This window comes from Neofelis nebulosa, chromosome 2 (genome assembly GCF_028018385.1).
Source record: "Neofelis nebulosa isolate mNeoNeb1 chromosome 2, mNeoNeb1.pri, whole genome shotgun sequence".
Taxonomy (NCBI): Eukaryota; Metazoa; Chordata; class Mammalia; order Carnivora; family Felidae; genus Neofelis; species Neofelis nebulosa.
Window position 1 is genome coordinate 11,046,599 of NC_080783.1, and position 118,949 is coordinate 11,165,547.

Sequence of the window (118,949 nt, forward strand, 5' to 3'; positions counted from 1 at the left end):
CAGGGACACCTGGGTTGCTCAGTAACTTAAGCGTCCGACTTCAGCTCAGGTCATGATCTTGCGGTCTATGAGTTCGAGCCCCAAGTCGGGCTCTGGGCCGACAGCTCGGAGCCTGGAGCCTACTTGGGATTCTGTGTCTCCCTCTCTCTCTGCCCCTCCCCCACTCATTTTCTGTCTCTCTCGCTCTCTCAAAAATAAATAAACGTTAAAAACTGTTTCAAAAAAGTTGCTAAGACAGTAGATCTTAAAAGTTCTCATCACAAGAGACACATACATCATACATATAGATGGATAATTCACTCACAACTGCTTCCAAAACCTTTATTCAACAGATTTTATAAGAGCTTTCAAAGGAGAATCTGAGACACACTGTGAAATCACTCTGATTTCCTTTATCACTATCATGATGCTACTAAAAATAAAAACAAAGATGCAATCACCAGTGACATTGGCCACACATTGTGGTCTCTCCTACCATTTCCATCAAATACTATGAAGACGTGATGTAAGTTTATTAGTTTTAACGGTCATATCTGCGAAGCTAAGGACAGCATGTAGTTGCCTTGCGGAAGAAGAGAAGATGTGAAACGTGAAAATAGCTTGCTTGACAACTGTGAAGCTCTACCTTCACCTCCATCGCTAGCAAATCCGCTCACCAACCGGCTCTCTTCCGTCAACGCCATATCCTACACGTATTATCCTTGCTACCTAACGAAACAAATTGCACAAAGTTATTTTTCCCTTATTTTATTCACTAACTCTCTCTTTTTACAAATTAACATCTTCTGGGTCACTGACAATTATCAATACACTCAATGTGTCCAGTCGTGGAGCCTTTGAGCAGCTCGGGCATTTGGGGAGCGAAAAAAAATTTTTTTAAATGATTCCTGTCAGTCACAAATTGGGCAAGTCTGTGTCCTACTCACAGGAGCGAAATTCACAGCATCTCGGAATTGGCCAAAATGAGAATGGAGCCACCCCAGGCATCCCCTCTGCTTATCCTCTCTGCCCTCCCCTCAAACGATGCCATCAAATGGAAAAACAGTGAACTTGAACACCCAGATGTGTTTCTCTTTCCTGTACCTGTAATGATTATGTTGCCTTTATAGTTGAAAGCACACGAAAAGATCTCATCAGTGTGCCCCTCAAGAACCTGGAGGCACTGACCAGTCTGAGCATCCCAGATTCTCGCTGTCTTATCAGTGCTGCCCGTTAGAAGACGATTCCCTTGGGGGTTGAAAGAAATCTACAAGACAGAAAGGAAAAAGGATCACAGGTTTGTGTAATGTGATTCTCGACATATTTTTCACCAGCAAAAAGAGGACATTACTGAGCACCTGTCATCTTCCTAGCCTGGCATTTATTCTTACATAGAATAGTTCCTTCCTGATGGGAAAAAATATTGCGGGGATTAATACATGATTATTGTTAACACATAATAATGCTTCTAGACAGAAGAAATTAACTGGCTACACCCCCCCCCACCACCACCACACACAACAATTCTAAGGATAAAGACCAAAGCTCTCTTCTAATTTGAGTATTCCCCACCTAGCCTCTTTCCAAAGTCTTTCCAGGCAAACCAAGAGAGCCCTGGTGTGGATGAGGACACAAGTCAGGCTCCTTCAAATCCAACCCCCCATGTCATCCCCATAACCCAACTCACTGTAAGCAAAAGCATACAGATCCTCCTTCAACCTGGCCACAGAATGAGTGAATGTCGTGCCTACAGGCAGGGACTTTCATTCTACTGCCACTCAAAGCAAAGCACATTGCATAAACCTGTGCTTAGTGCCTCCTATGTGCCAAGTGTTGTCAAACGTATCTGAGCAGCTGTCAAAGGAAATGGTCAGTTCACTATTCCTTTGGGCACCATGCTTCTAAGCCTCTCTAAATCATCATAACACAATGATTTGGGTCACATCCTCCAGGGCTAAAAATTTGATGAGGGAAAGGCTCAAGGCCATGGCTTTTTTTTTTTTTTTTGTCCTTATGTCCCCAGTACAATGCCTAGCACAGTGGAAGCTATCAAAAAGCATTTGCTGAGGGGCTCCTGGGTGGCTCAGTTGGTTAAGCATTGGACTCTTGATTACGACTCAGGTCATGATCTCACTGTTTGTAAGTTTGAGCCCACATGGAGCTACATGCTGACCATGTGGAGCCTACTTGGGATTCTCTCTCTCTCTCTCTCTGTTCCTCCCCCGTTTGTGCTCTCTCTCTTTCTCTCTCTTTTAAAATATATAAGCCTAAAATGCAATAATACAGAGTTTGAGAACTCTTCATATTCACACATACACAAAAACATGTGCACTTGTTGAGTAGGACACATCATGCATGTCAAGTTATTAGACCAGCCACTCAGAAACACAGTCTGGGCTCTCTTCCCAGGCTGTCTCCCACATCCACACTTCCCTCTCTCCCTTCCTGCCCATCCCTCCCAGCCTATGGAGAAGATGTGCTCTGCGTGGCCTTAGAGACCAACCCTGAAAGACAGGAGCTCCTGAGCTCCGGGCCACCAGCAGCAGGTATGGGGGGAAGGGGGGCGTGGGTTGATGGGGAGCACCACAGGGACAGTTCCAGGGTCTAGGGGCAGCCTTCCAGGACCTGAAGCCATCAAAATGATACTTTGAAAGGAAGGAGCAAATCTGATCTCAGGTACAAGACCAAAGAACTGGGCTGAACTGGGTGACAGTGGAGGGTCCCCATGTCCAGATCTTTCCAAAATTGTCACAGGACATGGCTAAACTTCAGGTCACTGATTGGAAGTCTCTGCTCTGTGAATCACGTATGGGTGAAGCTTATACAAAATCCTAAGCTACAGCTCTGAAGTTTCAAAACAGGTCATTTTAAACTCTACTAAGTATTGGGGCACCTGGGTGGCCCAGTCAGTTAAGCATCTGACTTTGGCTCAGGTCATGATCTCGCAGTCTATGGGTTCGAGCCCCGCGTCGGGCTCTCTGCTGACAGCTCAGAGCCTGGAGCCTGCTTCGGATTCTGTGTCTCCCTCTCTCTCTGCCCCTCCCCACCTCACACTCTGTCTCTCTCGCTCAAAAATAAATAAACATTTAAAAAAAATTTAAACTGTGAAGTATTAAATATTTCCCAGACACACTTTCTCAATTGCATTGAATTCACAGCACACTTGATACCTGCTGAACAGCATGTTATTGTGCATAATATACACTTGCGTGTCAGCCAAGACTGAGAAAAGTACTTCACAAGTTTCTTAAATGGCTTTAATAAGTATCATCCGCTAACTCGATCCTTTGCTGACGGCTGAGAAAAAATGCTGTCTTAAACTGTCTTAAAGATTTTAGGAATCATTTATTACGCGGAGTTTGAGGTCACACTTAAAAATATCGTTTTTATGATTTCTAGAAAGAGTAGGATAATTGGGCAAACCCTAGTGCCAACAGACCACTATGCATTCGATTCTTTTTAACTAAAGAAACTGCTCCAGACGAGAATGCAACTCACCTTTGAAATTTCACCTTCGTGGCCTTCCAATCTGGCAATGCATTTCCTTGTGGCTGCACTGAAAACCCTTGCCGTTCCTTTTTGAAAGAGTGGAGATACATATGAATTCATGTGTAATACAGAACTTTGAACCATGTGCTTCGAATTATGTAAATATCTATCCTTCTGACATACAGGCTCTATGTGTTTGTCTCCCTTCCTGCGGCGAGGGCCACCACCTGAAACTGTCCGTGCAAGCTGGTGCCACCGCGGGAGAAGAGGGGGAAGAGGGTGCGTCTATAGCCCTGAGCTTACTAGAAGAAACAATGGGTTCCAAGGTCCAAAAGGTGGGGAAGGAATCCAAAAAGAAGATCTTAAAGAGAAAGGGGAGAATCAAAACAAGTTTTGAGAAGTTGGGGATGAAATAAGCCACCAGACCAGCACCACACACCAAAAAGCGTGTAAGGGCACAGACGGTTCAGGAGGCCTTCTTGAAAAGGAACAACAGCCACTACTTGCTGGGCAAAGAATAGGCATTAGGGATACCTTTCTACAGAAAGAGCTAGTAGAATGGTTTGTTCCCAGATGTTCTCCTGTGCCCAGAAGTGCCAAGCTCCCAGTAGACACCTATTAAGTAGATACAGGATAGGTGGGTGGATGGATGGATAGATGGGTGGGTGAATGGATGGGTGGGTGGAAGGAAGGAAGGAAGGAAGGAAGGAAGGAAGGAAGGGGGAAGGAGGAGGGAGAGGTATATACATTTCTTTAGAATTAAGGAGTGGAGGAGTTAAACAAGTGTAGAAGGAGAAAAACAGCAGTAGTAAAATTATCAGAAAAAAGTTAAAATTTATCTAGCCAGGTGAAGGCTGCTCTCTTATTGCAATTATAACTTTACACAGAGGCACAATTAGTGCAATTAAAACATTAGATAGAGGCAAAATTAGCAAAGATAACGAATTTTGGTTACTTAATTTTCATTCAGAGAAGAACAAAATATCTTAGTAAATTTTGTACTTGCCCTTCTGACAATGTCAACTTCAGGAAGGAGTAGATGAAAAGTGCTATTGTACAATCAATATGACTAAAAATATAAAACTTGCTACTTGGACATTCCAAAAACCTTCAAGCGACCAACGTGTTTTAAGAACGTGTTAATACAACAAAAGTGAATATTCTACATAGAGTCATTCTCGAAATTTCTCAGAAGCATTTTAAACCCAGGCAAGACAGAAATAATATAGTCTGAAACTATGATTTTAAAAAGACAGAAATATGAATAGGACACCAAGAAATAATTCAGTCTTGAGAACGATTCCAATGAGGAAGAAAAAGGTGATATATATACACACAGATGTAGCTGCACAGGTAACTAACCCAGTTGAATGGATCCAATTTTAAGAAGGGGGTGTGGGGCAGGAACCAGAGATTAGGTAAACAAGATTTCCTAAGCATCAAGACTTCTTAGAAGGTACACAATGGGAAGAGGCTCACAACACACGCCAAAAGAGAAGAAGAAGATTTTTTTTTTGAAGCAACGTCTTGTTGAACAGGGAAAGAATGGGATCACTGCTAGGGGGGCTTAACAGATGGTAGAGAAAACAAAAGGAGAAGAATTGAACGCGCAGTTCATTCTTACCCATCCCTCAGCATCCTGATCTCCAGACCCGGCTAGTTTCTGCCCCCCTAGTGCTGACAAAGTCCTAACATGCTTCCTAGTCTGCCGTTCTCTATAATTTAACATTCTTTATAATCTAACATTCTCTATACCCTCACATTCTATGTAAAACATATGTATGGTATTCTTCCTTGTCTCCCCCTCGCCAGCACAGCTCCATGAGGGAAGGGATTCCTCTGTCTTCTGCTCATTGATCTAGCCCATGCTCCTAAAACGATTCCTGGCACAAAGTAGGTACCCTCTCTACTTGTGTCGAATGGATTTTTTTGTATAAGTGAGAATGGTATTTAAAATGAAAAGGGTAGATTAATTACAGTTAAGGGATGATTTTTAAAAAGCCAAGCTCTGTGATAAGATGAAAAAGTAAGTGGTTACTTTGAAAAAGTAGAACTCTCAAATTCAGGGTGTTTATAATTCCAGAGCATAGAAAGAACTTTATGTATGATCAAAGGATCACCTTTGAAAAGTCCTAGTGAGTAAGAGAATAAGCATGCAAATGTAATTTTTAAAAAGGAGACACAGGTGGAATAAAGACTGTGTAATTAAAATGAATCACTGGCAAAACTCTACAAGTCATTGTAACACAAAAGATACGCGACTGCTTAACAGTATGTTAGCCACAAGGAGCAAATGCAGGAAAACTAAGAACAAATCACGCCCCCCCCCCAAAAGCCTTCCATCTTTGCTAGAATTCCTGAAATGGCTGTTAAGAAGTTTACATGGACATGATGTAGAGTCCCCTGGAGTCACGAAGGAATTGGACACGATAAAACATCATATGTGAATATCAAAGAGATGCCTTAGACACAGTGGAGGCTTATGCGTGTTGACATGGTGATGACAAAATCATAGCACAGCATGATACGCATTCATGGGAGCATGACACAGACATAGTGACCTATGTGGCCATCACAGAGACGAGGCAGACATAGTATAGCATGATGTATGCTTGTCCAAAGAGATTAAAACACACAGCGTAGCAACATACGGGGTCATCAACAGGTGGCAAGATATATTGGAGCATCATACATGGTGGTCATCATGGACATGACACATACTGTGACACTTAGCATCACACTTAGCTGTCTAGGAGATGATGCAAAATAGCATAGCGCTCCCCATGGTTATCAAGGAGATGATATAAACACAGTATAGGATATCCAGCATATACCCTTACGAGGTTGTCAAAGACCTGAAGAATGGCAGAGCATTATGTATGTATTGAAACATTCTGGAGTAATCGCACACCATGACACATGCTTAAGATATGATCCAGAGTGTGGCATCTCATGTTTTTGTCAAGGATATGATGCAGACGTCAAGAAGCGTCATTCACCGTCTTCAGGGAGTTTATCCCTGGTATAGCATCATCCATGGCTCTCGGGAGGTGGGGAAGTCACAATGTAGCATCGTATACAGTAGGTTAAAAGATGATACAGACAGAGTGTAGCATGATTATCAAAGACACGATGCAGACATGTCATACTGTGGGATTTGCAAGAAGAGAAGTCTTCAGGCAGAAGACACAAGCATGCTGTATGTCATACATGCTGTTATTGGGCCAAACTGCGGTCCCCACAAAACTCATATGTTGAATTTCCAACCCACCGTGCCTCAGAAGTTGACTTACTTGGAGATTGGGTCTTTTTATTTTATTTCTGTTTAATTTTTAAATGCTTATTTATTTTTAAGAGAGAGACAGACAAAGTACGAGCCGGGGAGGGAGAGAGAGAGAGGAACACACAGAATCCGAAGCAGGCTCCAGGCTCTGAACTGTCAACACAGAGCCTGACTCGGGGCTCAAACCCACCAACCGCAAGATCGTGACCTTAGCCAAAGTCGGACGTTGAACCAACTGAGACACCCAGGTGCCCCGAGATTGGGTCTTTAAAGAAGAGATGAGATTAACATGAGGTCCTTAGAGTGTGCCCTAACCCAATATAGCCGGTGCCCTTATAAGAAAAAGAGATTAGGACACAGACACAGTGAAGACCATGTGAAGACACAGGGAGAAAACAGCCATCTGCAGGCCTCAGAAGAAACCAACGCTGCCAGCACCTTGATCTTGAACCTGTAGCTTCCAGAATTGTGAGAAGAGAAATGTCTGTCTTTTAAGCCACTCAGTCTGTTGTACTCTGTTATGGCAGCCCTGGCAAACGAATACAGTTATCAAAGAGGTAATACAGTTACAGGATGCCATCGCGTGGGCTGGCCACAGACAGTGCAGGGTCGTGCGCGGTGGGCAAGATGACACAGATATCTCACAGCACCATACGTGATTGTCAGGAGATTCCTTATAATAGAGCACCATGCATGACTGTTAAGAAATATGCAAACAGAGTCTATAGCTTCATTCGCTGGCCAAGACATGATGAGACACAGCATGGCTTCGTACGTGGTCGTCAAGGAGAGGACCAGAAATGGTGTAGCATCACCCTGGCTGTCAGGGAAGTGATGCAAATACAGCATGGTGTCGTACATTATCAGGGAGAGGACACACAGTGCAGTGTCGTATGTGGTCATCAGAGGGACGATATAGGCACAACTTGTGTCATATGTGGATATAATAGGCTCGCCACAGACATATTGTAATGTCATAGGTGTTGATCAGGAATACAAGACACATAAATTTCAACATCACAAATAATAGACAGAAAAGTAACACAGAAATAACGCATCACCATATCCTGTTTTCCAAACGACACAGACATAGTGTGGCATCATACATGATCATCACGGACATAATACAGAAATAGTTTAGTCGCATGTTGCAGGGTTGTTAAAGGGGTGATGTAGTAATCGTAGAGCATGACACATACTTGTACAGGGGGTTTCACATAATGTAGCATGGTTTTCTAGGATATGGTGCATATATCATGTAGCATCATGCACGGTCATCAAGGAATCTCTCCTAGTATAGACATTATACATGATTATCAAGAAAATGATATAGCTTTATATGTTGCTAGGAAGAACATGAGACATAGTAGAACATCATACATGTGTTTTAGGAGATAACACAGAAACAGCACAACACCTTACTTGATTGTCAGGGAGATGATGTAATTATCAGGGTATGACACACAGTGTAGCATTATATCTGGTTGCCAGGGAGATGATGCAATCAGAGTGTACCATCATTAAGGGAGGACACAGAGTAACGTTATACGAGCCTACCATTGAGATGACAGGCACTAGGGCATCACACGTAGCACTCAAGATGACACAAAAGGTATAGCCTGAGGAGCAGATTTCAAAAACACAATCCAGACATGATGTGGAATCATGTCGTTTTGTAAATGAGGTGAAGCAGACATAGCGGACCTTGAAGACGTGTTTGCCGAGGTGATGAGGTAGAAATATTACAGCGTCGCACATAAATTTCTAGGAAGTGGTGAAGATATGGCAGAGGATCATACATGGTTATAAGTGATTAGATGAAGGTATAGTGTAGTATGATACAAGATTTTAAAGAGAATGACAAGGACTGTAAATTAAAACATAGCAGTCGGGTATATGATACAGACACAAGATAGCATCATACGTGGTCATTAGAGGGATAATGTGGACTTATGTGGCTCCCTTCATGGTCATCAGGTGGATGATATGGACACAGTGTAGCATCACATTTGGTCTCCAGGGAGATGACAGTTCAGCATCATACTTGGCTACCAAGGTGAGGTCTCTCATGGAACAGCATTGCATACGGTTACCCAGGAGATTAGGTAGACTTTGGATAGCACCGCACCAGCTTGCCAAGGAGATGAGGCAGATAAGAGTGCAGCGTCCAGTGTGGTCTTTAAATGATAACAAAGTCACGGTGTAACTTAAAACGTAATCCTCAGGTCTACGGTGCGGACACAATGTAGCATCGTAGGTGGCTATTAAAAGAATTATGCACACGTGGTGCAGCTGCATACGTGGTCATCAGCTGGATAACACAGGTGTGGGGTAGCATGACCTGCAGTCTTCAGGAAGATGACACAGTGTAGCATCATACTTTATTATCAGAGTGATGACTCAAAGAAGAGCATCACACATGGTTGTGTGATGTCATGAGATGACACAGACTTAGTATAGCATCACGTATGCTGGCCAAGGAGATGGTGCAGATGTGTCATCGCATGCAGCTGTCAAGGATGTGATGTGGACATAATGACAGGGTTGCCAGCAAATGATGCGGAAGTCGTGGAGTCTCTTACATGCTTGTCAAGAATACATAGTTATGAGGGTGACCTGTTGTTTAGTATAATAAATTACCACCCAAGACAGAGTGTATTCGTAATGTTGTAATACCGATGCTTGTCAATGAGGGGGGACAGATGTCACATAGCATGATATGCAGCTTTCAGTGACATGTCAAAGACATGGTGTAACATCATATTTATTTGTCAGCAAGGTGAGTTCATGGTAACCATACATGGTTATCAAGGAGAGGATACCTCCTAGGCAGCAATCAAGGAGATGATGGAGTGAAATGGAATATCGTGCATGGTTTTTAAGAAAATGTGAGTATGGTGTGTTATCATTTATGGCTATCAGGAAGGGATGATGGTATAATGTAGGGTCTTACTTGGTGACCCAGGGCTGGAGTAGACATACCCTGTAACTTGTGTCCTGGAGGGATGAGATGGACATAATAATATGCACGGTCAACAGGAAGATGACAGAGATGTATTGTAGCATCATATGTGGTCTTCAATGAGTTGAGGCACGCACAGTTTACCACCAGTCCACGGTTACCAATAAGATGATGCAGATATAGTGTAGACTCATCAATGGTAAGGGAGAAGATGACGTATAGCACAGCATCATGTGTGTTCATCACAAAAGTGCGCTATACGTAATGGAGCAGCACGTGTGGATACAGGAGATAATACAGACTTATTATAGCTCTGTGGACGGTGGTCAAGTTGATGAGGTCAACACAGTGTAGCATAATGCAGAATTAGGGAGATGATCCAGGATATACCACCATCCACAGTCATCAAGGAGGTGTGAAGACCGAGTATAACACCAGACGTGGTTGCCAAGGAGGTGACGCAGATATCATGACATGGTTACCAAGAATACCATACGGACATAGATACCAACATCACAGAGATGAGGCACATGTGGTTTGTACCACAGCTGGTCATCAGGTAGATGACCTATAGTGTAGAATTATACATGTTTCTCAAACAAAGCATAAATCCCCCCCATAAATTAAATGTATGAACCGATGACCTACCATCGGCTGAAGCAGTAGCAATAAGTTTTCCAGTGTAATCAAAACAGCTGTCTAGTATTTCATCATCATGGCCTGTTAAGGTTGCCACATATTTTCCATTTGCAGCGTCCCACAGCTACAAGTAAAAAAAAAAAAAGAGAGACGACTATGATAACTTCCTGTCTGAAGTGCAAAAACAGCAAGTAGTAGTCTTGATGACATGCGTACGGCTGGCTAAATAACTGGGCCAAGATCATGTGTATCATTTTCACATGTTCTGTTAATTCTACCTGGATTCATGACAAGAGACCACAGCCAACCAACTAACAAGGCACACTTTGGACCAGGAGAAGATCAGAGACAGACATTTAGGATGGGTAGTACAAATCTGCCACGATAGTAGGAAAAATCTCAAAGTGCCTGCTCCGCTGACTGGAAAGGAAGTGTCCTCTTTTCATAAGAAGGTCATCAAATGATAAGGAGCTTGATCTAAAACTGTAACGCCAGCACATGAAAAGTACACTAAGGTTATAATACATTGGATGTGTAATCAAATAATAATTCCAGAGCATAAGCTCTTAGCAAAAGAAAGTTAAAGGCAGGGAGACGTGGTGCTGAGCCTCATTGAGACTGCCTCTAATCAAAGTTCAACAAATGAACAGAGAGAATAAAGAAAAATAACATGCCTTTTATTTCTTTTAAAGATCTTGTAATAATTAACATTGTTTGATCTGATTCAATTAACATTGTTTTACTACATAGTTTCTTTAAACTTGGGAGATCAGAAACAACATTTAAAAATGCCAACTATCCTCTCTGTCTCAAAAATAAATAAAACATTAAAAAAATTTTTTTTTAAAGGGGGCGCCTGGGTGGCTCAGTCAGTTAAGTGTCTGACTTCAGCTCAGGTCATGATCTTGCGGTTTGTGAGTTCAAGCCTCGCGTCGGGCTCTGTGCTGACAGCTCACAGCCTGGAGCCTGCTTCGGATTCTGTGTCTCCCTCTCTCTCTGCCCCTCCCTGCTCCTGCTCTGTCTCTCTCTGTCTCAAAAATAAATAAAACATTTTAAAAAAATTTTAATGCCAACTATCATTTATAAATTAATATCTTAATTTTACAGTACCTTTGAGATTTGTTAATGTTGCAGGGAGTGTCTGACACAGTAAAAAGCAGGCACACAAGAACTGTAAAGCAAAGGTGTTTCTTGAGCTCACCATGCAGGTTTTGTCCATAGAGCCGGTTAATATCAGAGAGCAATCCCAGTTGAATAAAGCACTGCTAATCTCAGCACAATGCCCAACTAGGGTATACACCTTCCTGCAGAATGGAAAGGATGCATGCTGGTGAACGATGCCACACGTCAGGATATGTGCCCAAATAATGATGTCTAGCCCCCTGTGGGTGTAAGAACCTAAACTTTGGTTTTTACAAAATAACACCTTTGATGACCAAACAATGATGGCTTTACTATAGCTCAAAAAGAGTCAACTAGGCTACTCATTTCATTTCAGCAGAAATATACCAAAACTTTAAGCACTCAAAGATGGCAACATTACTTAAGACAAGACCTCAGAAAGCCATGGGTAAAAAATAATAAAGATCGTCTGAAATTCTGGAAGCGGGATGAGCGGACCCCCTGGTAGTTCAGAAACTTCCCCTCGAGTGTCTGAAGGGCCCCTCCTTCTCTCTCATTTCTTGTTGTATCCATCTGGATTGCTACCCCTGATAATTAGCCCCCTTATCAAGATGCAGACAGGTCCAAGGTAGAGCTTTATAGAACAAATAGTCTAATTTAGTTAACGTCTTAGCAACTAGAACCAAAAATAATTAGGAAGGAAATTGAAGTTCGTGGACTAAATTAAGTAGGGGAAATTAGCCATGATTTTATTTACTCCTGATACCCATGCCTACCGTAATGACAAGCCACTGAAATTTGATTACACAGTATACAGAATAAGTAACAGCCATACACCCAGGCTACTGTTAACATTCTCCTTGTACGTTGCTGTGTGGCATTATTTGCTCAGAATTCTAAGAAAATACACATGTTTTATGGATCGGAAATACCATTAAATAATGAATTAATTTATTTGCGGTGTGTCCTATTCCTATAGAATCCAAAGCACACTTAATAGATATAAGATTAAACTAATGAACGGCAAAGATTGTCTTCTTAACCCTCTGATTTAGGTGTTAAAAATTTTTTTAATGTTTTCTTATTTTATTTTTGAGAGACAGAGAGCATGAGCAGGGGTAGGGCAGAGAGGGAGACAGAATCCGAAGCAGGCTCCAGGCTCTGACAGCTCAGAGCCTGATGTGGGGCTCGAACCACGAACCATGAGATCGTGACCTGAGCCGAAGTTGTACGCTTAACCGACGGAGCCACCCAGGCGCCCCACAGGTTTTAATATTCCTAAAGACACAGAATACCTTCCAGTTTCAGCTTCCCACACTGCAACTGTATGATCAAAAGACCCTGTGATGATTCTGTTTCCCGAGGTGTTAAAGGACAAAGAGATGATTTCAGCCGAATGTCCCTAGAAAGAGAGTGGATACCGTCATGCACACCTGTGGAAAAACACTCCCTACAAATGCACAATATCCTAGTTGATAAGAAAATGCTAGAAAAGACAAAACTCTATAGGGGGAAAAAAGATTAGTGGTTGACTGGGGGTGGCAATAGGGAGAGATTGCAAATGGGCACAGGTTTCTTTCCGGGGAAATGTCTGAAAACTACAGTTTAGGGAAAGTGGCACTTGACTAAATTTTTCTCAAAGTTGACTTACACACTTAAATCAAGTCAATTTTACATAGTACGGCTGTTTGTTTGTTTTTTTTAATTTTTGTTTCTGTTTGAATAGACAGGGCGAGAGCATGATTTGGGAAATCAGAGGGCTTTTTTCACATTGTCTTAAAAACACTTTTAGAAGAGCTGTATGCAGGGAGCCTGCGTGGCTCAGTGGGTTAGGCATCTGACTCTTGATCTCAGCTCAGGTCATGATCTCACAGTTTGTGAAATCGAGCCCCGCGTTGGGCTCTGCACTGACAGTGTGGAGCCTGCTCGGGATTCTCTGTCTCCCTCCCTCTCTACCTCTCCTTCAAGCTCTCTTGCACACACACACACACACACTCTCTCTCTCTCTCTCTCTCTCTCTCTCCCTCTCTCTCTCTCTCAAAAAATAAACTTAAAATGATTATAAAAAAAGGGCTGTGTGCTTTATGGGTTAACAATAGGCAAGTTTGTGAAATAAAGTTAATAACTTAAAAAAAAGGATATTCTTGGGGCACCGGGGTGGCTCCGTCGGTTAAGTGTCTGACTTCAGCTCAGGTCGTGATCTCGCAGTTCACGAGTCTGAGCCCCACATCAGGTTCTGTGCTGACAGCTCGGAGCCTGGAGCCTGCTTGGGATTCTGTGTCTCCCTCTCTCTCTACCCCTCCCCCACTCCTTCTCTCTCTCTCTATCTCTCAGAAATAAACATTGAAAAAAAATTAAAGGATAGGTTAATAAATATCTGGCCTTTGGCCTGAGTTTCACCTGGTCCCTGTCTACGGTTGATGCATCAGACGTCCTGAGACAATCCGAAGAAGCCCTTCTCTGCGGCAGATTCTACTCTGCAGTGTCTCCCTTGTTTCTCTAATTATTGTAGCAAATTAACATATATTACTTTTTTAAGTAGCGGAAAGGTTCACTTACAAATCAAATTTCTGGTTGATCCCGAATGGCAAAAAACTAAATGTGGCTGAACATTGCAATTCCGAACACACGAAACGAATGTGTTCTCTGGCAGCAGGCAGGTGTAGGTGTGCAGGGACAGATGCGTCCTTCGAGGACTGTCAGGCATGTGTCTGAAAGTGGAGGTAATGCAGAGGCAGCCGCCCTCGGACAGGATGAGAACGAAGAGCGAAAGAGGATGCTTACGCTAATTAAGGCTGGCACTCTGAATCCCTCGGCGTTAGTTAAAAAGGGTGCTTTTTCTCTCTCCGGGCCATTTTGTCACTTTCTTGGAAAAAGCTCTCCTAGGAGAGGGGTCTTGTGTTTAATGTCCGTCTATAATTTGGAAGGATAAGACTTGGGTTTTCCAGCTAGCAGTTCCCACTGATCGGCACAGAGAATCACCCTATTTTTGTACGGGGGTGTGGGCTGCGGTGGGGAGAAGCAGAGACGGCAGGCAAGTGCTGGACGCCTGGTGGCAGTGGACAGAGGCCCCTGTGGGGACAGGCAGCACCGGGGCTATGGGCGGTGCCCTGTGGCCTTGCTCCTCTTTCCACTGGCCCCTTGTCATTTCAGACTTTGTAACACAGAAGGCTTCTAAGACTGGGGGGGGTGGGGAGTGGTGGAGGACGGAGCGAGCAGTCATCCGTTTAAGGAATCTTCTGGCAAGTTCTCCACTTCCACCCCTTCCAGAAAGTGCCAGCCTCCTCCTACTTGGCTTTAAGCCAGGAAGACGGCGGTGGCTTTAAGTCACAGTTGGTATGGTTTACAGACTAAAGCCAGTCACAGGAAAGAGCCCGCGTGGCTTCCCCAGCTCTCCCATCAAAGCCTTTTGGAAGAGCCAGCAAACCAACCGGGACACTCTTTTCACTGCAGAGTCTGAAAGCCCAAGAGGTCAGTTTGCAATAAACACAAAAATAGAAACAAACTCAAATGATAGGCCGGTGCTAAAGGGCGGCGAATGAAAATGCAAGGCTCCGGAGGCTGTCGGCATTTTGAACGTACCGTCAGAGTGAGCACTTCCTCTCCGTTCTGAATGTCCCACAGTTTGGCTGTTGTGTCCATGCTGCCAGTGGCCACGAGGGTGCTTTGAGGATTGAATGACAAACACACCTGAATTACAGGAAGTGGAAGAGATTTGAGAGAGAGAAGAGTTTTACGCCTTCAATTTTGCACAGAAAAGCTTCGGGAAGCAACCACCTTGGATTCAGCCTAATTCTTTGTAAACCACGCAGTGAAACATCAGATCCGGGTGGCCTGCCTTGTGCCGGTTCAATCCCGAAGCACTCTCCTCTTGGGAAGAAGCTTCCTGCTCTCCCACGGCACCCGGCTCAGGATTTCAGGGGCACTGGCGCCCCTCCCCGCTTCCAGACCACAGAACACGAACAAAAGCAAACCCATCTCCTTCGAGATGAGATTCGTGTTTTCTGGCTTCCGGCTTCCTGGGTGTTAACTTCACAGTCCTTTCAATCCTCCCCCTCACTCACCAAGGACTTTGGCTACTGGATTTTAGTCTCAAGTCCAAGTCCTACGCGGCCTTCCTGTGAGGCACCAGTCCAGTACCCCAGACCCGTGACCCTGCACTCCCTTTCATAATCACTCCCATGGCCACACCCTGGACTTTGACATCACTTCCTCTAGAAAATTCACTACCAATACATCAATCCCGAGTTACAATTTCTCAGGACTTCCGTTTCCTTCCTCACCAAGCCATCCCCAGGACATTTTCCATCTCATTCAGACCCCTGCCTTTTCCCGGGCCCTCATCCCCCACTCAGCTGACACCCTGAGAACATGGCTCCTGCCAGTATCCTCAATACCTTCACTCCCTGTCTTTCCACTGCACCATCCGTAAGACTCCCACCAACTGTAGCAACTGCCATTGCGCTCACTCACTTGCCCTCCGTCACCACTCAGCTTCAGAAAACTGCACAGCAGGTTATGGCGTTGCTGGTTCGTGCCTTCTGTCCTCAGCTGTGTGCTCAGCACCCTTCCCGACGTGAACGTGCCTCTGCCTCAGTACGTTGTCCCTTTCCCCACTCTTGTCCCCGGTCTGTTTCACCCCTCCTCCACAGATAGCCTGGCCTCCTACTATTTCCCTGAGAAAACTCATCTATGGGGAGGGGGGGACTTCCTCACCTGGGCCTCTCCTCTCTTCTTTCCGTCTCAGGTGCAGAGGGATCCCTTCGCCCTTCTGAGACACCCTCTTGCCCACATACCTAGGAGCCACGTGCCCACTGATTTTTCCCTCCTTCTGGACTAGATCCCTCCTAGTGGCCTAGAAATATGCTTGAGCTTTTCCCACATAAAAACAAACCCTCCCTTGACTCTATGTGCCGACTACTTTTTCCCTTTCACCACCAAATCCCTGACTGCCCATCCCCCACTCTTCAACTCTGCTGGAACCACTTTGGTTAAAGGGCCGATCCAATGGCTGTCAGTCATCCCACTTAACCTCCTTGACATCTGCAGTGTTGACCCCTTTGTTCTCCATATTTTCTTCCCTCTTGGCAGCCATGACCCTGCTCTGCTTTTCTTCTTTTGCTTCCTATCTGTTTTTTGTATCTTTTGGAGGGTTCTTCTCTTCCCCATCTGCTCAAGATGCCATCACACTTCTCCCCATACTGACCCTTTTCCTTTCAGAAATTTCACTTCCTCAGTGGAAGTGCTGCCACCCTAATACCACTGACTCACCCACATATCCGTGTCTCCTGCCCAGACTTTGCCACTCAATTCAGGCCCAAGGGGCCCCCGATGGACACCACGCGGGCAGCTTGGACCAATCAGTCTAAGACACGTGAGTCCTATGAACACAGAGCTGCTTTTCCTTCTATGTAGAGAATTGGTGAACGGTACTGCCATTGTCTGAAATCAGGGAATCTCTCTAGAGGCCCTTTTTTCCTTCAGGTCTCACGTCTACTTGCTGACCCAGTCCTACTCCTCCACCACCTACGCCTCTGTCATTTCTGCTTGGAAACAAGATGCCCGACCGGCCCCTACTTCCCATCACGCTGCACGTTGCCAAAAGAATGATCTTCCCAAAGACTCAAAGTGACCACGCGATCCCCCAGCTTAAGAGTCCCAACAGCACAGCACCATCCACAGGATGAAGCCCTAATTCCTTAGTATAGCATAGGAATCAAAACTACGGGCCACTTCGATCATGCTCACCATGCGATGTGGCTCTGAATGGGTTGCAGGTGCCAAGATAAGGTGCCTGGAATCCAGGCAGCTGGGCAGCACAAGGGGTCCTCAGCCAGCACCCCTGCCCATGGGCAGAAGGCAGCTCCCCTCCATGCGTTGCATGGCCACGTTGGCATATTCTGTGTATATCACCCCAGGGCGAGGCTGGGAGGTGCTGCTCTGGCCACACAGAGTCACCCGAGTTCAAAAGCACCCACCACCGTTGCACACGTCCTCTGGGCGTGCTGCTTCCTCGTCCTGAGTACACGTGCAAAGTCTCTCCTCAGCACCCCCCTACTGGGTGCTCCCCTCTGTGACCACACTAAACTCCCCACGAACTTCTAGCACACCCACAAAGCATCCTTGAACTTATTTATTGGTGCCTCTACTCCCTCTACTAAAGTACAAAATCCCTGCAGGACAAGATCTATGTGTGATTCTATTTGGCATGCCAAACACGTAGGCCAGGGCTCGACACGCAGCCAATATTTAGTAAATATTTATTGGATTAATGTTGTTGACTATGAAAAAAATCAATGTTTTCCTAGGAACCATATATTAAAAAAAAAACTTTTTCAAAGTTCCAAGGGAGTGTGAGAATGAGGATTATGTCTTTTTTATAACTTTGGGTAAATTACGTACTCTATGCCTCAGCATCTTGGACTGTAAAAGGGGGAAATATCTAGCCCTTAGGGTTGTTATAAGATGCAACTAAGCTAATATATGTGAAGGGCTTAGGACAGCGCTTTGTGCGCACTGAGTGCAATTAACGAGTCGGTTATAGTTTTTCGCTGCATTATCCCCCAGTGTCTAGCAAAGTATTAAACATAGCATGAGCCCTTATTGGATGAGCACACCATGAGTTTGAAGGATAAATATAAATAAATTTTGCTCCTAAAATAAGCAGCTTGTTTATTTTTAAAAGCTATCATTTGTTCCATAGGGTGCCAATTATCTCACTAATTGTTATAAGCTGTAACACAGAATTGGCCAAGGTCAAGGCCTCCCAATAGTGAAAGCTATTTAGAGTATCAAACTATTTATGCAAATTTGAATTCTAACGATATCTGGGAAACAATCAGCCTAAATATTTCCCGTGATACATATATATATATATATATATATATATATATATATTTCCCGTGATATATATATATATATTTATATATATATACACATATATATATATATGTGTGTGTGTGTGTGTGTATATATATATATATATATATATATATATGGTACTTTAAAAGCTATGTTAAGAATTTTATCAACCCCCATCAAGTCAATCCTTCAAAAGCAAGTCAATGAAAAAGAAGAAGTCAGGTTGGATATTGCACTTAAATGTTTATCATATCTAATTGGTCAATGCAGGATGCAGGTTATTGAACGACGTCTTTAATATATAAACACTCGAATAGCTTGTAATTTACATAAATGTCACCATATGAAATAAATGTAAACTAAAAATACTGTATAGAATTATAAAATTAATCATGAAGGTAGAGCCACCACTTTTATATAACGGACTCCTAAAAAGAAATAGCAATGATGTGTTGACATAGGTCCATCAATTGTAACAAAGGTACCATTTTGGTGGGGGATGTTCATAACGGGACATGCTTGGTTTTGGGGGGACGGGAGGGAATATATGGGAAATCTCTGTACCTTCCACTGAGTCTTGTTGTAAATATAAAACTCCTGTAAAAAATAAAGTCTATTAGAAAAGAGAGAAAGAGAAAAGTGAAGAAGAAGAAGAAGAAGAAGAAGAAGAAGAAGAAGAAGAACAAGAACATAAAAAATATAACAGAATAAATATACTCACTATTTCTGCTGTATGACCTCTAAAGGTATGGTAACACTTTCCCGTTTCTACACTCCATAGCTTACAAGTCTTATCAAAGGATCCAGTGGCAATTTTGTCACTAAAATTTCAAACAAACGTAGATTTTGAAAACAAATTCAAACACACTATATGAGACACTGAATTAAGACAAGACGTTAATACGTAGGTCTGTATCTACTCAGAAATTTACTTCGTTTTTACAACAACAAACAATCTTACGTTTGTTTCCGTGGATAACAATTTTGAGGTCTAATTTTTCAATAATATAAGATTATGCATTTAACTTAAAATGTTTTACATTGAAAGTATAAATTTATGTTTGGGATTACAATCAGTTTTTAAACTAGCACAATGAATATGGTAAATTTTTTAGTTTAGAAAACTCCCACCAAATGGAAATTAAAAATGTATGAGTTGCAGGAAACGGAAAAATTCTATTAGATCTACTGACAAGGATAACATTGAATTTAAAAGAAGAAAAATGAAAAGGTATAAATCCAATGAACCACATGGCTAGATGAGTTTTTGAGAATTTAGTGTCTCCTTGGGAAAATAACGCTGCTAATATTCCAATTGTCAGCTCTTTGGTGAAGGAAGACGGTTTTCGGAGGAAATATGGTGAGACCTCAGTCCCTTTCAAACAAGAGGCTTTCCATGTACACCGCAGAGCAGGGTTACTATCGACACCAGATAGATAAGAGTAGGTTGGCCCGCTTAACCTTTGACCATGGAACTAAACCTTTTCCTTTACCATTGACCCCTGTCTTTTATAGCAACTCATTAAAATGCTTCACCCAACGGGGTCACCGGTTATACTGCAAGCTCATTGTTCAAGACCCTCATTGGCTCTTAAGACCCAAATATATATATCTTAAAGCAAATTCTATGTGCTTGGCACAGTCATAGGATTAACATTTTATCCAAACTAACATTAATGCCCTGTATCTCTCCTTCGCTCTCAGGCCACCCACATAAGTATTTCTGTGGTCTCTGATACTAAAGGAGTCAGGTCCTTTCTGTCCATGCTCCATGCTCCAAGGACAGACTGTTCTGGAGAATACCCACCCACCCAACTCGAGCTTCCTAACACTCAAGGCTGGTTGTCAACCCAAAGTCTGCACTAACTCTCTCCCCATCTGGTCTGAGCGTTTCTCATCAGCTGCTGATGTCCAACTTCTGCTCAGATATGCTGAGAGCACTGTGTGCTCTTTGTCAGCTCCTTCCCTCCACTTTCCAGCCCTCCTCCCCCTCAGACATATTGTCTCAAGTTGCTGCTGTTTCTCTCTCAGTTCCTGTTGGATCACACACTGCTCTCTACACCCATTCACCACTACATTATAAAAGATAACACTGATTTCATAGTTTTGAGAATTACTTTATAGAATCAAAGCTTACTTCTGACCCAATGTATAAAACATGTAAGGACTAACCTGGTTCTTCTATCTCTATCTCTGTCTTTCTGTCTCTCTGTCTCTCTGTCTCTGTCTCTGTCTCTCTCTCTCACACACACACACATACATACACACACATACACACACACACACACACACACACACACACACACACCGTCTCATTCTTTGGTGGCGATCTTGAATCTTGAACTCACTCTGCTGAAACCCCAGTGCCCCAAAGTGCTGTGAAAAAGGCTGCTTTAATCCGTACATAAATCATCAGACTATGTAATTGGACAAGCGAGTTTTTTGTCAGGGGGTCTTGGTAGAATCCAATAGAAAGGCCAAAAGATGAAGAGTTCCTCCCCTCTCTATCCCCCCAAAACTTTGTTCTAAGATAGATACGCAAAAATATCCTGTCTTGTAAGTATAATATTATAGGATATTATATTATATCATGCAGAACATACTGTTAAAGTCCTTTAAATAACACTGCAAGTAAAGTAGGAATTATAGTAGAGGTAAAGCATTATCATTTATAATGTCAATTAAATCTCTCTCCCACAGGTTGGTGCAATAAGGCATTATAAAAACTATCATTCTCTACAATGCAAAACTGCATACATCAAAGTTAGGTTTTGGGTAATGTAATTGGAATACTTAATCATTTTAATGTACCAATTGAGTTTGATTGTGCCATCACAATTGATATGATTTAAACTGTGTTACATCTTAGAAAGATATAATGACATTAGCAACCTACATATCAAGTTTTTAACATATATGGTATAAAATTTCTACTTTAAGTGCATCAGATTTTGATGGGATTCCCTTTATCACCCCTGCCACTACCCTAGACTGTTCTCATCATCCCATGAATGTATCTTTTTATCTGCCTCCTAACTAAATTCCTTGCCTCCTGTTTCATCCCAATCCAAACCCTCTGACCCCTTCTCTCTGCCAGAACAGCCCTCCCAAAATGGCACTTGCATTGCGTCCCTCCTCTGTACACAAAGCCTTCATGACAACTCAGTCATCCAGAACAGAGTTCAAACTACGCAGAACGCTCTGACCTCACCCACTTCTGATTCTCACCAGGAAACATCCACTAGAGAGCCAGGGGCACTGGGGGAGCCGGGCAAAGCCCCACCTAGGCCGTGGAGCTGCAGGGTGCCCTCCCCCAGGGTGCCCTCCCGCCTCCTTTATTTTCCACCTCCAAGCTTCTGCTGGAGCTGCACATCATCCTCACAACCTCCACCAAGAGAAATCCCACTGGCCTTTCTCTTCTAACTTTCAAGCCATTTACTGTTGTGTTCTAGTCATCATACCACTATCATAAAAGAGACATATTTACTGAGACAGCTTAGTGAATGGAAAAAGTCACAGTGGTCAGTCATGAAAAAAGACACACATTAAAAACTTTTACTCAAATACGCAAAGCAAAGGCTTTTTCTTTGGCTACCTGGAGCTCATTATCTGCCTTACAGAAATCATATCCAACCTCTACAAGTTCCAATTTGAGAATTTAGACACACTTGTAGGACCATCTGAGTACAAAGATAGTTCGAAATGTTTCCATGCATTTTCTAATGTTTGCACTGGCCTCACCTACAACTTCACTCACTAGCAATTTTTCAAAGATTTACCTTAGCTACGTTTTCACGAAAAAATAACAGCTTTCTTTTCACATGCATATTTCATTAGTTTAAGCACTATTTAATTCAATTCGATCATTAAAGTTGAAATCACAACAAACATAAGCAGATTTATGGACAAATACAAGTAACTCATGGTAGACTTAGACCTAACCGGTGGGAAGAAAAGCTGAGCACACCAGTGGATGGCCCCGTTTCTGCAAATATCCAGGGAGCCTTGGGTACCAGCAGTACGTCATGCAGAAGGAGAGCTAGAGAGAACATTGGTTCATCTGTTGAATCAGTTAACTAGAGGCTGGTTTAAAAATGCTATTATAGGGGCGCCTGGGTGGCTTGGTCGGTTAAGCGTCTGACTTCGGCTCAGGTCATGATCTCATGGTCCGTGAGTTCAAGCCCCGCGTCGGGCTCTGTGCTGACAGCTCAGAGCCTGGAGCCTGTTTCGGATTCTGTGTCTCCCTCTCTCTGACCCTCCCCCGTTCATGCTCTGTCTCTCTCTGTCTCAAAAATAAATAAACGTTAAAAAAATTTAAAAAAAAATGCTATTATATCTTGTGCTGTTATCTAGAATGCTACTGGATCCATTTTTTTTTTCAGCTAAGACTGTAAATTAACTTCTGAACAAGGTTAACCATGCTCTGGGGGTATGTCACATTCTCCAGAAGCCAGTGCTCTAAACATCAATAGGACATAAGTGCCTGTCAGAGAACTCCCAGGGCACGGGACTCAGCCCTGCTTGAACTTGGGACTTCAGCTCGCCTCTTAACTACCCCGTGATTTTGAGAAAGGTCCTTGAACTTTATACACTTTATGTGAGAAAAAGAAGACCTATCCCCAAACTCCTTTAAGCACCGAAAGGGGTATTTAAAAAGCTTTCAAAGCACACATCCAGGCACTTGGAAATTTTAGTTCTCTTTTTCTTTTCACCCCCCAAAAAACAGAGGAAGACATGAATAAATGGAGAGAAAATAAAGGATTTAATGGATTAATGAGGAAGAAGTGAATGACTGAATGTCTGTTTACCCATACGGATTGTTGAATGCTATGGCATAAACCACATTCCGGTGGCCCTCCAGGGTATGAAGCTCCTCTCCAGATGCAGTATCCCAAAGTTTACACGTCCGATCATAGCTTCCTGTAATAAAGCTAACACGTGGGAGACAAATAGATCACAAAGTGACAACAGCAGCGTGTTAATAAAGACCTCGTTTTTTTACCTACAAGATTATAGCCCCGTTTATCTTGCTCTTCTTTTTTTTAATCTTTCTTTATTTTTGAGAGAGAGAGCAACAGAGCATGAGCAGAGGAGGGGCAGAGGGAGAGGGAGACACAGAACCCGAAGCAGGCTCCAGGCTCTGAGCTGTCAGCACAGAGCCCAAGGCAGGGCTCGAACTCACAAACCGTGAGATCATGACCTGAGCTGAAGGCAGACGCTTAACCAAGACTGAGCCACCCAGGTGCCCCTATCTTGCTTTTTACAAAACGAAATCGTGTATGGAGAACCGTTAAATTGGGAACAATAGCTACATCCTTTTATTAGGAACTTTTTAAATTTTATCCCTAAACCAAAAAGGAGCCACTAAATCAAATAAAGAGTAATCCTGCCAATAATCATTATTATAAATAATTACAAATTAAATAATATTAATCAGCAACATTTTCTGAAATTCTAACATATCTCAATAAACAGTATCGTTCTTCCCATTGGTCAGCCCATAAAATCTTAGCATCATTTTTGGTTCCTCTAATCCCCTCACATACCACACATAATCTATTAGTAAATTCTGTGAGCCCAATCTCAAAATACACCCCTGGTGTGGCTACATTTCACCAGGCTCCATTGCCTCCGTCTCTTGCCTAAACCATGAAACCATCTTCTAATAGATCTTGGCTCACACATGGTCCTTACTCCTTATGAGTCTATCTTCCACACCGAAATTGGAGGTTTTTGTTTTTTTTAACTTCCCTCTGATGGCTTCCTAACAATCTAGAGGAAAATTCAAACTTCTGCTCATGGCCCACAAGACCAACAGCACTGGCTGTCTCTGGGACCTCAACTTGACCCCAAAGCACACCCTGAGCAGGCACATTCACCTCTTTGCTAGTCTTTCTTCTACCCATCTGGTTTACTGCCATCATCCCCAGGACCTGGAACATGACTGGCAAACTAGTAAGTGTCAGTGAATATTTACTGAAGATTAGCAATCCTCTTACATGACCATTCTTCTACAGGAATAATTTGTACGTTGGCCTCTCATATGTAGTTTTTTATTTTAGAGAGAAAGAGCACATGCAAGTTGGGGGCGGGGGGAGAGAGAGAGAGAGAGAGAGAGAGAGAGAGAGAGAATCTCAAGCAGGCTCCATGTTCAGCATGGAGCCCAATGAAGGGCTCGATCTCACGACCCTGAGATGACGAGCCAAAATCAAGAGTTGACCACACTGAAACAACTGAGTCACCTATGCACCCCTTGACCTCTAATATTTTAAAGTTAAAAATACTATCTTAGTTATTCCTTAAATATTCCATTAGGAAAGCTACTTCCCCAACACAGAAAAAAAAGTGCACAGAAGTAAAAAGCTGGTCTGCAATAAAAAAGAATGAAATCTGGCCATTTGTGACAACATGGATGGAACCAGAGTATATTATACTAAGTGAAAAAAAGTCGGTCAGAGAAAGACAAGTATCAGATGATTTCCCTCATATGTTGAATTTAGGAAACACAACAGATGAACATAAGGGAAGAGAAGGAACAGTAAGATAAAAACAGAGGGAAGTAAACCCTAAGAGACTCTTAAATACAGAGAACAAACTGAGAGTTGATGGAGGAAGGGAGGCGGGTAGGGTTAGGGGTAGGGTTAGGGTTCACTAAGTGAGTGATGGGCATTAAGCAGGGCACTTGTGATGAGCACTGGGTGTTATACAGAAGTGATGAATCATTGAGTTCTACTCTCGAAACCAATACTGCACTGTATGCTAACTTAAATTTAAATTAATTAATTAAAACAAATAAATTAAATCAAGAAATAAATTAATAAATAAAATTTAAAAAAACAGTCTGAGTGTCAAGTGGTAACAATAAAAGGTAAACGGATAAATGATAAATTCTGACAAGGAAACTCAACCAAACAAAAGGGTTGACAAGGCAGTGTACCTTTGATTCTTCTCCAGACACTTCCTCTTAGCTTTTCAGGGATGTAAACTGGCACAGTCGTGATGGGATATAGGATGGTGGGTCCCCCAAAAAATTAAAAATAAAACTACCGTATGATCCCACAATCTCACTTCTGGGTGTATATAAAAAAAATGAAATCAGGGGCGCCTGGGTGGCTCGGTCGGTTGAGCGTCCGACTTCGGCTCAGGTCACGATCTCGCGGTCCGTGAGTTCAAGCCCCGCGTCGGGCCCTGGGCTGACGGCTCGGAGCCTGGAGCCTGTTTCCGATTCTGTGTCTCCCTCTCTCTCTCTGCCCCTCCCCCGTTCATGCTCTGTCTCTCTCTGTCTCAAAAATAAAGAAACGTTAAAAAATTAAAAAAAAAAAGAAATCAGGGTCCCATAGAGGTATCCCATGTTCTTTGCAGCGCGGTTCACAATAGCCAAAACACTGAAACAACAAATTCCATCAGGGAATGAATGTCATACTCTTTAGCCATGAGAAAGAAAGAAACTCTGCCACTTGCAAAAACATGGACGAACTTGGAGGGCATTATGCTAAGTGAAAGAAGCCAGACACAGAAAAACAAGTATTGTCTGATCTCACGCACAGGTGGAATCTAAAAAAAAGTCAAATTCATAGAAGCAGACAGTAGAACAGTAGTCACCAAGGACCGGGGAGTGGGAGAAGTGGGGAGACATTGGTTAAAGAGCATAAATTTGGGGCGCCTGGGTGGCGCAGTCGGTTAAGCGTCCGACTTCAGCCAGGTCACGATCTCGCGGTCTGTGAGTTCGAGCCCCGCGTCAGGCTCTGGGCTGATGGCTCGGAGCCTGGAGCCTGTTTCCGATTCTGTGTCTCCCTCTCTCTCTGCCCCTCCCCCATTCATGCTCTGTCTCTCTCTGTCCCAAAAATAAATTAAAAAAAAAAAAAAAAAAAAAAAAAAAAAAAATAAATAAATAAAGAGCATAAATTTGCAGTTATGTAGGATGAATAAATCTAGAGATGTAATGCACAGGCATAATCACTATAGTTAATAATATTGGCCTGAGCTAGAACTGATCCATGAATTCAGCAAAGTCACAAGATATAAAATCAGTGCACAGAAATTAGTTGCATTTCTATACACCAATAATGAAGCAGCAGAAAGAGAAATCAAGGAATTGATCCCATTTACAATTGCACCAAAAACCATAAAATACCTAGGAATAAATCTAACCAAAGAGGTTAAAAGTCTATACACTTAAAACTATAGAAAGCTCATGAAAGAAATTGAACAAGATACCAAAACAAAAAAAAAGGAAAAATATTCCATGCTCAAGAATTAGAAGAACAAATATTGTTAAAATGTCGATACTATCCAAAGCAATCTACATATTCAATGCAATCCCTATCAAAATAACACCAACATTCTTCACAGGAACAAACAATCCTAAAATTTGTATGGAACCAGAAAAGATCCTGAATTTCCAAAGCAATCCTGAAAAAAGAAAAACAAAACTGGAGACATCATAATTCCGGACTTCAAGATGAATTACAGAGCTGTTATCATCAAGACAGTATGGTACCGGCACAAAAACTGACACACAGATTAATGGAACAGAATAGAGAACCCAGAAATGGACCCACAAACGAACGGCCAACTAATTTTTGACAAAGCAGGAAAGAATATCCAACGGAATAAAGACAGTCTCTTCAGCAAGTGGTGCTGGGAAAACTGGACAGCGACATGCAGAAGAATGAACCTGGACCACTTTCTTACACCATACACAAAAATAAACTCAAAATGGATTAAAGACCTCAACGTAAGCCAGGAAGCCATCAAAATCCTCGAAGAGAAAGCAGGCAAAACCTCTTTGATCTTGCCCGCAGCAACTTCTTACTCAACACCTCTCCGGAGGCAAGGGAAACAAAAGCAAAAAATGAGCTACTGGGACCTCATCAAAATAAAAAGCTTCTGCACAGCAAAGGAAACAATCAGCAAAACTAAAAGGCAACCAACAGAATGAGAGAAGATATTTGCAAATGACATCAGATAAAGGGTTAGTATTCAAAATCTATAAAGAACTTATCAAACTCAACCCCCAAAAAACAAGTAAGCCAGTGAAGAAATGGGCAAAAGACATGAATAGACACTTCACCAGAAAAGACATCCAGATAGTCAACCAACACATGAAAAAATGCTCAACATCACTCATCATCAGAGAAATAGAAATCAAAACCACCTCACACCTGTCAGAATGGCTAAATTTAACTCAGGCAATGACAGATGTTGAGGATGTGGAAAAAGAAGAATGCTGGTGGGAATACAAACTGGTGCAGCCACTCTGGAAAACAGTATGGAGGTTCCTCAAAAAATTAAAAATAGAATTACCCTATGACCCTGCAATTTCTCTGCTGAATATTTATCCAAAGGACACAGACGTGCTGTTTCAAAGGGGCACGTGCACCCCACTGTTCATAGGAGTGCATGGCCAAAGTATGGAAAGAGCCCAAATGTCCATCAACAGATGAGTGGATAAAGATGTGCCATATATATGTGTGTGTGTGTGTGTGTGTGTGTGTGTGTGTGTGTATATGTATACACACACACACACACACACACACACAATGGAATGTTACTTGGCAATCAAAAAGAATGAAATCTTGCCATGTGCAACAACATGGATGGAACTAGAGGGTATTATGCTCAGCAAAATTAGTAAGAGAAAGACAAATATCATATGACTTCACTCATATGTAGAATTTAAGATACAAAACAGATGAACATAAGAGAAGGGAAGCAAAAACAATATAAAAACAGGGAGGGGACAAAACACAAGAGACTCTTAAATATAGAGAACAAACTGAGGGTTGCTGGAGGGGTTGGGGGTGGGGGGATGGGCTAAATGGGCAAGGGGCATCAAGGAAGACACTTGTTGGGATTAGCACTGGGTGTTATACGTAGGGGATGAATCATTGTCTTCTACTCCTGAAATCATTATCGTACTATATGCTAACTAACTTGAATGTAAATTACAACATAAATAAATAAAAAATAAAATAAAATAATAATTCTGGCTTGAATACTGGAAATACACTAAAAGAATAGATTTCAAGTGCTTTCTTCACACACACAAAAAGTGGTAACTGTGAGGAGATAATATGTTAATTAGCTTGACTGCAACAATTATTTCACTATGTGTATGTACGTCAAATCATGTGGTACACCTTAAATATATATACAATTTTATTTAAAAAAATTTTATCCTTGGTTGTTGAAAATTAGAAATGAAGAATAGAAAGGGAAATATAGAGGGGCACCTGGGTGACTCAGTTGGTTGAGTGTCTGCCTCTTGATTTCAGCTCGGTAATGATCCCAGAGTCATGGGATCAAGCCCCGAACCCAGCTTTGTCCTGGCAGGGCAGAACCTGCTTGGGATTCTCTCTCCCTCTCTCTGCCCCTCTCCCCTGATCACTTGCTCTCTCTCTAGAATAGACAAGAAGGGAGGAGGGGAGGTAGGGAAGGAGGAAGGGAGGGAGGGAGGGAAAGAGGGAGAGAGGGAGGGAGGGAGAAGGAAGGAAGGAAGGAAAGAAGGAAGGATGGAAGGAAGGGATATATAGAAATAAATAGATGGAGCACAGAGGATTCTTATGGCAGAGAAACTGCTCTGTGTGATGCCTTAATGGTAGAGATCTGTCATTAAACATTTGTCAACCCATAGAATGAAAGAAAGCAAGAGCAACCCCTAATGTAAACTATGACGTTTGAGTGATAATGATGTGTTTGTCAATGTAGGCCCATCAAATGTAGGAAATGCACAATCCTTGGGGGAAGATGCCAGTGAAAGAAGCTGAGGGTGTGTGGGGGCCAGACGTATGTGGCAAATCTCTGTACCCTCTGCTCAATTTTGTTGTAAACCTAAAACCACTATAAATAATAAAGTCTAATAATTTTTTTAATATTTTTTATCTCAAAAAATTAATAAAGGAACTACCCTATGACCCAGCAATTGCACTACTAGGTATTTATTCAAAGGATACAAGAATGTTGATTCAAAGGGGCACATGCACCCCAACGTTTAGAGCAGCGCTATCAACAATAGCCAAATTATGGAAAGCACCCAAATGTCCACTGACTGATGAATGGATAAAGAAGATGTGGTTTATATGTACAATGGAATATTACAGATCGACAAGAATGCGATCTTGCCATTTGCGACAACGTGGATGGAACTAGAGTGTATTATGCTAAGTGAAAAAAGTCAGAGAAAGATAAGAGAAAGATACATATCGTATGATCTCACTCATATGTGGAATGTAAGAAACAAAACAGATGAACATAGGGGAAGGGAAGGAAAACCAAGAGAAAAACAGAAGGAGGCAAACCGTAAGAGACTCTCAAATACAGAGAAGAAACTGAGGGTGGCTGGAGGGGTGTTGGGGGAGATGGACTAAATGGGTGAGGGGGACTAAGGAGGATGCTTGTTGGGATGAGCACTGGGTGTTATATGTAAGTAATAAATCACTAACCTCTACTCCTAAAATCATTATTGCACTATATGTTAACTAACTTGGATTCAAATAAAATTAAAAATTAAAAATTAAATAAAATAAAAGCAACTTTTCGACTTTGAGTGCAAGAAAATAAATAAATAATTTTTTCATTTAAAATTTTAAAAATTTTAAGTTTTAAATAAATAACAGAAACTTACCAAGACCCCGATTTATTAAGTGCAACATTAGTCAATGGCAGTATATGTGCTCTGAGAACCTTCAATGAAAGAAAACAGCATTTGTTTTAAACTCAAAAAAAAAAGTGTAAATCATTAATTTTAATTTCAAACCAAGGAAGATATTCAAGTTTATCTTAATTATACATAATAAGTGGACAATATTCACTATCTGAGCAGACGAGAAAAAACTACATTGTATCTCCTACCATTAAGACCAATAAAACATTTGGTAGTTAACATAATTACAAAAAACAATATTGGATCTGTGTTTTCCATGAAATGGCTTTTAAGATAAATTACTGCTATTAAATAAGATACCAAATAGCATTAATTTATAATATTGTCTTTTAAATACTGCACATGATTTTGTCCATAGACATAAAAAGCATATAGAGGAAATACACTAAATACGTTTCAAATGCAGATTTTACAATTAATTAATACTTCTGGAATCCTAACGCTCCTCTAGAGTCAGGATGCCTCTTATTTCATTTATCTTTCAATTCCTACACTGTCAAGCACAGAGTGGATACCTTAATATTTATCAAATGAACATACATAAATTGGATAGTCTGTTTACAGATGGAGTGATTGGCTAGGCTGGGACAGTCCAAGTTACGTCTGCTGCGGGGGCATAATTATCAATAGTGTCTGCTTTCACTATCAAAAATGTTCCCATTGGAAGATAAATTACAAGGTCACTGTAGTTATAGAGCTGATATTTGAAGTTAAATAGTGCCACCTGCTGGAAAAATAAATATTACAAGAATAACTTCCTCCTCTTTCAATAGTACGTTAAAGGGATGACTACAAAAGATGTAATTTTTTTATGAGACAGAATATGCCACAAATATAGATAATAATAACATTTCCTTTTTAATCTTTTAATGTTTATTTCTTTTTGAGAGATAGAGACAGAGAAACAGCGAGCAAGGGAGGGGCAAAGAGAGCAGGAGACACAGAATCCAAAGCAGGCTCCAAGCCCTGAGCTGACAGCAAAAAGCCCGACGCGGGGCTCGAACTCATGAACTGTGAGATCATGACCTGAGCATAAATCGGATGCTCACCCGACTGAGCCACCCAGGCGCCCTGATAACAATGGCATTTCTTCAAAATTCATTTAAATCATAAAAAGAAAACCAGTGTGATATGAAGCAATATTAGAATAAACTATTAAATATTGTTAAATAATTAAGAAAAACTAAAAGCTATTCCTGAGTAATTGACTACATTTGTTATACTTTAAATTTAATCATTGAGAAAACTACAGAGAAAAATAGGCACACTTACATTGCATTAAAATTATTATATAAGCCGTATCAATAAATAATTTCCTGAAATATAGTTTAGTTCACATGGAAGCAGAAAATAGTAAGTATTGATATTCCATGAAACAGAACTTAATATTACTCCAACTGAAAAGAAACTTCAATTATTCAATAACTTGAAGCTACCTTAATGGTCATCCTTTAAAAGGAACATCGTAAAGAATAGCTAAACTTACTACAAATCTTTTTTTAACTTCTCTTGGGAAACACGTTTCAGTTTCATTCAGTCAGTAAATAAACACTTGCTGAGACTTAGTCTTAGCAAATATATATGAGACACCAAGGGAAAGAGAAAATATAATCTGCATTTTATCTCGGATTGATCGGATGTCAACCACTTCTTTGAAGTTCTTCTATTTGGTCATTTCAAAACATGCATTACCTTAAAAAGATAGAATTGGTGGTTGCTGTGCTGCCTGAGTTTGTCTTGTAATCTCCGTAGTAAAAGCTTTACTTGGTCTGATCGTGAAGCTGTGATTACCGGCTCCGCTTTCTGTATCTCCTCTACTAAGGCATTGACGTCAGTACTGGAATTCCCACACACAAAAGTTACTATTTTCTATACCAAAATTTGCACACACACACACGCAACCCATGAAGAATGACATTGCATTTATGAAGCACATTTATAAAATGTAAAAACACCATCAGCTTTACTAAGAGATTTCTTGGGGGGGGGGCGGGGAGGAATGCAAATCCATAAAGAAATCAAGTCTGCCTGAAAGTGGCTTGGGTTCTTCAGAATGATTCTTCATTAACTGTGACCTCCCCACGGAAAGGGGAGCAAGGATATTGATTTGCTTACCTAAGAAGGTCAAGTGCAGACTGAGCTCTTTCTCTTTACTTTTTCCCTGCTTCCTTTGTCTCTTTAATGAACATATACAGAATGTTCCCGATACGACTATACTTTGTGCCTTCCATATGCTTTCTTGTTTAATCCTACAACAATCCTCTAATATAACGCTTTTATCATAATTACTTTGGTGATGAAGAAACTGAGATTTGAAAAAGGTTAAGTTTGAAATACTTTTTTTAGGGAAACAGCAAGTAGCGAACCAAAAAATGAACATTCAAAGAATGATGATGATTATCATTAATAATTCTTACGGGCTACATGATTTTCTTAAAAAAGAACTGCTTGGGGATGTGCAGATTCGAGGTTTCCCTCCATATTCAAATAACCTGTAGCGATTCTGGTAAATTTTGCCAGCCCAGAATAATAATTGTTCAAGACAAAGCATCCATAAGCCACAAAGCATCCAAAATGGGGTCATTCTGTAAAACATGTCACGAACATGTCTCGAAGATGTACTGTCCAGTTCCCTCGCTTCAAGAAAGGACTCGGGGCCCCGCTGGGGGGCAGGTGTTTAGGTAGCTGACAGTCTCCAGCGGCCGCTCCTTCGGGATCCACCTCAGCATCGGAGCCCGAGGCATGCTCTTCCCCCGCCGCCCCGAGCCCAGGGCTGAGCCCAAGGTCAGCCTGGCCATTTCTGCCCCGCAAGCGACTCTCACCGATGAGCTTTACTCTGGAGCTCCCTCGTGGCCTTGGCAGAAAATGTTATCACCTCTGCATCATCGTGGCTGATGGCTCCTCGTGCTGAGCCTTGTTCCATCCCGTCTGTCACAGATGCCACTTCCCAATAAACCTCTCACCCACCTGCCTCCGTCTCAGCCTCTACTGCCCAGAAATGCAAACTCTGATAAGCAGGCCTTGGTCTTTGTAAATAAACATCTCCTGAGCTCCAGTCTTGTGTAAGGGACTGAGTTAGAAGACGATTCATCCCGCCTACATTTACTGAGTCCCTACTACGGTTGGGCCCTGGGAGTGTAAAAGATATCATCTCGGCTCTCAAGAAATACAATCTTTCAGAATAGGAGTGAATATTTAGAACAGGAATGAATCAGAGACAGTTTACAATGATGAGTTGGATGCATTTCCAGAGTCTGTTGTCAAAGGAGTTATACTTTCGTAAGAATTAGAAAGATAATAATGCCTCTTGCAAAGGTTTCCAACAAATGTTGTGAAGCAAAACAGATTTCCCAGCAAGGTCTAAATTAACCAGATATTTAATCTGTCCATCCCAACCCTGTGGAATTCTAATTCTGATACAGTAACCCGAGTGTGCCCCATGTCATGCAAATGTTTTTATATGCAGAATTCACTCAGATTCTTGAGCAGAACTAGAAATAAGATCCATCCTTTCTCTTTTTTACTTTGAGACATTTATTCACTACATAGGATGACTACGGCATCCCCAGGATCTACGCTTCTTTTTAATGTTGATTTTATTTATTTTGAGAATGGAGGAGGGGCAGAGAGAGAAGAAGAGAGAGAATCTCAAGCAGGCTCCCCACTGTCAGTGCAGAGCCTGATGCGGGGCTCGATCTCACCAACCCTAAGATCATGGCCTGAGTCGAAATCAAGAGTCGGACACTTAACCAACTGAGCCACCCAGGCGCCCCAAGGATCTACAGTTTTTTAAATACAAAATCTGTGTTTTTCTGAATCTCTACCTGCAAGATATTTTCTCATATAGACATTTATCTGTGCCACTCATGTTTTATACAAGTCGTTTCTCTAGTAAGCTAGACAATAAATTCGTTGAGGTAGGGATTAAGATTAATATCTTTAGAACCTCTTACAGAACCTAACCTAGAGCTTTGCAGGGAGGTGGTGCACAAAACATCGTTACAGACTAAATAAATGAACGTCTAACAAAGGAACTTTCAGCATGCTGGCGGAATCACACTTACCAGTGATATGTGCCAGTTACCAAAAGAACCGAAAATCGTGACTTGATCTGAGACTTTGTCTTCCCCGAAAAATAGATAGAGCAATGATTGTTGTAGATGACATTTGATGCCTTATCTTTGCCACCATTTCTTCTTTGATTAAAAAGCAAACAGTTGACCGCCTTCTCTGTGGGGTCACCTGGCGGTGGCAATGAACTCTACCTGGGCCGTCACCATCCGAGCCACGACCGGTCCTCACCACAGACTCCAGACCGCTCAAGTGGCCGTGGCCATGAGAGAGGTTTCAAACTGGAGAGCAGCTCGTCTACTATCTAACTGTGGTTCTGTGAGAGGTCCTCTTCGCTGCCCGTGTCTGTCCCCGCTCCACTAATCATGGCAAAGCAGGTCAGTCACAGTGGAAAGTCACTTATTTCGCTGGCCCACAACTCTGAAACACATATCGTGGCATTTTTGTTTCGCTTTACAATTTTCTTCCACTCAAAATATCTTCATCTTATCTGAGCCTGGGCTCCCACAGGATAATCACTGATCTGATCCTGTCTCTTGAAGTGGAGTTTTGCAGAGGATGATTTTTTTTTTCTTAGTTTTGCACAGGATTTCCTAAAGGGAATGAATTCTGGGCAATATGCCCTCACAAGAGGATTTCCTCTGGGCGCATAACAAGCTTTGGAGACAAAGATGGGGTCCTCCTACTTCTGCCCCATGACAATTAATGAGGGGAGCGGAATTCAGTCAGCCCCGTGAGATGTTTGTCTACCAGGGAAATAACAGGCTCAGTACTATTCTTAAAATTCCAATCACCAGCATTCCTCAAAAATGTTAAATGGCCATCAAGAAGAAGCGAAGTCTGAGAGTCTGTCACCACCACCACAAGCCTGAGGAGACTTGACAATGAAATGTAATGTGGGATCTTGGACGAGAAAAAGCTAATTACGCAAAAAACAAAACCACAACAACAACTACAACAACAACAACAACAAAACACAAGTAAAATTGAATAAGATATGGTCTTTCGTTAGTAATAATGTGTGAGTACCGGTTCATTAATTTTGACCAACGCACCACACAAATCTACGAAGTTAAGAGTCTGGGATGCGGGGCATGGGGCGTGGGGGAGCTCCTGTCTTCACAGCTTTCTAAAACTGCTCTAACCTAAAAGATTAAAAACAACAACAGGTGTATTTAGGAAGAAAAACAAAGGGCAGACGGACGATCCTTTTCCCACCTCGTCCTCACCCAGCAAGGCACTCCTGCAGGTCTCACTGAAGCAAGCAGGAAATAATACACCGCAGAACATGTGTTGAGCACTGCACGGTGAGTCCACGCAGCCCTTCCACACCCCGCCCTGCGCCAGCGTTTGTCAATAACAAATCTGGCTCGGAAACCCAGGCTGCACCACATGGCGGGTTTACCTGGGACTGAGGTTGAGCAAATCGATGCATTTGGTCTTCAGTTCTCCACTCGTTTCATATTCCAACATAATTCCTGTAAAAATAAACAAACGTGGTATAAGACACTGGGGATGACACGCCAATGTCAGAAGTTAGTCTACTTTGCCGTAACCTTTTTTTCATCTCTATTTTTTAAGTTTGTAAAATTTCTCGGCATCCGGGGCGCCTGGGTGGCTCAGTCGGTTCAGTGTCCGACTCTTGATTTCGGCTCAGGTCATGATCTCCCGGTTCATGGGTTCAAGCCCCATGTCGGGCTCTGTGCTGACAGCTCGGAGCCTGGAACCTGCTTCGGATTCGGTGTCTCCCTCTCTCTCTGCCCCTCCCCCACTCGGGCTCTGTCTGTCTGTCTGTCTGTCTCTCTCTCTCTCTCTCTCTCTCTCTCAAAAGTAAATAATTAAAAAATGAAAATTTCTCGGCATAAAACATAATGCAGTGATGTCTGATTTTAAAACACGGTTGCGTGAACTCGCTTTTCCCTAGTCCTTCCTCTAAATACAGCTACATACCCTTGAAAGTCTTCAACAGGCGATGGTAAAATAATCACAAGCTGGGTAGAAGGTGGACTGGCCAGAGGCCTCAGGACTTGAGGAATGACAGCATGGTGAGTCCCCTGGGTTTTCTTTTTGTCTCCCACGTGTCCCTCAACTGGAGAGGAGCTTGACCTGCTGCCCAGAACCACCAAAGAGCACAGCCAACAAAAACCGAGCCGCAGCAAAGATTGCTCTCTGTGGCCAGAGGACCAGGAGAAGGAAGTCAAACAAACAAACAAACTCATGGGGAGCCCTAAGCCCTGCTCCACAGCTGGGGCCCCTTAGGCAGTCTGATTCCCTCATTGGAAGCCCGGGGCCGCCCCAGTTCTCCTGCAAAGCTGGGCCCCAGCAGTGCTCTGATCTGCCTGCAGCAGCCCAGCGACAAAGCTCCAGGTGTCCTCGACCTCGGCTTCTCAGCTGGGGCCCCGGGGCACTATCTTATCTCTGCAACAGAGACAGAGAAGTCCCCGGACCACTCAGACCCCACTCCACAACCAAGCCATTGGTGGGCAGTCTCATCCACGTGCAAAGGGGGCGGCAGTGAAGTCCTGGGATATCCCAGACCCCATTCCACAACCAGCTGACAAAGCAAGTGTCTTCTTGCATTTTAACCAGCAGTGTAACCAGGTAAAGTCCTGTTCCCCGCCCCCAGAAGGTCACTCAGTGAGACCACGCATCCTGGGAAGTGGGAAGTACCTCCCACCCTGCAGGTGGCACCAGCTAGAACTGAGCAGGAGGGCCTTAGCAGCACCAGAAAAACAAAGCAGACCGGAAGAGCATTGCGAGGGCTCAAAACACTAAGCTGCCATTGGAACTAAAGCCCACAAAGTAGACCAGAACTTCTACACGAAATCTAAACGTGGTGACTGTCTGCCAAAGTAGATTCAGATAGGATCAAGAGTTTGCTAACATAAGAACCAAAATGTCCAGGATACAATAAACAGGAAAAGACCATCGACAAACCCCAATAGCCAGGATACCATAGGAAATCACCTCTCACACCAATAACCAGAGAAAGATAATCAATGAACACAGACATGGAGGTGAATCAGAGGCTGGAAATATCTGACAAGGATTTTAAAGGAGAGGTCAAAAATGCTGTAGCAACCATTTACAGATTCACTTGAAACAAATGAACAAAATTTTAAAAATCTCAGAAAAATAGAAGTATTTAAAACACACTAAATGGGTATTATGTAACTGGAAATTCAAAGGACAAAGTGAAAAATTTGTTGAATAAGTTCAATAGGAGAGTGGAGAGGACAAAAGATAGAATCAGTGAACTTGAAGACAGATCAACAGAATATATTCCATCTGAACAACACAGAGATTAGTTATTGGGGGTGGGGGGGACATGAACAGAACCTCTTAACCACTTTACTGTACTACCTCTATAAATGTGGGCCGGTGGATCTCAAAAGTTTTGGCCTTAGGACCACTTTACATTCTCCAAATTATTGAGGCCAAAGAAATTTTATTTCTGTAATATTTTCTGCACTAAAATTGAGAAAATTTAAATTCTGTATTAAACTGTTTTAAAATAGCAATAATAAAGTCATATCATGTTAATGTAAATAGCGTGTTTTACAGAAATAACCAAGAAAAGTAGCATCGCTTTACACTTTTCAAATCTCTTTAATATCTGGCTTAATTAAACACAGCTGGAGTCTCAGGGCGCCTGGGTGGCTCAGTCGGTTAAGCATCCGACTTCGGCTCAGGTCATGATCTCACAGTTTGTGAGTTCGAGCCCCACAGCAGGCTCTGTGTCGACAGCTCAGAGCCTGGAGCCTGCTTCAGATTCTATGTCTCCCTCTCTCTCTTTGTCCCTCCCCTGCTTGTGCTCTGTCTCTGTCTCTCAAAAATGAATAAACATTAAAAAAAATTTTTTAATAAAAAATAAATAAATAAAAACACAGCTGGAGTCTCATCTCTGCTTCTGCGTTCAAGTTGTTGCTACATGGTATTTCAGATGAAGTATATGGGAAAAAAATCTGGTCATATCCAGATATACAGTTGGAAAAGGGACAAATATTTTAACTGCATTTTCCGGTAATCATGGATAATCTTCTTTAATACTACATTAAAACTTAACAAGTGTTAATTCATAAAGAGTGGTTGCAATAGAGAATCTGAAACCACATCAATTAACTCTGCGTACGTTACGTTAAAATCCACTGGTCTATATCACATGTTCAAAGGATATTTTATTCATGTATGGTTTATATACCACGCACCAGACATCTGAAAAATATTAGTTTACTGAGTTATGCACATTTTCTAAATGTTGACGTATATAATCATACAATATCCCCCCCCCAAAATCACATTTGTTAATATCACTACCAATAACTATCATCAGAAAACTCGTTTAGTGTTGGTAAGCTACCCAGCTCATGGAGGTAGATACAAGTTTTCTGAAATTCTAATTTTTGCTTGAAAGCTCAAATTTTGTCACTGGCAAGAAATGCTGACAGTTTTGCTTGTAAGTTTCAGGCTCGCTTTGCCCCTTTTCAAGCAAAATGTCCTCCAAATGTCCGGGTCTGGAAGCGACATTTGCTTCTCAGTCCAAGTAAAAATGGTGCTCCGTGAAGAAAATGGCTAGTTCATCTCTCCGCTCAAAGGACCGCACGGTGTTTTCCTCAAAACCACTACGGAACACTACTGTGCAGAAGTGTTTAATGAGTACTTTCTATTTTACCACCCAGAATGCAAGTACTCCTATGTCAGTGTCTCACTACATTAGTGAGCTTTACTGTTTCATCAAGGACCTTCCTACGTGAAACTGAGGGGGTTTCTTCCTTGTGCCAGTGTGTGTCAGTGAGAAATACAATGACCACTCTGAGAGTTTGTGGCTACCCACCGCCTGATGTGTGGTAAGTTTCTAGCAGTTTCACCTCTCCTTGCTTTTGTACGAGTAGGGCAAATGTCAGTACAGCGAAAAAAGCAGATGGTATCTGACTGTTATTATGTAGAGGTTTGACCTCGAGGCCCCACTGAAAGGGTGCAAGAGACCCCAAGGGTCCTGTTACAATTTGAGAATCCCTGCTATCAGATATATTTGATATAAAAGATAGGATTTCTGAAGCATTTCAGATCAAGAGAAAATTGGAAATTCTATCAAAACACTGTATTTGCTTTCCAAAGCACTACACCATTGAAATGGAGTGTGGCAGGGTTGAAAAGGCATGTGCTTGGCATCAAAGAGGTCCAGGTTTGAGTTCCAGCTCGATTCCCTACTTACTTCATGATACTAGTAAAGTAATCCCTTTATATCCCACTTTTCTTATCTGTAGAGAATACCTTCAGTTTGCTGGTTGAAATTAAAGAATACGTACATAAAGCTCCTGGCGTATAGAAACTCATTAAGTAGTGCTTATTACCTAACGATTAATCAAATACTGCCTTGCGACATATCCGACATAGTCAGCTTGTATTACTCAAATTGCATCGATGCCTTCTCTCCCAGTGAGATTGTGACACCTTTGAGAAGGAAACTATTTGCTTCTACATACTCCCAGGAAGACCCTCCCTGGAATGAGTCGTGATGGTTTCCGCACAATAAGTGCATGATTTGGCCAGTTTCAAGTACAAACAACACTGTCAAATGGATTGACGTTACTTCCCCTCTGTGATTTCCATTTCTCCCTCCATGGTGCCTGCCTACTTCATTGTCTTTACCGTCTTTCTATCTTCTGTCCTGGCAACATCTGACTCATTAGACTATGGTCTCCTGGGTCTGCGTCTCTTCATCCCTACCGTCTACCATGAAATTTGATACACAGGAACTGTCCAAACAGTGCTTGTTGAATACGTGAACTAACGGACAGATGATTGGATGAGTGTCTCCAGACAGCTTAATGCAATTAACAGTCCCTGTCTTTATGACACATGGACTTTCAGAAATAATTGGCACGATGACCAAGTCCCTCCTTGAAATACGATCCTCAGTAGGCTTCTATGAAATCCTTCCATCTTTTTCTCCACTTTGTTATTTTCCATTTCTCCTTTACTGATCTCTTCTGCCTGACCTTGAACTACTGATTTAGGGTGCCAGTCTTTTTCTCTGTATAAATTCACCTATCCTCACAGCTTTAATTGCCATCAACACCAAAAATAACTCTCCCGTCTAGACCTCCTCTGAGTTCCAGACATGTTGATATCTCACCTGCACCTCTCACAAGTCCAGGATCTTTCCCTTCAATCCTGTTTCTTCTGGAGAGCTGTTCCTCAGTGTCAGACATGATCACTCACCCAACTGCACAGCTACAGTCTCAGGAGGAGCTCATTTTCACACAGTCGGCTTCATGGATTTGCCACAACTAAGCAGGCAAACCCGAGCAGCCGTTGTGTAATGAAGGGTAACATTTTGTAACCGAAAAATCATTCCAAATGCTTTTAATAACCGAACAACTACAACAACAACAAACTGCCCAGAACAGCAAGACCCAGCAGGCAAACAGCTGTACCGAACAGGCTGGTTTGGTTCAGTTTTATTTTGTTTTTTTTCCCCAAGAAGTGATTCTTTCATATCAAAGACCTGAAGCCAGACTCTAAGAAGCAAACTTAACAAATTAAAAAAAGAAAGGATCCAGTGGAGAGCCAACCACTGTAAATACTGTTGTTTCCTTAGTGTAAAAACAGGCTTCATGTTCCACACCAACTTTTTCAACAAAATATGGATGTCATAACACTGTCAAAATCTTTCTAAAATCCTATTTGTATGCCATATGTTCTGGAAAGGATTTAAGAGAGCTTAGAAAAATAGAATACAAGAAGCTAAGATTGGAAGTAAGTAAGAATTAGATACATTGACAAGGGAAGATTCAAGAAAAGGAAAGATCAAATTCGCAATTGCATTGAACACCTAAATATAAAATTAACAACAAATGTACAAGGCCTGGCTGTACTATTTTAAATTTTTTGTACCATTGAACATAAAAGAAAATTGTGATGAAATGGAGAGACACATTTCTAGATGAGAAAATGCAATATTATAAAGATGTTAAATTAATCTATGAATTAAAGTAATTATAATGATTTTATTTTTTGGAATTTGAAAATTTACCCCAAACTATAAAACAATAAAGTGTGGTTCTGACACAAAATCGGATCAATATAAGAGGATCATCTATATATGGGAATTTAAAAATGAAGTGAAGGTAATATTTTAAATTAATGGGGAAAGAATAAATTATTCAATAAATAATGGTGTAATAAGCAGTTGGATTTTGGAAAAATTGGTAAAATTGGATTTCTACAATATACAAAAACATATTCTAGGCAGATTAGAAATTTTAATATTAAAAACAAACTAGAAAATGATCAAAATACTAGAACATATTTACATCTTAGTGTATGTAATTGGCTTTTTAAGTATGATGTGAAACTCAACGCCTAAAAAAGAAAAACCGATGCATTTGTCTGAAGCCGAATTTGAAGCTTCTCGCAAGAGAAGATACCACAAAGTTAAAGACAAATGATAGCCAGCAAAAAAATTTCAACTCTAAATGCAAAACCTGAAGAACTTAATATATAGGAGCCTAAAAATATTTTTTTTAATGGCCAAAAGGCATGAATAGTCAATTTGCAAACAGAAAAAAGACAATGATCAATAAACAGACCAAACTAAAATGTACCCAACTCCATTAATAAGAAACACAAAATGCAACAACAGATATAATTTTTACTCATCAGATTAGCAATATTGCAAAGATTGACAATACTAACTAAATATTAGCAAGGTCAGGGACAGGTATTCTCACTTCCTGTGGGTAGACATATCAGGTGGCTCTCTTCCAGGGCCCGTCACACCTTCAGTGAGTTGAGCACGATCTCAGCTAACCTTTTATGTATTTTTCAGAATTTCGTTAAAAGTAAATACTACTTCTGTAATAAAAAAAAAAAAAGTCGGAGGAAAAGGAAAGAAAAAAGTAGGAGAAAAATTAGAACATGGAGAAAAAGGAAGAAAAATGACAGAGATTAACATTAGTAGAACATCAGGTCCTGAAGATCAAGATCCCTGAAAGGTTATTTGAAAAGTCAAATAAGATACAGAACTATAAAACCTACCAAACTGCTATCAATTTAATGCCTTCAGCTCGGCTCACGAACTCAAGGTTCGTGAGTTTGAGCCCCACGTTGGGATCTGCTCTGACAGTGCAGGACCTGCTTGGGCTTCTCTGTCGCCCTCTCTCTCTGCCCCTCCCCTGCTCATGTGCACTGTTGGGGGAAGAGAGGCACGCACTCTCTCTCTTTCTCAAAAGTAAATAAACATTAAAAAAAAAAAATTAGCACTTGACAGCCCACACAGCATAATCTATATCCTAAGGGAATGCACTTAAAAATTGCAGCAAATGCACAAAATTCTGTGTTTTTTATTCACAACTATCTTGTTTCTTATAAAATAAAAAAAAATGTTAGGTCTTTAAGTTGACCACTAAAAATTAGTTGGTTACTATACAAGCGGATCTAGAAAACAAAGGGCAACATCTGAAACCTGAGTATTGGACTATTTCACTGAGACAAAACACCAAGGTCAAATGCTCACCCCTCCCGTGACCACTGAGTTCCCGCACGAGCCAGAGGCTGGGTGGTGCGCAGTGAAGAGGTCAAGCAGAACACAGACAAAGATGCCCCAGGAGTATATGTGGTTCTTCAGTGACTGTTTCCCACAGTACCTTAGTCTTCTTGATCTGCCCCTGGTTGTGCATTTTCGTGTAATAGGCATGATTCCCAAAACATCGAAGAAGCTGCTACCCCCCAAATTCTGCAATGTTCTCAAAGGCTAAGCCTTAAAAGATGTGAGCATTCCTTACTCAGATCACATTCAACCAAGAGAGACTTTTAAAGTGCCCAGAACCTTATGAAGATAAAAAGCTTCTGCACAGCAAAGGAAACAACCAACAAAACTAAAAGGCAACCAACGGAATGGGAAAAGATATTTGCAAATGACATATCGGACAAAGGGCTAGTATCCAAAATCTATAAAGAGCTCACCAAACTCCACACCCGAAAAACAAATAACCCAGTGAAGAAATGGGCAGAAAACATGAATAGACGCTTCTCTAAAGAAGACATCCGGATGGCCAACAGACACATGAAAAGATGTTCAACGTCGCTCCTTATCAGGGAAATACAAATCAAAACCACACTCAGATATCACCTCACGCCAGTCAGAGTGGCCAAAATGAACAAATCAGGAGACTATAGATGCTGGCGAGGATGTGGAGAAACGGGAACCCTCTTGCACTGTTGGTGGGAATGCAAATTGGTGCAGCCGCTCTGGAAAGCAGTGTGGAGGTTCCTCAGAAAATTAAAAATAGACCTACCCTATGACCCAGCAATAGCACTGCTAGGAATTTACCCAAGGGATCCAGGAGTACTGATGCATAGGGGCACTTGTACCCCAATGTTTATAGCAGCACTCTCAACAATAGCCAAATTATGGAAAGAGCCTAAATGTCCATCAACTGATGAATGGATAAAGAAATTGTGGTTTATATACACAATGGAATACTACGTGGCAATGAGAAAAAATGAAATATGGCCTTTTGTAGCAACGTGGATGGAACTGGAGAGTGTGATGCTAAGTGAAATAAGCCATACAGAGAAAGACAGATACCATATGGTTTCACTCTTATGTGGATCCTGAGAAACGTAACAGAAACCCATGGGGGAGGGGAAGAAAAAAAAAAAAAAAGAGGTTAGAGTGGGAGAGAGCCAAAGCATAAGAGACTGTTAAAAACTGAGAACAAACTGAGGGTTGATGGGGGGTGGGAGGGAGGGGAGGGTGGGTGATGGGTATTGAGGAGGGCACCTTTTGGGATGAGCACTGGGTGTTGTATGGAAACCAATTTGACAATAAATTTCATATATTAAAAAAAAATAAAAAAATTTAAAAAATTTAAAAAAATAAAATAAAGTGCCCAGAATATTAACTAGTCTTTTTTTTTTTTTAACATCTTTTATTTATTTTTGAGAGGCAGAGAGAGAGAGTGCGAGCTGGGTAGAGTCAGAGAGAGAGAGGGAGACACAGAATCTGAAGCAGGCTCCAGGCTCTGAGCTGGCAGCACAGAGCCCCACGCGGGGCTTGAACCAACAAACCACAAGATCATGACCTGAGCCAAAGTTGGACGCTTAACCGACTGAGCCACCCAGGCACCCCTTAACTAGTTTCATTAATGTTTATTTAGTTCCTTCTCCTGACCCAAAACACCAGAGGCCTACACACAAGAAATAAAAGACAATGGCTGTGATGCCTGAGTCAGGTGAAAAGCACATATGGGACACCCACTCTTCACAAAGCAAAGAGCTTATGAATTAATGAATAAGATAAAAAGAGAATGCCCATGTTTGATTAGCCGTACTACTGCTATGGACTTTTAGGAGGGAGAGAGATCATTCCATGGATGCCAACAATGGAATGCTCCTGACCTATACGATACTCAAAAGAAAGTAGGAGGATGGAAATCGGGGGATTAAGCGATGAAACAAAACTGCAGAAGGGATAAAGGTAACATGGGAATGATTCAGCGGTGAGCGATTTTTTTTCCTACTTGATAATGTTATTCCAACACCCACCTGCTATTCAGAAGTACCTTGGAAACTTGCATATAATGTATGGCTCACCAAAGACTGGAATTCAGAAATTCAGTGTCTAACCTGCTAAGTGATATGACTTCATTGTAAGATAATCATTAAGGCAATAGTTGCCAGTGGGAGACCACAGCCTTCCTGGAATGTGGCATTGCTGGAACCTGGACTTTCAGAGCCGGAGCGAACCCTACAGATCATCTCTCTGACTTATTCACATTTCAGGAGCTCCAGGTTTTCTACTCAATACATATCATCCCATTAAACTCATTTACTCAACAACTATGTTGCATGTCTATTCATTCCCCAGTCTCTGTCTCCTCTAGGTGCTAGAGATACAGTTGTAAACAAAACAAGAGTCCCGTACCTCATGAAGCTTTTATTGTAGCAGGGGTGACTGAGGGAAATAAGTAAATTAAAATCATGGTATACTGAGCTGAGATCATGCTAAGGAAAAACAAAGCAGACGGGGAGGCTATGAAATATCTTGAGGAGAAGCGGGCAATTCTAGAAATTCTCGAAGGGAAGCTTCACTTTCACTTTTCTCACTGTACTTGCTTTTTTTTTTTTTTTTTTTTTTAATTTTTTTTTTCAACGTTTTTTATTTATTTTTGGGACAGAGAGAGACAGAGCATGAACAGGGGAGGGGCAGAGAGAGAGGGAGACACAGAATCGGAAACAGGCTCCAGGCTCTGAGCCATCAGCCCAGAGCCTGACGCGGGGCTCGAACTCACGGACCGCGAGATCGTGACCTGGCTGAAGTCGGACGCTTAACCGACTGCGCCACCCAGGCGCCCCTCACTGTACTTGCTTTTAAGGACAGAGCTATAAAAAAAAAAACAAAAAAACCCACAAACCATGAGAGTGTTGATGATGTAGATGTCCAGGGAAGATGATTCCAGGCCAAAAGAGGAGGAAGTGCAGGGACCCTGAGTGGGGGTCATGCCCAGCTCAGCCAAGGAACACTGGGAAGAGCAGCTTTGCTGGAGGGGAAGGAGGGTGGAGTCCAAGGCAAAGGTAGGGAAGGTCCTGTAGGGCCTTGGAGATTATGACCTCGAAGACCATGGCCTTTTTACGTTAAGTGAAATGAAAGGCCATTGGAGGACTCAAGCCTAAGAGTGACATGATCAGATTTAGGTTCTAGCAGTCATCCTGCTGTTGTGTTGAAAATAAACAGGAGTGGGGCAAGGGTGAACACACTAACAACAGGAAACATGGTAGGCATTGCTACCATGAATGCTGTGTATATTTTCTTTTCTTTTCTTTTACTTTATTATTTATTTTTTAATTTACATCCCAGTTAGATGGCCTGTAGTGCCACAGTGATTTCAGGAGTAGATTCCTTAATGCCCCTTACCCATTTAGCCCATCCCCCCCCCCACAACCCCTCCAGTAACCCTCTGTTTGTTCTCCATATTTAAGAGTCTCTTATGTTTTGTCCCCCTCCCTGTTTTTATATTGTTTTTGCTTCCCTTCCCTGAGGTTCGTCTGTTTTGCATCTTAAAGTTCCCAGATGAATGAAATCATACGATAGGTGTCTTTCTCTGACTAATTTAGCTCAGCATAATACCCTCTGGTTCCACCCATGTAGTTGCAAATGGCAAGATTTCATTCTTTTTGACTGCCGAGTAATACTCCATTGTATATATAGCTGTATATATTTTAAAGGTGAACTGGTAAGGGGGTCCTGGGTGGCTCAGTCGGTTAAGCGTCTGACTTCAGCTCAGGTCAGGATCTCACGGTTCATGGGTTGGAGCCCCGCGTTGGGCTCTGTGCCGACAGCTTGTGCCTGGAGACTGCTTCGGATTCTGTGTCTCCCGCTCTCTCTCTGCCCCTCCCCTGCTCACATTCTGTCTCTTTCTGTCTCTCAAAAATGAATGAACATTAAAAAATTTTAAATAAATAAAAAAATAAAGGTTAACTGGTAGGATTTATTACTGGCCTAAACTTGGGGTGTGCAAGATGGGAGAAAAGAATGAGTCCAAGGTTGTGGCCTGAGCAAGTGGAGGAAGGAAACTGCCACTGACTGATAGGAGACAGACCATAGGATGCCTCGATGACATGCACATGGCATATCCAAAGGAATAACCAGGCAGGCTGTGTGTTACTCAAGACTACTCAGGTTTTTAAACCTTGAGAATGGATAAGATCACCCAGTATAGACAGAAAAATCCAAGGACAGGGCTCTGGGACACTCCAACATCAAAGTCAGAGGGAAGAGAAGCCAACATGATGGACAAAGAAGAAATGACAATGAAGCAGGAGGGAAAAAAGTAGGTGTGGAAGCCAATGGACATGGACAGAGTGGCCAAATTCATCAAATGTTGCTCTCGGGTCAGAAAAGGTAGGACTGAGAGGTGGCCAGAGCGTTTAGTGATGTTAGAGGCCACTGAAGATCTTGAAAAGCAGTTTCAATGGAGCGGTGAAGGTGAAAACATGATAGGAGTGAGTCCCAGACAGACCGGAGAAGAGAAATGAGGAAAACATTCCTCCCAGGAGGTTTGCTGGGAAGGGAAAGAGACAAATGGGAGAGCACCTGCAAAGGGTCAGGAGACCAGTGGGAGAAGTGTTATTATCACCATGTGACTTGGTGATCAAAATGGCTTGATGGCTCGAAACAAATTGCCCACGTTACAAAATTTGTATATGGTGAGAGCCAGTTATTATGACCCCAGAGCTCATCATGTTAACCTCCATTCCGCAGCAAAGGGGTGAAAGTTAAGTCATTCAGGTCTCATCGGGCCAGGATATTTGGTCACCTACTTGCTTTGTAGCAAGTTTTGCGGACTTTTTATTCTATATTCTTCTTATTTTCTACGGGAATTCTGAACCGGAACCAAGAGTTCTTCCCCTATGTCTGTACCTAAGGAGCCGGTGACCAGTGGGCTTCACTTAATTCTTCAAAGATGCCCATGTCCTCACCTATGAAACAAGAGAACCAGGCAAGTTTATCCCTTTCTAAAACTATAGCGTCCTGTGGACTTCTTTCCAAATTCCTTAACTCATGGGCGTCAAGGGCTGTGACCTTCAAGCCCCAAGGCACAGAGCGCGCGTTGGCAGGCCCTCAATAAATGCACGGATCAACTGCTATGTGTGGTCTGGAATGCGGTCACCCACGTAATATGCTCTGTTGAATATGCATTCTTTTCATATCCAACATACCTTGACGTGATCATCCTGGGACGTTTAAAATGAAAAGTGCCGTCCTTTTTGGGTATCTTCCCCTCTGGAAACCAGTATCTTGGGCCTTCTCCCTCCCCACCTGCCACATTCCTAACTAGCCAGAAAAGCATTGTAACTTCCACGTTTAGAGGTTTCCTAAAAGAATCATTTTGAAAGTGTCCAGGAACAGAGCCCAGCAACCGAAGGAGTGGTGGGTTAGGTTGGGTAGTGCCCTGCTTCTTGTCCCCCACGTGGATCACCGTATAGGGGACCCCCCCCCGCCCCTGGGGTCCCCGCAGCCTCCTCCGCCCCAGACCCTCCCAGAGCCAAGGACCCCACGCGAGGACGGAAGGGGCCCGGCCGGTACCTGGAGGGTAATACCGGAGCAGGAGGCTCTTGAGCTTCATTTTCTCCTTCCCAGACCACCCCACTCCCGCCCCGCCGTCAATGCTCTTCGTAGCCATGGAAACGGCCAAACAGCGGCGGGGCGAACCGCGCGCATGCGCGGGCTTCCAGCGCGAGGAGCTGGGCGCGCAGGCTGGACCGGGTCCCGCGGCCCCGCGAGGCGCCGCCAGGGGGCGCGCCCGAACCTGCCTGCGTGTCCCCGGGGGCGGACGGGGGCTCCAGGGCGCGTGGCCGACGACAGCGATCGCGGCGTTGCTCCCGTCCGAATCTGCACGCTGGGCGCCCGGGCCGGACAGAGACGGGGTCCCCTCGCGTCCTCAGTCGGGGTGACCTCACAAGGGGAGAGGCGCGGCCCAGCAGGGCGAGGTGCGGGCTGCGTGCACTGTGGCCCATTAGGTTTCCCAGGAGGAGGGATGGAAGAAAAATCCCCTCCGGGTCACCGTTCCAGGCCCCTCCACAGGCCCGGTCCCCACAAAAGAATTAGGAGCACCACTGAAGAGGCTACGTTTCCTGACGCTGAGCCAGGGACCTTCTGCACCTATAGGGATAGAGACCAACCGAGGGAGGAGCTGTGCACCGTTTCTTACCGGCCCATGTCACGGATGAGACGACTGAGATTCAAAGAAAGTACAGCCGATCCCAGCTAGGTAGCGGCGGAAGTGGGATGAGAGAGGCTGTAACCTGGAGCCCCGGTGTGCCCTAAACCCTGGGTTTAAGGCCATCCGGACCTTCTGGTGGCCTGTCCTATTTCTTGCCAGCGTCTGTCCTTTGCCTGCCAAGTTGAGTTGCCGTTAGGAAAACTGGCCGGGAAGGGTCAGCAAGCCACACTGCCCATTTCCTTTAAGGAATTTGGCCGAAGTTTCTAAGTCAGAATTTCCCCTATCCCTCCCATGACCCCCTCCCTAAAAGTTTTCTGTTAAGATCTTACAATTTCTCTAAATCGACTCGCTTATTTTACTTCACGTTTTTAAATGTAGACTGAAGAAGAAAGGTGTTAATCCTGTAAATTAAAATTTGTACACGATTTTCAATGAGGAGCAGCAGGTAACTGTAACAATAAATGTGACTATTTATTTATTTATTTATTTATTTAAAATGTTTACTTATTTACTTATTTTGAGGGGGGAGAGGAACAGAGAGAGGGAGACAGAGAATCCCAAACAGGCTCTGCACTGTCAGTGCAGAACCCGTCATGGGGCTGGAACTCACCAACCGGTGAGATCATGACCTGAACTGAAACCAAGATTCCCACTCTTAACCGAATGAGCCATCCAGCTGCCCCACATGTGATTTTTTAAACGCTATTGAATAAGCCTACACTATTGCCTACCAGAGACCAAGAACCAAAAGCCTCCCCTTTCTTAAACAAATAAAAAAAAATAGGGAAAAATCAGCAACCGTTTGAAATTTTCAAGACAGCCTAGGCACCCAACTGAGCCTTTCTACTTCCGGGACCAGGAGATTGGAGAGATCAATGAATAGGAGAACCTTTGCTACTGTGTGATACAATGTAGCCTAATACAAATGGCCAGCACATAGCATCCCACACTTGGCAAACAGAAAACCAGATGAAATCTAAAGATTCCTTCTAGTTCAAACTCTGCCTTCATTGTTAACACTGGAAAAGGTTTAAGTATGGAAGGGCCAAGAGTTCATCTATAGAAACGAGGTAGCCTTTAGTAGATTTTGTTCACCCGTTTATTGTTTATGCTTGTGACATTTAAAATGAGGCCTTTGGGGGGGCGCCTGGATGGCTCCGTCGGTTGTGCATCCGACTTCAGCTCAGGTCATGATCTCACGGCTTGTGAGTTCAAGCCCCGAGTCAGGCTCTGTGCTGATAGGTGGCAGCCTGGAGCCTGCTTCACAGCCTGTGTCTCCCTCTCTCTCCGCCCCTCCCCTGCTTGTGCTCTGTCTCTCTCTCAAAAATGAATAAATGTAAAAAAAAAAAAAAAAAAATTAAAATGAGGCCTTTGGAAAAATAGTAAATGAAAACACCATATGTGATCAAAGTTAACCTCCCCAATATAGTGACAAACTGACATCCATACTTCCTATTACAAGCGCTGAAAAGGACACAGCAGTTCTCCAGAATTCCTGCCTGCAATACATACCTGTGTCCAAGCACCAGGAAGCAGCAGGGCAACTCCCGCTGAAGAAATTGTACAAAGTAACTGTCAGGGTCAAGAAAGAAAAAGACTGAACGCTACTTCAGATTAAAGAACACTAAAGACATTGGAACACCTGGGTGGCTCAGTTGGTTAAGCATCCAACTTTAGTTCAGGTCATGATCTCATGGTTTGTGGGTTCAAGCCCTGTGTTGGGCTCTGTGCTGATAGCTCAGAACCTGGAGCCTGCTTCAGATTCTGTGTCTGCCCCTCCCCTGCTCACACTCTGTGTCTCTCTGTCTCTCAATAATAAATAAACGTTAAAAAAATTTTTTTAAAGGACACTAAAGACATAAAACAATTAGAGGCCCTGAATGATCCTGGGTCCTGAACCAGGAAGAAAAGCTCTAAAGGACATGGTTGGACAATTGGATGAGATTTGAGTAGGAATGGTGGTTCAGATAACATTATGTTAATAGTATATCACTATTATGTTTCCTGATTTTGATAACTGTACTTTGGTTATATAAGTGAAGGCCCTTGTTCTTAGAAAAAAATACACTGACTTATTTAGAGATAAAGGGATATGATATCTGCAATCAACTCTCAAATGTTTTTTGAAGACTTTATGTTTATGTATAGATGTGTGTGTGTGTGTGTGTGTTTGGATAGGTGGGTGGATAAGAAACAATAAAGCCAATGAGCAAAATGTGGAATCCAGCTAGGCAAAAGGGCTCCTTCTAAGAAGTTCCTCAAACAACTCTTGTAACTTTTTCATATGTTTGAAAGGATTACAAAATAGAGTGGCCTTTGTTTTCCTAAAACAAGCCAGGCTTCAGAATGCTCCAGGATATAGATAACAACCACAGCACTATTTGGCTGCACTTTTGTTAAGAGAGTCCCAAGTTCAAGTTCACTCCCTGTTTCACCCCTAATTCTACCTCCATCTTCCTCTAGTTATGAGACCAAGAACCTTCACCGTTGTGACCTATCCTTCCCCACTCTCTCCATTTGCAGGACTCCTGGACTTCCTAAGTGGCTCCTGTATTTCTGTTCTAGGTAAAGGATTTCTCCTACTCCCTTGAACCAAACTTTAACAGGTTGTCTTTTTGCTTCTTCAAAAAAGAATGCCAGCTCTGAAGCTTTAGACATGCTTCCATTGTCTCAAAGAAGTTAAGCCAAGTTCTCCCACTTAAGTTAGAGAACTTCCTAGCCACAGCATATCCAGAGCCCTGCTTACCATCCCTGGAGCACAGGCCTTTGGTGTTGAGGTCTGATCTTTCCACAGCCCATGGCCCCCAGAGGTCTGGAGCCCTCACCTCTGCTGTTGCTCGAGAGTCATTTATCTGGATGTCCAAGCACCCTGGCTGTCCTTCAGTTTCCCAAGTTCCCTCCCTAGACACTCTCCTGATAGGATTCTTAGTGTTATGACATGACAACCCATAATCCTGTCCCGATACCCAATGTAAGTACCCCATCCTCCTTTTTGGAAGGTCGTAGGGTTATATGCAAATGAAGCAGTGATCCAAAGAGAAGCAAGCAAAGTTCACGAGTGCCGGCAGATTTCTCTTTTTGGCCTTGGCTTCACTTGAGGTTACAGCTACACTTAACTGACTCACCATTTACTCATTCCCAGAAGGTGCTGCATGAATCTCTTAACCTGAGTCAAAGTCTGTTTCATGCTAACTCAGCCCCAGTGCAGAGCTATGAGCATGACTGATCTACAGAAATTTGCAAAACCAGAACTCCTACATTGCCCGGGTAATGGGTTCTCATCTCAGTGTCCAGCTGACTAGGTGCGACTTCCTCACGGGGCTACGCAGGCACCTTCCTAAAAGTCGTATAATACTTTTCCTCAATTCATGCCATTCTGTGTTGATTTGAGCATCGGTGACTCACTAGATCAACAACGGCCATTCGTACGGATTGGTACCTATAAATGTCACTCTTGACTCTGGGTTTCTTCCCACTGGCATCTGCCTTGAACAACCAGAAACTTAAAAATTAGGAGCATCAACTTCACTCCCCCAAATGAATTCTGTCTGGTGGATGGAAGCCACTCTGGGTTTCAGTTCTCAGTGGGTCCCTGGATCCGTAGCATCAGTACCACCCATAATTTGCTAGAAATGTAAATTCTTGCCCCACCCTGCCACCTACAGGGTCACAGATGCTGGTAGTGATGCCCAACAGTCCATGTTTGAACAAGCCTTTTTGGTGATTCTGATGAACAATAAAGAGCGAAAGCCACTCAGCTGGTGTAGTAAGTGTCCATGACTTGGCCAAGGCTGAGTGAAATCGGTCACCGTCCCCCTACTGTCAGGCCCGTTATGTATTCTGAACAGTCTTCCCTGATCGTCAGGGACAGTAAACTGGTCGCTCAGCCACGTCCGAGATTGTGAGTAAGACCCAGAAACAATGTGGGAAGGGACTGGAATTCTCCACATAATTGGATTTCAGAGGCTCAATGCCCTGAGAGACACCAATAGGTACCAGACTGCGAAGGAAGGCTGGGGGCAGGGGAATCTACAAGTGGGAGATGGAAAGAAGGAAGAGGAGAAGGACCCAGGAAGGGAGGCCGGAGAATCTGGCTCAGCACTGAGGTGAGACAGATGGGCAGGAATGGGATTCTGGCCCCAGTGGGGCTCAGGGGTTCCCATTTGACCAGTTCCTTCTGGAAGGAGCGATGGCATCGATGAGAGGCTTCACTCACTGGTCTTTGGGGCATCTGCTGAAAGCGGCCCATTAAAAAGGGGCGGTGCCTTCCTGGCAAGAAAGTACAAAGAATGAGATCTGAATGTCCAGAGACTGGCAGTACAGGACAGAGCTGTGCCCCTACCAGGTAAGTGGACCCCAGCACAGTGAGTCCAGAGGGGCTGCCGCCGGGCTTTTGAACCTTCTTCCCATTCCTGCCTCCACACCACTGAAGGACTGATCTTAACCTGGAACCGGGAAACCTGCGGGGCCAGGGGCCACTAAGTGAATCATTCAGTAAGTACGCCTAAAAGACATACCAGTGTGAGTCACCATTCAGGTACAAGGGATCTAATTCTGCAAAAAAATACCTGGGGGATGTCATTCCTAGAAAGGATCAGACTTCAGGTGGTTTGAAACTATCGTGTTCGAGGACGGGGACATGTCTCTAGGTGGGACCGCATTTACCTTCACTGAGGGGTCACCGTAGGGACATGCGGGCCACATTGACAGGGCTGGTGCACCAACAGCTTTTGCCACTAAGAGCAGGAGGCTTGACTTGAGGCCTGACCCTGCTGTCTACCAGCCGTGTGCACTTAGGCAAGGTCCATGACCCCTGTGGCTTCAGTTGCCTCACCGGAGAGATAAGAATGATGCCAGCATCTAATTAATGGGGTTGTTATCTCCGCATCTGGCTTGCTCAGAAACACTCTGTGTCAACGATGGGGGTGATAACCAGCATTTGTTTTCCTAAGGCTGTTTGTTTGAAATTGGGGAAAGGGTGTATGCATATTCCTGCCATTTAAACTGATAACCTAGATCAACTATTCCTCTAATAATCACCTACGTGCAATTTGGAGTCCTCTGTATACATTTCCAGTTATGTTAGTATGGGTATAATTCGTATGAATATGAAAACTAGTTTACATCCCTAGGGACGTAACTACTTTCTGTGCAGATCCAAATAGATTTGTCTTCTTAAAGAAATGGCCCGGGAGGATTTGGAATGGAGGAGAGGGCTACGTATCTTAACAACTCTAGAGACTGTCCAGAGAAGAACAACAAAAGTGGGTAAGGACCTGAGAACGTGTAAAACCTGAACAAGGGAGCCTAGCATGGGCACGATACCACCTTCCATGCCTGGCGCAGAGTGAGTCCTCCATTAGTGTCTGATGCTTAAGAACTTAGAGGATCCAGGGCCCCTGGGTGGCTCGGTCGGTTGAGTGTCCGACTTCAGCTCAGACAGTGATCTCACGGTTCGGGAGTTCAAGCCCCGCACAGGGCTCCACGCTGACAGTGCTTCAGACCCGCTACCTCCCTCTCTCTCTGCCCCTTCCCCTCTTGAGCACTCTTCCTCTGTCTCTCTCAAAAAGAGATACTAAAAAAAGAAAAGAAAGAACTTGGAGGGTCCATTTGGAAGAGGAAGTAACTGTGTGCAGGTAGAGGTCAGGGTTAACAGAGGCAGATCCCCAGACACAGAGGGCAGCTCAATACAGAGCACTTCGTGCCAGCATGTCCAGTAACAGACCAGCCCGTCTCAGAAAATCCTGAGGATTTCCCAGCGTGGCAAGTTTTCACGGAGGCGCTTTGACCAGCTGCCGGCTTGTGACTGCGGGACACAATGTCAACGGGATGAGAGTCCAAACTACACAGGAGGTCTAATTTCCGTGTCGGTGCTGCCGTTCTTTGATTCTGCTCTGCCTGTGTGTTTTCACAAGGGAAGAAGCGCGGACAGGGGAATGGCGCTCGACTGGAGGTTGGAAGACGAAAGCTCCCATCCTGCCCTTCCCATTGGTGACCTTTGAGCAATCCTTTGTCCTCGCCCACTTACTCATCTGCAGATCGTTGTCTTTCATTCCATGCGGGTGCAGCCTAACGTGGCCCGCTTATTCATGCTCTGGGCTCTGGGTCTGGCATCCTTCCACCTGACAGGCCGCATGCTTCCTCTGCTCTGACGTCATACCAGGCTCCAGTCATGAGCATGATGCCCATGCTCAGCTCAATTTAACCATATGCGTGTGGGTTTCCCATCACGGCGAGGGCAGTTCCCGCCTGGAGCCCCCACTCAGAACCCTGCCCCCGGCCGCTTTCAGGTACGTTGATATGAGTCCGGAGATTCCTCTGGAAGCCATTTCGTGTTTAAAACCTCATTACATTCAGAACTGTATTTGTGTTGTGCTCCTCAGAGTTTACTCTAAACTCCCAATAGATCTTACACGATAGCCACTTGGCCTGGCTTGCAGCGGAGAAAGGCCCGGAAGCCTCAGTCCCGGTTACCCTTGGTCCTGCCCTCCTACTTGCGTTTGCAACCCCTCCCCTTACCTGCCAGGGTCCTCCCTGCCGCCTCTTTGCAGCCGGCTGCTGAGATGTGACTATGTCTTGCTTTGGATCCCAGCTGGACCATCTGTGCGTCACCTCTCCCTTTGCTCCTCGAGGCCAGCAGAACCTAGAAGGCTCTCTAGCTTTTCCTGTTGTTACCTTTCGTGCCCCGGTCGTGGGCCCTGAGAAGTTTCCGGTGTCTAAACTCACCAGTTGGACCATGAGAAATTAGGGGCAGAGGCAGTGTAAGAGCGATTCTGTGAGACTTGCCAACAGTCAACCTTTTGATGCTGTGGACCGCTGTGTCTCCTTCAGGGAGGCATCGTGGCCTGGAAAGGACGCCCAAATGAGTCAGAGAAGTTTGAAGTTGAATGCCAGTTCTGCCGTGTATAACGGGGTCACTTTTAGAACCTGGTTTCCCTCACTCACGGCAGGGGTAATAATAGCGTTGGCCTCGTGAGACTCGTGCACCGATTAATGGCGTAACTATACGCAACGCACCGTTTACCCCTTTAAATCTGCAGGCATCTAACATTATTTTTCTTTAACCATTATCACACTGCAATTATCTGCCTCTACAGCTGAATTATCTAACTCTGGAACGTATCCATGCGCCATGTAGCTGACCATCCATTCAAACTAAGTATCACTTGGAGAGTTTTTTACACGTCAGTTGCGGTTATTTAGCTGCTAAATAGCCCACTGGCAGTAGGGGGCAGCATTATACATATGTTTCCTAAGAGCGGGGACCCTTGCTTTCCAATGTGCAGAGACCGCAGAGACTGGGTCACACAAAGGAATGTACCAACCCTCTTGCAGAGTGCACTCCCTCCGCCTGGATTCCAGAAACCTGTCCTTGCAGACCATTCCCTGGATATACCAAAACGGCACACAAGACAGATTTTTGTTCATCTTTTTGTAATTTTGTATCTGTTGAGGTTTGGTCATTTGAAATGTGTGCTCCTCTTTGCTTGGAAAGAATGTTCAATGTTGGTGAGCTAGACTCTCTTGTTTTCTACCGCATTTAACTTTACTTATGCCTCACTGCTATATTCTCAGCCACAGTTTAATCTGTTTGACAGAAACAAAAGAAATCAGTTATGGAATGTATAATACCATAGTGATTACGGTAGGAGACAGAGCTGTAAGAAACCAAAACACGTGGTTTGGAGAGCCTTGCTAATAACATGCAAATATGCTGGCAATGGTAACCGTAATAATAATTTACATTTACTGAGCGCTTACTTTGTGCCAACCACAAAGGGGTGAGTGTATTACACAAATTATGACCTGATTTAATCTTCAGAACACCTCAGTGAAGTGAGGATCATTGTCCCCATTTTACAGAGGGAAACTGAGGCTTTGAGAGGGCAAGGTAACTTGAGCCTCCTTCCCCCTGTGTGTGGCCTTTTTTTTATTTTATTTTTTTCGCTTGCTTTTTTAGTCTACACTTTTTATTCAAAAAAATCTGAAATTCTATTTTCTCCTGCCTTTTTTTTTCTTGTTAGGTTTTCTTTAATGTTTATTCATTTTTGAGAGAGAAAGAGCACGCACGCATGAGTGGGGGAGGGGCAGAGAGCAAGGGAAACACAAAATTCAAAGTAGGCTCCAGGCTCTGAGCTGTCAGCACAGAGCCCAAACGCTGGCTGGCTGGCGCTCAGGAACCTTGAGATCATGACCTCAGATGCTTAGCCAACTGAGCCACCCAGGGGCCCCCTGCTTTTCTTTCAAAGAATGTAGCCCCTTACCCAAGAGGAGTCCGTGCGGACTCCAGAGCCACGGCCATGGCAGGGCAGTAATGTCTGTCCCTCTGTCAGCCAGGACTGTGACTTCACATGGGTCAATTCAACCCACCGCCTGGTCGCTAACAGCTCGTATTTCAAAATGGAAAAGGAAAAACAAAAAAAATCAAACCGCCTCATCCTGTCTTCTTTGCCATGGGAATATATGCAGAAATACTTTAGGCAATATGGAATTTGAGACCCAGGGTGCTGTCCTTGTTGTTGTCATTGCTGCTGTCATCCTTTCCCCCGGAATTAAATCCCCTGGACTTCCCGTATGTCTCAGAGCAGCGGTGTTTGGGGGTAATCACAGGAAGGTGGAGCGGAGCAGAGCTCAGCTGCTCTACCATCAGTGGGGGTTCCGGATCTTTCCCCCCTCGCTCCCCTTTCTCTCAATGCCACCCCCTTCTTTCCCAAAGCGTCTGTGGCTTTCTCCTGCCTCTCTGATCTACTTGGTTCTTTCTTGTTCCAGTCCCGCGCTGCTGTCTCCAACGGGACCTACGGAACAGCATCCTTTTGCCAAACCGGCTCGTCTTTGGACGCTTCCTCCGCTTCCCTCCCTCTCTGTCCTCCTGTTGAATCGGCCCGGGCCCGATGAGTGTTTTGATTTCCAGAACTCCTGCGGGGCCCCTTTGGCAGGCCTTGCAAGGAAGGCTCTCCCTCAGCTGGGTTTCATCCCCCCGGTAGGGGGCCTCGGGTCGGCTGGCGGCTGCAGATGGGGTCAGAGCCCGGGTGCACGGGGGGCCTGACTCCCACCAAACAGGCGGCGCCTGTGCCATCGGGAAGCAGAGCCACCGTCGGGCAGCAGAGATTGTGCTGCAGCCGCGGGCTCAGCCTCCCAGCCGGGGAAGCGCCGCAGCTTTTCGGCAGCAGCTTTAACAGACTGCCGCGTCTGCCCTCTCGCTTCGTGGATGCTGGAAAGCAGGGCGCGGGCCACCCGGAATGCCCACGGTGCTGTGGCCCCGGTGGCCATCCGCCGGGTGCTGGCGTCCTGAGTCCCTGCTTTCTGACCGAGGCAGAGCTGGCCACCCACGTGGTTCACCAGCTCCCTGGTGGTGTTTTCACAGACCCCCCTTAAGTTTCCGCTCAGCAGCTGTTTTTCTAGCCCTCCAGGGACTTGGAAACGTTCTCGTTTCCTGTTTTAATGACTTTTGTTTAAAATGAAGTCCTGGGGGCGCCGGGGTGGTTGCGTCGCTTAAGCGTCCGACTCTCGGTTTCGGCCTAAGGAAGGATCTCACGGTCCGTGAGTTCAAGCCCCGCATCAGGCTGTGCGCTGACAGTGTGGAGCCTGCTTGGAATTCTCTGTCTCTCTCTGTCTCTCTGTCTCTCTCTCTCTGTGTCTCCCCTGCTTGCACTATCTCTGTCTCTCTAGAAATAAATAAATAAACTCTAAAAAAATAAATAAATAGGGGTGCCTGGGTGGCTCCCTAGGTTAAGCATCCGACTTCGGCTCAGGTCATGATCTCGCAGTTCATGAGTTCAAGCCCCGCGTCAGGATCTGTGCTGACAGCTCAGAGCCTGGAGCCTGCTTCGGATTCTGTGTCTCCCCTTCTCTCTCTGCCCCTCCCCCACTCATGCTCTGTCTCTGTCTCTCAAAAACAAATAAAATGTTTTTAAAATGTTTAAATAAATAATCAATAAATAAAACAAAATAAAGCCCTGCCCAATCATTACTCGGTCAGAAAAAGTGATTGGAGAGAGCAGATTTTCAAAGATAGGCATCTGGGAGTGGTCATCTGGTACGGTTGGGTCTGTAACCATTGTAGGATGAAATATTGAGAGTCCACAGCATGGGGGCACTTTGGCCATCCCAGTGGCCCCCGAGAGATCATGGTGGTTCACTAGGTAATGACAATACACTAACAAGATGGAGTGAGCAAGGGCAGGATACCCTGCTATACCCCATCGATGCAAGTGGTTCAGAGATAAATTCCTTTAAATGCAAGGATCTGCCACCTTCCAGATGTTTGTGGGAGACCAGTATTCTCAAGCTTGTTGGGACATAAGCTTCACAGAGAAGCATAAGATGTTGTACCCCACACTCCATCCAATTAAGAGGCAAAAAGCTTGGTGGGAATATGGAAGGTCTCAACTCATTTACTGAATGACCTCTAAGGCGGCTGACTGAGTGGGACTGAGCTGGGAGCGCCCTCAGTTCTCCAGGCTGCAGTGTGAACAGCCCCACCTCTTGGTTCTTAAGGGTCAAAGCATAATGGATGATGGATAGAGCCTATAGAGAGAGAAGCGAAGGAAAAATCACTGGGTTTCGAAGTGCACCATGGCTTCTTGAAGAAAATCTTCTTTGGAAAAATAGTGCTTGGCTTGCTATGGAGCCCTAGTAGAGGCTAAACCCCTTACCAAAAGACCAGTTGCCTTGTAAATGGAGGCGTCCACCCCGAACTGGATGTTGCCTGGCTCTGTAAGCAATAAAGTCAGGCGTAACCAGCAGCACGCTATCAACAAGAGGGAGCACATTCGTGGGATCCCGTTGGAGCAGATCCTGAGGGCATCAGTTCGTTGCATGAACAAACCGTATACCCCTAGGATGTCTATACTGCTCCCCTGACGTTTTCTCTTCTGCCCACACCTCCAGCCACGTCAGGAGCTTTGCAGTGGGCTGAAGAAGACAAAAAAATTAAACATGATTGAAATGTGCCTTCATGGGTTGGACATGGACAGCTGCAGAGTTACAATCCCAGTTAGAAGTAACCGTCAGGGACACTGGGGAGTGAAAAGCCATGTTCGGGACAGAACTCGAGACGGCGCAGCTCAACGTCCACTTTGCCTGGGGTGGGAGAGAGGGCCTGGTGTGTGAGCAATGGCTACCACTTGGAAAAATGTTCAGGGAACTGGAAAGAAAAAGTTGGAATTTGGAGACAAGGAGGTCTAGAGAAGACGAAGGCGGAGGGGATCTCAGAATGGGGCCAGGTCATGAGAATCTTTATTACGTCCTGTGAATGTTGACCAAAGACGATCCCCCGAGCCCCCAAAATGAAGGTTTTCAATGATGAAGAAAAAAAAAAAAAAAAAAAGAAAGTAAACCCACCCCGGAGCTGTCAGTCAGTCTCCTCCCCACCACCCCCGCTTTTCGCTCAATGGGCCATGAGTAAAGTGGCCGTAGAGGCAGGGGTGAAGGGGAAGCAGGGCCCGGGCAGGATTTCTCATCACCACTGGCCTGGCCTGGCTGGTGGGTCCAAATCATCCACAGCAGCAACCAACCTGGAACCCCATTCTTGTACCATAGACCCTGAGGACCAGGCTGACACCATCAGATTTATTACACGGAAGCTTCTCATCATGGAGGGGACGGAAAATCGCCCCCAGTGGAAAAGACACCTACACTGGGTAAGAATTCTTCTCTGCCTCGCACGCTCCTTCACGCGTCACGATCCGCCTGTGGTGCTGCCGTAGGCCCATGTGATGGTACCAGGAGATGAAGCCTTCGGGAAGTGATTAGGTCACGAGGGTAGAGCCCTTATGAATGAGATTAACGCCTTTAGGAAAGAGGGCCTTCATCTGCCCACGCTGGCACTCTGGTCTTGGACTTCCACCCTCCAGAAATAAATACATAAGAGAAATAAATGAGAAATACATTTTTACTTTGTCTAAGCTGCCCAGTTGTGGTATTTTGTTAGTAGCCTGAACAGACTGAGACATCATCCTGATATCTAAATAGTGTTGCCTCTGTGGGGCGCCTGGGTGGCTAAGTAGGTTAAGCATCCGACCTCAGCTCAGGCCATGAAGACCCGAGCCCAAGCCTTCCATGTCCTGACCACAACCTCACCACCTGGAAGCCACAGGCCTGTGGAGCACTCAGTTCCAGAGCTGGGTGGAAAGTGACACTTGGTTAGATTAGGGTGTGTTGTTCCTGATGTGGTTATTTGCTCTGAACCAACAACCACATTGGGTACTGATTCTCCCGTCATCAGAATGTATTACTCTGGGATCCATAGGATGGACACGAGAGTGGCATTTCTTAACATCCCATCTAATAATTCACTCATGAAAGTTTGCTTATCTTTTTGCCAGTTGTTCTACTGGTTTAGAGGTCTGAGATCCCAAGGACAAAACTATTCCACCGTTGGACAAAACTATGTTTCCATACCCAAGAACTGCCTTTGGCCCCTTGTGGATTCCTCATGTCCCTGGATAAACAGGTAAAAGAGAAAAGGAGGGTCACCACATTGACTGAGGAGATTAGGTTGGTTTTCAAGGAGGAATGGACTTCCTGTTAAATTAGGCACACAATGGGAGAATATTTCTCAAACCAAGAAATCCTGTGGAATGGCTCTAGATCATGCTCTAGATCAGGTGGTCAAAGTCAATGGAAGACCATGAGAATCAATTTAACAAGGACTTCCCTAAGATTCATGCCCCTCGAGAACCAAGGTTTCAGTTTCCCCCTGAATTAAGAACCCCAACCTGCTGAGGGGGGGACACAGAACTGGCAGTGGAGTAAGGAAGACAGAAATAGCAAATACGGAATAAAGCCACACAACCAGATGCAGAAATGAACACTGTGAGGGTGACATGTTTCCGCTCACCATGCTGTGTCGTATCTTACCTTGTCCCTCCCTTTTCCTACTATTTTACATGGGACTCGGTTATAATTTTGCCAGTAGGTTATAGCAAAACAACCCAGGCAGAGATCGAACTAAAGGAGGAAAGGCTGACCTCCAGAGGCGATGGCTGACACTGGTAACATTTGGGTGTCTGCTTTGGGGGGCAGGTTGAATATGTTATTTGCATGAGCGATGGTTTCATGACAATAATGAGGGCATTTTTTGTTGTTGCTGCTGTGGTTTGAAAGTTTACAGGCAGGAAGAAGGGTATTCGTGGGTGTGGGGGGGCCAAAGGTGTGGTCTGTGGCGAGCATTGGATAATGGCTCCATCTAGTCCATTCCAACCCCTTGTGTTGGATCAGGCTTTACTGCAAGCTGGAGGCTGAGAATCCAAGACTGCATCTACCAGACATCCTTCTACCTCACGTTTTTCCACACGACCTCGCCACCCTAGACCTCTCTCAAACAGAATGGGGGGAGAGGTGTCTAAACCCTGATTTGGGCTCTGTTTTCAGCTGCAATATTAAGTGCAGGGGTGTCAGAGTCAGAAGAATGAGAGAGTGAATCCCTTCATCGATTGCCGAATCCTGACCTTCCCAGAGCTGAGCCCCAGCATCCCGTACGTGGAAGGATAACCTCTCCCTGTCGTGAGAAATAAGTGAGATCATGAGTGTAAACCACCTAGTACAGTACCTGGCACACATCACCAAATGCGGTTCCTCGTCCCTCAACAATCGACAGATCTGTTTGGCAGTTTGGCAACTGGTCGTATCTTTTCCAGAAACACAGTGAGGTTAAAAAAAAAAAAAAAATAGTGCAACATCGTAGGAACGGTAAGGAAAGAATTCATGATATTATCTTAACAGGGCATGAAGCCAGGGGAACTATCACAGCAATCTGATTTCTTTTTACAGGTAAGAAGTTATCTGGGCCAAAGTCCCCTTTAAAATGGGGGGTTAATATCCCACTAAAACTTCGGGACCGCACCACGGCTTTAACCAGATGTGTTCGTTAAGTGGTTTACAGATGACAGAACCGTGTTCTTGGGTAGCTCCCTGCTTCCTCTACCGTGTTGACTTATTTCCCTCTTGAAGTAGAACGTGCTCTTTAATACATAGCAATCGTCTACTGTTTTCTTTTCTTTTTTTTTTTTTTTTAGCACCTTCCAAGTTAGAGTTCCTAAAATATGTTGTTACATGGTCTCCACTTTCATGTTAGAGCAGAACTGTTGGAAATGCTTGTTCTCAAAATTCACTCACCACGTTAACCTCCAGCAGTGAAAACAATAAAAAATTTAAACCACATTTCTTCACAGTGGAAACCACCACTTTTTGAAACAATGAAGTGAAGTTAGCTTTCAGGGTTGGCTGTCCCACTGATGCTATTGTCCTCGAAATGTTGGTACCTGATAAACCGGAACAGAACAAGAAAGCTATTCATTGGCGGGTAACAAAATATACAATGTGTGACATATTAATGACATAACCTGCTCAGTACTTCCCATACACAGAGCCGAGAAAGGAAGTTCACCTTTGGGAACTGGTTTAGAGGAAGAAGCAATCTGCTTTCTCTTTAGTTAAGATATTTCATAAGCCCAGTGAAAGTTATATGCAATCCTTGAATATTTGCAGACCATATTCACTTGATTCTTCTAATTTAACCCAAAATATAAAAACTTTGAGCAGATATTTAGGTGTGTACCTATATAAATATAGTACATAGATATTCTTTAATATATGCATTAATTCCACCCATTAGCGGGTGATAGGATGGAGGTAAAGGAAAGAACAGGGAATAAAACAGAAAATAAAAAAACCAGAGTTAGATGGTTAAAAAGAAGGGAAAAGGAGGCATTAAAAGCAGACAAAGAGGGAGGGAATTATGTAGGGCATATGAGCAAAGGGAGAAAGAGAAGGAAAGAAAAAGAGAGACAGGTTGACTCTGAAATATAATAGGAAACGTGCCAAATAATCTGAATCCGAACAATGTGAATAGGTCCTGGGAGCAAGGGATCATGAGTGTAGGAATGAAGCTGCCATTTCTCTTTCCTCCCTACTTGCCACATCCGTGGGTTCACCACTGCGTCCCTCGTGCCTAGTTCAAGGACAATAAACCCTTGCTCACTAACTGAATAAGGATCAGGAATCATCACAGAACCACACAAGGTCACTTGCCAAGACCTTGGAAAGGTGCTCTCGTCCATAGGCATGGTTCGACTTACCTTGGTTCTTTCCAGGAAATAAAGAATGCACTTCTCAAGGCAGTTAGAGATAGCTTTGTTCTAACAGGATAAATCTTCAGTGTCCACCAACAGTCCAGCCCTGGAGACCAGACTCAGCAAGTCTAATAAATCTTCTACAGGACAGCCCATGGGAAGCCAGCTCTATGTGCCCTTCAAGGTACCTCGAAACCCTGCACACCCTCTTCTGCTTTTCCAGGTATGGCTCCTTCTCTGCTTGTGGTCTGAACGCCACAAGGGAAAAGGGCTGCTGCCTCCCTCATTCTAGAGCCTACCAGTGCGATGCTGTATCTTCAATTCCGATGATTTTCTTTGGGCAGCCCTGTGGTAATTGGAAGAGCTCACCCTGGAAGGGCAGGTTACACTTTGCATGCCTCACGCTAAAAAACAGTCTCCTTCCCCTTCTGAGGGTAGAAAGCTCTGGAAACTTGTTCAAACAGGATAAGAACCTTTGTCTTCGTCTCAGTCTCAGCTGTCTTCGTGCGCCAATTCTCTTTCCCACTAGGGATGCTCCAGAGGTCTCTTTTTCTCCTGTGTCTGCCTTCACAAGGGTCCCGCTGGACTCGTGCTAATCGCCAGGGTATCACAAGCCTCTACACCGGCCTCATGACTCCACAGCACGAACCCAGGCGACTGAATCAACCCTCATCCTCTCTCCTGTAAAACAAGGATAATAATGGTGTCAACCTCTTGGCATCCTTGTGCGTTCTAGCAATACGTGCAAACCCTGGAACAGGACTGGGCACTCAGGAGGTGCTCGGAAAGCATAAGCTTCTATTACAACGCTTACTCTGCTTCTAAAAAAGCCGACGTGATTTATAAAGTCACACTGAAGAGTAGCTAGCTGACTATTGGCTACAAGTGTCATTTGCCAGATTCCTTAATGTTGGGCTTGTGAAAGGGCATGCAAAATTTTGTGGATACAAGCATTTATCCCCTCTTATTCTCAACTCTGGCAGCATATTAGAATCATATGGAATTTTTTATGGGTTTTTGTTTGTTTGTTTGTTTTGTTTTGAGAGCAGGGGAGTCAGACAGTGAGGGAGACAGAGGATCTGAAGGAGGCTCCGCGCTGACAACAGAGAACCTGATGCAGGCCTCGAACTCGCAAACTGCAAGATCATGACCTGAGCCGAAGTCGGACGCTTAACCCACTGAGCCACCCAGGCGCCCCCAGATAATTCTGATACAAGTAGTCTGGGGTGGGGCTCAGGCATTGCTCCCCAAGCAAGTGTACTCATGGACATCGGTGAGAACCACTGATGCATAGTAAGGTCTTTAACTAGAATAGACAGCAGATCGTTTTGTGGTTTAAAACACAACAAAACAAAAACATACGTCAACCACCTCCTTTCCACAATCTTTGATCCCAGGGGGCTGAACTGAAGCCAAGTGCCTACACATTTCTAAAAGGTGATTCTGATGTGCCCTGGAGAACCAGGGGCCACCAAATTTTCATCACACCTGTGATGAAGAAAGGTTGGCTCCCAAACAGAAGCCTGAGCTGTGGTTTCTGCCGGGGATGAGGTTTGCCCCCATCCAGACCTCTACCTGGACCCAGAATACTTGCATTCAGCAACCCCCCCGGGGGTGGGGGGTGGGGCAGCCCAGGGTGGAAGGGGCCACCAGGAATGGAGAGAGCCCTGGGGCCTCTGGCTCTTTCTTTCCCAGTTGGGCCAATCAACAAGAAGAACTGCTTTCACCACTGAGGATGCAAAAAATCAGGAGAAATGGCTGGAGCCATGACGTCCCTTCTTTATCTTTATCCAGGATATTATAGGTTGACCGACAGAGCCTGAAGAAAGTGGTTTCTATTTCTGTCAACATATGCATCTGAGGCCTGATTTCCAACAGTAACTGACACACATTAAATCCAGGAAGAAGAAGATTGTCACCTCGTTTCATGCCGCTTCAGATATAAATGTGCCAATCGACAGGCTTTTATCAAAGAAGAACTACACTCAAATAAAGTAAAATAAACAGTTGTGTTGTTCTGTATTTTTATCTGTTTGCATTCTTTAATATATTCTCTTTTTTCGAAGGGACGTTTAGAGATCAACGTGATTTTACTCCCTGTGCTTTCTTGAGACGAGTGTCCGCTGCTCTGAAATTATTCTTCTCATAGTTATGAGGTGAAAATGTTCTTTATTAAATGAGATGATGGCATAGTTGCTTGTTCATTTGTCTTTAATTATTTTGCCTTGAAAAATAAAGAATTGATAACTCTGTATTCCTCAATCCCCCTTCACTGTGAATCCCCTACGTCTTTTTTCAAACCAATCGGTGAAATCCCAGAATCTGGGAAACAAGTGGTTTCTACTAGGTGCTCATCAAAGTACTGAAACAATATTCAAATATACAAAGTATATGGAGAACTGAAGCAATATACAAATAGTAGGTGTGGAGTAGGACTCTTAACAAAGTGCCCCAGACAGGTTTTTGCATATGGAAATCTGACTACCAAATTAGAGATAATTGCATTTTTATAAGGGAAATCTCTTTACCCAGATAGATCTATATATAACTAGTGACATACCATAATGAAAGGAGGAGCCAAATGATTAAATTGGAGGGAAGTGAGGACGAGTGAATTTGAAAAGTGCTTCTTTGGGGGCATCTGGGTGGCTCCGTCAGTTAAGCAACCGACTTCGGCTCTGGTCATGATCTCACCGCTCTGTGCTGACGGCTCGGAGCCTGGAGCCTGCTTCCGATTCTGTGTCTCCCTCTCTCTCTCTGCCCCTCCCCCACTCACACTCTGTCTCTATCTCGCTCTCAAAAATAAATAAACATTTAGAAATTTTCTTTTAAAAAAAAAGAAAAAAGAAAAGTGCTCCTTTTGAATAATTAAAGAAAACAGGGAAGACTATACTACATTGGATAAATGATGGAGGATGGATGCATGTGTGGTGGGAGGGAGGGGGGATGGATGGATGATGGAGAAAAGAATAAGGGCTAGAAACAGGAAGACTAGAAAGATTTTGGAATAGGGAGACAATGAGATGAAGAGAGGAGGAAGGGGACAAGAAATATGAAAGTGTATAGTAGATAGCATGGAGGAAAGAACACTGCGAGCTACTCTACAAGTGAATTAAATGGTCCTCGTGTCCTCAGTTTCCTCATCTGAAAACAAGCGAATTGGTTCCAATTATCTCTAATATCCTCTCCAGCGGTGGCATTCTCTGTATCTAAGGAGAGGTAGACAAGGAAGACAGAAAAGGAAGAAAATCAGAAGAGAAGAGTTTCAGTAGTTCCAAAGTACTTAATCCCTGTAACAAATTACCACAACCTTAGTGACTTAAAACATCGCTTTACTCCCTTACTGTTCTAAAACCTGGAGGAGTCCTGGGCGCCTGGGTGGCGCAGTCGGTTAAGCGTCCGACTTCAGCCAGGTCACGATCTCGCGGTCCGTGAGTTCGAGCCCCGCGTCAGGCTCTGGGCTGATGGCTCGGAGCCTGGAGCCTGTTTCCGATTCTGTGTCTCCCTCTCTCTCTGCCCCTCCCCCGTTCATGCTCTGTCTCTCTCTGTCCCAAAAATAAATAAATAAAAAAAAAAAAAAAAAACAAAAAACCTGGAGGAGTCCTAAAATCCAGGCAGCCCTCCTGTGTAGTTCTCACGCAAGCTTTGATTCAGTGGCACAGTCTGCTTGCATGTTTCGGCACTAGCTTCTTCTATCTGTGGTTCCCAAGAATGCCTTGGTGGCGAGGCTGTCAGATTTAGCAAATAAAAATCCAAGATGCTCTATTAACTTTGAATGGCAGATAATCAGCCCATAGTACTTTTAGGTTAAGTCTGCTCCAAATATTGCCTGCAACATAACAATGCTAAGAAAAAATACGTTGCATATCTGGAACTCAAGATGAACTGGTTGTCCTCTATTTTCCCTGGCAACCTTCCTTGGGAGAGCGTACCCATTTCAAACAGGCAGATGGGAAACCAAGCATGGGTAATTACACTCTCAGAGAAGTTTATGGTCCTGGACAAGCTGAAAGTTTGTTCAATAGTAAGCAGCTTCTCACGTTGGACCTATGCTCAGACCAATTTCTTCCCCCTCATTCCGCCAGAGACTTCTAACCTGCTTCAAATGTGAAGCTGAGCAGATTACCACTCTTTATAATTCCCGCAAACTCATGTTGCCGGGAAGTCCCTGCCCCCAACCTATTCTGCAGCCTTAAGTGTTACTCACTCCTCCTCTCTTCCCCAACTCCCTCCACACAGCCTTCCTCCAGCCTCCCACATAAGTCTTTGAGCCAAAATGGGGTTCATTTGCACTTGCATTGTCAACGACAGAAGGAGAAATGTCACAATCACCACGAAATGAGCTGAACATCTCCTAAGTTAACACCCAGGACCAAGCAGGAAGGGCTGCAAGTAAATCCTCTTACTGTCTGGTGAATTTCCTGTTCCTTTCCAATTCTCTGTGGATTCAGAGTCCGGGCTCTTCGTCGGGCTCAAGCAGTTTTTGTGAGCATCTCCAAAAACTTAGAAAAGAAACTGAATATGGAAAATAGTGCAAAATAGGAATTTGTTTAAAGGTGGGTGGTTTTTAGGCTTCCGTTTATAAAATGGTCTGACCCAGTTTTCAACTAGGTCAAGATGTGGTAGACTGAGTTAAATCATGAAAGGCACAAATTACCCTAGAGCAGAGGAAGATTTTTGTGAAGTCACTTCCTAGCTGCTCCTTTAGCTTGAGTGGAACTGGCCTTTCCAGTTGAGGGAGTGTCCTGCCCCCGGGAAAAGTGAACTCATCATTTTCCCATCCTCCTCCCAACTGTGACCAGGCCGCCTGTGCCTTCCTGTTTTAATGACTTGGAGTGACCCTAAATGATTGGCATTGTGGTGCTTTTCGTCTTTCATCTTTTGTCTCCTTTTTCTTTTTTTCTTAGCAAAGTAAGAAGTAAAGACACTGGAAATTTAGAAAATCTAACCATTTTCATCTTTTTTTCCTTCTATCTTCTCTCTGATATCATAACTCGTAAATATTGCCCCCATTGACCTGGTCGTTTCCCCAAGCATCTACAAATGAGTAAATTAATTAGACTTTTCTCTTATGACCATTGTTGGCTGCTGGGTTTTTTCCCCCCCTAACTTCTATTACTTGGTTTTGTTGAACTTTGAAATATAAGCCCTCTTGATTTCCTGTAAATATTTGTTCTTTTAAAAAACTAAGCCTCATTTTATTCTTACCCCATGAACTTTTAATTTCCCGATTCCCGTTAGACATTTCTGATCGATTTCTCTGTTTTCTGTTAAAACTTTGTTTCTCAATTCTCTTTCATGTATCTTTCCCCTTCCTTCACCTGAGAGGAAAATGGTCTTAACAGCCTGCCTGCCTTCCTTTCTCTCACTCTAGTCCTTCCTCATGTTTTTAGTTTTTATACATTTTATAAATTTTTCCCTCAGATTTCCTCCCGACTCATTCCCTACCTGCTTTTCTCCTTTGTGTCTATGCCTCAATTTTCCCTTTGAAGTTTTCCTTCATTTCCTCTTTTTTCTTTAGGTCTTCATGTTCTTGCTTCATGACAAGAATGCATTTATGTTGGGGGAAAAGAAAGCTTCTAGTAAATCTCCTATAAGCAAGCGGGACATTTGTCATCTGAACTTCCTTGCCTGCCCCTTATGCTCTCACACATAAACCTGGAGTCTCAGCCATCATTCATTTTCCAGGATAAGTTTTACCTCTGCCCAGAATGCTTTCCTCTTTTCTCTAACTTATCTCCTGCTGTTCCTCCAGTGCCCGTGCAGGACATCACCTTTCCATGACCTTCCTAGCCTGGTTAGTCAAAAGTCATGTCTATTTCTGTCACCCCATGGGTTTAACTTCCTTATCAGTAAAAATTCAAGGTGGGATTATAAATTGACGTGTTCTTTTTTCCTCTTTATCTTTTTTGAGAGAGAGAGAGAGAGAGAGCAGTGGAGAGGGGCAGAAGGAGAGAAAGAGAGTGAGAGAGAGAATCTTGAGCAGATTCCATGTTCAGTGTGGAACCTGACATTCAGGTCAATCCCACAACCTTGAGGTTGTGACCTGAGCCAAAATCCAAAGTCATATGCTCAACCAGCTGACTCACCCGGGTGCCCCTAAATTGACCTGTTTTTAAATTTTTCAGATATAACAGCATAGGGAAAGAGTGCATAAAACAAATATGGAGTACATTGAATAATAATTTTTAAAAATCCAGAGAGCCTCCACCTGGGTTAGCACCCTTCAAGGTCTCATGTATCCTTTGTCACACAGACGGCTTACCCCTGAAGATAACTGTTATCCTCTCCCTTAAGGCTAATCACTTCCTCACTTATCCGAAACAGGCTCCAGGCTCCGAGCTGTCAGCACAGAGCCCGCCGTGGGGCTCCGAACCCACAGACTGTGAGATCATGACCTGAGCCGAAGTCGGATGCTCAACCAACTGAGGCACCCAGGCGCCCCTCCTCACTCTACTTTAGAGTTTTACCACTTTCGTATGCCTTCTTAAGCAACAACATTTCATTTTTCCTGATTTCGAATTTTATAAAAATGGGATCATCCCACGGGGTAGGGCACGAAGATCTCTGTCTTTTGTCTTGTTTCTTGCACTCAGTGCTGTGTTTGAGATTCCAGGCTATTGCGTTTAGCTGTGGTTTTGCTTATTTTCCCTTCTGTGCACATTTTCCATGGCATGAGAGCCCACAATTTATTCATTCACTCTAAAGTTGATGGACCAGTTTGGAACTACTGTAAACATTGCTGCTGCAGACATTCTTATACAAGAATCCTGGCACATGTGTGCATGTATTTTTCCAGGTCAGAAATGGGACAGAATCGCTGAGTCACAGAGCATGCTCCTGTTCAGCTTTGGTAGGAAATGCCAAACGGTCTTCCAAAGAGGTGGTAGCAATTTATATTCCCACTGGCAGTCCGTGGAATTTCCTTTTGATTCAGAGCCTCACCTTCTTTGCCCATCTGATGAGCAGGAATGGGCATTTTCATCTCTCTATGCCCAGAGCTACCCAATTGACTGGTTTCTAGAGGGTGTTCCCATGCATTTATTAGTATATGTGCTGTTGAAGCAAGAACTCCCATGGATTTATTAATTCATAAAACTCCCTTATGTTTTATGTTTCTTTCCAGACTTATGCCATGTCTGACAATTTTCCAAGGACCTATCCTAGGAGAACTGGGGTTAAGGCACGCATGGAATGACAACTACTCTGCAAACTTCTTTTCTTTGACACGTAAAGGCTTTGCTTCACCAGCACTGCTGGGGCATAGGACGAAGTTTGTAAAAGCCTCTGTGCAGGGGACGGGGGGGGGGGGGGGGGGGGGGGGGGGGGGGGGGGAAGAGGGGAGGGATTGGAAGGTGCATCCCATGCCTCCAGCCCTAAGAGAAAGGATGGTCAGCACTCCACATTCCTGAGCTCAGGAGGGGCCTTTCCATCCTGCCTTTCCATTCCAGAAGTTCTGGAATCAAGAGATCTGGGCTTTCCAGGGACTTTCTGTGGAGTTCTGCTACCCCTGGAGGCAGGATGCCGGCAGAATCACTCATTTCTACCTACCGCCTGGGGCTCCTCCTGAAATTCTCGTCCTGTCTATTAATAGATGCTCAGCAATAAATTTTCTAAAATTACAAGTTTCTATGGATTGATTTTTAAAATTGTTTTAATGTTTATTTATTTTTGAGAGAGAGAGAGAGAGAGTGCAGAGGAGGGGCAGAGAAAAGGGGGAGACAGAGGATCCGAAGCGGGCTCTGCGTTGACAGCAATGAGCCCAATATGGCACTCAAAGTCACACACCGTGAGATAATGACCTGAGCCGAGCACTTAACCTACTGAGCCACCCAAGCACCCCAATTTTTTTAATTAAATAATGCATAAAAGAGACCCTTTGGGCCCTACCTAGCACTGTCTCTTCATCTTCTTCGGAGATTACTACCGGAGAGGTAATAGAAATGAAATGGAGTGAAGTTTAAAAATGTAAAAGAGGGGCGCCTGGGTGGCTCAGTCGGTTAAGCGCCCGACTTCGGCTCAGGTCATGATCTAGTGGTTGGTGAGTTTGAGCCCCGCGTCAGGCTCTATGCTGTCAGCTCAGAGCCTGGAACCTGCTCCGGATTCTGTGTCTCCCTCTCTCTCTGCCCCTCCTCCCCCGCTCATACTTTGTCTCTCAAAAATAAATAAATGTAAAAAAAAAAAAAAAAATTTAGAACGGTTCAGGGATTCTTTTTTTATTTTTATTTTTTTTTTTTTTTTTTAAATTTTTTTTCAACATTTTTTATTTATTTTTGGGACAGAGAGAGACAGAGCATGAACGGGGGAGGGGCAGAGAGAGAGGGAGACACAGAATCGGAAACAGGCTCCAGGCTCCGAGCCATCAGCCCAGAGCCTGACGCGGGGCTCGAACTCACGGACCGCGAGATCGTGACCTGGCTGAAGTCGGACGCTTAACCGACTGCGCCACCCAGGCGCCCCATGGGATTCTTTTTTTAAATGTCAGTGTAGTATATTGCTAGTAAAAATTTCCCCATTTAAAAACAAGTGTTTCCCTTAATTTAGATGTTAATTAAATGTATGAATCAATGCTCTATAATGTTTTAAAATGACGTTTGGTTAGGGCCCGTGTGAGAAGTTGGTTTAAAATTCTCATTTGAAAATCTTTTCCACATTTAACATTTCCTCTAGAAATACTTGGACAACGTGTGTTTGAAAAGGTTCCTCAAATTGAACGTTAAGTACATGCCCATCGGAGAAGTTATTTAAGAACTTCCTCCAAAGTTGGTAGGAAAAGCGAATGTCATTAGAAAATTGTGAATTTTTGCAACACTCTCAGAAAATGAGGTTTGGGATGGAAAGAAAGATTCTCCAGGCTCAACCCTCCCTGTTATCAGCCCCTGGCAGCCTCACCCAATTCCTTCTTAACTGATGAATGAATCATTCTTAATGAATGATAGTTATAAGCCAATGAAACAAAAAATAGATTGAAGCTTCACTCAGAAAGATCACATGTGCCCTCATAGTCAGCCATACTGTTTTTTAAAAGTCAAGAATAGGCAACTTTTGCAAGAACAGAATGTCATCAGTAAGGGGGAAAAACACATGAGCAAGTAGCAGGGGCTTTGTAGAAAAGAAAGAGCACTGGGATAGAAATCTCATAGTTCACATTCTAGAATCTTCTCGATATCTACTTGGACAAGCTCCCTAAGCCTCATTTTCTATACCTAGAAAAAGAGTTAAATTAAATAACTTCTAACATCACAGGCAGGCTTTAATTTCTGTGAAAGATTGATACTGAGGCCCCAGAATTAATAAAGCAATACAACTTTTTTATAAATCATAAAAGATCATAAAATTTTACACTCTCAAAAGATAAAACTTTTTGCAACAATAACAAAATCACCGCACACTTACCAGAATAGCTAAAAAAAAAAAAAGTTTTTTTTTTTTTTTTTTATGGCATCATTAAATATTGGCAAGGATGTGGAACTTTCCTACGTGGTTGGTGGGAATTTAAAATGTTATAACCATTTCAGGGAAAAAAAAAAATATGGCACTTCCTTATAAAACTAAATATATATTTACTCTCTGACCCAGAATTCCACTCTTAGTTAATTTATCCAAGAGAAATGAAAATGTATGTCCACAAAAATACTCTACAAGAATATTCATAGCAGCTTTCTTCATAAAAACCCTGAACTAGAAAGATCTTGGATGCCCACCAACAGGTGAATGGATAAACAAACTGTGGTATATCTATACAATGAGCTATTACTCAGTAATAAAAGAGAAATAAAGTATTTCTTTAATATTTTTTTCAATGTGTATTGAGACAGAGCTTGAGCGGGGGAGGGGTAAAGAGAGAGGGAGACGAAGAATCTGAAACAGGCTCCAGGCTCCAAGCTGTCCGCACAGAGCCTGACGCGGGGCTCTAACCCACGGACCGCGAGATCATGACCTGAGCCGAAGTCAGATGCACAACCGACTGAGCCACCCAGGCGCCCCGAGAAATAAAGTATTAATACATACTTCAATCTGGATAAATCCCCAAACCTTGCTGAGTAAAAGAAATCAAACACAAAAGAGAATATATCTTGATAACAGATTAGATTACACAAATGTATGCATTTGTCAAAACCCATGGAATGGCACATTTAAGATGTGTGCATTTTGGGGGCGCCTGGGTGGCTCAGTCGGTTGAGCGGCCGACTTCGGCTCAGGTCACGATCTCACGGTCCGTGAGTTCGAGCCCCACATCGGGCTCTGGGCTGATGGCTCAGAGCCTGGAGCCTGCTTCCGATTCTGTGTCTCCCTCTCTCTCTGACCCTCTCCCGTTCATGCTCTGTCTCTCTCTGTCTCAAAAATAAATAAATGTTAAAAAAAAAAAATTAAAAAAAAAAAAAAAGAAAAGATGTGTGCATTTTGTTTCAAGTAAATTACTTAAAAAAAAAAAACCTGGAGTACCGGAACAAATATCAAACCACACTTCCTGATACGCAGGCTGAAATAGTTGGGAGTGGAGTGTCCTAATGTCTGCAAGTTATTTGAAATGCATCAAAAACATGTCAGATTGATGATGGAGATGACCAGACTTAAATGTCTGTCATGATATCTAATTATCATATGGATGTTCGCTGTACAATTGTTTCCACTTCTCTCTATGTTTGAAAAACCTTATAACAAATGCTAGAGAAACAAATCAACAAGAAAAAGGAAAAGGAGATAATTCACCTAGTCATTGGTCAAATTGATAACAACACAGAGAAAAACATTTATTTCAAGTGATTTGTAACACAGCAGTCTATATAAACCTAGTGGGATATATTCTACATAGACCTAAAAAAGAAATTATAAACTTCATTTATTGGTTTTATTGTTAAGAGCAACATTGCTACTATTTTGAAACTATCTCATAAATACTGTAAGATAAAGCAAGTAAATACATCGTTATTATCAGGAGCCAAGATTGACAGTGCAAAAGGAGAGACCAAAACTAAAACCCAAGGATCTAAGTAAAAATTCTGCAATATTAATTACAATTGCAAAATGCAATATTTAATTGGAAATATCTATAGATACTCATATATTTTAGAAACATATTCCCTAGTCCTTTTTCCTGGGAAGATATTAGAAGCAGTATACCCAGTTACAACCAGTACCTTAGAACAAAGATCTTGATTTCTATATAGCACCCCACACCCCCAGACACAACTATGATTTCTTGGAGAAATCACAGATTCCAGTTCTGAGGCAGAGAAAGTGCAAGATAAGCCTGGGGTATCTTGCTGCTGAAACAAGAAATGTGCAAAGATCACTGGGTACATGTCAGACACAGGAGTCAGGTTTTAGGACACTATGGGCTCCATGAAGCCTAAGGGATTGTGACACACTGAGTAAGTAAATATCCATACTATTACCCAGAGAAAGGAAAGAAAACGTTTGCCATCACTGGCGGTGTCTACAGTACCAAATCATTATCCTGAAAATTAATACCTTTTTGGGAAAATCATCCCCAAGTGCTGAAGAAAAGCTCTTCTTTCCAGAAGAACTCCAGCCAGTAATATAGAAGGAATAATAGGAGATTTATAACCACCGGAAATAATTGATTCATGCAGGGACCAGCAGTGGATGTAAAACTACTACGTAAGTTACGTCGCGGATATCTGCATGGTGTCCAAGTATCATCCCACAGATTGCTTACTATTTACAAGGAGAAATACTTCCTTTACAAATAAAGAGATGGCTGTCACCACCTGAGCCAAGTGACCAAATCAGCATCACTAATTGTGGGACAAACTGGCATTATGTGCTTTGTGAAGGGAAGCACATGATATTAACCTCACCTATGAAATCATGTCAGAAGATTTCACCTGAATCTAATCAGCTCGTAGGCTTTGCTCCTCCAGGAAATATGGAGGACAGAGAACAAGTGAAATTAAAAGACACAATCACCAAATGCCCAGTGTGCAGTTTTATAAAATAATTATTCGAGCAAATTATTCAAACCAATAACGAGCGTAACTGTTCAAAGAGGTATAATAAATCAACAAGCACAATGTGTGGACTTTGTTGGAAACTAATGTGAAAGAAAAAACTAGCCAAAACAGATATGTGGAGCACAATTTTGGGGAAGTATAATATGGATTAGGCACTAGATATATTATAAAATGACTGTTAATTTTATCAAGGGTGATAATTTACCTGTTGATCGTGGAGGAGAATTTCATTGTTTTAGGAGGTGCCTGCTAAATTCTTATGATATGATAGCCTTATATCTGAAACTTACTTTGAATGATTCAGCTAAATAATTCTGGGAAAGAGACAGACAGACAGAGAATGAAAAAAGAGCAAGAGAACAATGAAGCAAAATGTTTAAAAGTGTCGAAACTAGTTATTCGATACACGGTGTTGCTCCCAGCCTTTCGAATTTTCTCCATATCTGAAAATTTTTGTAAGAAAAATGTTAACAAAAAGAAGAAACTGTAATGAATAAATTAATGTTTTAGAACTGATAATAGAGAGTATAATTTAGAATAAGGTTAAAATATGGGGCACCTGGGAGGCTTAGTCGGTTAAGCATTAGACTTCGGCTCAGGACATGATCTCGCAGTTTGTGGGTTCAAGCCCCATGTCGGGCTCTGTGCTGACAGCTCAGCGCCTGGAACCTGCTTCGGATTCTGTGTCTCCCTGTCTCTCTGCCCCTCTCCTGCTCGTGGTCTGTCTCCCTCTGTCTCTCAAAAATGAATAAATGTTAAAAAAATAAAATAAAATAAAATAAGGTTAAAATAATATTAATCGAATACACTAAACAAAACCATGATTCCATCCACAGTGAGCAACACAAACGAAGACCTCATGCAAGGATCAGATCATGTTATTCACCCTCCGGTGGTTCAAAGTCAAGTCCCAAATTCCCTTCTGTGTCTCCTGCCATACTCCTGTTTGTAATCCCCACAATAGTCAGACAAATGACTTTGTTCTACTTGATAGAAATGACCTTTGTACGAGGTCCCTTTGTTCTCCCAGTGTGCCGGATACTGGAAATGGACTCACTCAGCCTCCCAACTACCCTCCTTCTTGTCATCGGAGAGGTTGGAAAGCTAAAGCCACAGTTTTCAAACCCCTTGCGGCCAGGGTGCTGGGTGTGCCTGTGTGATCTGCCTGTTAGATGTACTCGTTCAAGATTTGGAATGTGGAAATAAGGCAGGGTCATCTTCACATTCCCCTTTTCTGGTTTTTGCTGTCTGGAAAAACCATGACATCGTGAGGTTTCTCTGCTAGCATCCCAAGTGCATCTCTACCCGCGAGGGTAGGGAGGGATCGGTGCCTCTTGATGAGGCTTTGAGGCTTTCTAATCCCTGGGTTGAAGATCCTGGCACCTATTGTCCAGTTTCTAGATAATCTAGAGGTGGCTGAAGTGGTGACACCAGGGCCACTTCCAGCAGTGGGTGATTTCAATCAATATTCTTGATTCCCATGGTGGGTCACTTCTTTATGGTTCTAGAATTATTCCTGGAGACCCAACTTTGAATGCATCCTGTCAACCCTTCCAATAATTTTCAAAGACCTAATTTCCTCCATTGAAACCTTTTTTGATTAAAATACCTACAGTGGTTTCCATTATCCACACTGAACTCTGGAAGGTTTTCTGAATCTGAGAAACATGTATCTTAAAATATAAGATATTTGGAAATAACAGGAATTTACATTTGGTCAGGGATTCCAAAATCTGGAACATCAAACTACCTTGGGCACTGGAATAGAGTACCAGACTCCACCCAAAACCTACAGAATAAGAATCTCTCTGGGTGGAGTCTAGCATGTATTTTTAAAATCTGTCCAGGTAATTATGATGCAATCTGCCTAACACAGAAATCCATGGACAAGCATGCAGGATTTTAAGGTGTAAAGGTTTGTAGACATCATGAGATCTAATCTTCCATCTGATGCAAGAATCTCCATGCTGACATTTTGATGTTTCCCAACCTTCCTCTTCTACAGATTACCTTATCGTCTTCAGCAGTTTATCAACACGGCAGGAACTCTGTGTTAGGAAAAGCCAGCTTTGCATCAAGAATGAAATAACTTCTTTCAAAACCATGCAATACAGTCCGTGCCCAGGTTAAGCTGGGTTAGAAATGCACATTTAACTTTACAAAATTGCATATTAAGCTTATAATTGCATACGATACACTACCAAGCGCTTAAAAAATAGTTTTGTTAGCTTAAAGCGCATTCAAGATACTGTTTATTTACCAAAACAGGGTCTCAAAGTAGTACATTGCAGATTCGTGGAATTATAAGATACAAGATTAGAAGCCATCTTAGAGATGATTATTTTAAAACAGGGACCTGGAGTGAAAGGCACAACTTGAAAATAATGAAATATTTTTTTTGTTTGTTTTTAGTGTTTACTTATTTTTGAGACAGAGGGAGACAGAGCGCGAGTGGGGGAAGGGCATAGAGAGAGGGAGACACAGAATCTGAAACAGGCTCCGGGCTCTGAGCTGTCAGCACAGAGCCTGACGCGGCGCTCGAATCCACGAACTGTGAGATCATGACGTGAGCCGAAGTCGGACACTTAACCGACTGAGCCACCCAGGCGCCCCAATAATGATATAATTTTTAATGAATGTGTAAATGAATAATGAAAGTACATTTTAGAAAGTGACCTCAGAGGCCTTTCCTTTGATCTTTTACTCCGTTGTTAACGTTAAGTGAGGAGCGATGTATTTCATTCATTTGGGGCAGCATTCAGGCCTCTTTTCAAATAAGCGACACTTTATGTTCACTTCTCTACTTAGTCTTTCTTTATTTTTCCCTGGGGCCTCTCTCACCTTGAGATGCTCACTAACCTTACTTGACTATGGGTCCAACTCCAAACTCGGCAGTTAAAGAGTTGACTAAAGATGGAAAGAAAACAGAGCAAAATAAAATAACAGAAGCTTCACAGAAATCTGCAGTTCTGAAAAAGATAAGAGGTCACAGGTATGTGTGCAATAAACTTCAATCAGAAAGCCAAGGCGGAGGGGCGTGTTTCTTCTAACATCGCCGGTGAGAGCCTGAGACATAATTGAGAATGGAAGCCCATCTGCTCTCAACATTCTGACTCTGACAATGACACTGGGTTGCTGCTTTCTTTCTCTCTTTTTTTAATGTTTATTTATTTTTGAGAGACAGAGAGATAGAGCACGAGCAGGCGAGGAACAGAGAGAGAGGGAGACACAACCTGAACCAAGGGCTCCAGGCTCTGAGCTGTCAGCGCAGAGCCTGACGTGGGGCTCGAATTTGTGAGCTGGGAGATCATGACCTGAGCCGAAGTCAGACGCTTAACTGACTGAGCCACCCAGGCGCCCCCGGGTTGCTGCTTTCTGCTGATGACAGAGGTAGACCACAGCTATGCCCAAATTCCTTTTAATTTCTTATCCCTCTTTTGGGTATCAACTGCACTGAGATCTCTGAAATTAAAGACCTCATGTTAAACGAAAATCACCGATGTATGGTGTTGTACAGGAGCAGGCCAAGTTCACCATCATTCATTAACTTGGCAGGTATTCCTGGGTTCCCAGCATGTGGCAGGCACTCTGCTGAGCTCTGACATTGAGTGGTGAACAAGGTCCTCGGTTTCTGGGTATGTGACATGTGCTTGGAATGCTACCGTTAATCTGATGATGGTCTCATTCTCTTCAATAAAGACATGGGTTTGTGGACCAAGCTGACATGGGCTCCATTCCCAGCCTTACCTCTTGCTGACCATGTAATCCTGGGTATTTGTCCCACCTGGATGGCTCTGTCTTCCTGGTGCCCATGGTGGACAAGTCCAACACAGCACTACTTTGAAGCAGGGAGTGACCTGATCCCATTGGGTAGGGAGAGAAAGCTCACTTATTTCCTTTAGATGAAGAAGGCCAGCCCTTGGGGAAGAAAACATTTTTCTTGCTTTAATTGACTTTTCCTTAATCAACCTCCCAGTTTAAAGACCTTTTTAAGATAGGACTCCTCTAGGCTGACTTTAACCTCCACAAAGATAAACAGATCTGTTCCCTTACTCATGAACTTTTTCCAGGAACCAAATTCACTTCACCGTCAAGAACCAGCTGGGCACTTGTAGGAATAGAGATTCGTGGACCTCACTCTAGGCCTAATAAATCAGAATCTCTAGAAATTTCTATTTTTAACAAGAAATGAAACCCGATAGTTATTTCCATTCTGCTTCTATTTTCAAGTAAGTTTAGATATTTCATCAAAACTTTAGATAACATTCATTTTTAATTTTTTTCTGATTATGAAATTAATATGTGTACATGGTAGAGAAGTTTTCAAAAAGAAAATGAAATGTTAAGAAGAAAACAAAATGTACCCATTGCTCCAAGGCCTAGAATTAAGAAAAATAGGGGCGCCTGGGTGGCGCAGTCGGTTAAGCGTCCGACTTCAGCCAGGTCACGATCTCGCGGTCCGTGAGTTTGAGCCCCGCGTCGGGCTCTGGGCCGATGGCTCGGAGCCTGGAGCCTGTTTCCGATTCTGTGTCTCCCTCTCTCTCTGCCCCTCCCCCGTTCATGCTCTGTCTCTCTCTGTCCCAAAAATAAATAAAAAACGTTGAAAAAAAAAATTAAAAAAAAAAAAAAAAAAGAAAAATAATCAGATTGGTGTTTCATTTTTCAATTTTTCTATGAATATGCATATATATTTTTATAATATATATGATACATAAAAAGATATATATAATATATTGAAATATATATACAGATACATCTTTTTATTTATATTTTTATTTATATTTATATAATATGTAAGCATGTTTATACATAATTTGTTATTTATAAATATAAATTTATAATGTATTTATATGAATATATTTATATTTTATATATATCTTATAAAATATATATAAAAGATATATATAATACACATAAGATATATAACATATATACAATATATATTTTTATAATTAATATAAAAATATAATCCTTATATTTTTATAATATATATAAAATCAAACAATCAATACTGTTTCTTGTAGATTTTCTGTTTATATGTATATATACTCTGAACACATGCCTGATTAGTATTTTACAGAAATAATTTCATTTAACTCTTATTTATTGAGAATCCCCTCTATGTAGTCACTCTTTTAGGCGTTGGGGATACAGTAGTGAGTATCTGGGGATACAAGTAGAAAGAAATGTGCACCAATGAACTTACATTACAATATCAGAATGTGCTCAAGAAACTAGCCGACTGATACATCAGTGGATAAATATCGATGATGCAAGGGGCAGGAATGATAATATTTGAGTGTCTATGCGGTGCTGAGAACAGTTTCCACTGTAAATTCATTTCATCCTTATAAAAACCACTAGAACAGCACATAGCAAGCGCTAGAATTACCCCCACTTTATAAATGTGGAAACAGAGGCACTAACTGCTTGCCGGTCTATCTGAGTAATTTACAAGCTGCTAAGAAATAGGTGGGAAGACAGCCTGGATCAGGTGGCCAGACACGGGTGACACATCATAAGGTTTCGGTTGGCAGGCGAGGAACGGAAGCCAGACAGGTTGAAAGAAAAGGTGGGAACCAAGAAATCAGAGACCTGCATGAGATTAAAGCACAGCAGGTGCACGGAAATGGGATTAGGAAGCCAGCGAAGAGGCGGCGTTCTCAGACAAGAGGCAGTCAGCCTGCCTGGGTCACTCCATGCTGTTGGCGGTTTCTAGTTGGTTTTCCTGGGAGACAATATTTTTACATGCCCCTCGTCCCCGGTCTGCCGCAAAGCGGAAAACACTCCTTCACGGCAAGTGACGTTTCCACCTAGGCTGACTCATCCGCAGGCAGGTTTCACATCTGGAGTTTGTGGAGCCGATTTTGTACAGTGGGGCAGGGGGTCAGGCCCAGGCAAGGTCAGAGCCCAGCCGAGCGCGTGGCTGCGGCAGGAAGACACAGGCGGTGAGAGCAAACCTGAACCCTGCCCCGGGAGCCTTGGGGGCAGAAACTGAGGAAATGGAATCCCTTCCACTGGTGAAACGCAGCTTCCCAGCCAGAGGGGACTGCACCCACTGGGCCCAGCCCTGGAGCCAAGGCTTGGCAAACGGCCACCTAAGGGGAAAGAAAAAGCACAATGTTGTGACAAGCGTCTGCCTCCGCCCACATCACAGCGGGAGTTTGCTTCTCCAAGAAACAGACTTTTTAAGTCATTTTGATACCCCCTCCCCCCAAAAGTCTACAAGGTTCCATATTCTAACACTTGGATACATTCTAAAGTGGCAGAGCACATAAGGGACTTTGAAGACGACCAAGAGCCAGAAGAAAGAAGCAAGTTAGGAAGCATCAAACACCACGGGTGCTGCTGTTCTCCTCCCCCCCCCCTCAGGTCATGATCAGGTCATGAGCTCCCGTTAGTGAGTTCCAGCCCGCATCAGGCTCTGTGCTGACAATGTGGAGTCCGATTCGGATCCTCTGTCCCCCTGTCTCTCTGCTCCTCCCCCCCATCCTCTCTCTCTGAAACAAACATTAAAAAATAATAATAATAATACCACTCGTTGTTACCGTCTTCACTGACACAGAAACATCTTTATGCCTGATGCCTGCTCAGAACCTGAGACCAGCTGATTCCATCATATCTCACGAGACTGTGTGACACTAGATGAATTCTTTAATTCCTTTGACCCTCAGTTTCTCTACCTGCAAAACAGACCCAAAGGTAGTCCCTACCTCTTGTTTAAATGAGAGAATACATCAGCAGTCTTAGCAGCCTATATTAGCACCTAGGCTTACTAGTCTAGATATTATTGATGATAGGACTGCTACCCAATCCCAAATCCTTGCATTCGTCTGTCCTTTCCCAGACCGCTCATGCTCCCACTCTAATTCTGTGTTGTGCCTCCAACTCATGTCCACGATGGCCTGCTCTGGCCTCTCCCGGCAACTCTTTCCTGTTCTTCCATCCTTCGCTCCTCTAGCTCCTTGCCTGTATTGAAAACTGAGTGTGGGGCAAGGACATCACTCCCCCTCTGGTCTTCTCTGACAAGCATAGGGCCGGGAGCAGGTTGAGACAAGCATTCTTGTGCCTCCATGATGGCACCTCTCCATTCCTCTACACTTTCCCCATCACCCCCTTTGAAGTACATGAGGTTAACACATCCCCTCTCCCTCACCACCCCCAGCGGCCAGCTGAAGGTCTGGAACAATCCTTCACATTCTGTGAAGACTTTGGCACAGGCCTACAGTCGCTTCTTTCATTCCTGTTGCTACATCAAGGTAGGCAACTTTATACCTGCCTGGCCCAATGTCACTTATAAAATGTCCCCCTCCTCCAATCAAGCTTCAACTCAGCCTCTATTTGTAACTTGGAGTTAGGGAACATGCTCAATGACACCATATGCAGGCAATCAACAAAATCCAGAAGGTAAGAAACTACAGAACAAATGTCCTGGTTTCTCCAAAACATCAATTGCAGAGGTGAGGGTGACCAGAAACATAGATTAAAAGTAAAAAGAAACAAATCAAACAAACACAGTGGTGTGGCCCTTCTCTGGATTTTCTTTTTCTCTTTCTCTCTCCCTCTCTCTTTTTTTAATTTTGACAGGGAGAGAGAGCGAGAGAGAGAGAGAGGGTGTGAGCAGGGTAGGGGCAGAGAGAGAGAGGAGGAGAGAGAGAGCAGCCTCCACATTGTCAGCACAGAGCCTGATGCAGGGCTCAAACTCATGAACTGGGAGATCATCACCTAAGCTGAAATCAAGAGTCAGATGCTTAACCGACTGAGTCACCCACACAGCCCTGGATTTTCATTCAAAAAAAAATTCAACTGCTAAAATATGTATAAATAAATAAAAACAATTTTGGCGGGGGCGGGGGGTTGGAACAAACAGGGACTTTCTTTTTCAAACAGGACTATTTCAGTATTGACCAGGTATTTGGTAATATTAGGGAATCAGTGTTGATCTTTAAATCTATGATCCTGAAATTGTTCTTGCATTTCAAATATATATTTATAGACAGAGTAATTTGGTGTCTGGGGATTCCTGCTAAGTTACTCAGGGGGTACGTAAGTGGAGAGAAATGAGTTCGATGTTAAGAGATGTGACAAGATGGCCTTTCGTTGGTTAAAGCTGTGTGAGGGGGGTTCCGTGTAGGATCCTCTGCCTTTGTACTTTCCCTGATACAAAGTGGGGAGAAGCAATCCATGGGGGTGGCCCATGCAACTGGAAAGCCTTCCAGTTCCCCATGCACCACACACCACAGTCATAACCCTGCACCTTGGCCCCTGGAGCCCCTCCAGCCCCTCCAGCCCACCCACTCTCCTACCCTTCTACCACATTGAGGCCTTTCACCTGGGGGCCTCTCCATTTTCTGCCAGTCTTCAGATATTTTCTGGCTTCATCTCATCTCTGGTCTACAGCCCATGGTTGAGGACTTCAACCTCTCTCTCTCTCCCTTCGACATTGACTGTCTTGCCCTCTTGTCCTCACGTTGTCTCTAGAGGCAAAGCCTATGCCTGGACTCGTCCCATGAGTTCTCTGCTCTCACACTCGCCCCGCAACAGGCTGCCTGGCACATGCCAGTCGGAGGCACAGCACATCGAGTGTCCCCGACCTCGGTAAAACCGCGACACCACGGAACAAACCTTCAGCCTGTCCCTGTGTCCTTCACTGGCTGTCTCAAAGCTTCCCCTTTCATCTCAAAGCCCCAACTCTGCCTCTTCACTCGGCACTCTGAAAACTCTTAAAGGACAATGAGTGTTTCACTAAGAAAGGCAAGACCACCAGATGCGAACTCCGCGAACCCGTGTTCTGGAAACCCCTTCTCCCACCTCTTGAGGGAAGTTAACCACTACCTACCCTCCTCTTAGAATCTTCAACTCTCTGGGGTGCCTGGGTGGCTCAGTCGGTTAAGCTTCTGACTTCAGCTCAGGTCACGATCTCACGGTTCGTGAGTTCGAGCCCCGCGTCGGGCTCTGTGCTGACAGCTCGGAGCCTGGAGCCTGCTTTGGATTCTGTGTCTCCCTCTCTCACTGTGCCTCCCATGTTCATGCTCTGTCTCTCTCTCTCTCTCAAAAATAAGTAAACTTTAAAAAAATTAAAACAAAAAAGAATCTTCAACTCTTTAATGTCCTCAGTGCCTTCTCAACCTCTTTCTCCTTCTGTCTGTCTGTCTGTCTGTCTCTCTTTCTTCTGGATTTTTCAATACTTTCCCAATGTCAGGAAAAAAACAAAAAGCTGTCTTTCTAGCTTCCATGTCCTCTTCCTTTCGCTGCCAAACTATTTATCACCATTCATTCTTCAGCCCACTATTTCTAAAATCACCGATGACCTACAGAGTCGATTGCCAGAGTCAAAAGGCATTATTACCCCATCCTGATCTTATGTGGCCTCTTATTGACGTCTACACTAATGGGAGGCACTGGTGAGGTACAGAAGAACTTGGAGCCACCCCTGAGGATACAAACCGAATCCACATTTGCATTAGCAGTTTACACAGAGACATTTGGAAAAAGTAGGACTGAACAACTGAGACGCATTCAAGCGGTCAGAGATTAATCCTGGGGAGAGAAGACTAGACTCTAATGGTAAATTAGTGGTGGCGATCTCTGTTCTCAGGACGACGGCACAGACAGAAAGGGCCACTCGGAGTAAAACAAAGCAAACTCCATCCTGTGGCGCTGCCTCCGGAGAAGGAGGGGCCTTGTTGGAAGTTGAAGGAGGCTTTTGCTGTTTCTCGATCACTGGAATCTAAGAAGGAGAATGGATTCGTGTATTACGTGTATAATTAAAAATCAGTTAAAAAGACAGAAAGGCTAGTGAAAGAAGCCAGACACCAGAGTACATTCTGTGGCGTTCTACTCGTACTAAACCCAGAAGAGGCAAACTCATCTATTAAGAAGTGAATCAGAACAGCTGTTATTCTGGGGCCGTACAGACGTGAGGGGGCATGAGAGAACCTTCTGGGTGCTAAAAGCATTTAACATCTTGAATGGCTCGGAGTCGTCACACAGGCGTGCACCTATGCAAAGCTCAGATTTGTATATTTTACTCTGCGTCAATTATACCTGAATTAGAAATTAAATAGAAAGGTACACATTTTCCAAAATGAAAAAAAAAGGGGGTGGGGTGGGAGAAGAAGAGCTGTGTAAAGGGAGCGACCTCCCTAATCCACCCACGCGGTTAGTGCAGGGAGACTAAGGAGTTCAGCATTCAGATTGTACGGCTGGGACTCAGCTGTGCACTGGGATCCCAGCTTGAGCAATGGGACTTTGTGATTCCAACTTGACCTCATAGCGGGGAACGCGCTGATCCACCCATGTGCTCATGGCCGTGTACTTGACACTGGAATGTTTTCACTGTGATTAATCAATTGGCATCCTGGGCTGGAAATTTCAGTCTCCAGAAACTCAGCTAATAGTTACTAGCACTTCTAGTCTTGAGTCAGACGCCTTCGGAGCACCCATGTGCTACTTTCCTGGCTCCTCGAGGATCCCTTGCCCAGACCACTCAGGAGCCAGCCTGGTGCGGGGCTCCCTGACCATGGCCTGCTTTCTCTGTGCTGTTCCAAGAGAGGGAAACGGGTGTGGGTGGGAAGGAGGTCTAGAGCGATTCTTAGAAATCGCCAGTTCAGCTCTTCTGCCCCTGTCTTTCCACACTGGCTCTCACTGAGTTCTCGTCATGTCTAACCTTACTCACTGCTACTCTCTTCGCTACTTCTTCCCTTTCCCATTCCACTTCCCTTCCCCCCTGCTTGGACTTTTTCAATGGTTCTTCAGGGCTCCCATGTTCAAGTTCAAACCACTAGATTTGGCGGAGATAACCGTTTCGCCTAACTTGCGACTACTGCACCTCCACCCCCACTCCCTGCATACTTTCCACTTCATCCAGTTTGCCAAATTGGTGGCATGCTTGACATTTTGGATGGGGCAATTCTTTATTGTGCAGGACTGGCCTGTGCATTCCAATAGGTTTAGCGTTCTTGTCTTCTGCCCACTGAATACCTGTGATACCCCACCTTCAGACATTCTGAGAACTAAAATATGCTCCCAGATATTTCCAAACAGCCCCTGCTTTTCCAACTGGGTGGCTCATACTGGCCCTTCATACCTCAGCTCACGTATGGAATCAGATACAGTTGCCATCCTCATGGTTCAAGAACACAGAGTGTTGACTATTTAATAGGATTCAACCAAGTATTCTTTCTTTCTGGAAGCTCCCACTACTGATGCCCTACCGCACTCTGTGCTTTTCCTTATCCAGGTGTTCACACCATGTGTGGTAAGAGCTGATTTTCTTGTCCCCTCCCTCTCAACTCACTGCTCAGCCCTAATTACCTGGGAGCAAAGACCAAGTCCGAACTTAATCTCTCAGTATCTCAAGCTTCACTTGGCTCAGTACCTGTCACATCATAAGTAATAAACTCATATTTGATGAATAAACAAACAGGATATTGAGCATACTTTCCCTGATGACTCAGTGTTATTATTCCCGGGCATAGAGATGACTTCCAGGCTGACTGAGCCACTTAGAGCTTTGGGCTCTACACCAATGACCCCCATCACCCTGCTTTGTGGGTTCGTGGGTTTGGATTTTGCATCAGACCATCAGTGTGCTTGCCTCCCGTGATCCCCTGGGGCCTTTGATATCTGAGGCAGACTGTCCCAAGTGCTGTGTCCAGGCACTCCGTGAACTTTGCCCCCTGAACATTGCAATAATAACCACTCTGGTTCAGGACCCTTTTGTCTTATGTCTGGGTTCTTGCTAGATTTCACGCCCCGGAAGTTCTCTTCTGCTTAGTGAGGCAATCAGTTTCTAGAACCCTCTCCATAGTCATTTTCTTTTTGGAAACTGCTTGGAGACGACCCAGGAGGACTTTTGAAATACAGAAATGTTTCAGTGCTGAAGTGCCCATTCCTAGGTCCCTAGATGGACAAAGGAATTTCTCAGGGTGTTTTCAAAGTAGCTGTTATATCCCTGTAGTCTCAAAGTTTATGGGTACACTTTTTTATTTTGAAAAGCTTTACATCAGTAAACACTAAGCTATAGATCTCAGATTTAGCATTTTTCTAATTTTTGGTTTGGATGACTTTGAATAAAAAAATAAAATAAAGCACCTTTTCATTATAATTCATATAGAATGAAAGCCAGGACCATGAGGAACAGAGTTAAGAAGAACAACCAGGCAGGAGTAAGTGGGGAAATATGATTCTTCCTCACCCCCAATTTTGGTATTTACCATGCCTTTAAATATTTTAAAAATATTTTAATATATATCTTAATAAGTGTTATATAACTCTATCAACAAATAATTTTTATTTCATTCTTTTATTTTCAATATTTTTTTAATCATCATTTTTCTCTTTTACAGGTTAATTACAACAGTTTAAGAAACAAAACTATGTAGACAGAAGAACGTTAAATAGGTTTTTTTTACAAATAGCTTGCAGCTTACAAGAAAGGCTATATAACCTCATTCCTCTACACATTCATACTAAACCAAATAGCTTATAGGAAATTAGTATTAAATAGCAACACACACACAAAAAACCATAGATATAAATAACATAAAATAGAGTTTGACTCTAATGTGATGCTTAACAAAGCAAACTATGATGCAATATGTATCAACTTCATCAATTGGACAGGTCCAACGAGGCACAAATCAGGTAAGTGCTGAACTCTCAACTGCCAACTCCAGCTAGATTCTTTTGTTCTTGGGCTCTGTCCAATTCCTTCGCAGAGAGCATCAGTTTTTACATCTTCTTGACTCTTTGGCTGTCAAGAGGAAGAGAAGAAAACAATAAGCAAAGACAGGGTGGACTGGCTGGTAGGAGTGCCTTTTGTACCTAAACATTACTTCTCATTAATCTCAGGGCGCCAGCAGCTCAGAGTCCAGATGAGGAAATCAAAGTTCAGAGAGGAAGGGCCCTGCCCAACACAAGTGAGCTGGCTAGAGATGGAAACAGGATTGAGCGCTTACGTTGCATCTTTAAATTCAGTGTCTATGGCACCTTTGTATTAGGTGGCTTCTGTTCATGTTGATAAAATGTTACTCTCTATTATAATCAATGGAAATCAGAATATTGATCTCTGGTTGGCTCTTTATTTTTTAGTTTTTAACAAAGAAGTATCATGCGGTCTGTAAATTCTATAAATAGGAAGCATCTTTGCACCAAAATGAAGAAGCTTGTGACTATTAAATGCATGGAGGACTAACACGTCTCGTAAAACTCACTAAATTAAAAAAAAAATAAAAAGGATGTAAGTGGAAAAAAATGAATTTTTGTTTTATGGTCCGACTCAAATTTCCCCTTTAAAATTCTACGGTGCTTAGGCGGAAGGGTCCCAGCGAGTCTATGATCCGCTACTCTGCACTTGACCTTTGCCCCAGACTTTTGGAGAGGGACTGATGGTAAATATCTCATACCTGAGGATATGCACAGCCTGTTTCACCCAGTTCTTCTTTGGATCTGCGCACACAGCGAATTTTTTCTTTGTGTAAAAGCTATAAAAAACAAAAAACGAAAAACAAAAAAACACAGAAAATTTTATTTGTGCTTCAAAAGTTTTGAACGGCTATGTCATAGAACACCCAATGGAAGTTTTGTATTCCAGCTGACTGTTCTACCCACTAAGCATTTTAGTTATTTCAGAGGTGAAACAAAATACCAAAAAACAAAATATTTCTGATAAAGCTTGATGCAAGAAATGAAAGGGACTCTCTCCTACTTTCTCTGCAACTGAACAAATGGTTGAACAATGGCTGGAAAATAGTCTTAGAATGATTTAATTTTGTTGCCGGTGGTTACACTAAACATGACTAATTTATATCATTCCGAAGTATAATATCCTATATGAATCAAGAATATTATATGTGAAAATATAAAAGCCCCAACCATTCCCTGGTGGAAGATGCTCATTTCCAAATTGATGTCTTCCATATTTTCATGAGCTAACGCATTAGGTGCTTACAAGTTTATCTTAGAAAGAGGTTTTTGCCCTCGACTCTGTTCTTTTTCTAAAAAAAACAAGCTTTCACCTTAGTCCTGTCCTATTTAAACTTTGAAGTACATACGCCCTAACAAAACAAACGTATCTTTGCCACATCGGTTATTTCTGAACGCAACTCCAAAAAAGGCAAACATGTTTTGAGACACGAAATTCCCGTGTACATCTGATACAACTAAATTCAAGTCAGTTGATAACTTACATGATTGCATTGATATCACAAGCTTCATTGGACAGCTGCTGCGTGAAGCCCACGATAAATCTGGGATGAAGGATGCGTTCTGTATACCGAAGGCAGCAGTCAAAGCTGCTTGCTGCTAAAAAGAAATTGCAAGTATTGAGTCCACATGAATGAACGTATCTTGTGATAGTATTACAGAACTACTTGGAGTTGGAGCTGTAGATGCTAAAGAAACTATTTAGAGAAAGAGTTCCAATGGCTTTGAGACCTGATTTAAGGTAGCCCCCAGCTCTCTTTAAAAAAAAATGGTTTATGTGCTGGGCAATTTTGGTTTGAAAGTCTAGAAGCACGTGATCTCCAACGAAAGGAATATCTTTACTAAGAAACACAAATGGACAGTGTTTTATTTTAAGTTCACTATAATCACTCAAGAATATGAGTACCTCCCACTTGAAGAAACTCTTATAGATAAGCTTCCAAATTCAGAAAATGAAGAAGTATGGAGATCTTAATCTATTATCTGGCCACTGGGTACTAAGAGGAGGGGAACGGCAAGAAGTTATAAAGGAAAATGTGATTTATAGGAGCTGCTTATCCGGGCTGCAATTGAAATTGTAGTATTAATGGAAATATTTTAATTTAATTTATTATTTTAATGTTTTATTTTGATCATAAAAGTTCAACACGTGCATTTTCAGGGATGCACCTGTCATTAGACGTCATGTGCTCTGACAGTCATAAAGCAATTCTTGGACATCCCCCCCCCCCAGGTTAAATTATAACCTGCTATACGGTAAGGAATAAATGTTGTCTCCAAGTTGGCAAAAGATGGCCCCAAAGCCACGTAAGGATGGAGAAGACAGGTCCCATCATCTGCCCCTAAAGGGTGAGCTTTGATCTTTACTATTTGGCTGAGAGGTGAGAAAGTTGGGAAGGTGGGAGTGTTCCCCACATTTCTGAATTGACCCCATTTACTGGTAATGTTACCCAATTTACATCACTCCCAGAAATAGCACTTTGGCCTTGTTGCAGAGCTTGGGGGTCTCTAAGAGCCCACCCACCCACCTCCAAATCTGCTGGGATTGCCAGCAGAGAGAAAAGCCCGGTCAGCAGCAGCAACCTTTCCCTCCTCACTCGCCAATGAGCTGACAACTCCCATCACTTCTGAAGACTTTCTAACAGGCTCCCACTCCTTGGGGACCCCCGGGTGAGCCCAAGGCTTAGCGGAAAATGAAAATAGTTCTTCCTCCTGCGTTAGCAGAAAGAGTGATACTCACCTTCTGACTTGCTGCACAGGTGGAGTAGCAGCACTGACATCAAAGCAGCCAAGAGCAAATTCTTGCCACTGTCCATCATTTTCAGCTCAGGGAATAGATCTGCCCAGTGCTGGGTACCCAGTGTGCTAAGAGTGCTGTTGGGTTCTGGTAGCAGCCTGAGTCTGGGATGGCCCTACTTATAGCAAATATTGGGAATGTACACAGAAGGCGTGTTCTAACGTGGGTTTTCCCCCATTGATCAACCTGCCCCATCATGTCGTCACAAAAAAATAACCACAGGGAAAACTTCCTGCCTTTCCCTAATGTTGGGAAGCTGTGAAGGTCAGAGGAGGGGGGCGGCGTTTGAGAAGGGGAAAATCCTGCTAAATCCTTTGGATTTGCAAAGAGGGAAAAGCTGCCCAGCCCTGTGGCTCAGGAAAAGTTTTCATGCAGTTTCAACTTAATGTCTCGTCTCTGAAAAGAGAGGACAAGGATTAACAATGATACAAAGGTCAGTCCTACACCTGGACGTTATAGGACTCTATTGTTCACACTGTATTTGCTTTCCAGAGTCAACTGGGAGCAAGAGGATGAGACAGGACGCCAGGCATACTTGGGGACGCATTTACAATTGAATAGTTGGTGCTCAGCTATCCCCGAAGACCTTGTATTTCCAAACTACCACTCAGATTAGGTAATATGACAGTGGTGTAGTAGTTTTCCCAATTTTGGCAGAAGATACCAGACCTTAAGTGTGACTCAAACCTCAATCTTGATGCCATGCCAATTCTTCTAAGAATCTTCTACATTTATATGACTAATCAATATCGCAGCCCAGAAAATACTCCCCGTCTGCCCTTAACTCTTCATGCGGATGTAGTTTTATAACTCAATACAAAGTCTCAGAACAGTTGAAGAATAAAGACAATCCACAAAATAAATGTCAAATAATAGTGATAATGATTGGGGCGCCCGGGTGCCTCAGTCGGTTGAGCGTCCGAGTTCGGCTCAGGTCATGATCTCGCGGCCCGTGAGTTCGAGCCCCGCGTTGGGCTATGTGATGACGGCTTGGATCCTGGAGCCTGCTTCGGATTCTGTGTCTCCCTCTCTCTGACCCTCCCCCGCTCATGCTCTGTCTCTCTCTGTCAAAAATAAACAAATATTAAAAAATTAAAAAAAAATAATAGTGATAATGATAATAATGTAAAATGAATCCCTGACCTATGATGGTATAATAAGAACTCTCCACAAGGGAGAATATCATTGTATGTTAGGGATTAGGTTTGTAGGAAGGGAGTTTTTGGAGATAATGGAATTATTTTCTATCCTATCACAGGCATGGTTACACATATCTACATGTATGTTAAAATTCCTAGAACTGTACATCCAGAGAAAAAAATTAATAGTATTGTATGATTCTTTTAAAAAATAAATTTAAAAAACACTGAAATCATTAAACAAAAACTATCCACTAAACACAAATATGTTGAAAGTAAATAGGTCAATTGACAGGATCGTACGGTTCTTATCTTTTCTTTTATTAATGTGATGTATCACATCGATTGATTTGCGAATGTTGGACCAGCCCTGCAGCCCAAGAATGAATCCCACTTGACCGTGGTGAATAATTCTTTTTAATATGGCCTTTTGTAGCAACGTGGATGGAACTGGAGAGTTATGCTGAGTAAAATAAGTCATACAGAGAAAGACAGATACCAGACGTTTTCACACTTATGTGGATCCTGAGAAACTTAACAGAAGACCATGGGGGAGGGGAAGGGGAAAAAAAAGTTAGAGAGGGAGGGAGACAAACCATAAGAGACTCTTAAAAACTGAGAATAAACTGAGGGTTGATGCGGGGTGGGAGGGAGGGGAAAGTGGGGGATGGGCATGGAGGAGGGCACCTGTTGGGATAAGCACTGGGTGTTGTATGGAAACCAATTTGACAATAAATTTCATATTAAAAAAAAAAAAGAAAGTAAATAGGTCAAAAAAAGATATACCATGTAAACAGTAAAAAAAAAAAAAAAAAAAGCTGGGGTTGCTATGCTTCTATGTGACAAAATAAATTTTACAACAAAAATTACTAGAGATAAAGAGGGGGTTCCATTATAATAAAGGATAAATTCATCAGGAAGATACAAGATTTATGATCATATTTATACCTAACAATAAGCCCTGAAAATATATGAAGCAAAACTGACAGAATGGAATGGAGGAATAAACAATTCAACAATAAAAATTGGATACTTCAATACCGCATTTTCAATAATGAATAGAAAAACTAGATAGAAAAGCCACTAGACCTAACAGGTATCTATAGAACACTACACCCTACAATAGAATAGGCATCCATCCTTCTTAAGTGCACCTAAAACATTCTCCAGAATAAATCACATGCAAGGCCAGAGGACAAGTCCTAATAAATTTAAAAGGATAGAGATCATACAAAGTATGTTTTCAAAACACAGTGGAATTAAATTAGAATCAATAACAGAAAGAACTTTGGGAAATTTACAATGATATGGGGATATTAAATGTTACACTCCTATATAACCAATGTGTCAAAGAGGAAATCATAAGGAAAGTAGAAAATACGTTGACATGAATGCAAGCGGAAACACAAGCGTACCAAAATTCATGTGGTGCAGCGAAAGTACTGCTCAGAGGGAAACTTACAGCAAGGATACATGAAATAATAGCAAAACAATAGAGGAAATGGGTGGAACTAAAAGTTGGTTCTTGGAAGAGGTCAACAACATTAACAACCTTTAACTAGACTAACCAAGAAAAAGCAGGGGAAGGGGGTGTGGGCCCTGAGAGACAAATTGCTAAACTCAAGAATGTAAGAGAGGTCATCACTACCAACTGTAAGAAAGAAGAATGACTGTGAACAACCGTATGCAATAAGTTAGTATAGATAAAAGGGACAAATGAGTAGAAAGATACAACGTCCTGAAACTGACTCAAGTAAACATAAAAAGCTCAAAAAGCCCAACAACAAACAAAGATATCAAATTGGTAACTAAAAATATTTCCGTAAAGAAAAGCCAAGTAAGTTCTACCAAATATTCAAAAAAAAAATTGAAGCTAATTCTTTCAGAAACGTTTCCAATAAGTAGAAAAGGAGATAACAATTTCTAACTCATTCTATGAGGACAGTATCACACTGATATTAAAGTAAGATAAAGACATCACAAGAAAATAAAACTATAGGCCAACAGCCTTAATCAATACAGACACACAAAAATACTCAACGAAACATTAGTAACCTATATCCAGACATATATACAAAGGACCACGCTCCATAACCAAGCGGGACTTATCTCATGAAATGGCATACATAAATTTAAAAGAAGTATGAAGGGCATTTAATAAAATCCAACACCCTATCATAATTAAAACAGTCAACAAACTAGGCAGAGTAAAGAACTTCCTCAACCTGATAAAGGTCATCAATGAAAATCCCACAGCTAATCATACTTACTGTCGAAAGACTGAATGCTTTCCTCCTGAGATCAGGCCCCAGACAAGGATGTCCATTCTCACCAATTCTATTCAACATTGTGCTGGAGATTCTAGCCAGGGCATCTGTACAACAAAAGGAGGAAGACACCCAGATTGGAGAGGAAGTAGTAGCTATCTTAATTTGCAGATGACATTATCTTATATATGGAAAATCTTAAAGAACCCACTAAAAAAAAAAACTATTAGAACTGATAAGGTCAGCAAGGTTGCAAGATTCGAGGTCAACATACAAAACTCAATTGTATCTCTACACACTATCAGTGTTCACTGATAATAATGCACACCTGAAAATACAATTAAGAAAACAGTTACTTCTACAATAGCATCAAAAACAAAAACAAAGACAAAATACCTAGGTGTAAGTTTCACAAAAGATGAGGAAAATGAAACTAAAACTACAAACTATTATTAAAGAAATGAAGGAAGACTTCTAAATAAAGAGAAAGACATCCTCCGTCATAAATCAGACAGACTTGGCATTGTTAAGATGGCACCACCCACCCACCCCCAAAATTGATCTTCAGATTCAACATAATTCCTACCAAAATTCCAGCTGGCTTATTTGCAGAAATGGAAAAGCCAATACTCAAATTCATATAGAATTATAAGAGATCCCAAATATTCAGAACAAACCCAACAAAGAAACGGAAGAACAAAGTCGGAAGACCTACGGTTCCTGATTCCAAACTTACTACACAACTACAGTCATCAAGGCATGTGATACTGGCATAAGTGTAGACATGTAGATCAGTGGAATAGGACTGAGAGCCCAGTTAGAAGCCCCCTTGTATAATCAACTGATTTTTTTTCCATTGTGGTGCCAAGACCATTCAGTGGAGGAAAGAAAAATCTTTTCAACAAATGGTGCTGGGACAACTGGATATCCACATGCACAAAAATGATGAGAACCCTCTACCTCGCACCATGCACAAAAATGAACTCAACATGGATCACATACCTAAATATAAGAGCTAAAACAATGAAACTCTTAGAGGAAAATATAGGAGTAAGTCTTCATGACCTTGGCAATGGTTTTTTACAGACATAACACCAAAAGCTCAAGCAACAAAATAAAAAACAAATAAACTGGACTATATAAAAATGATAAACTTTTGGGCTTCGAAGGTTATTACAAAAATGTCAAAAAATAACCCACAAAAAGGCATGAAATAATTTTCAACTCGTATATCCGATAAGTGACTTTTCCTCGTATCCAGAATATATGAAGAACTCTTGTAAATCAGTAATAAAAAGATAACCAACTCAATTTAAGAATGGACAAAATATCTGAATAGACATTTCTCCAAAGAGATGTAAATGACCAACAACACATGCAAAGATCATCAAAGTCATTAGTCATTAGGGAAGGTAAATGAAAACCACAATAACATATCACTTCACACCCATGAGAATGGCTATAATCGAAAAAGATGGATAAGACATATTGACAATGACATAGAGACATTGGAACCCTTATATGCTGTTGATGAAATGAAAAATGATGTGGTCCCTCTGAAAAATAGTTTGACAGTTCCTCAAATGGTTAACCATAGATGATTCTGCAATTCTACTTCTAGGTATACACCCAAGATAAGTGATAACATATGCCCACACAAAAACCTGCACATGAGTGTTCATGGCTTCATTACTCATAATCACCCAAAAGTAGGAAAAATCCAAATGTCATCAAGTGATGAATAGCTAAATAAAATGTGTAAATTTGTACAACGGAACATTATTTGGCAACAAAAATGAATGATGTGCTGATAGATACTACAACATGGATGAGTCTTAAAAACACTGTACTAAGTGAAAAAGAAAAAACAAGCACGAAAGGCCATATATTATAGGATTCTATTTGTATGAAATGTTCAAAAGTGGTAAATTTATAGAGCCAGGAAGTAGGGGTAGGGTGGGGTGTCAGGGGAAAAGGAGGGGAGTGGAGAGTGATTGCTAATGGGTATGTGGTTTCTCTATAATCTAAAAATAGGTGGTGGCAATGGTTGCATAACACTGTGAGTATGCTAAGTGTGCACTTGGAAAGAGTGAATTTTATGATACATGAATTATATGTCAATAAAGCTCATAACAACAGTAAAAAATTCTCTACCTACCTAGATCAAACTTTCACCCTATGCACAGATCCTCTCTCCTCTACTGTCTCCATTTTTCCTTCTTCCTCCATTCCTGTTGTCTCTTCTCTTCTTTTCCTTCTTTCTCATCTCGGAATCACATTGTGTTTTTTGGCTGATTTTTTTTTCTTTTGGCACTTTTTTATACTGATTGAAATTGTATTTCCCAATGCTTAGTTTGACAGATGTTGTCACTTAAACAGTTTTTTAAAGGTGACCTTCAACTGATTTTTTTCGGTGGGGGGCGGGGGGTCAATAAACACGTTAATGGGAAGTTTAACATGAGATTATTTCAAACCTAGGGGCGCCTGGGTGGCTCAGTCGGTTAAGCATTCAACTTCGGCCCAGGTCATGATCTCACGGTTTGTGAGTTCGAGCCCTGCACCGGATTCTGTCTCTCTCTCTCTCTCTCTCTCTCTCTCTCTCTCTGCCTCTCCCCAGCTCACACTTGGTCTCTCTGTCTTTCTCTGAAAAATAAATAAAGTAAAGAAATTATGTAAAAAAAGAGTATTTCAAACCTAAGTTACTAGAAAGCTATTTACCACACTGGAATTTATTTTCTAGCTATTCTTTTTTTGTTGTTATTTTAGGGAGAGACCAAGTGCAAGTAGGGGAGAGGGGCAGAGGGAAAGAGAGGGGGTGAGAGAGAGAGAGAGAGAGAGAGAGAGAAGAGAGAATCTCAAGCAGGCTCCATCCTCAGCTTAGAGCCCAACACAGGGCTTGATCCCATTACCCTGGGATCATGACCTGAGTGGAAATCAAGAGTCAGACGTTCAATTGACTGAGTCACCTAGGTACCCCTCTAACTGTTCTTTTCAAATATCTCAGATACACTTGTAATGAGTCCTAATTCCTACATGCAGTGGAGTCTTGGTGTCTTTCTCTTCCCATCCCCCAAATTGACAAGTGTCTTAGGTGGCAAGTACTTAGTGGTATATACAGATGACTAGAACATGACTAAATTCAAGAGAACTTACAATAAGACAATCAAACACAACACAAGTAACTACAAGACACGGCAATTTGGGTAAGTGTCGTATTCATATTACATAAAACATTGTCATAGAAATTGTTCACAAAATGTGACCATTTAAAAGTTACTTAATTCCCCTTCCATTTCTATGACATCCTGACTAATGGAGCGTCCATCAAAAACCATTCTCTTTCTAGTAGAGTTCCATGCAAAGTCTTTTTTAGAAGATGGTAGGAGTTCCCTTTAAAACAGCATTTATTGAGCACCTATGAGATCCCAGATATTTTGGCAGGGAATGTGCTGTGAAAGCAAAGAAACCTGATGTTTGATTCCAACAAGGGGATGTGCACCAAAAGCCGGCAGCCATGGGCTTTCTGGGTTCCACACAGTGGACCCTGACTGTAGCTGAGCTCCGCTGACAGGAAAGGTTCTTACCCTGGTGTTGACTTGTACAAATTACAGAACTTCTAAGCTAGAGAAAGACAGGGACCATCTAATTCAATACCTTAATTTTAAAGATGAGGACAGACACCAAAGGCAGAGAGACGTTTGACTTTGTCACTGTGGAATCATGACCAGAGCTAGATCTAGAAATCAGGCCTCCTCTCTAAGTCAGTGGATTGTTCCTCATTTCCTCCTCAAACTTTGATTGTCTGATTATCCAATGGATGGTATTACCTATCGTTAGGCTTCACTTTCATTTCTTCTAGATAGTAATACAGGTTGTAGTTTCCATACAGGCTTAATCATACCCACCAAATGCTGAGGTATTATAGAGATCACTAAAAATGAAAATAATACACCACAACTCCAACGGAGGGTCGCAACGATATGAATTCGCACAATGACTACTTAAAACAAACCGAGGATCTTGTTTCTTGGCACCCTAGTTTGGATTTCCTAAAAGCAGAGCCTCTGGTGAAGGTCATTTATTTGAGTGATAAAGTCAGGAAACAAGAGTGAAGCAGGAGGGTGGAGGGAGAAAAAAGCTTTTAAGGTCATTCTGGGGACACCGATTCCATTAGAACCACCTGAGAAACAAACAGATGTCTTGGAATTATGTCCCTGAAAGATGGTGAATGGAGTATTTGGCAGTTGGCTCACATCCCTCATTAGTTTAGGACTGTCCCCAAGGGTATTAGCTCCCCTACAGATTTAAGTTTTCCTTGGGAGGGGAAAGACGGGTCCAACATTTTCTCTCAGCCATGAGAATTTCCTAGAGCGGAAAGACAAGGTAAGTTGTTGTCAGTGAGTTGGGATCTGGGGCTGAGGCTGAACTCAATGGTGGCTGAAAGAATGTGACAGGGGGTCCAGAGACGCCTGATACAATTGGCTTAGAAAAGCTTCTCTAGAAGCAGAAATCTGGGGGTGGGAATTGTGGAGAAACGAACCATCACGTGGGCGAAGGTCAGCCGATTCCCCCACCGGCCCTGGGAGGACAGCTTTGTTTGGTAAAAAGTTTTCCCCGGAACACACTGCCGAGTAACAGCTCTGTTTTCTTGTGTCCCATTTATCCTGAGACAAATGCTTTGGCCTATCGATTCATTACGCAAAGGTGTGTAGTTACCCTAAGAAATACTTACGCATTGTACTCTGGAAAACCAAGAGCTCATGGTTCTGAGATTCACAAAGAGGCCTCGTAAAGTCATAATTAGCACTAAAGGGATAGTGAAAAGAAGAGCAGCCAAAGAATGTAATGGGACTTTGACCTGCAACAAGCAACACCAGAGACAAGGTTCTGGGCATCAGCGCGAGCACCATGAGGAAAGGCCTCAAGACAAAGAAGTCTTCTCCATTCAGTTTCAGTCTCAACCTTAAACAGGATCTGCTCGTCAACGTGATACGTGATCAAATTCCTACAGGCACCAGGTCCGACATTAGTTTTCAAAAAATACATATAACGTTATCCTATAATTGCCCCCGACAGACTCATGCATAAACTGCTTCTCTTCAAAAGCCCAAAGAGACACCACCGAGAGATGGTTGAAGAATTGGTTTCAGTTACAACAGGAAGCCAGCTCTCTTCTGAATTCCTGCAGGGTCGTTTAAGCCGAAGTAAAGAGCCTCTACAACCAGGCGCCTGAAAGCTGGCACTATTATCTCAGGAGAGTTTTGAGGCTCACCGTGTAAAGTTTTGAGTGAACGTTTGGACACCCACCTGAGCCAATGATCAAAGAGAGTGCTTCAGGCTCTATGTGTGAAAACAGCGTACTCCTTTTTTAGCCTCCTGAGAGTCCATCCAGTTCAGATTTAGTTGCTCCGTAGAGAGAAGAATTAACATAAACTTAAGCTAATTCCTCTCTGTATTGTTTATCTTGACTGCGAGGCTCTTCAAATGCCTCCCGTTTCCCAGGTCCTCAGTTTCTGTGTAGTCACAGCAGAGGAGTCTCTGTTCACGACACACGGGAAGAAATCAACAGGGCTGTTTTAGAACTCACACATGCAACCAGCAGATGCAATCCAAGCCATAGCTCCTGTGCAGGGCCATAGAACGTCACCTTTCCCAAAGGCAGCAAGGTTAGCCTATCAAACAGCACAAAGATGGAATAGGGAAGCAGGTCAAAGATGATGTGAAGGCAGGCATGGACTTGACATCTTCTCCAAGAGTTAGAAAAACAAAACAAAACAAAACAAAACTGTATTTGATGGTCTGGCATCCAAGCCAGCGGTGGGCTCAACCAGAAATAGGACAGTTGGATCTGTAATCACTTCCATTCCAATGCTGGTTTTCTTTCTGTCACCTCCAGACACACCCCAGATGAGCTGGTTCTCCACCTTGGAGTCCACTTTGAGTGCAGCTCTTGAATGATTTTATCAAATGTGTTCATTTCTTGTCCGACTGCTTACATTTGCCAAAGGGCTGCTGAAAATCCTGTTTTCTCTTACCATCAAAGCCCCCACCATGTTACCATCTTGGACTTACCAAACTGTGGCACTTTTGACGTTGGCAGGTTGAGAGGTTCTATTTAGCAGAATATCTCCAGAGAGACAACAGGGTTCCTTCTTCACAGCCATTATGACTCACAAGGAGGACTTGCCTCCAATAGAAGGTCCCAGGGTAACATTAAGACCAGCGTTTCATCACTCCATGGACATCCTTCAGTATCTCCTTCTCAACAGCGTAGGAAGTCACTCTCCTCCATTCAATAGCAAATATTACGAAAACTTAACTCAGGTCAAATAGACCACATCTCAAAGTCTTTGGAGGGCCCACTAGGTGAACCATTGCTCCTTGTTATTGACATTGGGAAAATGGAAACGTTCTTCATAGACATCTAAAAAATTATTTTCTCCACCGTGCTGCCACGGGATGGAATGAATCTTTCCCAGAGAATTCTAAATGGAACTCTGACTTATGGAGCTGCTGACACCACTTCTTTCCTGCTGTGGAAAATCATCCCGACTTAATCTTGAATTTTAAAATATATACATGTACACACACAGGCATACATGCACACACACATGGACAGAGGGCAAAATAAGAAGGAAGGGACAAAGAATGTGAAGTATTATCACTCAAAAGAAAGATCCGGAGAGAACGCCTCATTTACGTGGACCCTACTGTGCATGAGGCGGAAGTAGAGAAATTCGTTCATTCATTCAACCAAGATTGAGTGTGTGTCTCAGAAGAGTGGTTAACAGGCTTGCCTGGCTTGCTCACACCAGATCTGTGCCTTGAAATCCAGGTTGAAGAAGGGTTAAGGGCTACATGAAACATCACGAGATTAAAATTCCCATAAGAAACAAGATAAATACCATCTGAGATACCAAAATTTTCGGTGTTCACGCTGGTTGTGGGTTTGTACGTGGGTAACAATGAGAAGACATTAAAATTTTCTAGGCATACACTGTTAAAACATGCACGCTAATTGACAAGTTGTGCTACAAAAACTATTCTTGATTTTCTATATCTGCAACATGGAGGCTACCTTACATTTCCCCAGGCAAATACGAGGTTTGACTTCTTCCTTTAAACAGTCCAAAGCATTAATTGTATTTTCCTTAAAGGACTTCTCACTGATGAAATGCTATGCTTGGTTTAGTGGAGTTTTCTTATAACCATAGTCAGTGGAAAAAGCAATAATGCAATTCAACAGTTTCATGATTATTTTAATATGATATTTCCCGTGCTCCAAATGGAAGTCAACCTTTTATGAAAAGTGCCAAGGATTCTGAGGTTAAGAGCGGGGCAGTGAGGTATCATGATGTTTTATTTTTTTTTTTTCAACGTTTTTTATTTATTTTTGGGACAGAGAGAGACAGAGCATGAACGGGGGAGGGGCAGAGAGAGAGGGAGACACAGAATCGGAAACAGGCTCCAGGCTCCGAGCCATCAGCCCAGAGCCTGACGCGGGGCTCGAACTCACGGACCACGAGATCGTGACCTGGCTGAAGTCGGACGCTCAACCGACTGCGCCACCCAGGCGCCCCTATCATGATGTTTTAAAGAAGTAGCTTCCGTGAGGCAGGGAGATGTGAATGAGGGCAGCAAACTTGTGGTCCCTGGAGTGACAGCTCCTCCTGAATTGTTTGAAGGGTTTAATGAAAGGGTGGGATATTTAGTCTTTTCCTTGCAAAAATATTTTATCACAAAGTGTATACATCAAGCTGAACACATAAATCTTCTAGTGTCTCTTCTTGAAAATTGGGGGGAAAATCTATAAGGCATAATATAGAAAGAACAGAGCTTTAAACATCTTCCTGCCCCTTTAAAAAAAATTACCATAATGCATACGCCATTGAAAAAGAAAAGATATTAAAGAAGTCAAAAGAGAAAAGCAAAGATTAATTAGAAACTCACCATCCTAGAGAATTAGAGAGGTAAAAAAAAAACTTTTTGTTTAACTTTGTAGACTTGTGTTTATTCATATCTTTAACCTAAGTCAGATCACACGACACATGTATTTAAAAACCTATTCTCTTCGTTTAAGAATACAGATATGGGGGCGCCTGGGTGGCTCAGTCGGTTAAGCGGCCGACTTCGGCTCAGGTCATGATCTCGAGGTCCGTGAGTTCGAGCCCCGCGTCGGGCTCTGTGCTGACAGCTCAGAGCCTGGAGCCTGTTTCAGATTCTGTGTCTCCCTCTCTCTGACCCTCCCCTGTTCATGCTCTGTCTCTCCCTGTCTCAAAAATAAATAAAACGTTAAAAAAAAATTAAAAAAAAAAAGAATACAGATATGGTCTAATGTTTATATCAAAAAATGTACTCTCTATTCTATCATTTTAAACAGTAGTATGGCTTCTCATTATTGCATGGTTATCCGTGATTAAACGCCCTAGGTTGTTTCTAACTTTTTGGTTGTTGTAAATAGTACTATGAAGAACTCGGTATGGATGAATCTTTGTACATATTCTTAATCACTTTCTTAAAAGAAGGCCGAGAAATGGAATTTTAGGGTCTAGAAATGTGTATCTATTTCACAGTTTTGAGATTGCAAAGCTACCTACCAGAATTCTGAGTGAGTGGACCCAATTCCTTGTGTATTTCACAGGATCAACAAATAGAAATGCATGCATTTACTTAGGGCTTTGTGGAAGCAACTACTTCTCCATTAAATATAAGTCTAAATGTGGCAAATGCCTGAATGCTATCAGCTCCTGTGATACATCCTAGCCTCTGCCACATTAACTGCTGTGGACTTTTTATTTATTTGTTTGTTTGTTTGTTTGTTTGTTTGTTTATTTTTACCCAGCACAAAGCCAACATGCTGGGAAGTGTATATGCCACGCCCTGAACCCTTAAAGTAAATATTTTCCCAGGGACATCGAAGAACCGGAAGAGAACCGATGAAAAGGAGGAGGGCAGTCCCTATGACTCCCGTACTTTCCAAAGGAACCTCTTGGTACTGAGTGTATTTACTTAACAGATTAGAGGTTTTAAATATCTAACTGAGTTATTGCTCTGATGGTGAAATCTCGGTTGCTCCCTATTGTAAACTTGAAAATTCCCCTGCGTGCTTTCTCAAAGCTGACATGAAGGAGCCAGCTATAATAGTCCGAGTAGGCAGGGAATAATTTGCTAAGGAATGCTGCCTAGTCAGGGCACAGACGGAGACCGATGCCACATGTTCCTACAAAGCACACAGTTTCATATGAGGGCTAACAACTGTCCTTCGGTCCTGAAGAATGGCGTTGGCTAAACGACCAGCAGGGTCGACGTGGTGACATGTTCAAGTTCTAATATGTGATGTTTAGATCCTTCCGGATTTTGCCAGTTCACTGCACTTCTGGAGAGAGAGATTCAGGGTCCATTTGTTACACGTTTCTAGAGTTACCCCAGGAAAGACTAAGCCTCATCACTTATTTCAGGCAATCTGCATTTACTAAGAATACAATCATAAACGTTTGCAAAAAAAAAAGTCATAAATGACACACAAAACTGTTCATTGCAGCACTATGTAGAATAGGAAAGAAAATGGAAACACCCAATTAGTTAATAATAGAACAGTGATTAAAACAATGATAGGATTTCCATATGATTGAATAATATGTTGCCATTTAAATAATTTTGAAACATTTACGCAAGGGAGGAAATGCTAATGACAAAAAATAGAGAAAATCGTACGACACAAAGTTATAAATCGTACGACACAAAGTTATAAGTAGTACGTTAAGCCATTATGGGAAACTGTGTATATTTGTACTTATACATTAAAAAAAAAAAAAAAAGACTGGAAAGAAATTCACCAAAATGAAAACAGAAATTACCTGTGGTGATGGGAGGCTCTCCCCACTTGTTTTCATGTTTTTTTTCTATATTTGTCAGTTTTTTATAATAAACACATATTGCTTTTATAATCAGAGAAGAATAAATTATTTTCAAACCCACATATTAAAAATTCTCGTTTCCTAGTAGAGTGAACTTATAAATATGATTTTAAAGGGCTACCTTTATTCATAGTTTTAATATTTTTTAGTAAAAATTGCCACCAGAAGAAAATGAATAATCTTATTTTTTGGAACACCTCATGTCAGGCTTTCATGATGATATTACAGTAAGTCTTGCAAAATTTTCACTGCCCTCCTAACTTCATGGATGGCCCTAGAAGATGCATGACTATTCCAGGAGAACATCAATAATCTATCTTGTGTTGGAATTTGCAGAATAAAATAGGTGAAAGTTAACCAGAAACTGTTTACACGAGCTAGTAGCTGTTTTAAAATTTAATTGTGAAGTTGATTTATTAGGTTAGGAAAATGTATCCATAAAAAAAAAAAAAAAGGATGGGGGGTGGGGGTGGTGCTTGGGTGGCTCAGTCTGTTAAGCGTCCGGCTTTGGCTCAGGTCATGATCTTGCGGTCCGTGAGCTTGAGCCCCGGGTTGGGCTCTGTGCTGACAACTCAGAGCCTGGAGCCTGCTTTACATTCTGTGTCTCCCTCTCTCTCTGCCCCTCTCATGCTCTGTCTCTCTGTCTCTCTCTCTCTCTGTCTCTCAAAAATAAATAAACATTAAAAAAATATTTTTTTAAGTTTCAGAAACACAGATTACTTTGCTGGTGAGGGTTAACAAATAAGCAAGCATACCAATAACTTTCTGTATGATTGGGCAAGTCAGTGTGCTCTCTGGATCTCAGCATCTCCATCAGAAAATAAACAATGCACAGACACCTGCTCTCCAAATTCTCTTTGGAAGTAGTAAACTATTCAAAGGCAGAAAACAATTATTTTATAAATCTTATTAATTAGCAGGTTCATTTCCACTAAATAAGAAGAAATGTCGATAAAGTCCTGTAGTATTATAGCCTTACGATTTGTGTGTGTGTGTGGTAAGAATATTTCAGATTTAGTCTCTTGGCAACTTTGAAGTATGTAACATAGCATTATTGACTATAATTGCAATGCTATGATTCATCATCTGACTGCAAGTCTGTACCCTTTAACCATCATCTTCCAAATTCCTCTCGCCCCCGGCCCCTGGTGACCATCATTCGGCTCTGTTTTTACTAGTTCTGTATAGCCTTCTAGTTTTAACCAGCTTATAATAAGCCAGTTTAACCAGTAGGCTTATAAACACTTCCTTGCATTTCACAATGGTCTGATCTTAAGCAGGCAGCCATTTTGAATCTTGTTCTATTTCCGGACCGTGTTACATTTCACCATCTGAATCATCCTTCCTCTCATAGTAGAAGTTAGGCAAATCCTGAGGTATCTTGTCACTTCCAACCACATACATTATCGTTTATGGCACATTTCCTCAGAGCTCACAGGTGCCCATTGATAGAACCAGATGAGCCGCTGGAATGCCCCACCATGCCCTCCAGCTCCAGCCAAGAGCTACTGATCTGCCTAGAGCCTGTAAAAGATGTCTCGACTGCTAGTAGACCTGGGGGGAATGATGCAATAGCTGGCCAGGGAAAGAAACCAACAAGGCCAAAGCTTTGGACTCATTCCTGAGTGAGTTCATTGATCTGCTTCTGTCCTACAGACCTTAATCCAAGCCCACCATATGTAAGGGGGCCGAGATGAGGCATGGTGCATAGGCCAGAACAAAATGTGGTCTATACTGAAATAACAGTCAGTACAGCATCTCCAGAAGAAACCCCCAAGTAATCATGACGCTCAGCCAAAAGGATCCACCCTAATTAATATCATCACTACTGAATTTAAGCACTTTCTGAAACGTTTCCACCCTTTCTGAGGACTGACGTGTCCCCTAGGTAAAGAATCACAAGTGAAAACTGTCAGACTTTCAAACACCTGTGTCGTAAATTTTTCTAGTTACAGAACTTTCTCCCAGAGATGAGTCAAGGGTCACAGATGATGTTTACCCACTCTGAGGGATGAGCAGGACCACTGGGAGAATAAAAAGTTGAGACTGACTATAGTACGATTTTAAGAAATTGTGTATCCCACTGTGAAAGTCACTGGAGACTTTTCTACCCTGAAACTCTGTGTTAATTAATCAGTAAAGATACATAATCACTTTCAGAAAGATGATTATAAAAAACAGGAATGAGGAACTCAAAGCACCATTGACCCCGGGAGCTCATTACATATTGACAAGTGTGTACCTAGATTGACTTCCCACCTCCAACCCCCCAAATAAAAACATATTTTGTGATCCCTCCACAGACTTTGGGGAGGTTAGAGTAAGTCGGTACAAGGCACACATAATTTTAGCCATTACAAATGAGAAAGTTTGTTTTAGAGTGAAGGCAACTAAGGCCTAATCTTTCTCCTCCCTCCAACTCCTAGGAATTTGGATCTTTGTTAAATGTCACAATGAATAAGAGAATAATTACAGGGGTACAACTATTTTAAGCACCTGGAAAACTAAATTTTTTAATGGTTATTTACTTTTGAGACAGAGAGAGAGAGAGAGAGAGAGAGAGAAAGAGAGAGAAAGAAAGGGAATGAGCCAGGGAGGGGCAGAGAGAGAGGGAGACCCAGAATTCGAAGCAGGCTCTTGTCAGCACAGAGCCGGATGCGAGCCTCGACTCACGAACCGTGAGATCATGACTTGAGCCAACATCGTATGCTTACTTAACCGATGGAGTCCCCCAGGCACCCCTGGGAAACTAAACTTAATGAGAGATTTCATTGAGGGAGGAGTGGGGGGAGGAAGAGACCGAATGTTACGCTTCCTACAATTTTTAGCAATCAAATACATTAGACTGAAAAACTTCATCTTTCGAGAATTTCGATCATGCCAAAATATACAAGAAATCAACACAAAATGGCAAAAAATGGCCAATTACTTTAGAGAATGTGAAAGAAGAAACATATTAGAGACACACATAAACACAGGAGTACTGGTTGGACATGTGCTGTGTGGTCAGATTGGCCAGAGAAGGCAGCACAGGGCCAGAGTCAGAAGGACTAAGTTCTCACGTCAGCCGGGTCACACGCTGGCCATGTGGCCCCGACCAAGCCACTGAGTCTTAACCTCTGCATCCACAAAGTGAGGATAAATATGCATCCAGGTATCACTTAGACGGCTGGCGAGGCAATCCAAGTGAAAGTACCATGCGAAGTATAAATCACAGGCAAGCTATCGGTGTAGATACTGTTTTCACCACACTAAGCAATGCGGTCAAGACAAAGATGTAAAAGAAATAGCTTTGGGGGTTGAGAAGATTATACCTCAGTTAAAAGGATAAAACAGGAATCAGTGAGGGGCACCTGGGGGGCTCAGTCGGTTAAGCGTCCGACTTCGGCTCAGGTCATGATCTCACACTCCGTGAGTTCGAGCCCCCCGTCGGGCTCTGTGCTGACGGCTCGGAGCCTGGAGCCTGCTTCGGATTCTGTGTCTCCTTCTCTCTCTGCCCCTCCCCACTTGTGCTCTGTCTCTCTCTGCCTCTCAAAAATAAATAAATGTAAAAAGAAAAAAAAATTTTAAATAAAAGTTCCTAGATGTGAAGAAATTATCTCCTGGCACCTGTAAAAATTTCTCGTGTGCAGCTTCTCAGAGAAAAAAAACACACGCCCCACTCCACTGCTATCCTGTCATTCCAGAAGCATTAACAGTCCACCCACAGTGTATGTGACACCCTCTGACAGAATTTTCTCTGGCACGTGTGCCATTCTGCCAAGAGGTTTGGCAAGGGCTCCACCAGTTTCCTCCACGGCTTCAACTCTCACAGTTTAAAGATTGCTGATCTTTTCACTCTTGCCTTTCTTGTGACCTATTTACTATTTCCTGTGTGCCAGGAAGAGACTTGATTTGGGAGTACAAAGTAACCTGTCAGCAGCAGTCACAGTAAATGGTTTAGAGCTTGAACTGAATCCAGTTCCCAGGAGTGACTAAGAACAGCTTAGCATGATCACACTTGAACTACATGATGCCCTTTTCCAGGGCCGTGAGAATGATGCTCACAGATTCAAACAGGGATTCAAGATGAGTTTCTCAGAACCAACACTGGAGGAAAAGCTGGTGGGATTCCAAATGAGAATCTGGCTGTGCAAAGGGAGGGAAGACATTGCTTCAGAAAGTAATCGCAACACCTCACGTCAGCCTCAGACACAGACAGAGTCAAGAGTTGGGGGGAAAGGGACCTGATGGTGCTTGCAGGATTGTCCCACCCCTCCTGGAGCCAGGCCTTCAGGGCTCCGCCGATTAGGAAGATGGCGGCCACTAGACTGGACGACTTTCACCATAATATCCACAGGTTGGGGAAGACTCTCAGAAGTTTGGAGGGTCCTCACTTTCGGGAGCTCTGCCCATACCCCTTGATGCACAATCAAGTCCCAAAAGGACTTTAGGAAACCTAAGGATCCTTCTGGCCTTATCTCTCACCCAACAATATGGACATGCTGATTCAAGGTCCTTTCCCCAATATCTCCCCATTTCTGGAAGAATCCATTTACTCCTTCTACCTCCACCTGGCCCATCACTGTTGTTGGATGTTCCCCATTTATCATTCAAGACCTAATTCAAAGGTTACTTTTATAGGACAGTTTCCACAACTAGATGAAACAGCTCTTTACTTGGAACTCCCGTGGGACTTTGCTTTGCACACTACGTAAGAAGCTATATTTTCCTGTCTTTGTCTGTATAGCACCTGGCAGAGGGTAGAGGTTCAAGAATGTGTGACAGATGAATGAACCAACTGAATTCATTTTTTGTTATTCTCACCCCTTGTTTCCTACATCTATTAGTCACTAATTCTTCTACACATTTGGCTTCCAACTCGTTTTCTTCTCTCCGACCACAGCTGCCCTGGCCTCAGGTCTCAGAAATCCATGTTGGCATTAATATAGTTTCCCAAAGCAGGCTCCTCACCCATCAAAGAATCAAAGACTATTGTAATAATGACATGGAGACACTTATTCTCCATTGTTCCACTTTCTCTCAAGCTGGGATTTGAACCCAGATCAGTCCAGACCCACCATCCACGCTGCTTCTCCAACACTTGTCTCTTCCAAATTGGCCATAGAAAGAGAAAGATGGGAGTTATCACTGAATAACTTACTGTCAATCCCAATTTTGTGGATTCCTAGGACCAATGGACGGCTTTCAAGATATTTACCAACCCCCAGAAATTATATATAAAAGACTGGGTCTAGCCAATGCAATGTTGAAGGAGAAAAACAAAGCTGAAGGACTGACCCTACCAGATGTTAAGACTTACTCTAAATCTACAGTAATCGAGACAATATGGCATTGGTGAAAAACAGAAAAATAGATCAATAGCACAAAATAGAGAGTCCAGAAATAGACTCACAAAAATATAGTGAACTGATCTTTGACAAAGAGGTAAAGGCAATACAATGGGACAAAGATGGTCATTTCAACAAATGGTGCTCCAACCACTAGATATCTATAAAAAAAAAAAAAAAAAAAAAAAAAAAAGAATCTAGGCAGAGACTTACACTTTTCATACAAATTAACTCACAATGGATCATAGACCTAAACATGAAACTACAAAACTTCTAGAAGATAGCATAGGAGAAAATCTAGATGACTTTGGGTGTGGCAGTGACTTTTATACACACCATCAAAGATACAGTCCATGAAAGAAATAATTGATAAGCTGGGTTTCATTTAAATTAAAAACTTCTGCTCTGGGAAGGACAAGGTTAAGAGAATTAGAAGACAAACCCACAGACTGGGAGAAATCATTTGCAAAAAAATATATCTGATAAAGGCTGTTATCCAAAATCCACACAGAACTCTTAACACTCAACAATGAGAACACAAACAATCCAATTAAAAAATGGGTCCAAGACTATAACAGTTACTATCTCAATAAAGAAGATACACATGTGGCAAATAAGCATATGAAAAGATATGTCATTTGGGGAAATGCCAAGTAAAACCATATTGACATTCCACTCCACACCTATTCGAATGGCCAAAACCCAGAACATTAACGACACCAAATGTTGGAGAGGTTGTGAAGCGATAAGAACTCTCATTCGCTGCTGGGTGGGAATGCAAAATGGAAAAGCCAGTTTAGAAGACAGCTGGGTGGTTTCTTACAAAACTAAACACCCTCTTACTAGTCCAGAAATTACACAGTCCAGAAATTGTGTTCCTTTAGTATCCATCCAGTGGAGTGGAAAACTTATATCCACACCAAAACTTGCTACACAGATATGTTATAGCAGCTTTGTTCATAAGCACCTAAACTTGGAAGCAATCAAGATGTCCTTCAAGAAACAGTGGTTCACCCAGACAATGAACTAAAACACTAAAGAGAACAGCACTAAAGACAAATGAGCTATCAAGCCACAGAAAAAAGACATAGACGAACCTTAAATACGTAGTACGAAGAGGAAGAAGCCAATGGGAAAATGGGGTGGCTGGGTGGCTCAGTCGGTTGGGCGTCCGACTTCAGCCCGGGTCACGATCTGGCGGTATGTGGGTTCAAGCCCCGCGTCGGGCTCTGGGCTGATGGCTCGGAGCCTGGAGCCTGCTTCCGATTCTGTCTCCCTCTCTCTCTGCCCCTCCCCCGTTCATGCTCTGTCTCTCTCTGTCTCAGAAATAAATAATGTTAAAAAAAAGAAGCCAATGGGAAAAGACTATATATGCTGTACAATTTCAACTATATGGCCTTCTGGAAAAGACAAAGCTACGGAGACAGGAAAATGATCAGTGGTCACCAGGGGTTGGAGGTGGTGGGAAGGGATAAACCCATGAAGCCCAGAGGATTTTCAGAGCAGTGAAACTACTCCCTATGATACTACAACGGTGGATACATGTCATTATACGTTTATCCAAACCCATCGAAACAACAATGGCAAGAGCAAATCCCAAAGTAAACTATGGCCTCTGGGTGGTTACGACGTGCCAAAGCAGGTTCACTGGTTGTAACAAACACATCCACTCAAGTGTGAATGTTAACAGTGGGGCAGGCCCTGCAGCCATGAGGGCAGGAAACACATGGGAAATTTCTGTACCTTCCTCTCAACCTTGTTAGGAATCTAAAACTGCTCTAAAAACAAACGGTCTTTAAAAAAAAATGTTGGGTCTACGTGTGTAGGTGTGTTATTTTCCTGAGGAGGCAGGCCGCGGTTTCCACCAGACTCTTCAAGGAATCTATCATTTCAAAAAGGCAAAGAATCACCACCTTGGAGCATTTCTGCAAATCCTTGGATTTGCACTGACAAAAGTTGCATGTTTACTCCTTTTGATTCATTCCCCTGAGCCCACCACGTGAAGGGCTTTCACCCACCCGGAGTCTTTTTTTGGACACAAGACGGGCTTCCAAATCACCCGCTGTTGTTTCCTCCGGGCAGAATTCCAGGATTCGTCTTATTCGAGATGGTACTTTCCCAGCCTTGGCACTGCTCTCCTTCTTTCCTTTATCTTCTTCAGATAATCACGCAGTGTTACTTGCGTGCTACTTCATTCTTCCTCCTTAGAAAATCTCACTGATATACTGTTCCCAGCCTCTTTATCTCAAGCCTTCCCCATTACGCCTGGCTAAGCAGGTAGTTTCCTGGTGCTGGGACCAGAGCCAATCTATTCTGGTGGGTTTTTTTCTTTTTATTAATTCTCCAAAAGGAAAACTCATTTTCCTATTGGAAAATGTGGCAAAGGTGAATCAACTTTATTCCTGTCATCAATTTTCATCAATTCAGAGCTCCAGGTTAATGTATATGCAATGGAGTTGGAGGGAAGAGAGTGGAATGTTCAAATCCACAGTAAGATTTCAGTGTCGTGAGTGACTTTAGAATTTACCCACTCACCTCAACAAATAGCTCAGCTACACACCCAAGAGTTTTGTCTAAGTTTTAAAACCAGTTAGTTGCAGAGTCAAGAGATTTTTTTTCCCCCAGACCATTCTGTACCACCAACTCCAAGATACACACATGTTTTTTTCTTGCTTAACATAGCAGTTTTCTGCAACGCTTCTTAGCTACAAAACCAGGAACATGTGGATACATTGTATCGGAGCAATTTTTCTGGCTATATGCCTAAACTGAATAATACAGATTAAATATGCAGATCAGACTGTGTAGCACCTGCTCTGAAAAGATTTCTGTTTAAGAAAGAAAGAAAGAAAGAAAGAAAGAAAGAAAGAAAGAGGAAGGAAGGAAGGAAGGAAGGAAGGAAGGAAGGAAGGAAGGAAGGGAAGAAGAATGGAAACAATGAAAGAAAGCAAGAGAAGGAAAGAAAGAAAGAAAGAAAGAAAGAAAGAAAGAAAGAAAGAAAGAGGAAGGAAGGAAGGAAGGTCAGAAGGAAGGAAGGAAGGGAAGGAGGAAAGAAAGAAAGAAAGAAAGAAAGAAAGAAAGAAAGAAAGAAAGAAAGAAAGAAAAAGAAAGAAGAGAAAGAAGAAAGAAGGAAGGTCAGAAGGAAGGAAGGAAGGAAGGAAGGAAGGAAAGAAGGAAGGAAGGAAGGGAGGGAGGGAGGGAGGGAGGGAGGGAAGGAGAATGGAAAGAAAGAAAGAAAGAAAGAAAGAAAGAAAGAAAGAAAGAAAGAGAAAGAGAAAGAAAGAAGAGAAAGAAGAAAGAAGGAAGGTCAGAAGGAAGGAAGGAAGGAAGGAAGGAAGGAAGGAAGGAAAGAAGGAAGGAAGGAAGGAAGGAAGGAAGGAAGGGAGGGAGGAAGAGAGGGAAGGAGAATGGAAAGAAGGAAAGAAAGAAAGAAAAAGAAAGAAAGAAAGAAAGAAAGAAAGAAAGAAAGAAAGAAAGAAAGAGGAAGGGAGGGAAGGAGAGAGGGAGGGAGGGAGGAAGTAAAGACCAAAGGTGTGGACACATCTCAACAGTGCGCAATTGAAGATTTGCAAACCAGTTTCATGGTTCAAAGTCAAGCAACTATTTGTGGGCTCAGCAGCAGGATCCCAGCCCCTCACTAAAGTGTTAAATCTGCAAGGACAGCTGTGTAGCAGATGGCTGGCAGCTTCTCTGATTTTGTGGCTCAGCAGCCTTCCAGAAGCAAGGCAGAAGCTCTTCATTCAGCAGCTGCTCACCCTCAGTTTTCTTCCAGTAGGAAATGATCCACCCCAAAAGTTCTATCAATGCTCCCAAACACCTCTCTCTCCCACCTGCAGGTGCCCCAGGAGAGATGAAAAGGAGAAACCATTGGCTGGTTTCTCATTTTACTCGTTGGGGGCCCCCATGGAGCCCGTGTAAGAGAAAATGCTGACTCAGTCAGAGCACTCTTGCCCTTAGGTGTTGAGGATTCTCTGTCTCTTGTGTCAGATAGATCTGGGCAAGTGAGATAGGGGACAGGAAGCAGGGTAAGGGAGGAAGCTTGTGACACTGGAGTTGAAGTTGAGTGGCTGAAGCATGGCATGGTGGGGGCGGGGGCAGTTACTAGTAAGGAGGATGGGGGGGGGGGGGGCTTCAAGATAGTATTTGAGGTAAAGGTGAATACATCCGGGATTGCTTCATGGTTTGAGAATCAGACATATGCATGTCTGTCTACGTAGCTTTTCTTTCCTGCGGGTGGGAGTATTTCTCTAAAAGGACAATTGAGCTTCACCTCTCAGCTAGCACAGGGATCCGCTTCTCCACACAGTCGAGGGTTCCGGTTATCTTCTGTGGCCCAGCGTCACCACGGTGGAACCGACCAATGTGGGGCAATGCACTCAAGCCCTGTTGTGACGAGCAGTCCCATGGAAGTGAGTGTTTGGTTTTCTTCTTGACGCCGATGGTGCATGGATCCTTAAGAGAAGATAGGGAAATGTCTTTGTTTTAGAACATTCCCGCAGCACGTATACACCTTATGCACCCGGCCTTGTTCTAAGTGATTTTTCAAATTCTAACCTATAACATACAAAAGTTCTGTGGCAGGGGATTTCATATTTATTATTAATTCTGGTGTCTCTCAAAATGATATTTGGGGAGACTCAGGCCAGAACCAGGGGATTCTTGCTAACAATGATGGTGCCTTAAACCCATGCTGATGAGAACCGTGGGAGGCAGGCTTATTGGTGCCCATTCTACAGATAAGAAAAATGAGATTCAGGGAAATGTGTATCGGGTCCAAGGTCAAACAACAATTAAGTGCCGGGGCCAAGATCAAAACCTGGGTCTGCCTGACTCTAAAACTCATGCTCCTTCAGCAACAACACAGAATAGGATGAGCACTGATACCCCCTGCTGTCATTTCAGCAACAAATCTTGTGTATCTACTTCGTGCAAAACACTCCAGAGGGGCGCTGTCATATCTTAAACATGGCACCTTGAGATCAATAAACTGCTCTGGGACAAAGGATCCTGGGTTATTGGGACCAGGGCCTGGAGTGGGACAGGAATGGAGCGGATAAAAACTGCAGACCTGGGGGTTGTGCAAGTTCTAGGTCATCCAGGCAGAAGACGGCAGCCAGGACACAAGCATGACACACACCGAGTGTCCCAAGGATGACAAGCAATCTATGAAGGAGCCTACCCCGTGAAGCTGATGAAGACATAAAGTACAATGGGGAAACCCAACGGGGCCTGACCAAGCCCCAGCCTCTGGGCTGAGTTTTGGGGGCAGGGTTGGGGGCCCTGGGGGTGAACTGGTAGGAACAGAATGACAAGACAGGGCCATCTCCAGGACCATGACCTGAGATAGGACATTGGCCCCACAACCAGGGCAGAGCCCAGGAACCGTGGTGGCAGCACAGACTCAGGGCTGGGCCAGTGGCAAGGGGGCAGAGTCCTCAAGCATTCCTCAAAAGAAGCACCTTCCACACTTTTCTGTGGACCCTCATCACCCTTGGAAAAGGTGAAAGGTGATCTTGGCGGCCCTAAGCTAGGCAACGTTAACCAAACACTAAACTGATGTTTTCAGAGACATTCGTATACTCAGACTCATTTTCAATCTTCAGAGGAAGAACATAAGGCATTTCCTAAATGTATTTGATCACAGAATGCATTTCTCCGTGTAGTTTTTTTTTTTTTTAACAGATCTTCTATTGTTATATCAGAACACATCATTGCTGTTAACCTTGTTATGGGTCACATCGAAACTCTGCTAGGTAAGGTTTCTTATATCCATTCTCCACCTGGAAGATTAAAAATAGGTCCTGAGAGTGGAGTGATTCTGTGCTACTGGGGGTGGGGGGTGGGGAGCGTGGGGGGGGGGGGGATGGGGGGGAACCCAGGTGGCCCAGGCTGCAGTGCTGGGAATCAGGCAGGGCCGGACAGACACATGGTGCATGAGGCAGAGAAACATCATTTCTGCTTTCGAGAAATTTACATGTTATGGAAAACCAGCCGTTTGAAAAAGTCAAACTAAACTTTGCTCTTATTTTACTGAGGTCACACCATTGTCTGCCCCGCCAGCTTTCTCCTCTCCCTTTCGTGGAGTCAGCTCTTAAAAATAAACATGAGGCTTGGGGCACCCAGGGGGGCTCAATCAGTTAAGCATCTGACTCTTTTTTTTTTTTAATTTTTTTTTAACATTTATTTATTTTTGAGACAGAGAGAGACAGAGCATGAACGGGGGAGGGTCAGAGAGAGGGAGACACAGAATCAGAAGCAGGCTTCAGGCTCTGAGCCATCAGCCCAGAGCCCGACGCAGGGCTCGAACTTACGGACCGCGAGATTGTGACCCAAGCCGAAGTCAGACGTTTAACCGACTGAGCTACCCAGGCGCCCCTAAGCGTCTGACTCTTGATGTCAGCTCAGGTCATGATCTCACGGTCCTTGACTCCAAGCCCCACATCTGGCTCTGCACTAACAGGGTGAAACCTGCTTGGGTTTCTCTCTCTCCTCTCTCTCTCTATGTCCCTCCTGTTTGCGCTCTCTCTCTCTCAAAATAAAGAAGCATTTATAAATAAATAAATAAATAAATAAATAAATAAATAAATAAAGTGACATGTCCATCTTATGGACCATCCATCAGCAAAAACCTAAAAAGTCAAGCACTAAAACTTGCTACAGTGTGGGTGCACCCCAGAAACTTTATCCCAAGTAAGAGAAGCCAGACACAAAAGACCACATAGTGTATTATCATATTTATATGAAACGTCCTAGAATAGGCAAGTCCAGAGAGGGGGGGCTGGGGGTGGAGGAAGAATGGGGAGTGAACGCCAAAGTGCAGGGGCTTTCTCTTCCGGGAGATGAGAATGTTCTAAAATAAGATCGTGATGATAGTAACACAATGGTGTGAATATTGAAAAGTATTGAATGAAATTAAAAACACTTAAAAAACTGAATTGCATGGGGCGCCTGGGTGGCTCAGTCGGTTGAGCGTCCCACTTCGGCTCAGGTCATGATCTCACGGTCCTTGAGTTCGAGCCCCGCGTCGGGTTCTGTGCTGACGGCTCAGAGCCTGGAGCCCATTTCAGATTCTGTGTCTCCCTCTCTCTCTGCCCCTCCCCTGTTCATGCTCTGTCTCTCTCTGTCTGAAAAATAAAAAATAAAAATAAAAAAAAACTGAATTGCACACTTCAAACAGCATGTGACTTATATCTTCATAAAGCTATGAATTAAAAAAGAAAAAAAAAGGATTTACTGTGAACCTCCCACATACCCTACTCATCCTGAGAACAAAGAAAAGTCTTTCTTGCCTTCCTACCGGCCCAGAGTTTGAAGAAATTGGCACTCTTTTTTTGGTTAAGTCACTAACACTCCGAATTGGGAAAAAAACAGTTCCTTTCCAGCTCTACTCCCGGAGCCCTTACTGTTAATAAAATAAAATAATTTCCTAGGCGTTCTCCGTAGAAGCCAGCTGTCTTCTCCCAAGCACAGCCTTCCATGTTTACATTGGGAAAACATTGACCCAATGGGTAGCTTCAGAGCAGGTAATGGTGACAGACACTGCTATTTCCCAGGTATTCAACGGGCCATCTCTTATTTTTAAAAAAAAAAAGATTTTTATAAAATGAAATAAAATAATTAAGTTACAGACGATAACAATGAAAAAGCTTTGACTCCTCAAAACTGTCGAGGTCATGGAAAACAAGGAAAGATTGAGAATCTGTCACAGACCAAGGAAGACTGAGACAGACCGACTAAATGTAGAATGCTCACCAAGCAAGGATCCTAGAACGGAACAGGGCCATTACCGGGAAACTGGTGAAATCCAGTGAAGTCTGGGATTTAATTCATAAGAAAGTGCCAGTGAGACTCAGTCTTGCTGCATTTGGCAGGGTGCCGGAAGCTGGCCGCATTAGGGACAGGCAAGTGAAGGATACGCAGGAATCCTCTCAGTACTGTCTCCGTAACTTTTCTGCAAGTCTGAAATTACTCCCAAATAGAGGAGAACATTTTCAAATAGATAAAATATCAATGCACAAACTCGAGCCCAGTCAAAGCAAAGTTACGACTTTCTTAGCTTCACCTTCCATTTCTCCTCCTTTTCGGGGGGAAATTGAACTTGTACAAGGCCTTACTTCTCTACCACCAGATGCAAGAGTCAGTTCTTCCTCTCTCTGGTTCCTAAGACCCCACGTAGGCCTCTCTGCTGTTTTCTGTCTCATGACAGAAGATTTCCTTTCTTCTCCTTTTCCTTGCAGTCTTCACGGGAAGAATTTAGAGAAAATCAAGTCATTCTGGGACATGACAGTGAGATATGGCGCCCAGGGTGGCTTCTACCCGCTTCTATCTCTCCCATCTGCTCCCCACAATATTCTCCATCTCAACAAAAATCATATAATACTGCAAACATTGTAGAATCCCAACTGCCTCTTACCAGAGTCTCTCTAAAGGTCAACGCCCCTCCCCCCACCCCAGCAACCTAAAACTTAGAGCAGAAACCATGAATTTATAGTAGCACATTCTTATGTTTTTTTCATCTTAAACAAATGGCTTGTTTGAAGTGATGCCAAGTAAAAAACAAGTAAAAATTAATCATGTGGATTGGGACTGCACCTGTCAGCACATAGGAAGGAAGAAAAAAGTGAACCAAAACACATAAATGTCAACATTTTTTTTTTTTTTTACAAGAATGACCTTTACTGTTGGCATCACTTTTCACATCAGTTTTCAAGGTGTGGGGGAGATTTTTTTTTCCAGTTTCTATCAGAAGGGACAAATCTCCACAATACCAAGGATAAATTTCAACATCAATATTTCTTGGAAATCAGCACTGACGGCGTTCGCACGCTCTACCAAACCACCAAAAAAGTTAAAGACGTACAACCCTCTATAATTCCAGGTGGAACAGAAATGAAAGATTTTTATATGACAATGACAATGACAAAGACAGAGAAGAA

At 42.9% G+C, this 118,949-nt stretch overlaps 2 protein-coding genes and 1 long non-coding RNA gene across 7 annotated transcripts; 1 reads left to right on the forward strand and 2 right to left on the reverse strand.

The window, feature by feature from the left end:
* Positions 1–488: 488 nt before the first annotated feature.
* DAW1 (dynein assembly factor with WD repeats 1) lies at positions 489–48,473 on the reverse strand. 4 transcript variants are annotated; one of them, XM_058702396.1, is made up of 13 exons: positions 48,167–48,473; positions 35,477–35,549; positions 31,693–31,837; positions 29,962–30,020; positions 23,144–23,266; positions 19,057–19,156; positions 15,057–15,164; positions 12,770–12,876; positions 11,554–11,656; positions 10,362–10,476; positions 3,478–3,554; positions 1,084–1,246; positions 489–704 (listed from the first exon to the last, which is right to left on the reverse strand). In XM_058702396.1, exons 1-13 carry the CDS (start codon positions 48,261–48,263, stop codon positions 640–642), a joined length of 1,335 nt encoding a protein of 444 aa, XP_058558379.1. In that variant the 5' UTR covers positions 48,264–48,473; the 3' UTR covers positions 489–639. The 4 variants fall into 4 exon arrangements, with proteins under 4 accessions (XP_058558379.1, XP_058558386.1, XP_058558395.1 ...); XM_058702403.1 differs by having other exon boundaries at positions 489–708; positions 48,167–48,472; XM_058702412.1 differs by lacking the exon at positions 48,167–48,473 and adding an exon at positions 47,800–47,889.
* Positions 9,139–11,027, forward strand: LOC131496625 (uncharacterized). Its single transcript, XR_009254579.1, has 2 exons — positions 9,139–9,639; positions 10,467–11,027. It is a non-coding gene; the product is annotated as an uncharacterized LOC131496625 (long non-coding RNA).
* Positions 48,474–88,152: 39,679 nt separating the features above from the next.
* CCL20 (C-C motif chemokine ligand 20) lies at positions 88,153–92,014 on the reverse strand. 2 transcript variants are annotated; one of them, XM_058696498.1, is made up of 4 exons: positions 91,304–92,014; positions 90,048–90,162; positions 89,265–89,342; positions 88,153–88,612 (listed from the first exon to the last, which is right to left on the reverse strand). In XM_058696498.1, the coding sequence occupies exons 1-4, from the start codon at positions 91,380–91,382 to the stop codon at positions 88,591–88,593; spliced, it is 294 nt and encodes a 97-aa protein (XP_058552481.1). In that variant the 5' UTR covers positions 91,383–92,014; the 3' UTR covers positions 88,153–88,590. The 2 variants fall into 2 exon arrangements, with proteins under 2 accessions (XP_058552481.1, XP_058552491.1); XM_058696508.1 differs by having other exon boundaries at positions 90,048–90,159; positions 91,304–91,984.
* Positions 92,015–118,949: the final 26,935 nt, after the last annotated feature.

What these genes read in the sequence shown, in the direction of transcription:
- CCL20 (XM_058696498.1), bottom strand. Translation starts at nt 91,382, where the DNA reads ATGATGGACAGTGGCAAGAATTTGCTCTTGGCTGCTTTGATGTCAGTG. An exon ending in CCTGTGCAGCAAGTCAGAAG is followed by an intron (nt 90,163 to 91,303) that starts GTGAGTATCACT and finishes ATTTCTTTTTAG; the next exon opens with CAGCAAGCAGCTTTGACTGC. An exon ending in CAGGCTGTGCATATCCTCAG is followed by an intron (nt 88,613 to 89,264) that starts GTATGAGATATT and finishes TCCTCTTGACAG; the next exon opens with CCAAAGAGTCAAGAAGATGT.
- DAW1 (XM_058702396.1), bottom strand. Translation starts at nt 48,263, where the DNA reads ATGGCTACGAAGAGCATTGACGGCGGGGCGGGAGTGGGGTGGTCTGGG. An exon ending in TTGCTCAACCTCAGTCCCAG is followed by an intron (nt 31,838 to 35,476) that starts GTAAACCCGCCA and finishes TGGGAATTCCAG; the next exon opens with TACTGACGTCAATGCCTTAG. An exon ending in TGCTACTGCTTCAGCCGATG is followed by an intron (nt 3,555 to 10,361) that starts GTAGGTCATCGG and finishes TCTTTCAAAAAG; the next exon opens with GAACGGCAAGGGTTTTCAGT.